We start from the raw sequence: 144,179 nt of genomic DNA, 5'->3' as shown, positions 1-144,179 counted from the left end.
TTTGAAAATGCCTGTACCAAGTCATGAATATGCAGTTCTTGTCCATTCGTTTTTGATGTGTTTTGTTATTTGATTTTGCCGTGTGATTATGGACTTTCCGATAAGATTTTCCTCTAAGTTCAGTATTTTTGTGATTTTACTTTGTACCCTCCTTTCGAAGATAGGTTGGTTATCTGTAGATTGGTTATCTGTCAGACTAGTCTACTCTGAAAGAAGGATAGTTTACCGAACCTAATAGAGACTTCGTGGTTCAGCTAGCAAGCAAGTTAATCAAAGATATTACTTTTGCCATACACTCAATGAAATCGGCTGTTAAAGTGTTTGTTTCTGAATATTGTAAACACAATGTTTATTCTAAAATAAGGACGAGACATATCCCAACATGGCATTGAAATATTTAATTATAGATATTATAAAAAAACCATTTATACATTGGGTGCCGGATTTCTTGATATATATACATTTTACCTTATAAATCATAAAATCATTGTAAGTGGATATATTTATCTTTATTTGTCCTCTCAATACATTAAACTCTTCTTATCATCATTGACGCATACTTCAAGGAATACGCAGAACTTGACCATGTATCCCATTGTATTAAAGCTTCCCCAGTCAGACCTTTATTATTGTTGGCATATGAAAATGTGAAGCAGACAGTATCGCATGAGTTGTACCACCAACCGCCACCAACTCTATTACCGCCGTTTGCACAATTTCCACTCGAATTATCATTGTCTTGGTCTGGTGTTGAGAACTTCATTCCATTGTGATATGCAAAAGCATTGCCTGAAATGAATTGGTTGTTGATAATATTATTTGTGTGATATATTGAGAGCATTCTTTTGGCTGAACACGACTTGTGTAAAAGATAATTGCCTGCTGTGGGATATGGCAGGTATCTTCCCTTGTATTTTGATGGTTTGAGTTATTGTCTCCATATGCATGTAGAATACCTTCTAATTTAAATAAGCATAAATGATATTTGTATAATACAATTCTAACCGACTTGCACATTTATAAGGCTTGAAATGTATGTTGTGCCAGCTAGATTTCTATATTGTTACGTTACGTAGATCGGACTTGTAACAGGCTTGCAAGTAATTTGATTCCTTTAGTTTGGTTAAACCAACGTACCAGCATTTCCGGAAAATCCATCGACTGTTAGCTTATATTTACATCCAGCATCTCCAACCTTGAATGATGAGTATTTGGCATACCTCTTGTCACTTTTAAAATTTTGCATGTCAACCCTCATTTCAGTTTTCCCAATTGAAGTCAGTAAATTCAGGTATTTGTTTCCTACAATAGTGAAATCTTTTATCTCATTTGATGTTCAATTTTAAACAATTATTACTTTTTTATAATATTGAACTTTTGAAAAACATATTCTGCCTTCGGGAACCTACCTAAGTGATATATATATAAATCTGTTGTAGAGTTGTCACTGGCTCAGACGGTATTTATCAATATAATTATTTTCTGTGACTGTATCTGACATTAAATGTAAGATCGTTTACTATAGATAATTTAGCTGATCTGTAAAAATAACATCTCCATGGCTTATATATTATCAAAACATATTTACGCAGCAGATTTTGTATCTGCATCGTAATATTTTCATTAAAAAATCTAGCTCTCAACGACAATTCATTCAAAAGAAAACGTACAATAAGAGCAATATTCGGTACATTAAACTTTAAAAATAGTATACTTTATTCATTTGTTTCCAAATTATGTTGTAATGTTATCGATAAAATAATTATGTTATACGATCTTTTACTCTAATAATGCAAATATGTTAGTTGGGCTGAACTTCATAAACATTAGGCAAATGACACATTTGACCGAAATGGAACAAAACTTGAATAAGCCGAAGTATTTCTAGTATTACATATGGTGTGGCCTTGGTTAATTTATTATTGAAAAGCAGTTTTGATTAATTATCAATTGTTTGAAGATCTAGAGTAAATCGGCAATTAAGACATTGCTATGGTCTTCATTAGGAATTATCTTCACACACAAATTTTTATTCTTCAAAATACTATAGCATTTTCTACACAATGAGTTGATTATAATAGCTGTATTAGGCAACTTGGAATTATTTGTACAAATCTGTAAGTTTCTATTGCTTAAAAGGCGTTATCAAAGAGCTAACTACTAGTAAGATGGATTAAAAAAATCTAAAGGGAAGGATGTTGTATAAAATATTACTAGAACCCAACTTTGCTAAACATGAAATATGACAATCAGGTACGAATAACATAACTTCGATGATTTCATAACAAATGTTAATTTTCTTAACTGTCATATTGGTAATCTTAAAAATGTAGTTATTTTCAGAACACCTTTCCTGATTTTTTTTGATTTTTTTTTATTGAAAATGCAGTTGTAAGCCTTTAAATGGAGGAGTCAAAGAACAGTACTAATAAACACGATTTAGATCTATTCTGATAAGATTTAATACATTTAAGTCCGATGTTTGCGTAATTTATGTGCTAACAGTGTCAGGGTAACACATTTCAAATGATTTGTTTCCCTTTTTTCTGATTGCATTGCCTTGATCTGCAAAAGAGACTTTTCGGAATGTAGATAGTAACTCTAAAAAAAAATCGAAACTTCTTTATTAATATCTGTAACATTTTTTTCCTAAATTCAATCAGCGTACATAAAGTTTTACCTATATTTAAGGAAAGAACAAATAGCATGATAGAAGGTTTTTAATTGGACACATACAGCATCTTTTAGGTCGAATCGTACAAAAATACCTGAATTTGTTTGGCTATTCTCGTTTCCTCCCCATGGAGTCTGTGCATAGGATTTTCATATATAATTAAGAAGTTTAAAAATACGAGCCAGTGTTAATATATGTAGTTCGACAAACAGTCTAAAACAAAAGATTATGCAAGCTGCTAAAATGTACATATTTTATTGAAATATTAATACAGAAAAAAACACCGAGAATATTAACAGAAAATGTGCGCATCTGTCAAACATATTTACAGAACACGGCTTTGTTTACAAAACATAACAAGTAATAGCTTTTCAAAAAAGGCTAGCCGTCTTTTAGTTGATGAACATGGAAAGTGTTCTCGCTTTGTAGTTGAAGTCATTCAGAATTGCCTTGCATATCAATCAAAAAGTTTACCACACACGTGAGGTCACACGTTATGAAGTAGTACATCGTTTAACTTTGTGTGCGTTTACAAAACTCCACGGAAGGTTCGGCTATTTATAGATAAAAGTTACCTGCATACCAATATCTTGATTTTAGCTATACGTTCATTAGAAATAGAAATGCTGGGCATTATGAATTTCTATCATAGACTTGCATTACTGGTGGGAATTTTGTTGAAATAACCCATATAATAAATAAAGAGATAAACATTGGGGATTTAACATGGGACAATACAAATACTAGTATATTACCGAAATTCATTATAGAAACTGCACTTTTATTGCAGTCCTTTATCTTGGTCGTATTTAGAAAAAGGTAAAATAAAAAAAAAACTGAACTCCGAGGAAAATTCATGCTTATTATCAACTTAATTGGGTTTGTACTGAGTTTAAAATTCACGAAAAGGATACAAATGTTAAATTGCTTGACTTACCTAGCCAGAATTCCCGATTTAAGTCTCCAAAACCATGTTCATATCCTATCCAATTTTTATTGAAATTTTCAGAACCATCCATTCGCCTGATAAGAACCTTCAAAGAATATTAGAATGTGAAATTCGTTGAATCAAAGGATAAAATGTGAAATAAGTTAAAAGGTAAAATATCTTGCGTGTATTCACACACAATATTATATGATTTTGCACATTTTAAGAGGTACAATTATTTTTAACACACAAAACAAAGCAATATTGCATGTTTAACTTATGATTTATGACTGATTGATTCAGATCACAAAACATCACTATAAAAAAGGAGTTACGCGCCCTTGAATTTTGCGCCTTAAAAAGACTTGGGGAGAACACTGCTTTAATGTAAAAAATTGTGACTTTGCGTCGATTATTGAATGTCTTATGTTAAAAATGGTCACAGCAGTATACCGCTGTTCAAAACTCACAAATCGATAGAAAATAACAAATCCAGGTTACAAGCTAAAACTGAGGGAGACATTTAATATAAGAGGAGAACAGTGACACAACATTTAAATGTAAAACACACAGAAACGAACTAAGCATTAGACAAAATTCGATGAGAGTAACAAATATGACATCAAAACTAAATACATGATTATGTAACAATGTTAAGCAAATTTTTGTTCTTCCCATTGCATGGCTTAGAACTCATGCTATAGGGATACCGAGACAAAACCGCATACACTATGTCCTTCGATTTAGAAAACTCGCCCCCTAGACTGAACTTAAAAATTCAGCTTTCGATTGCCTAGTATTACCTTTCCTCGTCAGTATAATCTAGAACATGATATATTAGGCATGACGATTGAATTGATTGCAGATTAGCTAATTACATAAGATATCTATCATAAGGGATCGTATGGGAAAGGCACAAAATAATTATTTTGATGAAGACGTCGATCTATTAGATGACACCTATGCGACAAATCTATCGATTGGATCGGCTATAAAATTATATGCTTTTGAATATTGAATGAACATCTATATATATTATAACACACACACACACATACACACACATCCTTCCCTCATACACGGGAATATACAGGGAGAACAGAATTATCATTAATGAAGAACAATTTAACAACAAAAAAATATCCCCAAAATAACGATAAGTGTGGTTAAAGTTATGAGTTAAAATTTATTCGGGTTTGTACTTAGTTTATAATTCATAACAGTAAAGATAAGTCTGCTATTAAAGGAGAAAAATATGTGCCTATAGGAAAACCTACAATACACATTATAGCCGAAACGTACATATTTTCAACAAGAAGAAAATTTACAGTTTCAATGATCTAATCACACATTAAGTAAGTCTATAAAGCATATGTATATTAGGTAAAATCAAACCCTTTTATGAGTTGCAACCAAAAAAAATGTAATTAGATTTTGAAAATGATCACTTTATTAGATATGACATTTTTTGTTTGATGAGATTGTTTGAAAGTGTAGTATAAAGAGTGAAAAAGTCAAAAATTGTTGACGGAACAAAAGGACATCAAAAGCACGTAATTTACCTTAAACATCCAAAAATGAGAAGGCCGTTGGCTAAGCTGTGGTATTGTCCTAAATTATAATCCTGGTACCTTTGATAACTATTGACATGATGGAGGAGTGTAGATTCTTGTATGTAGGTAATTGTATAATTTCATTTTCAAGGACGTACGTGTTTAAATATGTCCAGTTAACATAACATTGGTAGGAAAACAAAACGCTTTACGAGAACTTAGATTTTGTTTTTAATCCTAGAGATGGGCGTATTCATCGGTAGTGTACTTTTTGTTTTATACACCACAGGCCGCATCTAACAGTTCATATTGTTACCCATATAAAGTTGATTTTTGTAAATCAAATAGAGATTTAAGAAATATTTATATCACTTACTGTCCAACGCCCACCGTCAGTCGTCATATCACAATAAACTTTAAGTCCCCTTCCGGCATATGGATATATTCTATACACTCCACTGGTATGATGTTTAGGGTCCACGTCTGAGCAGTCCTTTGGTTTACGTACTGTTTTTAAAGATGAGAATTAATACTGATGCATAATAAACATGAATGGTAGGTGTTTGGCATCTAAAACAAGTAAGGCAAACATAGTAAATATATGCGAACCCATGGCCTTCTCAGAAGGCAAAATACACTTATACGTTCAGAAAAAAGAGATATAAGGAGAAAGCGGTAATGAAACATCAACCAAACATCATAAACAGCAGGTAATACCTATCGCATATCTTTTTCTATCTAAAATGTCGAATATATTAAAGACAAACAAGTATTTACCGTCAACACAAAGTTTTAAAAAAAATATATAATCGCTTTGTTATACTTATTACAGTCCGAGCTACTGTATTTACACAAATTTATGAACATTTCTTTTATCGTTTATCATGATCATTTAAATTACAAAGACAACACAATGTGATGACAGACGATATCTTACCTCCTATATAATTATCTGAATATCAATGGTTTACAGCAAAGACGTGGAAACACTAGATATTTAACATTGTGTTAGTATTTTAACACACAGTTAGTATCAAGCTCACAAACAGTGGTGACATGAAACTATGCTTCTTTAATTTTTAGAGAAATGGAAATGTAACCTTAAAGATAACGCTGTACATTGAGTTTAGATAAGTAGCAGTGTTACGTCTATTAAAGTTTATTATTAAGAAGAATCTGAAAGTACACTGTCGACAAGACACCAGATGAGAAAATTGATGATTAAAGATTAAAAATGAATACAGATAACACATTAAACGCCTTTAGACTGTTACTGTTAGTATTTTAAAGAGTAGCATTTAAACTATTTTATTAAGTTTTGTGAACAGCATATTGGTTAGACAAAAACCTCTCAAATACAGCAAACTATATTAAAAACGTTTTAATAGAATTTCCTTTTATATGTTCGTGTTTTGTCAAATGTAAGTTAAATCAGTGTGGACAAACCTGGAGGCAAAAATAATTTTTCATCTCTATATGCCAAGATATTTAGAACCCGTTCTGCTGTTACTCCATAGAAACAAACACCTATGAAATATAAAGAAAAATTGAAGAAAATCATATATCTCAACATGCATATAACTGTATAACATATGTGTGCAATAGCATTGATTAAAATAGTATTACAAAGAAAAATCTGCAAGGTTATTTTTGAAAAAACGGAAAAATCTACAACACCTGACAAAACGCTCGACCAAATCGACCAAACGGAACGAATGGAAAACATGTTGTACATGTATATAATAATTGGTTAAGGCGAAATTTGGAACATTGCATAGAAATACAAAAATATAAAGTTGAATCAACTATATCATAAATACTTTCTAAACAGTATATTAAATATTTGATATTATAAATAGTTTTGCAAAACATTATTTTTACTTTAACAATCGAGAATTGAAATTTGAATATAACTTTGATTATTTTATTGAACCACTATTTAGAAACAGTTTTTTCCTCACACTATCTTTATGTTTATCTTTAAAATTTTGTTAAAATCTAGATAATTTTGTCACAAAAGTTTCCCTGTTCCTTCTCTTCTCTATGTAAGTGAGAATGTTTAATAAAAAAAACGAAGTGTTATCTTAGAATATCATCCTATCAAGAATGTTATCTCAGGCATAGATTACCTTAGTCGTATTTGGCACAACTTTTTGGAATTTTAGATCCTCAATGCTCTTTAACTTTGTACTTGTTTGGCTTTATAAATATTTTGATATGAGCGTCACTGTCATCAGTCTTATGTAGACGAAACGCGCGTCTGCCGTACTAAATTATAATTCTGGTACCTTTGATAACTAAATATGCTTACCCGAATCTGATGTAGATGTAACCCTTTTTCTGTTTAACTTACTATCCGATGCAAACAGCACATTGAGGGTGGTCAGAACAACAAGAACAGATAGATAGGAAGCCATTTTAGCTTCAAATGTAGACCTACACATGCAATACCATTTTATAACGTTTTGGATGCATGTAAAAGATACGCTAGTGTTATACAAGAAGGCAACAGATGGTTACCATATAGTTTTAGCATGAAACGATTTCGTAGAATTTTGATATTTGTTCTTCTTCTTCGAAATACGCCAGAACAAGTCATGAATATGTCATGATTAGGCTGATTGATAGCGTTAAATGTTTTCAGTTTTATAGACTTCCTCCTCGGTATTTTTGCTATACCTTTTAATGAATTATATATCATTCTTACACAAATAGTTTTTTTCCGTGGGTTTTCTTCTTCCTTTATAGTACAGGCCTTCCATGGGATTATTACTGTCTTGTTGTAAGTACATGTTCGATGTGAGATCAACAAATGTGCTTGTACGTGCGAATTACCCAAATTGAAACGGCGCTTGACAACGTTATACTGTACAATAAAAATATAAAATAAAGACCCTTATCCCAGGCAGACAACCCAAGCTGTATTGGGCACAACTTTATGAAAATTTTGCTGCGCAGTTCTCTTCAACTTTGTACCTGTTTTAGCTTTCGATATTTTCATCTGAGCGTCATTGGTTAATCTTATGTGGATGAAACTTGCCCGGCGTATTAAATTTTAAACTTTGTTCAATTTATTATCTGATTTCTTTCACGGATTTGGCTATACTTGTTGGACCTTTTTGATTATAGCTCTTCATCTTTATAGCTCTTCATCTTTTATATAAGCTTTGGATTTCAAATATTTTAGCCACGAGCATCACTGAAGAGACATTTATTGTCGAATTGCGCATCTGGTGCAAGAAATTGGTACCGTTAATTTTATTACTTCCACTGGGTCGATGCCTCTGCTGGTGGACTATTAGCCCCCGAGAGTATCACCAGCCCAGTAGCCAGTACTTCGGTACTGGCATGAAAATACGGATTTTTTGTGTTATTAGAATTTGCTGTTACAAACTAATAGAAATTATTATAAATTAAGGAATGTATCTCCCTCATGCAAAGCTCTAATTCCTTTCATGGATTTGGCTATACTTTTTGTACCTTTTGGATTATAGCTCTTCATCTTTTATATAAGCTTTGGATCTCAAATATTTTGGCCACGAGCATCACTGAAGAGACATGTATTGTCGAAATGCGCAGCTGGTGCAAGAAAATTGGTACCGTTAATTTTATTATTAGCTATTTTTCGTGCATTTCTTTGTCGTATATGTTCTCTTATTCATTTGTATTGTAGCCCTATCATGTAATGTTAACATTTTAATGTTATATTATACATTGCCATAAAAATGGGAGGTTTGTCATGCCACAAAACCAGGTTCAACCAACCATATTTTTTTTTCTTAAAATGCCATGTACCAAGTGAGGAAAATTTTATATAATAGCTTGTTTCTGTGTGTGTGTTACATTTTAATGTAGTGTTTCTGTTGTGTCGTAGTTCTCCTCTTATATTTGATGCGTTTCCCTCAGTTTTAGTTTATAACCCGGATTTGTTCTTAATAAATTGATAAAAATTTCGAACAGCGGTTTACTGCAGACAGCTGTTACCTTTATTTGCCAATAAGACAACTTACTACTAAAACGAAATGACTGTTTGAATGTTGATCTTCGAAGTATTCCTTGTGTCTCCTTATTTATACCTCTTCCCACAACAAGCTGATGCAAGAATTGCGTGCATTTAACATAAAACGAGGTAGGATGCGTCAAAAAGGGAAGGCTATTTTGCTTTTCTAACCTCTACCGTTATGTAAATCTAGATTCAGTACGAGAGGGAACAACAGTTAATTCATAGATAAAAACAACTATTCTGATGTTTTTTATCACCCCTAGTTTTTGGTGGGGTTCGTGTTGTTTATTCTTTAGTTTTCTATGTTCTGTCATGTGATTTTTAACCATGGCGTTGTCAGTTTATTTTCGATTTGAGAGTTTGACTGTTCCTTTGGTATATTTCGTTCCTCTTTTAATGAACTGCATTTTGGTAAAACACAAAAAATACGTGATTTAGAGGTCAATATGTTACTTTTCCGGACCGCATGAGATCGCCAAGAGTTTTTATTTGGGTTCTTGTTGCTCAGTCTTTAGTTTTTTATGTTGTGTTTTATGTACTATTATTGTGTGTCTGTTTGTAACTTATTTAGCTGTACTGTGCAAGTACGGACCAGGTGATAAATAAATAATTGATATAGTATATACTTTTAAGATTTAGGTCTGGCTATGAAGGTGTGTGCTTTCCCATTTTTGACAGCAAAATACATCTTCATAAATTATTTAAATAGGTTGTGCGGTTACAACCGGACACATGTTAATCCCATCAATATCATATTCATTCATATGATTTTTTTCAGTTATTGGCTAGAGATTATGAAAACACATGATTTAATAACGTTTTTTTAATATGAACATATTTATAGTACAGCATGAAATGCCCGTAAAATGTAACAAACATGTAGATCAACATTATAAATGATTCAAAAATGCATTCTCTCTTAACAAAACATTCAATACTTGTGAACCAGTTCTGGAAAATAATCCGATCAATTATAATAAAAAGGTATATAATTTGTGCAACTATCTTTTCAAAAAATCATCTGTGATTTTTACATAAAAGAACAAATAAAAGACAAAACATATACATGAACAAAAACTTCAACAAAAACAAAGACGATTGTACATAAATATTATTAAATGTTGATATGCTCAATAACTAAGCACACAGTCTGTTCACCATAATGTTTGCATGGTTATTAATTTTGGTAGCTATTTTATTAAAACCTAATTCCAGAATTTTATTAATAACGTCACTTTCTGTCTGTATCAGTTCTTTTTGTTTTAATTTCAGTAAAACCTGGTATCCCTGCTCTACAACATCATCTTTGTAGTTCTGTTGAATATTCATTAGATCAGTGTCAGACAATCCTAATTCTCTGGACAAACTACGGAATTTGTATCGTGGTCCAAGGTGTCGGGCTACTTTACTCATAAACTTTGTTGACAGCTCTTCTATAAAAAAAATATTTTGGTTTAAACACAGGTGTTTTGATTTTTCAGAGGATCAAACTGTACGTTTTTGTGTTTTTAAAGAGAAACATGTTCTTAAATTTGAACTAATCTCCATCATTATTCCTGTTGGTGTTTTAATATTATTTATTCTATCTATTTTAGGAGGATTTTATTCTATTTCATGGTTGTTTACACTTGTCAAGCATGTACCTAACATGTAAATCAGTTAAAATAAATGCGTGCTACTTTCATCACTGATGACTTTGGTCAATTACATTAAGATATTTATTGAATTGTATCTAAGAATACGATCGTAAAACAGGGGTCCTATTATCTAAATTATAACGCCCATTTTGTCTTCTGATCATCATTCGTGTGCATGCATGCAGCTTATCAACACTTCATGTTTTCTTTAAATGTCCTGTGCTAAGTCAGGAAAACGGCAGTTGTTATCTTATTGTTTTTTCTTCTTTGTAAGTTGCATTGTCGTTTTTGTTTTTGTTGCACTTTAGTTTTTCTCATGTTTCGTTGTTTTCCTGTTAAAGTTTATGTGTTTTTCTCGGTTTTAGTTTGCAACCCGGATTTTTTTTTCTCTGAATCGATTTATGACTTTAGAACAGCGGTTTACTGCTGTTGCCTTTATGTGGTACCATTAAATTTAAAATTATGTCGAATGTCTTATTCCATCAATGTTGTCTCGAAACCTAAAGCTACTGTATACATTATAACATTACTACCTTTGTTTTCCCATCCCCGAACTTTCTTGAGAGCACTCTCTTGACCACTTGCATGTGTTTCTAGAAAGTTATATGCTGAAACAGTACGCCTGGAAATGTTCTTATCTGACCAATTATATTTACAATCCCATGTTTGCACTTTGTCTATCACTCTGTTTTTATCTGGAACATTGAAAGACAGAAGAATCTTGTGTGGTTCTTGTCGTGATGTAAAGTCTGTTATACCAGAATCTAGAATATTGTTTTGTATTGATACTTTTGTAAAACTCACATCAGGATACGAATACCGTTTTGAAAGACTTAAATTTGAGTCTTGTTCAATATCACATATATTTTCATCAGATTCTGAATCATCAGCTTTTAATTCACTGAAAGGGTATGTAAAATGTCTCGTCCGTTTTCGTCTGAGCGGAAAGCGCCCACATGGTGGAATTAATGCTTTTGTTTCGTCATCTTCGTCATCTTCTGAGTCACGATGACTATTTCGTTCATCAAGTTTCTCATAAGTACATTGTTTTCCTCTCTCTTGGCTAGGACTATAGTTGCAAATCATATTGTCGTAAGAACCATATTGCCCATTCTCTGCCTGTACATCATGTCTACGCTGAGCTAGAAGAAAAAGGAGAAATACTAAAACTTTGGATCATCTGAAACCCTGAAGGATGCATTAATTACCTCGTGTCTACATTTGTTTTGTACATGCCCGTTTATTTATAGTCATTCTTAGGGATTTAATTTTCCTTTTCAAGAAAGATTTTTTTCCTCTATGGTAAAGGCCTAAAATTCTAGAATTATTTTTTTAATCGTCAATCGAAAGAAGATAACTGATTTGCAGGCTATTTGAGTTTCGAAAAAAGGGTTTAGTTAGCCAAATAAAGGTACATTAACATTTTTTCATGTCTTTTGAATTAATTTCGGACTATTTCCGCAATCGACAATTTTTGGGATTTCAAAAGACAGTTCTCTAGTAAATGTCTTCAAAAGCAAAAACGATTTTTTTTTTTTTTTTGCATAGACATTATGCAACACAAAGTTAAACTTAACAATTGCACGGGAAGTTCTTAAGTTGATTTATATATTTAAGGTAGCACAGTACAAATATTTGTTTACTTCCAATCACTAACCTTTAAAAGGCTGTAACTTTCCTATGAATGCATAAAAAATAATTAAAGAGGTATATATAGAAAGATAAAAGATTAACCTTTTGAATGAATTCATTATTTTTATTATGCAATCATTATGTAATTAGCGGCAAACTCTCGGTCAGTTCACTTGAATGAATATAGCTCTTTCATCTCTATAGCTATGAAAAATTGTTTAACGAAATCTTAATCAACACATCATGGGCTCCAAATTAAAAGGTGTCTCAAATTGTCCCTATGGTATTTCAATCTCTCATAAATCTTTAATTAGTGTGACCATCCTAACCACATAAAAGAAGATAATGTTTGATTAGATGTAAAATTTGTTCTACACATTCTATCTGAAATCTGAGACACCCTTTTGTAGATAATGGCCATAGGAACAACATATAATAAAATCAATTTTCTAGGAATACATATGAAGAAGATAATGTTAATTGAAAGTGGAAATTTGACGAAAAAATTTTGAGACACAGATTACATTATAATTAGTTACATAATTGTTGCATCATACTAACATTACATTTATTTGAAAGAGTAGTCGGTTGGCTATTCATAACTACCCCTTTTATAATTTTTCAAGCATTATTAAGAAAGTAACAGCATTTTAAAACTTGGGAGTTGGAGTTATAGAATCTTTGTATTGTGCTACCTTAATACCAATGGATTAAGAATATGTTGATAAAAGATAGTTGAGAAATTCAAGCGTATCGAGTTTGACAGATAAAACACGGAAATGCGGGACTGCCAGTAAAACGATTAACTGCCACAAAATACAACAGAATATAATTACTGTTTTTAAAACAAAGGTTTTCATACCCCAAGTAAAAGTTGTATTTGCCTAGTTGATACAATGACTGACACCTATATTATTTAATCTACTAGTATACGATATTTTTCTTCTAGAAACAGGACAAGTGAGAGCTGGCCATTCGATATGGACACTTCTGTTCTTTAACGCCTAATTGTACATTCTATTTATTTTGTTTTGTTTTGTTTTGTTGCATGATTGCTGTTTCACTTGTTCATTTAAAAGCGTTTATTATATATTTTTACAAAGAAACCAAAATTTTAGCAACTCAAAATTTTCATTGGATGTCGTTTTACACAATTCGTTTTCAATTTTGTTTGAGTTTTAATATTCGAGTATGTTGTATGTTAAATATTCTACTCCTTTCGTCCATTCTAATCTCGTCAATTACATATTCGTTTAATTTTATGTCGGTTCCATTAGAGTTTTATTTTTGAAATGTTTCTTCTTGCCAAACATCAAATATTACATACATCCATGAGCCAACCAATACAGTCATATTTGATTTGTGAAAACTTTTGATTTTGAATTGCTTTTAAGTGTTCACCTTTTTTAAATTTCCATCTATATCCAAATGCAACAACAGTTATAATTATAATAATTATTATCAATGCCAACACAATTCCTGCAATTGCACCTAGAAAATGAAAAAAGAATAAAATAAAATAAATTGTTATTTATTACATTCAATTCCTATTCTGCAAAATAGAAAAATGTAATTAATATTCTTGAAACTTTTGTATTTTTTTGCCTTTATATTCGTAAATATAATGCTAAATGTTAACAACAATGTTGCTTTTATATGTAGGTTTTATTTTCCCTTAATGTTTCCATATATTTAAACATTTGTTGCTTTTATATGTAGGTTTTATTTTCCCTTAATGTTTCCACATATTTAAATATTTAATAAATACCGTTCATTTTGACTTTTGACGTGATTAATGTTTTTTCTGGCATTCCCTTCTTTATTTTTATTCTACTTTGACGAAGACACAGTAGGCAAGTTTCATATGCATTTATCTTGTTTGTACAACTTTTTTCTTGTGAACATATAAATGATGATAGCTATTGTATATCTACTGACATAGTGGTACATTGTAATATGATGAAGAAAGTACTAACAAAAGAACAGGAATACCGCACTCCGAGGACAATTCAAAACTGAAAGTCGCTAATAAAATGGCAAAATGTGGTTATAGCTAGCTTAAACTTTCACCGGTATGACAGTTGCATAAACAGCATTAACATAAAACGCTTGACATCCAACATTGACTCACTGCATTCCATTACTTTTAAATAATTATATGACAGCCGTTAACTAATTAATTGAAAGTTGGCTAACCTAAAAGTTATCCCAAAATTTTAAGATAGATTCAATAGAAAAACATGAAAATATTACCATTCAAAAAGACTATATGACCTAGCTATCATTGTTTAAAGGCTACACATTGTCTCATTGGCACTAATATCACATCGTCTTATTTATATATACTAGTGATAATAATTATATTTATGGTTTGCAGTTATAGTACTTGTAAAAGCTTCTACTTGCATGGAAATATTACAAGTTACCATAAGTTCATATATTTTGAGACAGAAAATATGCAATGCAAACTAAAAAACAATGTTTAACGGTATTGTAGGTATACCTGATTGTAATCCATTAGAATGCGTATCTCCATCACTTTTATCTGAAAATCAAAATTATAATGAAATCATATAAAAAGATGATAACGTTCATGACGACATATAAATATATGTATATTTAAAGATGTATGCGTAAATTAAGTTTAACAAATAAGTATTATATTTACTAAAACTCGAAGTGACGAATATACCTGGTCAACAATAACAAAAAATGATCGCACCTGTACTTTTCGATAAATTTGTTATTACCAATTTGATCAGATTTTATAAAATTACAGGTACTGACTGTGCTTCAGTAATAATAACTTCTTCAGTCATGTTGACCAACCTCGAAGAACAAACCTGTTATTGTGTTTTAAATTTGATCTTTTGCAGTCAGTATTAAATAAAAATCATCTAATGAAACGAACGAATACATAGAAGACTGTTGATAAAGTTCGATCAGTCAAGTTTTGATGTCTAAAAACTACTTTGATTAGGAAGTGATATGATTTAAACTATAGGAATATTTTGATACTCTCACTTTATTGCGTAGAGCGTTTCTTTTTTTTAAGCGTTTTTGCGCTGTAAATATTTTACTGTTTTGATATATTTAGCCATTACATTTTTTTTTAAGTTGAAATATTCAATGGAAACATATCTTCTCTCGTTTCCGATTGGTGTTAAAAGATGATTTCTTATATTTTAATCCCAGTTTTATTCGCAATGGAAACTATTTTTTCCCAAAAGATTATAATATCCTCTGAATACTGTGAACTTACCAGTACTCCTAGGTTTGTCCTTTTTAGCATTAAACCTTAAAATAGATATTACAAATAAGTGACAATGGAACAATTTTGTTACACATTATAGGTAGGTTGACTTCTCTTGAACATAATCGGTTAAAAGGGCACATTGTCTTTTAGTTAGGTCATCATTGTATGGAGCGCAGATCTCCGAGAACGTTTGTAGAGCCATCACATCTGCTTTGAATTTGCCGAAATTAGAAGAAATCAAAAAGAGGCACTGAAAATTTTCAATTGCATTGCAAATGACAAAAAAAACAGAGACAAGCAATCGACAATACACAGAATAGTTGAGAATGAGAACTATAGCCTTCAATACAATCATGATCCGGAACAGTTAGTAGTGTTTGTCGTAATATACTTAAGAATTTAACATATAACAACAGTACTTCTACTAACTTACTGCAGTTCTCCACAGACTGTGTCCTCTTTTGAAGTACAAGACATGCGTTCAGACTTGTTTAACTCTGTACAGTTGGTACATAGTTTACATTTGTATGCGTGTACATCACTATAATACACTGGTTTGCACGGGCGACATGGTATACAGCTAGATGAACCATATGGTTGATCTACTACAATGTCAGATTCCTGTTGGCAACGAACAACAAAAATGGAAAAAGTGAGATAAAATTATTATGGTGTAATTGATCTGAGATCAAAATATGTCTTAAAATCATTGACCTTAATCACAGCAGAAAATTATACGAAAATGGAGATACAAGTTGAAATTGAGGGATACTGTACATTCGACTCATCATATTATGCACATTCAGTTATGCTGTTTAATATGTTGCAATTTACTAGAAGTCATTATTTGATATCCCTTTTTTTTTTTTAGTTTTTCATTTGTATGCTAACATGTTGATGGCATATATATAATACTAAAAAAAGTATACCATTGAAACTTCAGTATAACTTATGTTAATAACATAATGACAGTGTGAACCATAAACTTGACAAATACGCATTGTTATGTAATTGATACAGCATCAAATTCCATAAGTTCAGTTTATAAGTTTTCTTATTTTTCTAAATGATAGTTCTTGAATTTATTTGTTTTTTTATATTTATATTTTTTAGCTGTGTAATTTCAAGATGCTGAGGTACGTGTTGGTTGCGACTGAGGATTGTGCCAAACTTTCAGGAAGTATCATGCATAGAGTAATACCTAAACATTACAAATATAGAACTAAAAAACATAGTCAAACAAAGAACACTTCATGACACCTAAAATAAATCAATTAGTGAGACACACACAAACCATGTGCAGCTTTGCATGTAAACAATCTAGCAGATAACTATATACATGCAACACAATATATTTCAGACGAGAACAAAAATATGTAGCTCTGCAAACAACTTTATCAATTCATTACATAAACGAGTGTACAAGTGTAGAAAATATATGTTCCAACAATCAATTTAGAAACAGCGGAAAGGAAAAATTTTGAGCAGCATGCATCCCTTAAAAAGGTGCAGTACTCCCAAGTGTTCCTGAGAGGTATGCAGATCCTGCATAACGAGTGGCTCATGCTGAGGTTATCGTTGTGAGTCCGGTTATGAGTCTTTCTCGATTAAGTCGCAATTGAAGTAATATCGCACTCATAAAAATTACGCATGTACGCAAAACATTCGTTTTGTTTGAGCAGGTTTCCCCTTAGACACCAACTTTGATTAACTGCTCAGATTTTAAAAGTTTCTAGCTGAATGCATTTTTTTTAATTTCTAACAGGAATACATTTAGTACCGCCATAATATCCCTAGATAACACTAAAACCTGTGCACCACTGATTAAAAGATTCTGATTGAAATGAATTGTTTTTATCAGATTGATCAATTTCGAATGTTGTATGAATTTATAGAGTTTGTAATGTGGATTGCCCCAGAAAATCACATGACCCTTTACTTTGTTAGAAAATATGGACTAAATGTTTACTGTAATGATTGATATATGAAGCAGGTTTGCATTAACGTCAACTTGAGATTTGGTTACTGAATTCATCCCTCAAGATCTTTACTTGAATTGTATGTTTCCGTCTAAGTTCCTTTATCATATACTAGTATTACAGAGTCCTTTTCATTCAATAACTACAGAGAACACAAATAAACTTTTATTACGAGACATTTTTCTTACTCATTTTGTTAAAGATGCCGAATCATTGTGGCATTATGTCCCACACTGGTGATGAAGAGGATAAGTAAGTATTTATTATAACTACTAACGTATTGATAAAAACTATCAAATGAATTGAAAAACAGGAGTAAGTGTGCCCGGCTGTATTGGGGATATGCATATATTTGTTAGGTAGTAAGTTTCCCGACCATGTATATTAATTCATTTTACAAGTCATTGAAAAGATATTTATATTGTTAACACTATCCAAATGTATAGCTAAACTATATTTTACCTTTATATTTTTAATGTGGAATATTTATTTGTAAGTTTATTGATAGCTTACAACAAACACAATTTTAAGAAAATCTGAGACTACGCGTGCCACAACTTTGCGGGTTGTTTACAGAGAATTGGTATTCATAAAACAATATAATCCTGTATGGTACAAGACTTCTATAGAAACGAATTAGTTTTCTCTATCTATTTGATTTACAAGAAGCATTATAGTTAGAAAGACAATATTGAAACGAAGAGAAACATATGTGGATTGAATCATTACCTTTTTGGTTCATTTAAATGTTTTCCGATCTGATAAATAATAATCAATAAATTAGATTAGATTGTTTCGAATTTTTCAAATGACAATAAAAAGAAGAACAATTGCAATAATTACACTAATCTTATCTGTGTGTGCATAAGTCAGACATGTATTAATTAACTTATATGTATACTATATGGTATTATATTAAATTTTATGTTAAAAAAAGGGTAATAAGCAATATAAATTTGGATATGGAATAGTTTTTATGCAATTCATATTTTTTTCATTTGCTTGTTATGTCTGATAGGACACTTTTTTCTGGTATATTTTAGCTCACAGCTATTCAATAGTGTTCAATTCTACAATAATGCACAAAGATGAATGCCTTTTCACATTAATTAATTGTCATTATTTACTCACGTTTTTTTTTTAATTTCATTCACCGTTGCAATTTTCATGGCAAATTTAATATCTCCACAGGGGACAAACTAAATTATGTATAGATAGGTTATACATTTTTTATAGTTTATTTGTAGGAATTTGCTATATCTAGATTTGTTCTGGTGAATTTTAAGCATATACATTACCTCTAGTGTTATTTTCCCGAAGCCAACAGGACATTTATCACATGGGATACACTCGTTAAGTTGCTTATGATAGGAAACATTATCCAAAGGATCACAGAGCAATATCATGGAAGTAACTGTGGAAAAAGTTGTTAAACACAAAACACAAACTATCTGGATAATTAGCATTTTACCGATGCATATCTGAAAATATAAAAGAGGAATTACAAGTTAATTACAATTTTCAATGTTTAAAAATATCTAGATCAAAATATTGTTCTGTTAATCTGTTATTTTGCAATGCATTTGTTAAATGACAAAAAGAATAGGTTCAACACTTCACTTACCTCGATAGAAATGAAATGTATTTTGTTCTAAGTGCCATAACTCATCATCACTGATGTATTATTTCCTACAAAAATGATAATCACACTTTATATTTCTTTGTCCGTCCAAAACGCTTCGTTGAATTAACTTTCATCAATAATGCTCAAAACCAAAACTAATTAAAGGCCAGGTGCCCGTAAGAATGAAAAACAGTGACGCGCTTTTTTACCAAAATGCGTCTAAAAAAGCTAAATTTATCTGAGGGGAGCTCTGCCTGATAGAATCGTAACCTTCGTAGTTCCTTAATTATTAACTGAAAATTTATGAACTGTATGTTATTAACCAAGTCAAACTATTCTCAGCAAATGATACATTTAGGGACCAGCAATGATATCAATCCACTGCTGTTAAAAAAAACGCTTTATAATTTGTATGTGTTCGAAAAGACTTTCTTGATTTACCAAACATTCAAAAGTTTAACCTTTTAACGTATAATAAAGAAATTCTTGTGTCAGAATATTATAAATTTTGTTACATTTAGTCTGTATCTAAACAACTAATTTAATCAAGAAGAGACCTGGAAAATAGAGGTACAAATTAGAATTATGATATAGAGTTATCCCTCTTTGTTCTTATATCTTCTTCCCTATTGCATTATAAATCTTTTAATAATTAGTTATATGGCTATAAATGTTTGCGTGCGTGTGGATGTGTATATCAATTATATGTTCATAATAATACATTTCCTTTAACAAAACTTTGATTTTTTTCGAAAAACTACGGATTTTCCAAGGAATATATTACCTCAGCAGTATTTGGCACCACTTTTGGGAATTTATGGTCCTCAATGCTCTTCAACTTTGTACTCGTTGTCTTTATAACTATTTTGATCTGAGCGTAACCGATGAGTCTTACGGTATGTAAACGAAACGCAGGTATGGCATATTAAATTATAATCCTGGTCTCTTTGATAACTATATAAACATTATCTGTTTTTATTTATTGCGTATTGTAATTTACAGCGATTTAAGATAAAAAAAAAACACAAAGAAAATATATCATACTGAACTAAATACCAAGGATACAACCGAAAGTAGGAGATCTGCTTTGTATCTGAATAATTGACTTTACAATGACGCTTACGTAGATGGACGAACTCATACTAGAATGTATGACAAACGCGATATTTTCAACAATCCAATTGTTAATTTCCCATTCAAATGTTGGTTTATATGAAACATGAACAATCAGGAGCCTGTAATTCAGTGGTTGTCGTTTGTTTATGTGTTACATATTTGTTTTTCGTTCATTTTTTTACATAAATAAGGCCGTTAGTTTTCTCGTTTGAATTGTTGTACATTGCCTATCGGGGCCTTTTTTAGCTGACTATGCGGTATGGGCTTTGCTCATTGTTGAAGGCTGTACGGTGACCTATAGTTGTTAATGTTTGTGTAATTTTGGTCTTTTGTGGATAGTTGTCTCATTGGCAATCATACCACATCTTCTTTTTTATAATTATTAAAATTAATTCCCTAATGTCATAGTCCTTTACTTTAGAGGAAACGTCAATGTAACTAGTTATCAGTTTTTAATTTAAAATATAGAACTCAGTGAAAGTGCTACTCTCTAGGGTGTTACCATAACCACCTGACCAAACACATTTTATTGTCGATTGAAGTTGAAATTTGCTTCATAATGAAAGATATAAAAGGAGTAAATAGACTAATTGATATATAAAAAGGTACATATTGATGATAACCAAAATACATGACACGGTTGGCTACTTGGTGTCTCACTACTCACCCGTACAATATTGAAGTTCCCCCACCCCCACCCCCGTGATGTTAACATTCAAATGTGATTATACCTGTATAGAGGGATAAACCTTCTTTAGAGGGATAAAATTATCCCTCTACAGAGGGGTATTTGTGTTTACACTGGATTTAAAGCAAATTAGGGCAGAATGGCATTGTCTAATTATATTGGCTATAATCTCTAGCAGTATGTGCATCAACATATGCACTTTACTAAAAATTGGGATAACCCGTTTTCTGCTAAAGTGACAAAACTTAAAATCTATTGTATACCTATCTGAACACCTGATCAACATCAAAAGAAATAGTTGACCTTTAAAAATCATGTTAAATCTAACAATAGAAATTCTGTTCAGTGAGGCATAAGTGAGTAGAATTTACCTGATCATCACAGCTTTCAATCGTGGTGGACAATATATTTTATATTTAGTCAGATAAGCAGCAAACTGGGCATGTGCATATTAATCTAAGTACATCAATTGGTGCATCAACTGTTGCAGGTTACTGCCATAATAAGTAGAGAATGCCATTCTGGCCTGTTTTGATTTAAATCCAGTCTAAACAAAAATACCCCTCTATAGAGGGATAATTTTATCCCTCTATAGAAGGTTTATCCCTCTATACAGGTATAATCACCATAGAGAGGGTTTGTTCCCAACCTGTTTAAACAAAATGAAATAAAAGAAATACTTCACAAAGCACATGTGTATAACATGCGCATCCTATAAATTATTTTTTTATTCGCTAGTTACTGGTAACAATACTTTATAGAATTGAAATCAACACACTTTCGCATGTTCAGCACTTGTGTGACTATATCTAAAATTAGAAAAGGGGAATTCTAATCCTATTACTTGTATGAATGAATGAACCCGTAATGGCTTTATAAAATCCGATACGTACCTGATTATCTAATTCTTGTTATTTTTACATTAACATTATTGATCACACTCATCAAAACAAAACAATGTTTAAAGGATCTTAAAAACAATACAGTGCGGTCAAAAAATTATTAACTGTAAAACAAGTATAAACCAGGTATTACGTCATAAAATTAGTTCACGAGAAGTCTTCACATGCCAAAAATGTCATTCTAAAAATCTGACAATAAAAACATCATGTAAACGTGTATACTTAATTCTAGATTATGTATGTAATCATATTTTCCATTTCTTACCGTTCGGTTCATGCAGCAACAAGCTATATAATATAATTGGAATGAAAGAGAGATTATTCGACTTACCGGCAACAATGGAGGAAACTGGAAATAACCTTTTCTAAAAATAACTTATTATAGGATTGACTTGACATACAGGCCGGGCTGCTTAACTTCTCTAAATATCCGCACAAAAATGTTAAATCTGCAAATTTAAAAAAGCAAATTTTTGTTCTATTCCTTCGAATTAATAATTTTGCCATTATATACATTCATTAGATTGTCAACATAATGAAACTCTGAAACCGCACAATATAATTTGATGAAAATGTGTGATGACATATTATAAATATCAAATGTGCATTTCGACAGGATATTATGAATAATGTAGTTGATTTTGTCTGGTATATTTGTTTTTTATTCATTTTTTATCATAAATTACCGCAAGATTAGTTTACCGATGTTCAAATATAATCAATAGATTTAGACAGCAATCAAGAAATTATTAAAATAGAAACGTAGATAATCTGATATCTCGGAGCAATATCCAATGCGTTGATAAGTTCTTCGCATCCAGCTATTCATGCGTTCCCTGCCATGCAGATACATACATGTATCCATATGTAGTATAAGTTGTTTTTCTATGCATAAATTAACGTTATATATAAATGTAATGGGGGTGTGGTGTGGAAAGGAGGTTAATCAATTTGATCACAGACACTTGTCTCTGAAAAAGACTGGCTGTAACTATCTTTAATATAACGCAAGGTTACTAACTCGCATATTTAACAAATGACACTTGGTCGTGATTCCATTATATATTTATAGATTACGTTTTTATATCCTACATATACACTTTCATTAATATTATCATAAACATGAATGCATTGTGATTTCTTGATGTTTATTTTCACTTTGTAATCCTTATTAGCTTTTTGTTTGTACGTCAATGACGAGTCTTTAGTGAGATACGCTTTAGTAGAGAACTGGCGTATTTTTTTTTTATTTTTTAAATCTGGATAAATTCAACTGATGTAGGGGTTTTTACCCAGAGGATATCACCAGCCTAGTAGTACTTCTATGTCGACAAACCTAATCACTTCAATGGTCTAAATTTTAAATGAAATTTAAACAAAAAAAAACTTAGAATTAGCCGTGTATTGGAAAATCTTTCATTATTTGATTGGTTCAATGTCGTACTTTATTTTTAGGGTTTTACTAGTTTCATTCGAGTATCAATAATAAGTCATTTTTTGGCAAGACGCGCATCTGGCTGACATAAATTTTTTTTGGCTTTTGATTTTGCCATTTGATTCGGGACTATCCTTTTTGATTTTTTACTCTGAGTTCAATATTTACCTAACAATAAAAAGATAAAAAGAAAAGCAAAAAAAAAAAAAAAAAAAAAAAACGTAGTTTGTCCATCTTTAATGAAATTGAGAATGAAAATGGGGAATGTATCAAAGAGACAACAACCCGACCATAGAAAAAACAAAAACAGAAGGTCAACAACAGGTCTTCAATGTAACGAGAAATTCTTTCACCCGGAGACGTCCTTCAGCTGGCCCCTCAACAAATATATACTAGTTTAGTGTTAATGAACGCCATACTAATTTCCAGAGTGTACACAAGAAACTAAAATTAAAATAATACAAGACTATTAAAGACCAAAAATTTTTTTTTGTCATTATAAAGTAGTACAGGTCACAACGTTTGCATACATTACCTTAATCATATCCCAATTAATCGATGTGAACAATATTAAACTGAGATATGATAGCCAATTAAACAGCTTTATACAACAAATCGAATGACATAGATGTTAACAGATATAGGTCAACGATCAAGTATGATATATACATACAACGATATTTAGTCAAATAAAGTATAATTAAACAAAGCAGTTCAAGTATTTCCTGAACGATACAAAACGCAAGTACTTAACATTGTCCTTTTTAAACTTTCATCGCGCAGAGTACTAACAAACCTACTTTTAAAGAGATCATTTTCCTGAACTATAAATTTATCAAGTTGAACTTGGCTATTTTATTTGTTAAAAAAAATAATGTTTTAGACAATTTATGATATTGAAATTAAAAATAGATAAAATGTACTAGATATTCAATTTGTTGTATCTTTAGAAATGTAAAAATTGCGGTGACACTACATTTATCTGGATCACCCGGCTCTGTTTTTGAAACTCTGGAGGCCCTGTTTAAAAAAAAAACTAAGTGTATTGTGACGTCTCAAAATTATAGGAGACGTTTAATAGTCAATTATGCCTGAAGTCACCATAAAGCAGAATATATTTTTTACTTTCTATAGACAACAGAACGCAAACAGTATTTGATCATGCTATAGGTAGGAAACAAAACAGTGACCAGAATATAAATTATAATCAGAAAATATCAGCAGCTGAAAGTTGGGTTAAGCCAGATGTGGAACAACATATACTATGCATAAATTTTTTATATTTTTTTAATATCATTGTCGGTTTTGCGCGTTCATCTTCTGGTGAAATTTAATTCAGAACGCATGCAATTTATTCACTTTAGCTCTTATTCGTCTTGCTTGTACTAACAGAGATCAGTTCCTGATCTTCAGAGCGGTAAACATATGAAAATGTAGGTAAATAAGATAGATATTACCAACCAGGTTCTTGGTTTTTGACATACACATTAAAAGTAGTTGGGTTTAACTATTTCCAGTCGATGAGTGGATTAATAAACGTTATATTGATGATACATTCAGTTACCATCAATATTCTCTTACACGTTGTGTTTACACAATGACAAAAATTAATAAAATTAAAAAAAAACCTTAATGATTCCATTTTCAGTTTAATTTCGAAAAATATCAGCAGCGTCTCTTCCCTTTTCTAAAAATACTTTATAAGAAGATACCAAGACTAAAGCCGTGTTCACACCACACGCCGTGTAGAGTAAACATGTTTACAATTAGTTTAGTGTAGTGTACACTGGTTTCACATTACATTTGTTCACATCTATACACCTTGTTTAGCTACCTGTACATAAGATGTGTTCCCACTTGTAAACTATATGTCATTTAAATGTTCATTACGTAGAACTAAATTCAAAATTTTGGAAAATTTTTCTAGCGGTAAGGGAACAACCATTTGACTTCAAAAGGGGGTGGGGGATGGGAATTGTAATATTCCGATCCCCAATTTGATTAAAAAAAATGGTCCTACAGATAATAAAAAAAATTATTCTGAATCAATAGTTTCCCCATACATTATAGTGTTAAATATTGAAAAAAAAGTATTTGATCACCAGCATCGAAAAAAGGGAATACAAAAACGTACGCGCGAAAAAAAATCTGACTCAGATAAAAACAAATAACCCTCCTCCTTTTTTTAAGTTAAGTGGTTGCTACTTTATAAAAGCCATTTTTATAATTTGCAGTAGTTTGAATATACTAGAGATGTCTCGATAACGCATTAGAAAACGTTAGCTGCAACAGCGTGCTTACAGTCGGAAAAAAGGATTGAGATATTAGGGATCACTACATTTTTATCTTTTCTGTTCGTTTCAAATGGTATTTCTTCTCCAAGGAGTATTTGGTAAAGGAATAGGGTAACGTTTTGGTAATTTATTTTACGTGTTATTTAACGGATCTGAGATACTAGACAAACATATCATTTACCTCACACTTTTTTTAGTCATGCATTTATGCGTGAATCGGTTTTTGAGTAAAGACCAGTGGCGAATATTTCTGTGTACGTCAAGTCGATTCGGGAAGACCTTTTCAAATGAATTAGGCAGCAACAATTTTTTACTTCATTTTTTGTAGAGGGGGAGGGGGCGTGAGCTATTGATTTTTTTCAGGACAAATTTTGGTGACAAGTCGAAATCAATTTTAGCATTATATATAGTGGCAGCTGAGGGTGAAACAAACAATTATTTTTTTCAGGGCCAAAAATTGGAAACATTTTTTGTTTCCAAAAGAAAATCCATAGCTCATCACCACCACCCCCTTGCCTTTATGTTTTACACTCAACTATAATAGCCCCCCCCCCCCCAAAAAAAAAAAAATCAATTGGTTGCTGCCTTTTGGGTTCGGCAATGATGCTGCTTTGAGTCTTGATTACGTTAATTTTTTTTAACAAAAAAAATCTGTAAAATTGAGACAACTAATAATTATCAAAAATATCAATTTTACTCAACAATAGTTTCATCCTTAAATATATACACGATACAACTAATGTCCTAAATGCCTAGTTTTATGTACACTTAACCTACACAAGGCCTACATTGACTATCGACTGTGTGTAGGTAAAACATGATTTAAAACATTGAGTTTTATAAATGGGAACGCAATTGTGTTTAGTTTACGTGTGAGTTACACTAACACAACACCGAATTTATGTCAATGTGAACACGGCCTAAGATGACAAAACCGTGTCAATTTCACAAACAACACACGATGGACTTTAAGTATAGATTGATCATTCTAGGTACTGACGTTGTCAATCCACTTAAATAAAGTGTAATGATATTCTTCTAGTTGTCTTTGTAAATTAATACAATGACTGTTTAGTCTGTTTTTGGCAATATCCATTTGACGTGAAATTATACTTATACATCACGTCTTGGTGTAACTGTTCTATAGTATTTTTTTGTATTCTTGTATTTCGTTTTTGTCAATATGCTTTGTTTACTTTTTCTTATTTTTGTTGACATATTTGCTTGTTTTATAGTGATTAGTATAATAACACAATGTTGACTACTGTATCACTTGTTTGAAATTTTTACCTGTTATGTATATTAACATGATAGATATCAGGATTTGTTTATTTTGACCCAAACGTGACTTTGTCTTCAAAAGACTCAATTGTAGCGCTCGAATCAAAACTTTAAAAAAGCCAAATACAGCTTAGGTAACCTATTCCCGAGGAAGAAAAGCCTTAGCATTTAAAAAAAAAAGTTTTGTAAACAGTTCATTTTTAATTATGAACATATCAATGATAATTTGTCTGTTTGTTTTGTTTATACATCATTGACAAGATAATGAAATTGTATGCGACTGTCAAACAAGTGAAAAGTTTAGGTAACTATAAAAACCAGGTTAAATCCACTATTTCAAACATTTGAAAATCTCTGTAAATCAGAAGTATGACAGTTGTTATTCATTCTTTTGATCTGCTTGTGCTTATGATTTTGCCATTTGCTTAAGGACTTCCCGTTTACAATTTTCTTTTGAGTTTAGTATTTTCGTTATATTATTTTTTATTTTCATGTTTTATCTATTGCTTTGGAGAGCTTTATTTTGAATTTTGTTTTAGATTTATTTGATTTGCAGAGATCTATAGAATTTTGTAGAATTATAGGATACATAGAATGAATAATTCAGCGAGCTCTTGACTTTTGTCGGCTATTCTCTCGTTATTCCCATTTTAAAAACTTATATTTACTAATGAAAATGTGTTTGTAACGTGAAAATCCATAACCATTCATATACTGATATGTGAATACAATATTTAAAACACCCTTTGAGTACAAACATTATTTGTAATAATAAGTACATCTGTATTGCCATATATATCATCTGACATTAAAAGGGGCTTTATTGATACCAATGCACCTGTATAACTTTTATCACGATAAGTATCAAAAATAATCACCGGCTTTTATTGGTCTATTTAAATGCTTTGTACAGCAATACATGTATATAGTTTAATAGGAAGTAGATATAATGTAATCACGTGATGTACTTGATACATCTCTTCCTATTTCGTAAATAAGCGGAAAGTTCAATTGAAAAGTATTTCAAGTTGTGATTTTTTTAATACGCTTATTCGCGTTGAAGCACATTCGAATGACGGTCGTGGTGCAAACATAGTCGACAACATGCTCAGGTCAGCACATTTAACAGATTAACATTTTAATTTTAAAACAAATTACTTATGAAAATATAATGATATACAATTAAAAAAACACATATATACAAAATTTTAAAATACAGTACGACAGATTATTAGTGATTAAGCAAAAATTAAACAACAATACTATGAAATAAGTACTCGTAGGTGAACATCATTTGTAATAAGCGTTCATCAGTTTTAGAAATATAATATTTGGTTCCATGCTTCTAATCTTTAGATAAATATATAATTGTAGATATTAAAATTTAAAATTCGCAGACTACATTTCACACCAAATAATAACTGTTCTTTAAAATATATATACATGTTTTTCGTTTTACTGAGGAAGTACAAATATCAGCAGTATTACATATGAAATTATTTGATTGATGCTATTTAAACGTTCAGTTACTAACATTTCATGAATTTATAGGACGTATAAATTTATAATAAATTTAAAAGATGAAGGCTCTGCAAGGTATATCTCAGAGTACAACATTTGTGCTCGAAACACTGAATCAAGATATTTAATTGGTTGATTTCTAAGTCGTACTCCAAAGTTTTGAGCACAAGGCTTGGATGACAGACGGTTAATTGGAGCTGCCAAGATAAATGTGATTATGTTTGAAAAGCCATTTGCATTAAATAAACATTCATATTTGTGTTTTGCAGCATAGTTCATGTTGTTGTTATAATTCTTTGTCTCGGAATATCTATTGCTGAATTATGTTTGCCTGACGACAATGTGTATTACCACAAACAGTTAGAGACGTGCGAGAAATGTGACAGTTGTCTGCGTGGAGCAGGAAAAGACACAGTTAATGTAAGTCACTTAATAATAGTTGTTGATATCGTAAATAATTATTTTTGAAGTAATTATGACTTAACATTCATATTTCTGATCAAATAGATTAAAATTAGATTACGGAAGAAACCTTTATACAGGTATTGTTAATAGTTTCGCAATGCTACACATAATTGTCCTATGTTCAGTTCTACACTTCATTTTCCGTAAATAAGTGTCTTTCAAAAAAGTCTGCTCCTTATTTTCTTAGCATTGCTTCCCATGGAAATATTTTGAACTTTTAAAACACACAGAATAAACCGGACCGATATGCAGGCAAACCTTTTTTTTATTTATTTTTGACAATGGACGGGAAAGGGTGTAACATCTTGTTGAAAGTTTATTTCAATAACCCCTATAACAATGCACAGTGTTCTAGGCTCGTGATATATACGGGAGATTTGTCTTTACCATCGCTACGGGGGAAATTAAGAAAAGTATATATTTTGAGACATTTTGTAATTACAATAGATATTATATTTCAAAAGGATACACTAATTTCCAAAATTTGAATGAAATAAATTAGAAAATACAGCACCATTTTTGTTTTAATCTTAAATGATTTGCAGATATATTATATTTTAATATACTATATGCGCCAAATTTTTAATTGATTATTATATGATGATATTATCGAAGCACTGATATTAACCTCATTTATGAAAAAAATCTAAAAAAAAAATTAAAAAAAAATTGAACTCCGCTTAAAATTCGAAAAGGAAAATCCCTAACCAAATGGCAAAATCAAAAGCTCAAACACAACCATTGTCTGAATAGCTCTACAGTATTAGAACCTCACATGCTTGTATATGTATATATATTTCTGTTTACAAAGGTCAATAAGAAAATAAGATGGGATGAAAATCATGGAGCATTGACGTGTACACCTTGTGTTCTATGTTTGAATGGATACTACAACAATCGAAGAGCATTCCACTGCCAACCATGCAAGAACTGCTCACAAGAGAATCGGTACGAGTTGTTGTCATGCACAAAAAGAAGAGACGCTGTTTGTGGTGACGTCATTATGTGAGTTAAAATAATATATGTTAGGTAAACCATGATCATGTACTTTTGTACTTTTGATATACCTTCAGATTTTGGCATCGGTAGTTTACCGTTGTTCAAATAACAAAAGAGTAATATTTGCATTTTCCAAAATTAGAGTCACACACAGGAGGGCATAGAACACAAATACAATATCTTATAAAATATTTGCAAAGATATATCATATCAACATTTGTAGATTATTAAAAACAATTTAGACACTAGACAGCCGGAAAAAAGAACAACGCATTATGAAAAAATCAATATCATTTTTATTATATTCGCATTGATCCAACGACACTAGGCAAGGGTAATTTAACTTTCAAATGAACAGAAGGCATACGTTGTTAATGCCATATGGAGAAATCTCTCCAGATAAGTAAAATATATTTAAAAAATACATAATTATGCAGTATACTGCAAATTCTGAAATTATTTAATACAATACAGTATATAACGCTTAGAATGGATTACGAATAAGAGCAGTACAAGTTACAACTGTAACCCGGAATTTGGAAGTTACTGGACATTTTTTTTTCGGCACATCTGATTGATATAATACACTACCTGTAATATTTCAGGCCTTATTTCAATTTCAATAACATGGCTGTTTTCAATTCCTGATTATCAAAGCAATACTAATTCAGTATATTTTGGTTGCCTTTATAAATTGAATTAGATAAATTTTCCTCCTATTTAATGATAAAACTTGAATGTGTTATTAACTGAATGAACGTAAAAGACTGATATGTTATCACTCCCACACTAGGAAGTTAAACTTCGTGTCTGGTCATTGACATTTAAATATGTGTACACTTCAGGAAGTTTTTAACTTTGAATACTATTTTTTGCATTTTTTTTTATGAATGGTGACTAAGCAGAACGAAATAGCTTGCAAGAATAAAGTATTACGTTCATATTTCATTTTCCTTGTTGATTTCACAATAAAATGCAATTTGTGAAAGAATGTTTTTCTTTGAAATCAGTTTAATTATCATCGTAGATAATTGGTTACTCCAAAGTTCGGAACATTCTCTACAAAATAGTTTTAGATACCGGGGATGCTTCGAAAGACTAATTTTAAGGACTAGGTTTATAGTTCATGAAATGTTATTTGTTAAGTCGATAATTACTTGATGTAAACAATAATTATAAGTATATATATGTGTGTTATTTTCGTTTTGTTTTTGGTGGGGGGGGGGGGGGGGGGGGGGGGCGGGGGCGATGGTCTGTTTTGTTCTGGTCATGGTTGATTCTATCAATATTTGTAATATTTTGTTATTGTAAAATTAATCCGATTATCCCAAAATCGCAAAAAAAACCAGACGTACTTTTTTTATGTTACGCCACATAGATATCTTGAATATTGGATAAATATTGTTGCCGTCAATTAAATGCAATTTTTATATTTTAAAAGTTACCAGACGAAAATCGGAACAATATTTCTAAGGGACGACATAAAAAGATCAATGAAGGATAAAAAAAACTTAATTCAAATAGTTTGGGGGTGGAGGGTTAAACTGCTACACGATTTGGATATCCGACATTGATTTTTCACATGTATCCATATAGGTCAATAAATTATTCCCAAATTAAGTTAAGAGGGGGGTAGGGGGGTCAGTAAAAAGCTATGTGAATTAAGTGTTTTATCCTTCATTGAATTTTTGATGTCGTCCCTAAATAAACACAAGATACAGATATGTTGGTGCATAGGAAAAAAAATGAAAAATCGATGAATTATTAACGTATCTTAGAAAGAAGGTGTAATTAGTTTCTTGGTGCATGAAGCTGTCCTTGTATAACCATGTGAACATTAAACTAAAAAATACAAATTGAAACCAATAAATAATGTGTTGTGAATATGTTTGACAGAACGGAAGTACCTGTTACATACAGCACAAGAGAATCCATTCCTTCAGGTACAAATAATTCAGATAATTTATATATTGTCAGACTTACATGTATAGATAGTTGTTTTGTATGTTGATGTATTAACGTTTGAAAAAAAACCGAGAATCTAATTATTTGGAAATCTGCTTTGGTATCTTACGAAATATACATGTGTGATAAATGCGTAGTTAAAACATGTCAAGTTTACATATTTTTTTTTGTATCTCAGGGATATGTACAAGGAATTTGAGAAAACAATATTCTGTCGTCAGGCGGGGCGTATTTATGTCAGTTCATACTTTTCTGAAAATTTAATATCTGTTGCAGGAAACTTGGTGCTCATTTTTTTTTTATCTTTTAAGGCAAAATTAAATGCTTAAGTATTCTTTGTATTTTATATATCGAAGAAACTATTCCATCATATAAGAATTATTATCTGAAAAGAATAGATGTATTCGTGTAATGGCCCGGCCGGCTATTACTAAAGAAACAATTAACATGTAAACGAAATGCATCCAGATAAATTTTAATAAGGCCATTTCACAATATCAAACACTAATTATCAGGAGTACATCTAAATCTGAAATAAAGGTGGAATGCATCATGGGAAATTGGCAGTGCAAATACAACAACTACATTAGCTAATCAATTGTATGGAATATGACAGAGATACCTTTTACATTTAAATTAATGATGACAATAAAACAAGCGCGATTTAGGTGTCAAACACTGAGTTATCGTCTGATTTTTTCTTGTAATTTCTTTCAGAGCCTTCGTATTTGGTTGCATGGGTGGTTGGTGCCGTTGGTTCTGTCGTTGTAGTTTTTGCAATCATTGTATGTTTGCTATTCCTACAAAAAAAGTTGAAGCAGTCTGAGAGTAAGTGTTCTAATAAATTATTCATATAAGAATTTTTCTATAAACATGTAATTTTTGATGCTGCTTTAATGTTATAATTGACATATGGACATTTTACAATAAATATAATTTTAAGTTAGTGTAAAATCATAAATTATTGCGTGCATGCATTATTGCAGGTTTGAAACAACAAAAATGCGAGAGTTATTATTGAAAATTTAAAAAATCTGCATACAAATAAATGTCTCAGATATCTGAATGTACGTTCTTATCACTGAGATTATCACCCAATCGCATTAATCCTAAATCCAAAACAAAACTGACAACGCCATGGCCAAAAACGAAAAAAGACAAACAGACAAACAATATTACATATGTCTCAACACAGAAAACAAAAGAACAAACAACACGAACCCCACCAAAAACTAGGGGTGATCTCCGGCGCTCCAGAAGGGTAGGCAAATCCTGCTCCACATGTAGCACCTGTCGTGAAGCTTAATGCCAAAATATATTTAATATCAATTTAGATCTTAAAGATTTTTGTAGTAAGGTAGCATGTTAGGGTTTCTCAGATTTTAGAGGGAATGTGGTTCTATGTCCAATTTTCAAATAACAAATATGTTACAGTGGTATACATTTTTCTTTTTTTTTCCAGAAAACTTTGCAATGAACAACCATTCAGAATCTGCACAGAAGTAAGTTATTGTCAAACTAGACAAAAATGTTTGAATTTTAATATATCTTGGATATATAAAAAATGAAAAATAAAAAAATCATAAAACGTCGATTGTATGAGTATGTATTATTTCTTATGATAAATGTTTGACATAAGATCCAGGGTGTAATAAAACGGTAATACTTTAAAAACAAATCATATCACCTACTTACAAAAATGTAATTATTGTTACCTGAAAAATGCCTCGAAAAAACGGAATAACCATATGATTATTATACATCCCAATTTATGTATGTGAACCAAACAAGTAAATACATACAATTCACTGAAAGAAATTTTGATATTCGTCCTTTTATAACTATTTTGTAAAAGTAATCATTGCTTTTAATTAAATTATTCTACCTTATGGTATAGGGTACCTTAAGTTGTTACCGTATTTCATAATCTTGATAATAAATATTCTACCTTATGGTTTAGGATACTTTTGGTTGTTATTTATAATAAATATTCTACCTTATGATATTGGGTTCCTTTGGTTGATCTTGATAATAAATATTCTACCTTATGGTATAGGGTACCTTTGGTTGTTCTTGATAATAAATCAAATTCCAGTGGTCAAAAATGGTTTGAAAGAAATGGAAGCTTCAGTTCAAACCGGGAAAGAACGAATACTCTGTCCACCACTGTTGACAACAGCAGAAACAGTGTTTGTGACTGTGAAACAACACCAAAAGTGATTGTTACCAGCGTTAACGATACAAATGTACACCAAGATCGAGAAACCACTGTCCATCTTAATCATGGAGAAACACTTTTTCATCAACAACACGCAGAGACAACAGTTAAGAAAAACAACATTATTTGCTGTGCTACTACATTTGATCCGTCCATTGAGGATGTCAGCAAAAGCTCTTACATCTGTGATAGTTTGGATTCCTCATCAGAAACATTATTGAAAGAAAGGTCTTCAAATCATAAAAATACAGCTCTGTCAAAAATTGAATCACATGATGTTAAAATATCTGATTGTAGACCTTTGAATAACTTTTCTCATTTAAAAAATAGTAATGTGAACTATTCGTATATTTCCAAATGTGAAAGTAATTCTACTACAGTTTAAGATGGTACCTAATACTACAGGGAAATAAATCTGAAAATCAGCTTAAAGTTTTATTCACGTTTTATTGTTAAGGAAATATAAAGCTTCTCAATTATAAAAATTAGTGTCAAACTGCTATATATCCAATGCAATTTTCCGAAAAAGATATTGGTTCAAATTGTTTTTGAAATTTTATATTTTTATGAAAATTAAACGAGCCAAAACATGTTATTCAAGGTGTTGGGTACCACCTTAAGACAGGGTATTATTAACATTTGTTCTTACAAGCTATTATGAACTTGAAGATATCTTATGTACCAGGGTTACAATTTAATTTTCATATATTAATTCTAACATTTTCCCAGTCATTTCACATGTTTCATAATAATATTCTAATGTTGAAATATGCATGTATTATGCCTTGTATTTTTATTATTTCTAAATAAACAAACCTACAAAATCAAACTAGGCTTTGATTAACAACATTTTCATACTTTTGTTCATTTTGGCGAAAGATTATTGTAAACAATATGTTTACTAAATTTCAAATTTAACAAAAAATCGATTCTCGTTACTCTGTCTTTTCTGTACAAGGTATTTCTTTTCATTCCGTGTTTTTTTTTTGTATTTTCTTTCATTAATGGCAGTGACATTGTCTGGTCTTCAATTCATGATTTGCGACTAACCATTCTCTGCTTAAGGTTCAGTTTGCCTAAGGGAACATTTTAATTTCTTAATAATGTGTAAGTGTATCAACGGATAATATAAGATGAGGGGAAAGTATGTAAATACATGATCCTATATGTCGATACTACAAAAAGTATCTTCTCAAGAAAACCGCTTCTAGTCATTTGTCTAGATCTCGTACTTATATTTTCTAGATTCAATATTGGCAATAAAAAACCTTGATAGTAAGAATATTACGAATTACAAACAGAACATCAATCCTTAACAGTGAAACGATATGATTCTAAACACCAAAATGAAGTTCCAATTAAAACAAGTTTCGCCCAAACAATTGTACATATTTCTATCAAAAACTAGTCACTTTTCCCATGTCCATATGTTCTTCAGAAATTCGTTGTTAATGACAGAGGTTTTAGCCATGGCGTTGTCAGTGTATATTTGATCTTTGAGTTTGACTGTTCCTCTGGTATCTTTTGCTCCTCTCGTAGACCGTATGGTAATATTATTCATAACTTTTATTAAATGTTGGTTATTCAGAGTTTGACAAATTGAATATTTTTGTCTACTGTAGACACATTAACCTTTAATATGTCGCCTAAATATCTTTTGAATGGATAAGTTGGTGTGTTTCCTTTTCTCTCGTTGACATATACTATCTTTCAATGAACTGATTCTGACAGTTCTTTTAAGAATGTTCTTTTAAGTCATTTTTGGTTTTCTTCAACAGTATCTGTTTGAAGTACCACTTGCAACGGTAAGCGTTGCTTCAATCCATTACTAGTTAATAATTATGAAAGAAACAAAAGCAAAAGCATTGACAAAAAGAAACTATATATAGAAAAGTAGACAAATGATAGTCCACAAAGCTAAATATTACGCAATTCGAATATCGCTTAAAAAACAACCAAGCGGAGCTAAATTTCCAAAGAAGGGTGCTGAGTTCTAAAACCTTCTGTTGCATCCTAAATCAACTCTAAAAAACTTCAATCAATACACTTTTAAACTCTTGATGAACAACATATCGGAATCCTCATATTTACATATCTTTTTAACTTCCTTATATTTTATTTTAAAAATAAACATAGAATATTATTGGTTCTCCTCTAGTATAAAAGTCTTATCGGACTGCAACACTTAACAAGTACTTCATTTTAAGGAGACCTCATCACCGGCTTTGTCATGTTTACATTGTGTACTTTAAAGATTTTGTCGAACTGATCATCGATTATGAAATGGAAATTGTCAAAATAAAACGCTAAAATTCGAAATCGATAATTTATTTTGTAAGATTGAACATCGGAAATGAAATATGATAATAAATGATATGCACGTGTATAATATGAACATGAACATGTAAACCTTGAAAATTCTTGGTATGAATATAAAAATAATCACAATACCTGCTTTAATTCATATTAACTATTGATCTTAAATATTGAAGATGGATGATATGCCATATATAATTTTTCTTGTCCTAATTTTGATATATATCTTATTAAGATATTTAAAGACGTAACAAGTTGAAGACATTTCGAGATATTGAAGATATATATATATATATATGGTTGTCAATTAAAAATAGCGAGAAGAGGAAGCAATGTGATACATTTACATTGAAAAAAATAGATGTGTAATTATTTCCATAAATAAAAATAATCAAGTACATGTGTACCCAAATTCTTTATATGTAAGAGTAGAAAAAAACATGATTTGTTTATTTCCTCCTTTTAACTGAATTCTCGCCATCATAAATAATCTTACAAAAGATCTGCATACTTAGGAACTGACTTACAAAGATAAATTTAAAGTTATTTTTAATGCCGATAATACACTTTATGACCTTAGTAGCTTTTCAGTTATGCTATATCATAATCCTACTTAAAGTATAATATCATAACTTTTAGTGTTACTATTGAAACATAAAATAGATTAAAGATATAAAGATAAAAACCCATATCTATTATAATTAAAAAATGAAGGCAACAGAAGGAAACGCATCAACCACAAGAGGAAAACAAAGGAACAACTAAACAAAGCAAAATTTACTTTAATAAAAATGCTATGTAATTGTTGTTGCTTAAACTGTATTGTAATATAATTTCTAGATTTTTTATGTTTCTTGACTTAAACGTGACTCAGGCCTTCTTTTTCATCTACATGTAATCTTAATAAATAATATAATCAGATATTTTGGATCAACTCGTCTTGGTAAAGTCTCTTAACTCTTTATTTACGCATTTCTACACCAAACGTCTTTTCGGTGAAAAACCAAAACTAAATACAAACGCTAAAGAGCTGATAAGACTGAAAAGTAAAATTCGGACATAAAGTTAGAGCTTTGCAAGAAGGAAATACGGATTTGGTTACTCACTGTTAATGATATAATATTGATAACCGAAAAATTATAAGAGCTTAGAAATCAAACTCTTCATAGATTCCAGTATTAAAATTGTGAACGCTAGACGCGCATGTCACCTTCAAAAGACTAAACTGTGACGCTTAAAAAACCAAAATGGTTAAAATTGGTAAATTTATTACAAATAATAGTACACATGACACAACATAGAAAACTAAAGACTACGCAAAACGAACCCCACCAAAAACTAAGGTTCACGTTGATCCCAGGTGCTCTAGAAGGGTAAGCAGATCCTGCTTCACATGTGGCATTCGCCGTGTTGCTCATATTATCACAAACCAGGTAAACTACATCTTACAATATATATTCCTATGATAGGACACACTTTTATTCATCAACAAAATTAATACTTTTTGTACACAGTTAATTTATAATTATGACCATGTCAATGATAATTCATGTCAACGCTGAGATACTGTCTACTGGGTTGGCGATACCTGTGGAGAGGAAACCTAAATAAAAATTGTAGTTTTGCTCACATAAGCCATTTATTATATACAACATATTAAATTGACACATACCACATTATAATGATATGTAACCGTACTTCTAGAACATACATTCAACAGCTAGAGCTAGAGCTTAGTCTTGTTTGAATGTATAATGTGCACTAAAAGGGTAAATTCTTAATCAACACATGCATTTCACAATCAGCAATGTTGCTGTATGCAACACTACTTAAGTGAAATAGAATGGCGATTCACAGGAGACTAATATAGACACGTTACTATTGTGAAATCTAACTTTGATTTTAGTCGACCTTAAAATAAACATGCCTAGAAACAGCTGATGTCTAGACTCATGTTTCTATACATGAAGTGCGGGAATTTCTCGCTACATTAAAGACCTGTTGGTGACCTTCTGCTGTTGTTTTTTTATTTGGTCGGGTTGTTGTCTCTTTGACACATTCCCCATTCCCATTCTCAATTTTAAACTTATTAGTCTTCTCAATAATCATATATGTATCCGATTTTGTTTGTTTGTTATCATGATAAGAATCTTTCTAAATGGATCAATGAGATTTCAAAAGAGATAAACTACTGTTTTTCTTTAATATGTAATACGTTATAAACTATCATTTGTAAATGTAAAATAAACAAAAATCGATGAATTTGATTGATAACTTTATTTTGTACCAACAATAAAGTGTAAATGACAGGCGAAATAAACCGGACTGAGATTCAAACTCATAAGTCGAAAATAAACTGACACCGCCATGGTTAATACATAAAAAACCCAGCAGACAAATAATAGTAAACAAAATCAACACAGATAAACTAAAGACTGTCAGAGCAACCCCAACCTCATATATACTCGGAATGATCTCATGATCTGGTGTTCCACAAAGTAGATAGAACCTGCGATACATGCGGCACCTACATGTGTAGCCATATCATGATATCTAGTATTGTACTTCCAATGCCAGAAAGTCAAGATATGGCAATGTTGGGTAACTTTCAAATTGATGACAAAATGCTGATAAAGTTTAAATGAAAACAGCATCGTTGACCAAAAGCGAAACGACGACTGGAAAACATTCCAGTTTCTGTTTATTTATTTGTTTCGTACAGTATTATACAAAATAAATTTACGAGATATAAACATGGTAAAACGGATGATGTGACATATTTATAATGTCTGGATAGTTAAACTTGCAATTTTATTGGACTTTGATCTAGGGTTATAATATAACATCCCCGACTAGTGATTGTGTAGTTCTAAACTTTCGTAGTGATTTAATTGAAGTAGCCGGACATGCGGAGTTGAGACTATACAAAAAAACATAGTTAAGATTAACAAAAGTAATTCTAGAATTATACGCCGGTGTTTCCCCCACATAACACTAATTATGAACACATAATTAAAGGAGATCCGTGAAATTAATCAATGAAAAAACAAGCATAAATTTTAACGACTTTTGAAAAATCGGTGTGCACCATTTTGTTTGGTAAAATTAAATGATCATTGATGTAATTGCACACAGGTGAAGTGGGGATTACCCTACTATGTTACATAGTAAGTCGATCTTTTTTAATATCTTGTTGTAAAAGAGGTACAACTGTTATATAATGTTTACTCTTCGTGACAGCGTTGTTTTTATTTAGTTCATTAAGTAGGTCAAACAAGATAAGATAAATGCTTCGTAGTAACAGGGATTACTACGAATCAGAAAGCACTGCACAAGGGGGTTTCTTATAGGTGTTTTTCGGGCTATTTTTATCTTTAATATATAACCTAAATAAGATACAGGTATAGATTGGTGGTTTTTAAATTTCGACGTAAGTCTCTCTTAACTATTTATTGAATTAGGAAGTATAAACAAACGTGACGTTGTGTATTGGCTTTAATTTTATACATACACGTGACTGTTTTCATTTGTTATTATCAATGCGGAAATTCTGCTTAATATATCAAATCTTCTTTCACAAATTTTCTCAAACTTACATTTACTCATTCACAAGAAGGTTGGGTGATCCATCAGTTTTCAAAATGATCAGGTGAGTGAGTGAAAAAATAAACAATTGGGGTTTATTTGTAAGATTCTATATACAATTATCATCGTATATTTGTTTTCAAATAATCAGCTTTTTTAATGAATATTAATTCAAAGACTTTGATTATGTTAAAATGATATTGTCCTTCTAAATTGAATACATATACTTCTGTTACTTTATTTAGAAGTCTAAAATTAACTTGTTATCTGATATTTCTTAAGACTTTATTTATGGTTGTATTTTTAACTATCTAGTGATAGTTTTACTTAATCTGGTCTTGCGAATACTATTATATAGTGATGATTAATCCAGGACGATTGTCTATTCTATTTATTTTCGTTTGCTTTTATTGTGGTGCTTTAAATAATAATTGATTTGGCTTTGAAATGTTTTAGTCAGTAATAAATTGCTTATTGAAAGTTATTCGAGTAATTACATAGTACTTCGACATTGTATGTCCTGCTATACACTTATTACCCGTCATACGATTGCATTGTTACAGAAGTTTATTGTCTTAAACTTTACATTTTACGGTTATCTATTAATTACACAATTCGCTAAATTGATATTTTTTTTCACAGTAACCGTCATATATGTATTGCCATGTTCTGTGTTGGTTTGGCATTTGCCGAAATATGTTCACCAGACGATAATGTGTATTACAACCCCCAGCTAGGAATGTGTGCAAAATGTGACAGCTGTCTACGTGGACTAGGAAAGGACACTATAAAAGTAAGTTATTTTAAATAGTCTTGCCAACTGGAGCCACATCTTCTTCTGAAAAGTAATAACTTAAAACAAGAAGGACGAAAGAGATTAGAGGGACATTTATACTCATAGATGGAAAGTGTGGTTGAAAACATTTGTATTTGATTTAAGAAAAAGTAAACGCTTATACAATATCAAACAGTTAGATCTTTAGTATATAAGGATGAAAACAAATATTTGGGTAGGTATAAAAGACATCCAATCATCATCAAACAGACTGTTTATTATGTTGTTTGTCAAATTTTCAATTTCCCGAGTTGTTCATATATTTGTCTGATATAACAAAAGATCTATTATCAACGTCAATACAAAAAATAATCAATTTCAAGATATGTTGACAATAGAACACTGCATACGGGTGTCTTCGTCGTAAAATACACATGTATAAGGTATATACGGGTAGGGTGACGGTAGATTTTATATGTTACCGTAACTGACCCTTTTATCGACCAGGGGACTTCCTTAAGTAACATAAACACATTAAGCATTTAACCCTGGTATAATACTAGTATATGATAGATCACAATCCAAACAATATTTCACTATACCAAAGAGTGAAAAGTAGGCTGCTTAAATATCATTCCTTCGTAATCCATTGATATTGCTTAATTCAGCTCAGTTGTCCGAAGAATATAGTATCTTTTGGTTAATTTGCTTTGTGAAATAGCCAAAGTCGCTTGATTGTAGGACTCTAACAATTCACGATATTCATTATGACGAAAACCTTGGGAAAATATCAATTTGCTATTTTGATTTGTTGATTGGTAGATTCATTGAAGTTTGTCGCCATTTTCAGCAGTTTTGGGCTGTTTTATGGCGGTCAGATTTTATTGGTTTATTATGCATGAGTTGTTTTAAAACATCAACAATCCGAGACAATTAAGATGTGCACGATTCAAACACAAAACATCAGTGTTGACAGGTATTCACTGGACTACAAAAGCCCACCGTGTAGAACGTCACATGCGGGATGTCGGCTATGTTTGACACGGGGTGGCATTTTCGAAGCGAAGAAAAACTATCAAAGTAAGTTCAAGTATCAAAATTTCTTTATTTAGAATACTAAGTACCATATAAAGTACTACACGGAAGGAACTGAAACACAATCTATTTCCTGCAAGCAAAATCAGTGCTCTGTTTTCTCAAACACCTCTCCCTAGTTTTCCGTGTTTATAATTTATAAAATCAAAAGCACATGTCTTATATGACTTTAGAAACAGGCAAAATGAAGTACTTTCAATTTTATATTTGTTATCATAACATAGTAGATGTGCTTGCATTAAAAAATTGTCAGATAAAGACCGATTTACATGATTCATATGTGAATCTATTCGTTTTTTTTATTGAAAGCCTCTACCCCTTGAGATGTAAAATCTGACACCCCGAGCGACACTTTATATTTTGATGAAAAACTAGTTTTATAACAAATCAATTTTAAGTATGAAGCTGGTATTCGGTTAAATTCCATAAAAGGAATTCAATTCTATATAAATGTTGCAGAGGGAAGTCGTCTAAAGTAGTTTTTTATTCAGAAATTTGCATATGAAACCTCAAAACCTGCAATACGGAAAAAAAATAGGGAGAGGTGTTTGAGAAAACAGAGCACTGGAACCGACTGATTGTGCTTGCAGGACATATATTGTTTTTCAGTTCCTTCCGTGCAGTACATTATATGGTACTAAGAATTATAAATAAAGAAATTTACTTTGATAGTTTTTCTTTGCTTCGAAATTGCCACACCGTGTCAAACATAGCCGACACCCCGCATGTGGCGTTCTACACGGTGAAGCCGCTCGTCCACGGCGGACCAATTATACACGACGGATTTGATGTATTTAATGTATGCGTTGGGATCATTTTGTATAATCTAAAAGCAACTGAATACTAGTTCCCGAAACAGGTAGTAAGATATAGAATAATTTACAACTATTAATTTCCCAGAATATGACGATAAACACTTCTGATGGGTGCTGACTGGGACGATTTATATGCGTGAATCCAATGTTTACTCTTTACTCTTGATTATTTACATATTTGTGAATATTTACGCGATGTATTTAAGTTTTTCTATACTTTATTAAAGAAAGTATTCTGAATGGAAACTTGATAATTTGATTTCTGTTTGGTAATTGAACCATCTTGTAGAAGATTTCTTGTTAACTGCCTTTCCAATAAATATGTCCTTCTTTGATTTCTAGGATAGATATTTCTTGGGATATGTTAAAGTGCAATAAAAACTAGATATACTGCATATGCATCTATAACACTTAATTTTAAGGAAGTATTACTTAATTAGTTTCATATTATTGTTTGATGTTTGGTTCATGTCATACAGATTGTTTGATTGCATACATATCATTTTGAGGGATATAATATACTGACAAGATTTCATTACATTTACGTTGAATATGCTTTTCATTCAAATTTGACGAAAGATTCAACTTTTCTTATTTGACAATAAACTGCAAAAACGGTTATTTTTTTTAAAATCAGTTTTGTTAAAAGTGTCTTTAACGCATTTTTCTATAGCTATTGTAGTTATTGTAAAGCTTAATTTACAATATAATTCTGTAACTGATGTAAAAGTGTACCGATTCATTTATGTCTACTGATTAATATGTTCTAGTCAAAATCACTGGATTCGAAATAAAATCAAATCATCTAATACATCATTTACACCGAAACATTATATCATTTCGTGTATAACTTCGACCTTTTATTGACTTGCACAGCTACTTTTGCATAGGTACTATTTATGTACTAAAAATATGTAGTACTGGAAATTTACTTTTAATAACCAGTACTATTTCTTAACTTTAAAATTATTGTCATATTTAGGTACTTGTATTTTACAATACTTGATTTGTACTAAATATTTTGGTACAGAAATAATACAATATTCCATGTTTGAAAATCATAATTTAACACCAAAATGCTGAAAATGTAACGGTAGAAACCAAAACTCTGTAGTACCTAAATTTCAAGTACAAATTAAGTACTATAAAATACAGTTACCTAAATATTACAATAATTTTAAAGTAACAAAATAGTACTGAATATTAAAAGTAAATTTTCGGTACTAAAGATTATAGTACACAAATAGTACTTATGCAAAAGTAGCTGTGTATCAAAATCGACGTAAAATGAAAAGGTAAAATCGAAAAAACTCCGAGAAAAATTCAAAACGGAAATTTCCTTATCAAATGACAAAATCAAAAGATAAAACACACCAAACTAATAGATAACAACTGCCATATTCTTAACTTGGTATAGGCATTTTTATACAATTATATTGACAACGATGTGTGAACAAAACAAAAAGACATATTAGGTAAAAAATGTCAAAAATAGGGATACAGCAATTCAGCATTGTGATAAAATCTTAATCACTAAAAAAACAAACAAATGTGTTTATGACCAGCAGTAGATCATAACAAACAAATTTGTGAGATATTATGACTTTATAGAATTTAGCAATTCAATAAATTTGCAAAAGAACATAAACACCAAATGTTTCTTTAGAAAAGAAGAATTATAGTTGGTTAACTGATAAATGACTTTGACCTGTGTATATGAAAATTAAAGTTTATAAAACCGATTTCCATTCTCAGAACGTATTGAATGAATAATTTGAGAAATTATGTAACATTATCGCATCGTCGTGAAATGTTTCCTGGTATTTTTTTGAAAATCTAAAGACAGTTGCACTTAAATTTGAGAAAGCATTGTGTCTATGCAAATTCATAGAAAAAAACTTTTTTTTCATTTGGGTCAGCGCGTTTTGCTTGTTTACAACAAGATAATAATCGACTGAATGGTGTACATTTTGAACAAATAATACACTAGTGCTCAATTATATAAATGAAATGATACAGTTTGCCATAGTTTTTGTTTATGTTATTTGTTAATGACTAAGATTTTACCTTGTGTTGTTTCTTCTTTGTACGTATCCCTTCAAGCCTAGGATCAGATGAGGTCACCCCGTTATATTGGTTGGGGTTCATGTTGCTCAGTCTTTAGTATTTACGTTGTGGTTTGGTCGCCTTTGTTTTATTCCAAGTTACTGTCAGTTTGTTTTCGACATGTTAAGAATCTCTTTCACATATTTGTTCGCTCTTAGTGAAATTATGGAGTTTGAACACTTGTACACCGCTGTAGCCTAAACGTTTTCTTTTGTGTCGTAGTTCTCCTCTTTTATTTGATTTTTCCCTTAGTTTTAGTTTGTATCCCGGATTTGTTTTGTTTTTTCAATCGATTTATGAATTGCGAACAGCGTTAAACTATATTTGTTTTTGTTTATTATTTATCCTTTGTCCTAGGAAACTTATCATTTTGTATTTGTACATTCCGTAGTTTAATCAAGACATTTAACATGCACCTATGGTTTGTATTTTTGTTTGTCTTCAAATGGTTAAAAACGTTAACAATCCTATTTTAATGCTGCTTGGACACCGGTTATGTGTCATTACCAGATTTTAGCATGAGAAACACAATGAATGTGGATAGTAGAGAAGTACTGAGAACCTGGGTTATTCAGTAAATTTGAAGTTGCTGGTATAGTCTTCTAAACTAGTGTTTGGGGTTTGTCGTTTATTTACGTCATACATAGTAATACCGATCATTGTGATTGTTCCTTTGATGTCAGAATATATTACAAGGTGTTGATGCAGTTCCTTTTTCCTTATTGACATAGCCTTCATTTTATTGTTCCGAATAGAAGACTTGAGGAAACGTTTTCCTGTTCACCTTCATACAACATATGTCTATTTTTCACCTTTTTCGAGTTTTGCGGTGCTTTTTTCATTTCTTTATCAATGATTTATATGCTTCAAGGGTTTAGATAAAGACATTTTGACTAAAGGAATATAAATGAAAAACTACTTATCGTAGAATGAATGACAAATACCAAAAGATGACAAGGAGTCGCAGACCTTTCACTGTTCACAATGGATAAAATGTGTTTTAAAAAAAACAACAGTCTTAGTCTTGAGATGAATTTGACATAGGGAGAAGAAATCCGTCATAGAATGAAAAGTATTTTTCTATGTCAGCTTTTATTCTTTCTCAACTGAACATTTAAATCTTAAAATATAAATTGATCATTTCTTCCTATGTGACGTTAACATTTTCTGACGTCAAACACGCGAAGCAATGAATCTGATAGATGTTTTTTTGTGCTCTTTTGTAATTGTTTGTTTGTTTTGAGAATGTAACATAATGATGACTGCTGTAACCATATATTGACTATTTTATCTATTATAAAATTGAGAATGGAAATGGGGAATGTATCAAAGAGACAACAACCCGACCATAGAACAAACAACAGTATGTCTGTTTTATTCACGCATCGTTGTTTATATAATGGAATTTTATGCGACTGTCATACAAGTGAGAGGTTGAGCGCTTTGAAACCAGGTTCAATCAACCATTTTCTACACTTGAAAATGCCTGCACTAAGTCAGGAATATGACAAATGTTGTCCATTCGTTTGATGTGCTTTATCATTTGATTTTGCCATTTGATTAGGGACTTTCCGTTTTGATTTTTTCTAGGAGTTCAGTATTTTTGTAATTTTATTATTTAGCTTTATTTGTTTACTTCAGGTTAATGAAAAAATAAAATGGGACCAAGTACACGGAGCACTCACATGTACACCATGTATTCTTTGTACTAATGGATACTATAATGACCGGCGGGATTTTGACTGCAAACCATGTAATAACTGTTCCCAACAGAGTCGATACGAAATCGAACAATGCACATCAATATCGGATGTAAAATGTGGTTCTTTCATCAGGTAAGACCAAATAAAAGTAGTAGTATGATACTTACAGGATATTGAATGGAAATAGGCGCAACAATAAAAGATTAATAAAACGGTTTTAATGTCATTAACCTTAAAAAAAAATAGTGTCTAAATGAGCAATTTGATTTAGAATGCATACAAAAACTCACCAAAGATGCGACGCTTTTTTTTATATGTATGCCGGTGACGCGTCTATCCGATACTCATTAGCTGTGCTTTAAGCAAGATATTTGTAAGCAAAAACATCATTTTCAGATATGATTATGACCACGCATTACGGAAAACTTTTACCAGTTATAATGCTGTTTTAGAGAGTAACTGGATTTTGTTTTTTTGTATACTTGGCTTATTTCAATGATTTGTATTGTTTAGTAGGTAACACATACCAATTTCGACATGTTAAATGATGTCATCACGATGTCTCAAGAAACTTTTTTGTCAGCAATGTCAAAATTGCAACTCACATAACTTTGAAATAGTAAAGATTTTTACTCTTCTTGAATTGCAGATGTCAAATAATGTCTCTTGTTCATTTTGCTTCTTGCATTAGCATTGTAAATCAAATCCAAAAACGTCGGTTGTACTTTGGTAATAATATAAACATGGCCGATCTATAAATGAGTATCTTATTATTTTCAGGACTGAACATCCAGTAACAGGCAGTCTACAAGCAAATCCAACGTCCCTTAAAATAAAAGGTATTGTAGAAAATTGTGTAGATAACTGTGAAAGGAATCGTTAACGTTGATTCATATATCATGAACACAATAAATATATAATAAATTACATTTGTTGATAATTGATTTAACTCTTTTAAGTCCAAAAAATAGCATGTTTGCTTAATAAATGGAGAAAAGATTTATTTGAAGCGATAAATAATTATGTTGCATAGATATAGGAAGATGTGGTTTGAGATTCATTATTTTCAGATATATAGATTTTTACTTCATATACCATTTTTTTCTTCAGAATTCCATATTTTGATAACCCTAGTTGTAACTACGGTTGGTTCATGTTTGGTCATAGCATCAATTTTGTTATGCTTTATTTACCAACGAAGAAGGTACAATTCAAAAGACAGTAAGTGTCCGACATTTATATAATAAAACATAAGATAAGATAAACAAGTGACACGAAAAAACAAATTACAATGTTGGTATAATATTATTTAAAGAAAAGAAAATAATAAAATATGTATATCAAATGGAAAAATCAATCGTACCAATTTCATGTATACTTTGTTGAATATAAATTTAAACCTCTGTATAGTCTGGTCATCACTAAAAGGAAAACTCAAATAAGCTGTGAAATAAAACTAACCATTAAGAGTCGGAATCGATGATACATAATTTTTCAAACAAACATCATTTTCAATATTATGAAAAGAATTAGTTTAATGATTATATGATTATGACTTAAATTATGATTATAATTTTTGCAGGAAATTGTACCATGAACAATAACATAGAGTGTAATGATTCCATGCAAAGGTAAGTTGTGTTTCTGTTGTGTCGTATATTTGATATGTTTCCCTCAGTTTTAGTGTGTAACCCGGACTTGTTTTCCTCTATCGATTTATGAAGTTCGAATTTAATGAACAGAAAGTTCACCTCTTCTTTTGTATATGTCTAGAAAAGAATTTGGATAATACGGAATTGACACAACAATCAGAAACAAACCTTTTAAAAAGAAATAGAAGTAAGAACGCTGGCATTAAAACACTGCTGGTGTCAATACCACACGTGAAGCTCTAAATAACCTATGTAAGGTTAGCAACATCAACTACGATCGACTTTGGAGCACATGGTTCCATTCCCAGTTTTAGTTCGTGTTTCTAAAGCATTTTTAATTCATGTAATATAGATTTTCGTTTGGTTTATTTTCAAATGGAATAGTGTTGTCTGTTTTGTTTTTGATGTTGAGCTTATTTTATATCTCTTTTAATTGCAAAAAAAAATACTAACATTACTTCTATATGAAATGTGTTCTATCTTCTATATTACAAATACCGTAAATTAACCTATAGTGGTTTACTTTTAAATTGTTAAATGGATGGAAAGGTGTCTTATTGGCACTCAAACCACATCTTTCTATATCTATATGTGTGTCAGACATCTTTAGTGGGTGTTCTATGTATCATGCCTTATTACTTTATCTAAAAGATAAATTAGTAGTCCTCATTTATTTTAACACTTGACTTGACTAAGACAAAGCTCAAACACCTTTTTTTATATATCGGATCTAAGATTCGGTTTTCAATTTCGTATGATGCTGTTTTTGTTTTTGTTTTTGTTTTTTTTTGTATTTCATATTCTGAATTTTGTAATATATTTATATGCCAACTATATCAGTCTGGTTACGTTCTAGCTGAAGTGAATTGATACATATCGGAGATTAATAATACAGGAATGCGAACAAATAAATACATAATAAACAACAACAAAAAAAAACCTTTAACGTTCAATTCATTGAGTCCATTGCTATAACTTTTAAACTAGAGAAAGAACTAAGCCAATAGTTCAACACAATTCCAAACGCAAATAGTGTTAAACATTTAAATGATAGAAAATTAAGACTGCAAAAAAGGTTGTTGCTGAGTAATACTTTAAATTTTGCCCACCTCGAGTACTTTTTTCCGAAACATTTTTCTTAAACCAGGTTCAACTCCTCCATTGATTTTTTTTAAATGTCTTGTACCAAGTTAGGAATAGGACAGTTGTTATCAATTATTCCATTTTTATGTATGTGGGCGTTTGTTTTTGTAGCATGTTTCTGATGTTCTGTTATTTTCCTCTAATAGGTAATGTGTTATACTCAGTTTTGGTTTCTGTTTATTTAAGTAAAATTGATTTATGACTTTTGAACAGCAGACTACTACTATTGTCTTTATTCAATAATTTTCTAATGTTACAAATTTGTTTTTGACAGGGTACCACTGGTTGTTGTTGATAACAGATCAAGTACAGCACCATCAAACACGGACGAAGACCGCGCATATGACGTACCTAAAAAACAGAGCACAATTATCAATATTCCTTCCTCCAGTAACACAATTTCACAACAGATGTCACCAGGGAGTGAAACAACACCAAAGGTCGTTGCATCAAACAACGATCAAAATAGCGAATTTCAATGTAACTCAGAAGTATCATCAAATCATCCATATTCATCAATAAAGGAAATAAATTCAAACAAATTAACAAACAATTGTGGTAAAATACACAGTCCATTATTATGCTGTGCGGCCATATTGGATTCGTCCATAGATGATGTTAGTAAAAGTTCATTGAGCACTGGAGGTTCACCGTTGGTGTTAGACACTTTCTTGAATGAAAGAAATGACAAATCAGTATACCCAGAAACTTGTATGCTTAAAAGATCTAATTGTAGCATTTTATCAAACGGGTCTATGTTTTACCACGATAAAGAGTGTAGTCCATCTTACTTCTACAAGTGCTACGATTGTTCAAATCACTAAAATCGTGTTGATAATGTTGTTTGAATCTAATAATTTATATGTAACAGTAGTATCAAACAGAAGTAGTAATAGTATGAGTAGTAGTAATAGTAGAAGTAGTAATAGTATGAGTAGTAGTAATAGTAGAAGTAGTAATAGTATGAGTAGTAGTAATAGTAGAAGTAGTAATAGTATGAGTAGTAGTAATAGTAGAAGTAGTAATATATTGACCTGATTTGTGTATAACATGTGTTCATATTTCGAATAAAAATATATGTATTAATGACACTGCATAGTGATAAAAAAGGCGTGATGTATAAAAATACGTCTGCATTTCTTTTTTGTTTTATTATTAAATATGATGATGTATTCAAAATGGTATTTTATTCTATCTTTATTCTATTTCAATTTTCTCACGATTTGTAAAGATATGCGGTCTACTGCTCAGCCACTACACAATATGACTTCACTATTTGATCCGGGAGTATCGCCACTTGTCCAGCCTATCACCTCTGTGATGACGTTAAATAGCATTGGTATAGTCAGATATCTAAATTAACTGTTTACATACATTTAAAGTGTTCTAAATACATAAGATGTGGTACCCAGATTACCTTAGCTTATTTTAGAGCAACCTTTGAGAATTATGAAGTCCTCGATGCATTTAAAATTTGTATTTATTTTGCTTTATTAACTTTTGTTTTTGAACGTCACTAGTGAGTCTTGTGTGGTACACGTTGGTTGTGCACAAAATGCGTAGAGACAGAATGTATTTCTGATGCAATTACTGCACATTTCAAAAATGTTTGTGAAGAAAAGAACTCAGTAATATACTCCCCAAAAGATACCAGGAATAAAATAGGTATCCCAGATGCGCGCTTCATCTACTTAAGATTCATCAGCTCGAATAAGAAAAGGTGAAAAAAAACAAATAAAGTACCAAATTAAGAGTACTGAGGACATACAATTCAGAAAGGTTTTGCTTATACAGCTAAGGTAATATTTTCTTCGAATAATAAATCCTTAGTATTTCAAAAAATATTTTTAGTAAAACATAACAATATCAAAACATATGAATAAAATAGAGAATGGAAATGGAATATGTGTCAAAGAGACAACAGACCCGACCATAGAGCAGACAACAGCCGAAGGCCACAAATGGGTCTGCAATGCAACTCCCGCACCCGTTTTGGCCTTAAACCCTGAAAAGATATTCGAGTTCGTAAAATTATTGCTTAATGTGAGTAAACACTGCCATAATTTCCGTTGACTTTAACAGTGCTTATTTGTGTTCAAGGGGGATTTGTACGACCCCCCCTTTGGCTACGGGTATTATTAACATCATATATTTTCGTTCCTCTTACAAAATCCTTTGACGATGTATAAAATCTCTCTGTTAACGTATATCCAAATCAAATTGTTCTTGAAAAGCTAGCTCACACATAATCAACAATTAACTTGGTAATATATTTATATCAGCATGCAGTTACTTTTTCGTGAATTGTTGCAATGAAAAAAACAAAACATGTAAAACAAGATGGTGAAAAAAGACTTTCAAAAAATAGGTTCATAAGTAAATCCAATTATTGACAAACCATTCAATCAAAATCAAGGAGCTTCACCATTATCATGAAAATGGACACTTTTAAATAAATTTAATACGCATGTATAATTAACTTTTAAAAACTTGTTGTTAACTTATTTTCGAAACTGAAAATGAAATTGGTAACGGTATAACAAAACAAAAAAAGAAAAGAATGTGCGACCAATGAACAATAGACGACTACATAGTACAAAAGTAATCTTCGACGGACACATACAGTTACACGCCACGATCAAATTTGGAGAACGGGAGATAACTCTATTTTAATGTTTAATCTACCATTTGCTACATAATAAATCAGGAATATGACAGTTATAATCCATTGTTTGAGCTTTTGAATTTGCCATTTGATTAGGGACTTTCCGTTTTTAATTTCCCCAAGGAATTCAGTATTTTTGTGATGTTACTTTTTAATACCTAATGACATACTTGCTGTATGTCAATGAAAAAAGTATTTAACAAAACACCACAACATCTACAGGTCAAGATTATTTCAAATACAAAATACAAGATAAGACCCCAAAATTAAACTTTTGAACTTGCAATTGCAATAATTGACTAACTCGATAGAAACACAAATGGAAGAAGAACAGGAAACCGTTAATGCGTCATATATAAAGGTTAATTTTGTTTTATTTTGTAATGGTTACAATTCGACATGCTGACATTACAAACATATATTTCACAAACTATATAGACGAAAGATTCCTAAACCAAATAGTAAGAGGCAGTTATGGTAGCATAGATATTTTTTATGGAGATACATTATATTGTCAAAACAGGGACGTGTGCGTAACTTTTTATAAAGCTTTAAGGGGTTGCTGCTCACAGGGAAAATATTAAACCAAGAGGTGAAGTTGAAATCATACCTTCGTAAATTTTACGGACGCCATCACGAGTTGGTTGACCGTTATGGAATAACCGTTTCACAGATGATATCGCCATATCGGATATGTTTCTTATGTCGTAACTACTATCCACTAATTACTTCCCTTTTCACCACGAATGTGACCTACCGAATTATACTATTTACCGGGTTTGTAATAACATGAGCAACAAGACGGGTGTCACATGTGAAGCAGGATCTGCATACCCTTCCGGAGCACCTGCGATTAACCCCAGTTTTTTGGTGGGAACAGTTCGTGTTGCTTAGTCTTTAGTTTTCTATGTTGTGTCTTTTCTATATGAAATTAAAAAACAAATGTGTATACATTGAACGACAAATATATGTGCCGTATTTATAAAACTTTCTGACGTCAGACACGCGAATCAATGAATGTGTTTGTAGATAGATGTTTTTGTGTTCTGTTAAATTGTTCACACATCATTGTAAATATAACAGAATTTGATGAGACTGTCATCAAAGTGAGAGGGTTAGCGCTATAAAACCAGGTTTAATCCACCATTTTCTACATTTGAAAATGCCTGTACCAAGTCAGGAATATGACAGTTCTTGTCCATTCGTTTTTTAAGTGTTTTGTTATTTGATTTTGCCATCTGATTATTGACTTTCCGATTAGATTTTCCACTAAGTTCAGTATTTTTGTGATTTTACTTTTCGTACTATTATTTCTCTGTTTTTCTTTTAACTTTTTAGCCATAGATATATGAAGATGTCGTGTGAGTGCCAATGAGACAACTCTCCATCCAAATAACAATTTAAAAAAAAGACAAACCATTATAGGTCAATGTACGGCCTTCAACACGGAGCCTTGGCTCACACCGAACAACAAGCTATAAAGGGCCCCAAAATTTTCTACATTTGAAAATGCCTGTACCAAGTCAGGAATATGACAGTTCTTGTCCATTCGTTTTTTAAGTGTTTTGTTATTTGATTTTGCCATTTGGTTATTGACTTTCCGCTAAGTTCAGTATTTTTGTGATTTTACTTTTCGTACTATTATTTCTCTGTTTTTCTTTTAACTTTTTATCCATAGATATAGGAAGATGTCGTGTGAGTGCCAATGAGACAACTCTCCATCCAAATAACAATTTAAAAAAAAGACAAACCATTATAGTTCTGTACGGCCTTCAACACGGAGCCTTGGCTTACACCGAACAACAAGCTATAAAGGGCCCCAAAATTACTAGTGTAAAACCATTCAAACGGGAAAACCAACGGTCTCATCTATAAAAAAAAAAACGAGAAACGAGAAACACGTATATATAACATAAACAAAAGACAACTACTGTACATCAGATTCCGGACTTATGACAGGTGCAAACATTTGCAGCGGGATTAAACGTTTTAATGGATCCAAACCTTCTCGCATTGTCAGTTTATTTTCGATCAATAATGAGTTTGACTGTACCTATGGTATCTTTCGCTCCCTTTTTTTGAAACTAATTTCTCAAATTTTCCCTGAACTTCTGTTAAGATGTAGTTATTTTACAAATCCAGGCTTTAACCATAGGGGAATCATGACTATACGAGTATTGGTTGATGGGGACAGATCATTAATCGTTTTTGGGTCAGTTTTTTTTATATTATCGCGTCAAACAATTTTTATCGATTTTGGAAAAAAAGAATAAAAGAAGACTCAATTATTACATAACAGGAAAAAGTTTTTGGGGTACATTGAATGTTGAATTTCAAAACTAATTTGCAAAATGGAAATTTAGGCGAAAGCAATGCATCGGAATGACCTTATGGTCATCTCGATGGAAAAGTAATTTCTATACAATTATATATCGATAAGACTTTGACTGTTTACGCATTTCCTACTTATACTAGATATACATAGCGTAAAACAAGAATGTTCTTAGTCATTTCATGTTACAATTCAAATATGTATTGTCTGTTAAATGTAAAACATGACTTAGTGAATCATCTAACATGTGTTAAAATGCATATTATCAAGTGTTTGAATTTTTTATTGCCATTAAAAGAGCACATGAAAGACTTGATTATGTTGCATATAAATGTATGCACATGTCAACATTCAAGATATGTCATCTCTGATTTGTCATCGACATTTTAATCTTTAGAGCTTCGACAACTTTTGAAATATTACAGTTGATAATCTTAAAATACTTCCAAGAAAACTTCAAAATATCACTTAAGATATAAGATATACCGCAAAAGTTTCATTCAACCACGATAAATACCGGGTCTTCATTATCTTTTATATTGTATTTTGACGGGATGGATAGGGGGAAGACCTCAAGATTTTTCATTTAATCACCGTTAAATACTGGGTCTTTATTTTCTTTTCTTTTGTGTTTGAGGGGATCTACAGGGGTAAGACCTCAAGATTTTTCATTTAATCACGATAAATACCGTTTTTTTTCTTTTTTCCCCCCTATTGTATTTTGAGGGAATAGACAGGTGTGAGACCTCAAGATTTTTCATTTTATCACGATAAATACCGGGTCTTTATTTTATTTTCTATTGTATTTTGAGGGGATGGACAGGGGTAAGACCTCAAGTTTTTCATTTAATCACGATAAATACCGTTTTTTTATTTCCTCTTCTGTAATTTTGAGGGGATGGGCAGGAGTGAGTGAATATGGGTATGGGAGTTGCGAAGCGGAAGTCAGGGGTGTAAACGGGAGACAGGACCGAGAGCCAGGGAAAGGAAGAGTTACAAATAAGACTTATAGTATATGCAGGAAAATATGTTAAATCGATTTTCGTGTAGAAGTTAGAGCAGGGAAAAGGGAGTAGGGGAGGAAAACTGGGAGAAGGAACGTTAAATGGGATTAAAGGTAGGGAAAAGTCGGGGAATTAGGGACAATCAGTCAATATCTTTTAATATTTTATTGTCGTTATTATGATTCAATTATTTATCATTATTTTCGCTAAAATAATTTAAAGAATTAATGTTAAAAAAGAATAATATATACAAAACAAAGTGTAATGTGAAGAAGAAAGAATTAATTTTAATATACTTGATTAGGGTAGTCCTAATGCCTCCCTGAGTATGTGGCAATTAATCTCAGAACAGCATTAATTTACAATGTAATACGCACATGTATATTATGAACTATGCAATAAAACATATAACTTACGAATTCTATTGAAGTCATGTTTTTTTTAGAAAACCAGGGCCTATATGTTTTTGTTTTGTTTTACATGCAGTGTGTTGTTGTCTTCAGTTTTCCTTTGCATGTTCATATATATGCCGGATGCTGTTCGGTATCTTAGCTTACGTTTGTGTAATTGTTTCCTTGATAACTTTTTTGTGCAACTGCAACTTTTACATCATTATTTTTTTCTAAACATCCTCGTTCACACACATCCAACTTTCTCTAAAGATTATGGATACCTCAAGCTATCAAAAATGGTAAACAAATGTATTAAATCAAAGAGTTGTGGATTGGTCGCAAGTGTGATCATGCAGGTTATTCATTTGTGTCCCAATTTCAAAAGTGGGGACCATTGTTCATAGAAAAGATGCCACACGCGTGTGATTATTTTGCCGAGCATAGAAACTCGGTTAAAAAAAATAACATCAAAAGAATGATACTTCTTTCCGATCTTTTGTTTCAGTCTTTTTTGAAATGCTTTTATTTAAATTTTTGTTTATTAATTTGTTTATCATTTTCCCCACAGGCACTGATTTTTTTTCCTGAGACAAGTGCCTGTGATTTTCCCACATAAAAGGCAGAATTTATAAGTGTAAAACCAGACATATATATTTCATTGTATTATATGTCTCTGGTAAAACTTAAGATTTTGAGTAGTTATCAACTTACAAAATATATATCTGATGCTTTTGCATTGCATAATGAAAAACTAGTCTGCGTATAAAAATTAAATTAATAAACTGGTTTTTGTGGTGAATTTTGAAAGATAATCAACAAAAAACGTTAATATGTAGTTTCGTGTGAATTAACGCGCTTCAAAGGGTTGTTAAATTACATTATGTTAAAGATTATCTCATATTACTTGAAATCATATCACAATACACAAACGAGATTAAAATTAGCGATCGTAAGTGGTCATGTCAGTGTAACGTTTGCGGTTCACTGATTGATGTATTGGCGCAGGTAGTCTAGTGTGGAATGTCTTCATGCTCGAGTGATCATCACAAGATTTGTTTACAGCCTGACAATGTTCCACTGTGTGTGAGCTTGACCACAAACCTGGACACAATGGCGAACGAAGAAAATGATGAAAGTTGGAATATAAAATTAAGGCAGGATACTGAACAGGAATTTTTCACCGAACTTGCGCTGCACGAAGCTGAACGTTGGATACAGGTGAGAATCCACGGAAGTTAACTTGTCCAAAATTCATCAATATTATATTTTTGCCCTAGATTTCTTGACATAATTTGCCTTCGGCAGTATAATATTATTTTTTCAATGTTTACAAAATCGAAATGAAGATGTTTTTATATATCAGAGATTTGTGTACTTATAAATAATATTATGCTAGGTTATCAATGTTGGGATATCATAAGCACGTGTAAAAATTGGAGTGTGGAAAACAAAACTGCAGCTGAAATGCAACATAATTTAATTCCATAAAATGCATGCAATTACGTTAATGAATTGTCTTTGGTTCATTTTGAAATCTACTCTCATGTATAATGTATAATATGTACCGAAAATAAAATACTTATATCTTGCCATGAAAAAAATACAAGCTGTCGCCTTGGGAAAAAAAATCTACAAAATAAATCGTTCACAATTACACTCTTGTATACACTTCAACCTGAGACTACCATAACACATGTTATAGTAGTCTCAGCTTCAACTAAATGGAAAATAGTAGTTGCACAAAATTTAGAACAAGGTATTCATACATTAAATATATTAAAATGATACAAATGATATATATATATATATATATATATAAAAATATATTTGTCAGGAACTAGGTTCCACAGGCAATGATAGTGAGTGTAAAAATGCATTTTTCACGGTGTACTTTTGTTTGTATATAAATGTATACAGTACATGTACTTCATTCATATGGTATTGTTGACAGTTTGAAGTCAAGGCCAAATGTCACATCATAACATATGTTTTTTTGACACCTTGTATTTTACATGAAGCCTAGGGTGATCATGTGGTCAGTTTGAAACTTTGAACAGAACACCCAGTTATTACATGTATTTATAAGTAACTGTTGTTCCATTACCACCCCCTTTTTTTAAATAATAATGTTGTTTGGCTGTTTATAAATACATTGTACATGTATGAAAAAACAACTCTCTACTTAAGATAAAATGCAGAATTTGAATTTTGAAAAAAGGGGGGGGGGAGACAACATACAAGTTGCACAATGTATATACAATACTCTAAGGTGTAGCTCTTAGAAATCATCTGATAGGCTTTTACTATCGATGAAATTATTTTTTTGAGAATGGTAACTGAAAATTTTTCCTTTTTCATCCATATATCCCCCTTTTTTCATCCAGGATTGGGAACCCCCTTTTTAAAATGGCTGGATCTGCCCCAGATACCAGTATATTAGTTTTCTAGAAATAAGAGCAGATAGATGCAATCTAGTTTACATTTTAGATAACCCTTATAATCATAGGATTAAAAGTATACTTATTATATATACTGTATACATGTAAATAGAAATGTGTGGCATTATTCAATTATGTTAAATATGGATGTGTAGTACAACTTTGAATATTGAAACCCATTTATTGTTAAATATTGCATGTTGCATTTCAGGGGCAGTCATGCAACTATTTTAAAAGGGGTGTTCCCAACCCAGGACAAAAAAGGGGGGAGGTGTTCCAGTTATATGTCCCCATTCAAATGCATTGATCGTCCTTACAAAAGAATGAAAGAGGGGGTTCTGATCCCCTGGATCCGCCACTGCCTTTTCTTAAGATGGTTTTCTTTTTATATATAAATGTGTATTTTGACATTTGGTTGCTAATGATAATTGTCTCATTTATTGACAGAGTAACGTCCCCTTTAATTTATTTGAACATTGAGGATAATGAAGGCTTTGTCTTTACCTAAATCTGGTTATATATTTACATACTAAAAGTACATCACAAATTATAGATTCATGATGTCATCAGATTCTAATACAAAATGTTCATGTAATATACTCAGGCCCGTAAGCTAGGAATTGCCAGGGGGGGGGGATTCGTTGGACTCACAAACTTGGCTTTAATAGTCACAATTCGAACCGAACATTGACTTTAACAGTGCTTATTTATTTTCAAGGGGGGTGGGGGTTTCTTCCCCTGGCTACGGGTATGAAACTGGACCCCTGTCGTGTTCACTTATTGCTACACTTTGGTCTGGAGATTGTAGACTAGTTTAATTCTAACACAAAAAAAAAGTTAAAGTGTATACATATTTGAGTTCATCGCCTGATTGGCATACATTTTCTAAAATTGAAATTGGATTTGGGTTTTAAATAGATAAAAGAAAATCTTCTGTCTCTGCTGGGCAGATTTTTAAGAGTCACTTTCCTGACAAAACTCATATCATGATTATCTAAGTTTTCCTGGGATTGTATCCATTGTATGTGACCCAATCCCATCAATGAATACTTGGTTAGTTGACATAATTTTTATAGTAGAAATTGAAATAAAATTCATTTCACTGCAATATAGTTGTGGGTCAGAATGGCCTTTATACTGTCAGTCATCAAACAATCAATAGGAAGCAAGAAACATAACCTTTTTAGCTCACCTGGCCCGAAGGGCCAAGTGAGCTTTTCTCATCACTTTGCGTCCGGCGTCTGTCGTCGTCGTCCGTCGTCTGTCGTCGTCGTCCGTCGTCGTCGTCCTGCGTCCGGCGTTAACTTTTACAAAAATCTTCTCCTCTGAAACTACTAGGCCAAATTAAACCAAACTTGGCCACAATCATCATTGGGGTATCTAGTTTTAAAATTGTGTCCGGTGACCCGGTCAACCAACCAAGATGGCCGCCATGGCTAAAAATATAACATAGGGGTAAAATGCAGTTTTTGGCTTATAACTCAAAAACCAAAGCATTTAGAGCAATTCTGACATGGGTTAAAATTGTTTATCAGGTCAAGATCTATCTGCCCTGAAAATTTCAGATGAATCGAACAACCTGTTGTTGGGTTGCTACCCCTGAATTGGTAATTTTAAGGAAATTTTGCTGTTTTTGGTTATTATCTTGAAAAATATTATAGATAGAGATAAACTGTAAACAGCAATAATGTTCAGCAAAATAAGATTTACAAATAAGTCAACATTACCGAAATGGTCAAATGACCCCTTTAGGAGTTATTGCCCTTTATAGTCAATTTTTAACCATTTTTCGTAAATCTTAGTTATCTTTTACAAAAATCTTCTCCTCTGAAACTGCTGCGCCATATTAAACCAAACTTGGCCACAATCATCATTGGGGTATCTAGTTTAAAAATTGTGTCCGGTGACCCGGTCAACCTACCAAGATGGCCGCCATGGCTAAAAATAGAACATAGGGGTAAAATGCCGTTTTTGGCTTATAACTGAAAAGCCAAAGCATTTAGAGCAATTCTGACTTTGGGGTAAAATTGTTTATCAGGTCAAGATCTATCTGCCCTGAAAATTTCAGATGAATCGAACAACCTGTTGTTGGGTTGCTACCCCTAAATTGGTAATTTTAAGGAAATTTTGCTGTTTTTGGTTATTATCTTGAAAAATATTATAGATAGAGATAAACTGTAAACAGCAATAATGTTCAGCAAAATAAGATTTACAAATAAGTCAACATTACCGAAATGGTCAAATGACCCCTTTAGGAGTTATTGCCCTTTATAGTCAATTTTTAACCATTTTTCGTAAATCTTAGTTATCTTTTACAAAAATCTTCTCCTCTGAAACTACTGCGCCATATTAAACCAAACTTGGCCACAATCATCATTGGGGTATCTAGTTTAAAAATTGTGTCCGTTGACCTGGTCAACCTACCAAGATGGCTGCCATGGCTAAAAATAGAACATGGGATAAAATGCAGTTTTTGGCTTATAACTCAAAAACAAAAGCATTAAGAGCAAAACTGGCATGGGTTAAATTGTTTATCAGGTCAAGATCTATCTGCCCTGAAAATTTCAGACGAATCGATAGTCAATTTTTTACAATTTTCATAAAATTTGTAAATTTTTACTAACACTTTTAACTGAAACTACTGGGCCAATCATTATAGATGGGGATATATGTACGCAGCAAGAATGTTCAGTAAAGTTAGATCTACAAACATATCACCATCACTAAAACACAATTTTGTCACGAATCCATCTGTGTCCTTTGTTGAATATTCACATATACAAATGTACCAAGGTGAGCGACACAGGCTCTTTAGAGCCTCTAGTTTTTCTTCTTACAAATAATGCCCAATACACATTACAAGTAAAGTATCGCTGACATGCAAAGGTGTTAATAATCTCTGTTTTTCAAATAAAAAAGAGAAGAAAATTGTGTATTTTGAAGCTTAAGTGTATTGGTTTACTTCACTTCAAAGGAGAGCATTGTTAATTTGTAAATACTTTTGTCAACAATACTAGAAGAATGTATACAGAGTTTACTGACTTGAACATACTTTATTTACAAAGTTAAGATAGGACCGTAGTTGTTTGATAAACAAACAGATTACTATATCTAGGGTGATTTAGAAAATAGGTATAATTTGTAGATAATACAAAATTACTTTGTTTAATCAGGCTTCACATAATCTATGTGAAGATAAACAATCAAATTAGTTGAATTTCATATTTCAGAAAGTCGGTTCTAAATTTACCAATTACCGAATAGATTTTAAATTCTTATATGTAATAAATTTTGTTTTTAAAATATTCAAATATATCAACTTTATAGACTTATTCAACTAAACAAAAACAATTTATTATTGATAATGATAACTTTCATGACTTTATAATTTTATGAAATACATATTTATGTTGAATCGAAAATGAATATTTTTTGCTATGTACACATTAATATTCAGGAAAGGATTGTTTCAAAAATGAAAATAAGTAAACATGCATAGCAACAGGTGAAAATGAATACCATTAGTTAATTCTTCTGCCCCTCCCCTAAAAAATATCATAATCATGTGAAATCTCGGCATTTTTTCCATTTTGAAGCACTGAACATGCTGAAAGCAATCTCTTTAGGCTGTATGACTACTGACAATGATACAAGTTAGATTGTGGTAATTTAGTACTAGAGAATACACAATTTAAACAGATTATGTTGTACCCAAGAATTTTTTTGAGGGGTGACATTATTTGAATACATGTACATGTATATCACACACATTCAATTATAATTTACACATTTGCATTGATGATTTATTTTCTTGGAAATTTACTTCTGTTAATTGCTTTTTGAGTAGTCATTCAAGGCAGATTGATGCAAGGCAAAGTTTCTGCCTCTGTAACTACAAAACACCAATAGTTTCCAGTGGCAATAGATATAGGAAGATGTGGTATGATTGCCAATGAGACAACTCTCTATCCAAGTCACAATTTATAAAAGTAAACCATTATAGGTCAAGGTACAATCTTCAATATATGGAGCTTAAAACCAAACAGCAAGCTTAGTAACATGTATAAAGGGCCCCAAAAATTACTTATATACAACCTTTCAAATGGATAAACCAACAGTCTAATCTATATAAAAAACAAGAAACGAGAAACACTTATGAACCACAGAAACAGACGACAACCACTGAACATCAGATTTCTGACTTAGGACAGGTGCAAACAATTGCAGAGGGATTAAATGGGATTATCTCCCTTTTCCACATTTTCTGCCCTTCATTTCTATCATCCCACTTTTTAGAACCAATGTTCTTGTCCAGAATATACCTGTCCAGAATATACCTCTCCAGAATATACCTCACTAGAATATACCTCTCCAGAATATACCTCACTAGAATATACCTCTCCAGAATATACCTACATTTTGTACAATCAATCAACCAATCTGTCATTTTAATACATGTATATGATATTGCTTCTTAGTTTGATAATGCTATTGACAATGAGTTTAAGTTATATTAATAATTTGTTTGATTTCCTCTGACCCATTGTTGGTTACCATGAAAATTTAGTTTAACTTCAATTACGGCCTGTCAAATCAATATTGGGGACAGATAACCCAAATAGAAATTTAATTGTAACTTCAGATTTAAATTTACAGTGCTGATAATACTAAGATTAATTGTACTAAGCTGTGACATTTTTCACATAATACTTTAACTTGAATTAAAGTCAATAATTTCCTGGGATTATCACTGACTTATTGTTACAGATAATCGCTGCTTAGACCTGTTGAAAATATAATCATGACCACTCTTGCAAAAAATTATTTGTAAATATTTTTAAATAATTCTTTTAGTTAGTCAGCAGTTTATAGTATATCATGAGGTATAATTTAATTTACATGAATCAGACATTTTTTTAGAAGATGTTTATATTATAAGGCTAGGATTACAAAATGTACTTTTTAGAGAATTATATTTTCATTCTATTAGATTATGAGGGAGTGTTTTTGATTAACAGATTGCTAAGAATCATTTGAAGTTTAACTTTGTAGAGTTAGGAATTTTACATGGTGGAAATTGAGCTTAGAAAATGAAGAAAATGTGTACCATTTACCATGAAATATAATAAGGAAGCTCAATAGAAGGTCAAACTTAAATGCTGGTACATTTGATACTAATTTATTTTAGTAAAAACTTTGACTGTTCTTTAATGTTCATAAATATACTTATAAAGCAGCCTCAGTGGTCTGTTCCCGCACATAGCATAGTTCATAGGGGTGCTCCAATTGAATGCAATCATAAGTCCCTATGGTCATGTTGGTCAAACCAATAAAAGGCTAAACAATGTTTTTGCTTTCTGGCAAGCATGTAGCATTTAGGAGTAATTGTTAAGACTTGTTCGTTCTCTTCCAGAATTTGTGTCTTGGTAAAAAACCTGTGATTTCTTGGAAAGTCTGGTCATCATTTTAGTTAGCACATTGAAAATACAACTGAGCATACTACATCTACTAGTACATAGCTGTGTTTATTGCATTAACCCCCTGAGAAGTTCATGCTTATATATTGGTGAGTTTTGGATGTGTCTATGGGCCACTCCATATATTTCGGCCGGAAGTCAGAATAAATTTCTCGGAACGTCTCGAAATTTTTCAGTCATTTATACAGATCTAAACAGGTTGTTATCAAAGTCTTTGATATGGTCGCTTGATGGCTCTTGACGAAGCAATTATATTTGTTTTAAAACGACCACTGTTTACTGTGTGTATCTGGGTCAATTATTACGTTGTCTCGATAACATGTAAACTAATTATGTTTGAAGATTTAACCACGGGATGCTGACAGTGTATTTCATCATAGACTTACGTGGAGAACATTCTAGTTATACTATTTATATTAGATCGGAAAACAGAAAAATAATATTCTAATCAAACTTATTTAATTCAATCGGAATGAAAGAAATATCTACCAAATTAATATACTGTATTTAAGTTTCTGAAGAAACTAACAATGATTGAAATCAGAATATTTTCAGAGTTACAATTAAGGAATAAGTATTTAATATGACAAGAAACTCTGCTTTGGTATTTTTAAATATTCGTTTGTAAAGGAAACATACAAATTAAATTTAAATAAATTCTTGAATCCTACAAAAAAAATGTTTACAAACAATAATTATTATATTTCTACGTTTATTATTTCATCCCGTTTTAGTATTTAATAGGTTTTATTAGTAATTATTTATTTTTTTGTATTGTAATATATCCATAAAACGGAAAGTAAGATGAATTTATTAAATATTTAAATTTTAAACGGTCGTGAATAAAAATACTTGTGTGTTCTCAATAATAGATTACATAAAGCATTATTTCAAATCTTTGCAGCTCACAACAACCGTAAAAAATAATTTACAATAATCACAACAAAATTTAATTACAACCATAATGTTGATTATTTTATACTGTTTTAGTATGTATTTAGTAGTCTTTGCTTATATTTTGCATAGTAATATATTCAAATATATAGTGGAATGTTATGATTTAGATTCATTCGATAAATACAATGTCCATCCGCAAATATTTGACGTTCATGTTTATTGATATTAAATAGTATATTTTTAAAAGAATTTTGAAAAGATTACTAACAGACACGTTAGTTTATTGTAAAATTGTGATTCAATTTTTCAAATTTTAACCTTATAGTATCTACATATTTTGACTATGGTACGGTTTTAAAAATAGTGTTCATTGTGTTGAACAACTAGTCTACACGTCTTGATTTGTTCACTTTATAGATCACATGTCAAAGGCCAATGTCAATAATTCCGGAGTCAAAACATTTAATGTAGGCCGTTTTACATTCGAATTCAACTATGATATTAAGATATGTGATAACGCAAATGCGTATTCTTTTCCTGAGTATCAGTGAGATGATTTCTATTTACAATTTTGTGCGCTAAAATACTACTTGCATGCAATACTATTTTAATTTTAACTTAAAAGTTCACTCGTGAAAGCTTATTTTCGTTTTTGTTATCTAAATTCAAAACACGACAGAAAGAGCTTTACATGTGACTTCCAAGCACGGTCATCATAACTAACGGTATTCTGACCTCAAGATGTTTCTCTTTTGTTTCTTTTTTGAGTCACTGTCCTATTATAAACTTTGACATTTTCGAAAAGTTAAGGATTGTCTACCCAAAGAATAGATTCCTTAACTTTTTAATGTATTTAACCTATTAACTTTTTTCATTAGGGTGTCATTGGTGCTTTTTTTTTGCAGACTTAACTCGTGTCTGGTGTACATCATTTAAATTCTGGTATATTTTTATAACTACATACCTTTTTTTTATAAATTGGTTATTTTGAAAGTGTATACAGGTAGTCATAAACTTCTGAACTAAGAAATTCTTCGGCAAAACTAAGTTTCCCTGTATAATGTTTGAAATGATTTTAAAAGTAAAATCAGGAAATCCTTAAAATTTGAGATGTTTTATGAGACCAAAATAAGTCTCTTCATAGGAGGTCCCAATCAATTGTATGTCATAGTTTTCACCACACAAAACATCTACCATGAGTAAAGACAACTTCAAATACGAGTTGGTCATAAAGGCATTCATGTAGGAAACAAAATATAAGGCCTTTTTTTTTTAATTAGTTGGTTTACGGACAACTAGTGTCAAAGGTTAGGGTCGGAGGAGGTAAAAAAAATAAAAATAAAATAGCAATCTTAGATTTTTTTTTTTGTTCACGTATAACTGTTCTGAAAAATTTGAGTCGGAGGAAAAAAAAAAAAAAAATGCTGTTCATTCATGACATTACAGGGGTTGAGGAGGAGAAATAGTTTAGCTCTTATCTTGATATGCTTTGCATTTGATGGATGGATGGTCAATTGTTGTTTAATGTCTAGTGGCTAATCAGATGCATAATTAGGATGAGAATATGATAATGAGAAATGAAATGCTAAACACACTGAGCCAGAATTTAAATGTGCTAGCTCACAAGGTAACAGTTCCCCCAAAGATATGTTACCTTACCCAAACACATTATTCTGACTCCTTTAATAATTGCAATTGCAGCGTGCTTGGCGAAGAAGCAGCAGATACCAATTTTTAAGTCTTTGATTTGACCGGGTCAAGGTTCAAACCCAAGATCTCTCACTCTCCAGGTGAACACAATACCATCACATTTAAGGTGCACGTGGTCTTCACGTATGAATATATGTGCATGTTTGACCCAAAAATCTTTTGAGGACAATATACTTGACATAAACAAATTTCTTTGATTTATGAAATGTTTGATAATCAACTGTGTTCATGATCCTATCATGCTGATGAAGAAATAGCAATGTACCAAAGTTTGACTAAAACACATATTTTGTACAGACAAGAAATTTGTTAGCATCTAAATTATGCATGAATCCCGTTCGCTGAAAAGTGGAAATGGTGGCAAAGAAATAAAAAGTTGAGATCAATGTTTTATTTTCAACAGGTAACTGCAGATAGTTCTTTAGTTTTTCCTCAAAGGACGCAAGCACTTCTACGGGTGTACTGGTAGGGGTGTCTGCCCTAGTTTTGTTTGGTGGCGAAACTGTTTGTACCTTGACAATGGCAACATTTTCATCAGCCATATTGTCGAATATGGCATCGCCAATTGTTTGCTTAGGTTTGCATTTGATAAAAGTGCTCTCAGTACGTTGACCATCAAAGTTAATATTCAACTGAAAGTAGATGAAGCCGTCAGACTCCATGGTCCTCCCTCGTTGGGTTTTTGAATTCGTCTGCGTCATTTCGAAGCTTTTCAAAATACGCCGTTCACTACAAACGCTTTATTGACACAGACAAAACGTTTTGGAACGCCTCGGATTTTTTTATTCACAGCACTCGAAAAATCGGGTCGGCGGAATAAAAAACAACACGAAATCAAAATTTTAATTTTATTTCACTTTTAAACAAAATCGGGTCGGCGGATCCGTAAACCAACTAATTAAAAAAAAAAGGCCTAAAGATATGATATAAAATAAATGCATCCAGAATTCCAGATTATAAAGCAAAGTGAGAGCATAAATTTATACTGCGATAGGTTTATGCAATTTGCATAAGTCATCCGGTTAGGAGAAATGACAATTTGCCAAATGCTTATAATTGAAAAAATTATGCACATTCCCAAGTAATAAATAAAATAATCGAACTTCAAAATGACTATTCAAATCTGCCAATTCAAACAGAAGCTGTAAACATATACTTTCACCTAGCATCTTCTATTAACAGTCAGTTATTTCAATACAAAAGCAAACACAAATTCAGCAACAATCTTTTGGTGACACGGTAGTCAGCAGTTTTAGGTTCATGTATTGCTTTTCTTTTTTTAAAGAAAGCAACTTGTTTTTATATTGCTACATGACAATGACCTTGTCATGAATGTTAACAGGTTACTTAGTTGATATTTAATATTCCTTAGGGATTTACTGGGTTCTCTAGACTATCAAGATATTGCAGTTTTACAAAGAAATTCTGTTATGTCATTGGCTTATAGCAACCCATCTATTTGAACCATCTGCTTTTATTTTATCTTAAACAGTCAGTTAAATTAAAATACATCATAATTTCTAAGGTTCAATAGCCCACTGAAGGTTTTAAACATATATGGTCATGCATGTCACGTGATGATGTGTATTGATTTGATTGCTGTTTACTAACAAGTCCAGTGGCAAGTACTTTAAAAGATGCTTATTCAGGACAAATCATGTAGAGAATCATTTATAATAAATATTTTATTCAAAATACAGGCCCAGCTGTCTATTATATATAGGGAGATCATAAAGGTTAAGTATTCAGATCAGGTTGATGATTTGCATACTGAAATCTCTGTATCATGTACACAGTAACAATGAGATTTAACTTGCAATGAATAGAGAGCAAGTTTTGTGTAAAATGTAAATGAAACCATTAGACCTTTTTCATATGTGATGGTGTCATGATTATTTCGACTATTATATACATGCAATGTCATGTTACTGTATCGTCATGCTGGGAACTTCGATTGATTATGATATAGAATGGATTTTGGCTCATTGTTGAAGGTCGTATGGTGGCCCATAAGTTGTTCTTGTCATTTGGTTCTCCTGATGGATGATATGTTTCATTTGCAATCATTCAACATCTTCATAGGCTTATTTTGATGTTGAAATAGCCATAAGTGGTGATCTTTTATTAAACTTCATTTATAGTCGCCGTCAGCTGAAATTCGTAGCGGTTATCAATTAAAATAATCTAAACTATCAACCACGTTCACTCGAGATATAGTTTTTCACATTCCATTCATAAATCGCAAAAAGAAAAACCACTACTGACCTACCTTTTTAGTGATTGCACTATGATAATCCTGACCTTCACATTTTCCAAGACTATTTTCAATGGTGGAATCCGCCATTGTTTTTTCCGGAAGTGTTCCCCTGGAGTTCAATTTCATAACATTTGCATAAAGCGCGGGAAACCGTATCACATCAATGAAAAGAACATTTCAGGAATCTGCGTAAATGACGAATTTCACATGTAAACAAATGATCCTCATAGAAACGAAGATGGCGGAATTACAATGGAAAACATTCTGGAAAATGTGAAGGTCAGGATTATTACAGTGCGATCACTTTAAAGGTAGGTCAGTAGTGGTTTTTCTTTTTGCGATTTATGAATGGAATGAGAAAAACTATATCTCGAGAGAACGCGGTTGATAGTTTAGATTATTTTTACCGATAACCGCTACGAATTTTAGCTGACGGCGACTATAGAATTAGACCAAAACTCCATTCCTAATGTAGGGTTACAAATTTTCATTATGTTGTTCAACTTTGCATTCATTGAAAAGCCTACATGGTTTCTGCTTTTTTGTATACATTAGATTTACTAAGAATATAATATATAGTTTTGTTCACAACAATATTTTCAATAGAATTGCTATTGTAACTCTTTACCAGAACTACAGCTGAGAGATTGATGTTGTAAAATGCAGCTTCAATAATTTACAAGTAGAAAAGTTTGTTGCTGATCGTGTAGGTATATATATACATCAGATGATGTAAAAAACATGCACTGAGGCAATTAAAACTTGTGTGCAAATGAATAAAACATATTGATTTATTAGTCATGTTAGTACTGCATTACAATTAATGAAAGTCTGAATGAAAAGAATTTATTCATAAGAACAATTACTAGTAAATGTGTTAGTGAATTGTATCTAATGTAATTAGATGATGGCTATGAATGGAATAGCCTGAATTTTATAAGAAATTATGTGGTTTATGTGATAATTTAGAATGGAAATGGGGAATATGTTAAAGAGCAACCAATGGGATGTCAACACTGGGGAAAATTCCACAGCCTTCACCTAAATAAAAAATAAAGATGAGAATCTCAGTAAAGATAAGATATTCTTTTTCTCGTTGTATTATCAATATTTGGTAGTTAAATGAGGCAGAATCAGATGTTTTAGCTCGATCCCTACGTAATGGTTATTTGAAGGCTTATGTTACGATTTGGTTCGGTTGAGATGTGGAATTTCTCATGTTTAAAATTTGGCCTTTACAAATATACACAAACATTTGATATCTAAATACCATATAGCATATATTCAAAACTTTTATCAATACCTTTGCATGTATATAGACTTTAAAATTTTAGGAATTTATTTTGGCGATTTCGTTCTATCTGATTTTATTCTATCCGCGAAAATAAGCAAAAATTTACACCCCGTGAAAATAACCCGCTATATGGTATATTAGTTGAGGATCATATTGTTAACTGTTGTAAGTTTGAAAACATCTGGTTAATGTACTTGCACAAACATTCCTTATTTCAAAGTACAAAATGTAGAGTGCTTCAAGTTAATTTTTACAGTAATTTCAAAAAGAAGTACTAGTATGCCAAACAACAATATACAAGTTGTATTCTTTAGATATATATGTATGTTTTAGATCTTATCAAATGTTTTGTTGTTAAATCTTTGAATTTTCTGGACACTGGTCAGATTATAAATTAAATTTTATACAGACACCACTTAAAACTGTTTTAAAAGACAGTATAGTTGACCTCTAGATAGCTTTGGGTCTTTTATTTGTGTTAATGGAATGCTGTTTCATATCTTATTAAGCAGTTTCTCTTATTTATGTACTGTGTGAATTCATTAATATGCGTTGGATACCAATTTTCATGGATTTCGTGGGTACAGGAGAACCACAAATTTAGATGTTCAACAAATAACACATATCTAAAGGAATGAATACAGACTTTGCCAAAACCACAAAAATTAAATATCCTCGAATATTCAAGTTTTCCTCAAACCATGATAGTTGGTATCAACAAAAATAAATGAATCCACAGTATTAATATTAATATGCATAAAGGTCAGGTCATGAAAAGTTATCAATTATCAATTAATTTACTGTTGTCATTTGTCACAGAACATTATATAGGTGACAAAACTAAATAGCTATATTAAATGTCAGTATATATATTTGTTTTGTATGCTAATGTGACACCAGATGTTTTACTCAGGTCAAATCAGTTATTGTTTACACTATGATCAATTCAAATTTGTTTATGATTTAATGTTACAAAGATAATGTATTATCTTTGTGTATTCAATATTCAATTTGTATACATTATGTGACATCTTGTATTTAATCAATTATTATCATGATTATTTATAGAAATTTAAAATGCAAATAGTGCATTTATTATTATCAGTCCAATAACGCAGCCTAAAGAAAATCAAATTAGTGTTACTCAGTAGTCCCAAATTTCATGTCAATATTACACATGATACATGATTTCGAATCTTTCTATTTCACCCTTCAACTCTTTTGATTTCAGTATATATGTCATACAAAACTTTATGAATTAAAGAAGTTTTGTAAGCCTTTTCTTTTAACATCTTTTCTACCATCACAAATCTATACTGATAAACTGTAGGACTGTATTGTTTAAAGTAAATGATTACCTGTTAAAGGGAGATAACTCCAACTCTTTTTTTTTATCTTTACAGGCTGTGACCAGAAAGAAATTCCTATACCCAGATGATTTTAGAAAATCCTTAGAGAATGGGGTACTGTTGTGTGAGTAAGTGTCACTAATATAAGATAAAAAATAAGTTAATAAAAAAATAAGATGTGGTAAGATTCCCAATGAGACAACTGTCCACAAGAGACCAAAATGACACAGAAATTAACAACTATAGGTCATCATACAGTCTTCAACAATGAGCAGAGTCCATACCACATAGTCAGCTATAAAAGGCCCTGAAATGACAATGTAAAACATACATTTTTGATAGATTAAAAAAGTCCTAATTTACAGCATTATTTTGTCTAGTATTTGTGTAAAGTTGTCTTGATTTCTTTGCTTTAACTCAACTCAAGACATGGACAAACTTATGAAAAGTCTTGCAATACTGACAGTTCATACAAAATAGTGTAAGAGACTGACTAATGTCTTGACTGTACTTTGATGTCCTGTAAGTTCACTAGGTTTGTTATAATTTGTGATTATATAGCTATAGCATATGGTCTTCCCTGGGCATTAAACTATTGAATGGTTCCAAATTGAATATATATAACTGCACATGACAGAAGAATACATGGATTTACGGAATTAGTTTCATGAATGAACTTAAGACCCAAATTAAATGAAAGCTCAAAAATGTATATTAAAAATGAAGATTTGGTATGAATGCCAATGAGATGACTCTCTGGGACACAAGAGAGCACATGACACATAACAGTTATAGGTCACTGTTTGGCCTTCAAAAATGAGCAAAGCCCATACTGCATAGTTTGCTGTAAAAAGCCTGGTATCACAAATGTCAAACAATTCAAACGAGAAAACTAATATTTTTGATGAATGATTTAGTTTTATTTTGATTCTCTCTGCAAACTTGAAAATGTGTTTACAAGTTTTGCATATATTTGTACTTATATAAAAGTGATATATATCAAGCATTGCTTTATAATAATATTCTGTTATATCATCATAATTCTCATATGTCAAACTTCAACCTTCTATAAACATACAATAATAAAGTATGATTCATGGACATTAAACTGATAAGATGCATGTGGACAATTTCTAAAGGATATTTCATGGGTGTATGCACATTCTACACAATACAGTTGGTGTCTCATTGGGGTATTATAATATCAGATCTACTTGAATACATTTATGAAATCAAGTACATTTTGTAATAATATGATAAGACCATCATTAAAATTTTTAATGACAAACGAAATGTTTATATAATACCGCTTGCCTCTAATTTGAAAATTACAAAATAGCATGTGATAGGTTCAAATGTCTAATTTATATTTGGAAAACAGAATTATGTTTTTGAAAAACATTTATACATATAACACATTACTTTTTTACTTGAAGATTGTTGAACAATTTGAAGGCAGGGTCGGTTAAAAGAATTAACAAGCTGCCCACTCCATTGGCCGGATTGGTGAGTATTGCTATAGCACTTTGAAAACTTACAACTTATAGGTGCACGTTTTGAAAATTGTGTACAGTTGGCATTTTTGAAGCATTAATTTGTTTTTTCCAGACATGTTCAGTGATCTCCCTACAACATACTGGTTGAAAGCTAGGGGAATATATAAAAATATCAACTTTTTTCTAGAAATTATAGCATCACTATCTATATATACAATCACTTATAAATAGATAGCATCACACTGTAACATCATAGCACCACATTCTACCAATATAGCATCACATTAGGAATATTCAAATAGACCCTGGGGTAAACACTACAGGTTGTTGGGCTGTGACTCCTTTTCATAGCTGGAAATCTTATTATTTTGAGCCAGAATAATTTTTGCACAAGATTTCTTTCCTCTAAATTGGTTGCTGATTAAGACTAATAGGATTTTGTAAAAGACTTCATTTTATTTTCTTCAGTAGCTGACAGACAGCCTTTCAATTTGCCAGCTTAGTACCATAGCTGCAGCTAGGTTGATGAGTGCTGTTAGCATGTTCACATGCTAATTGGTCCTATTCATTATTTTTATATAAGATTATTATGTATAGTCATTATGTAATCTGTTTTCATACATAATATTTCATATGTTTCATAGCACAGCAGTTACACAATATGAATGTTTTGGATAAGTAGCCCTTCTCACAAAAATTCTTCTGTGTGAAATTTATCATAAGTCTAAAATATTGCTTAACAATTCAAATAAATATTTTTAGCGTAAGATTAATTTTACACTTACAGATTTTTTGTGTGAAAAAGGCTACAGATTTATTACATTGTTAAGATTCTTTGATTTGGATTATCTCTGATTTTAAAGTTCAGAAGTTTCAGTTGTTTAAAACAGGGAATAATATTTCAGAAGCTAAAATACAAATACGATCAATTCAAACAAATTTCATGAGGTGTGTCTTCCACAATCTTCTGGGTTAATTTTACAAACATTAAATGAAAGTATGAGATATAGCAACAAACAGCCTGTACAAGGTATTTACTTATAATATATTGAGCATTACAACCTAAGGTTAGGTAATATTGAGTTGTTTCCCCTTGAACATATTATGGAATCAGTATCTGCCTATATCAATGTTTGACTTGAGTAGGCATCAATAGTCATGATATTTGTTTTGACCATACCTATAGATGTGAACTTCGAAAGATCAATATTTAAAGCATTCTGGTTACTTTAAATGAGGAACAGCAATGCAAGCACTATTCCTTTAATTATTAAAAAAAAATGTTGGCATGTTTCTAGTATTTTATGATCATACTGCATAGATCCAACTAATATCATCTTCTTTTCCAATTTCCTATTAAAACTTTATTAAAATCAAGTTAGCGGTACGCATTATGCAGTTTAATACTTATTCAATAGATTATCAACTACAAGAGTTTATGATAACATCAGCGAGTCAATGACCAGATAAAAATTCTCATGATGGAAATTACATCACAAATGTTCCGTTTCAGCCCAGCTCAAGAATGTTGTTTAAATAATAGGTAGAATATGATTGATCACTCCTGTCTATAATATATTCTAATGTTAAAGTTTTGTAACTGCTTATTTTACATAAAAAGTACATTGTACTGTAAGTTTGATGACCTGAAGTTTACATTTCATTTGATTTATAAATTTCATGTTAAATGAAATTGAAGTTTTTTTTAATGAAAAAAAAATGAAGTTATCTCCCCTTAACCATTCAAATTATTTGTGTTGGTTGGAACATCATAGTATAGAACAAAATTGGTAAATGAGGATTTTAAAGCTTTCTTTTGATGACTTATCCTTTGGTGACAAACTATCAAAACTAGGCAAGATGAAGTTATTTCTATGAAGGATTTTATCAACTTTTATTATAATGTACCATACTGATTTATTTAGAATCAGTTCTACCCACTAGCACCACACCTGACATATAAACAACGGAACTGAAATGAGGAGCAACTGATACGAACTGATTTTAATAATAATAATAAGATATGTACAAAAAACTGTACATGTACGGTAGGACCACAAATATCCACTGTAGAGATGCATGTGTGTTTGATTGAGACAGAACAGATGTTTTGTTTCACTTATAAATTCTTCCTGAATTATGACAGAAAATATGAATGATAACTTCTTTTCAAAATGAGAACAAATTGGTTTTCATAGCTCTAAAACATTTTAAGGAAACAATATGCACATCAATTTTAAAGTTGTTTTATACCGTCTTCTATGACCTATGTAACTGCAGTAAGGCCAAATAAAAATATATGTGTGGTTCCAGTTACCCTACCTTCCCTACTTTTTTGTCTTCAAAACAGCCTACTCTAAAGATTTTATTATCATTTGTCATTAAACACTGTTAAAGTCAGAATGTTGCTCCCATAAACTCAATTAAAAAAACCCACATTAAATAAAAAAAAATCCCTACCTACCTACCCAAACTTATTTTTAGATGTAACTGGAACCACGCATACTTTTTTATTTGGCCTAACTTTTTTTATTTGGCCTAACCATAAAATGAAAATGACCAAAAAACATCTAGAGATCTACATACAGACTTGAACGTTAGGCATATGTCTTTAAAATATGTATAGTCAAAGTAAAGCGACTCAAAGTAAAAGTACATTTCACGTACTTATTAATTGAAAACCTACAAGGGATATTTATATCGTAGTGTGAACTAGATTTCAATTGATATTAGTAAAGAAGTTGCAGCTTTCTACAAAACTGGTGTCCCTGATGTCTGATGAAGGGGAGGCTATCTTGTTGCTTCAAAATTGAAAGTTTGTAGGATATTGACCTCTATTTACTTACATTTGATCTTAGTTAAGTCAGAAAAAGCTTAGCATATATGCAAATATACTTAATATCTGAATAAATTGAACTCATTTTGAACTTCTATTGACAGAAAATCTTTTTGATATAAAGATAAAAGTAAACTCCTCAAAAATGTAGTTTTATTTACAAGATCCTTTTTGACTATTTTTTGAAACCCATTTATAGTTTTAAAAATCTGTCTTAATCAAACACTACCAACTTAACAAGTTAGCTTTTAATTTTCCTTTATGTATTTCAAAAATGTAATTAGAAATTTTCAAAGCTGTGAGAAGACAGAATATTAATAAAAGATCGTGTATCCATGTTTTATTCTAGTGTTGATTTGTTAAAAAGTTCAGGGCATTTTAGAATAAGGCTGTTAGTTTTGTAAAATTTCTCGTTTTAAAACATCTCATTACCATGAACACCAAGTGCCTGTACATATATAAATAATAATAAACCAATTCAACGTTTTGATTTGATAAAAACTTGCTGCCTTATCTTCAAAAATCTTTGGGGTATGAAAATCTAAATAGCATATATTTCAAAATACCTGAGAATTTAGTCTCCATACAAATTTTGTTTCTTTATTTAATAATATTGACAGTTAATCCACATAATTAGTTTGTAAGTAGAAGTTTGCATGTCCAAGATGGCACACCTAAATGTCTTATTAATGTAAAATTCAAGGTCGAATTCGTTTGGGGTGTTTCTGGGGGTCAAAGAACAAAAGCAGTCAAAACAGAGGAAAAAATTCCAGTGAATATAACAAAATAATAATTTTTGAGGAAATATAAAATTTCTTTAAGGTTTTGAAAAATATGAGGTTACCAATAAACAGAAAGAAATACTTCTTGAGACAAGTTGTATTACAGCATATCACTTGTTACTAAAAGCGTAGGATAAAAAGTCATGAACTGGGTATTCCTTAACAAATTAACGACTGCATTTTTGTGTCGGTTGACAATGCAACAATACATCATTCTTTTATGCACATGTCAATTATTGGAGATTTAAAAAATTTACATCAGATAGCGGAACTTGAAACTTTTAAGTAAATAGATTTTTTTCACAAAAGTACAAAAGTAGACTGCATTTTTGACACCATGGACCATTAATTTTGTGCAAACATAGCTTGTTTATTTAAAAAGATTTTAAAGGGTGGCCTTATCTGATATAATGAAGTTAAATTATTTTCAAATTTAAAATGCATTTAAAAAAAAGTAGGATTTCTATTTCTGTATATAATAAGCACTATCCTTTTACAAGAGTTTATGATCTGTATTCATAAGATCAAGTTGAAGATTGTTTGTCATCTTTATATAATTTGAATTAAAGCTGATGTGGGTCTTAATATATGTTTCTTCAATTGTTTCATTTGAGATTACATTTTTGCATAACTCTTTCAAGCTTCCATCAAGAAAATGACTACCTCTGTGATTTTGTGATAGCAGACTTGCCTGTAATGCGGGAAATTGTGCTACTCTCTTCCTGTGCTGTCATCTGTCTTTCTTGCAGTACCAAATTTTATTTTGATAACAATTCTGACTTGTTTTAAAAAGGTGTTTTGTGTCCATAGACAAAAACAGTCAAAATGAAAAAAATAAAATTGGACCATGCGAACAATTTTAAACATTATAGGATCTATTATGTTGTGGCATAACACAGACATACACCAGTAAGGTAGTGTTTGAAATATGATCAAATACGGCAGAATTGTATCCATTGAATATATATACAGTAGATACATTATTTTATTCAATTTTTTTTTAATTGTTTATATTTCAGGACAATATTAATGTATTTCTCAATGCTTGTAAAAAGAACTTTGGACTGAAAGAGAATCAGCTGTTTGACCCCTGTGACCTCGAAGATTTATCCCAGCGAGCAATATCACAGTAAGTTACTTGTCAGGTATAAGAGAGAAAAAAATGTTGAAAAGAAATTGACCAAAAAATCTATTTCACATGTAGATGCAATACATATAGTAATCATGTTAATGTTTGCGTACATGACCTAATCCAAGTTTTTCAGTGATTGTTTTTGGATAAGACTGAAAAAGGCTTCAACTCTTTATATAATAAGACTGTCAAAGTAATAAGTTACTGGAGATATTGATCATATCAAATCATTGTGTTATTTGAACAGCTTCAGAGAAAAGATATAATGTAATTAATAATGCACAGTTTAACATGCAATCTCGGGGGAGGGGAGGGGGTCCACGTCCAATTTGTAAGATGATAGGATATGCGGCTGGAATAGCTCACCTTTTCAAGCTTGAAAATATGTGAATAGGTTGGGGAAAAATCTCAGACATATATGATTAGGTCTGTTAACAATGGTTACGTTCCCATAACCTTTTTGTCTGTCATTTATCTTGGTATTCTCTCTTTTTTTTCTCTTTTGGCACTTTGGTAATCCACTCTTGCATTACATACCATTACACATTACATGAAACCAAAACAATATGGGAAAAGGTTATAATGCATTTTGACCTACACAATATATGAAAAGGTTACATTAGGTTTTCAATATATATGAAAGGGTATACATTTTTAAAATCTAAATTATATGAAAAGGGTGGGGTAGCGGAACACCAGCAACACCCCTTATCAATTAAGTTTTGAAGTAGCCCTGGACACAGCATGCAATACCGTACAGTTATCAAAGAAGAATGAATGAATAGATTTATGTTAAACATCCAGTGGCAAATATTACATACATATTCAAGATGGGAAATGACTTTGATCCCTGTTTGTTACGAGACAAATATTTTCTACGGGATATGTAACACTCAAGGTTCAAAAGGTAATAGCTAAAGAGAATCATGTTAGACTAACTAGGCTTCATGCAGAACATTTTGTTCTAACTGATAAATGCTGTGACAATGCTCAGTGCAGAGACATGGACAACCAATTTTTAAAGCTTTGGGATTTACCTCGTGTTGGTTCAAACCCCAACTTCCTGCTAGCAAGGTTATAATGCTAGCATGAGACCACTGGGGTTGATATAAAAAATAGGAAAAACTATATATAGGGTTTGTAATTTTTTTTATAGATTAACAAACTTATAGTTAAATGTATAAAGTTAAACAATTCTGAGAATGCAATTCATTTCTTACCTGTACTCTGGTATATAAAGTTCTTTGGCAGTAATGAAATGTTATTTGGAATAACTTTATTGAATTGAAAAAAAAATCTAAAACAATCTTGCATGTAAAGACCTTCAAGATCTCACCTGGTGTTCTGATTGGCATTTAGACTATTAAATAAATCATTCAGACATTATAGAAAGTTTACAGTAAATTGACTGTTAAAACGACAATATTGACACTTTTTAGAACAAGAGACTGATAACCAACCCATAGGAGGTCTCTCGGTTGTGTTTGATTATGACATCAAAGGTCATATATTCTGTGTAGACGGAACCAGCGTGTGATTGGACCTACTAATTAAATTGTGAATAATGTCTACCTTGTCCTTGATTGGTCAAATTGCTCAGGTCTAGCTATATAGAAAAGTTTGAATAATGACATTTCTATATTTGTAATACTGATTAACTTGAAATCGTTTGAAGTTTTTTGCTAGAAGTTCTTTGAATGGGGAAAATGTGAGGTCCAGATAAAGGGCTAACATATTTCACCGTACATATCTTTTTGTAGTTTGATAATTACGGGGAAAATGGATACATTAAATTGAATGACTGAGTGCAGAACGTTTATAATTATGGTTACTAGACTAAGTTAAGGGCTGTATAAGTATTCCCCCTGGTGGTGGTTTCCCCTTTTGTAACCTCAGATTGAACTGTTGTGTAACTTTGTGTCATTTCACATCAAGAATTAGTCCTAATCAGGTTGTCCTTTAAGGTAGTTTGTATTATTTAAATGGTTTGGAGTGTTTGGTCAATGGCTTTGATAATTAGAGCATTAATAAGAGACTTTTGTGTTACATTTAAACTATTGTAGAATTTTTGTAAAGATTTGAATTACCTAATAACATGAATAATGAATATTGCATTCAATGGTAATTACATTTATAACAAGCACATTTCTGTAATCTATTATAGTGTATAATTTCAGCTTGAAGATGTTTTAATCATTTTACATGTGTTATCCTAGCAAGAAATATAAGTATCTGGGCTTGTAATGGTTAAGAAAGCTACAAAAGGTAGGATTACATTGTACTGTCCCCATACCAAGTTCAGTTCTGAAAATTAATAATATAAGTACTCATTATCAGTATAAAAATATACTGTGTATTCATTATTTTTCATTGGATATTAATTTTTCGTGGTTTTCTTGGGTACAGGTAAACAACTAATTTCAATATTCAATAAACTACAAATTTTCTATCAGGTTATAAGCAGACTTTTCCAAAACCACGAAAATCACATTTTCATGAAAAGGCAAATTTTCAAATCCACAAAAAAATGGTACCAACAAAAAAATCACATTTTAGTTTGGTTCACTTTTTCTGTGAGATATTATTTATTTATAAATGGTCATGGAACACATGGTACAAGAACATCATAAAAAGGATTGCGTGAAAAAAAGGGGGGATAGTATGCTTAATATCTACAGATTTAAAAAACAAAACAGTCGCAAGACATTTTTTGCATACTAGCTTAAAGACATAAATTTACAAAACATAGTCTTTTAGGTTTGATTTTATGTTTAGTAACAAGATAAATATGATGAAGAAAACTCTGGCCATGACTGCAAACTTGTAAATTTTTATTGAGTAGATTGCACATTAAAGACACCCTTGTAGATTTCCAAATAGAGCAGGCTAATGCCGCTACAAGGCAGCACTCGCATCCACCAAGTGGAAAGGGATCAATATAAGTTGCAAAACTTTTTTCCCAATCCACTATAAATAAATATGTTTAAATTAAAGAAAATGTCTCAACTGTGAATGAAGTTCCGATAAGAAGGACATATTGGTGCATATTATAATTACGTGGGCACCATCCACAAATGTAGATAATTATCATATTAGTTGTGTTAAACAGGAACCACTTCTTGTTTTGTTCAAAAAGGAAATTTATTTGGCAAAATATCTTATAGAGGACAGTTTATGTCCAGTAATGTCTTAAGGATATAGGTATACAATTTCTATCTTTATGTTTATGTGTAAAATTTATTAATGTAAATTTATCAAGAAAATGTGTTGTGTATTGATAAGAAGCTGAATTATTTCACCCCAGGAATAACACAATTCATTAAAGAACTATTGACCAATAGGGGATTCAGTTATTTAAAAAATGTGTCATCAATATACAATAATGACCATATGATCACAGAAATTTTTCAAAATGTTTTGTAGTAACCAGAAATCAACCAGCTCATGGAACTAGTTTTAAAAATGTTTGAAATTACTAAAAAGAAATGAAAAAATTAAAAAAAATCCTACATTAAAGGGGGGGGGGGGGGGGGGGGGTCCATTCCCCAAGTACTTGTGAATATTTTTAATTTCTCTTAAATTCCTGTAAGAATGTGAAGATTTTAATTTTCAAATTTTGTCCCATTTAAAATTGATTTATTTTATTTGATTTTAAAAAGGTTTAGTCTGTTAGTATCTAATGGTATAAACTTAGTAGACTAGGCTACTAGGATATTAACAATTAGTCCTAATAAATAAATGATAAAAGTTCTCAGTTGTCAAAGGAATTTAAGATTTATATGCTTAGAATAAATAATTAATCTGACTTGCATTCTCAACTCAACATGGTCTAGTTATTGTGATTGAGTCTGATAGAATACAAAATTGTATAGATAAGTTGGATTCCCTCCTGCATGATGTTTATAAAATGATATGGAATCAAATATGACAAAAATTTGTTTTGTGTTGACTTTAGATTGTTGAATTGAAGATTCCTCGAAAGGAAAGAGTATCATCCTGAAATTCCTTGAAAATAAACTCTAAATCTTAAATTCCAGACAACAACAAAATAAAACATTATTTCCAGAGCCCTTAAGAATTTTTCCTAATTCCAGAGTTCTTATAAGAGTAAATCCTGAATTCCTTTAAAAATAAAGGCCCCTTTTCCAATGTTCTGACAAAAGTTCTTCATCCCCCCTAAATTAATTTCAAGTGGATAATCATTTTCAAATGCATGGTTAAAATCAGAAACACTACATGCATTCAATAGGTTGTTAGACATGCATGTTTTGTCATGAAACATCGTTAATATTGTATGGATTTTTAAATGATGGGCGTTCCATTTTAAATTTTATCATGTAAAATTTTTATAAGAAATTTTGTAGAATGTTACATCATTTACACATGTATTCATGCCAAATACATATCTAACTTAATATGACAGAAAATCCATGTTCACTTGGGGCAACTACAAATGTAACTTAGGAACACAGTAATGTAAAAGTTAACTCTTGTTACCTATCTGATCACATATCAATAGGTTAATGATAAAACAGGGGAATTTTTTTGAATAAATCAACCATCAAAGAAAAATGAAGGTTTTGTTTTAAAAAAAACATGTTTAGACATCGTCAGATGAATACACAATTTTCGTCTTCAATGGAGTGTATTGTGCACTTTGAAAGTTAACTTTTTGTTTTTGTTCAGTATTGTGCAAGGTTTTAATGTCCTTGTAAAGAAAAAAATTGCATTCGTCTTTGCAAATATGATTATACTATGGTCCCTTACCCAAATAGTTGATCACACGACTTTGTTCTGCATGAATGGCTGGGGAGCTGTTTAAGGGTAAAAATGATTTTACCAATACATTAATACGTTTTCATGTTCCTTTAGTGCTCGCTGAAGTGTGGGAAAACATTGAAGCTAGCGGGATTTAATTGTTTGTATTTTGTCAGTTGATCTTGTATTTGTGTATTCTTTACATATACAAAACAATAGAAGGAATGTTCGGACTATATTCTTCTTCTAATTCTTACCTATAGACTATTTGAAGTTTGTCGTTGACAATATTATGTGATCTACCTTTTTATCGTGGAATTAAGTTGTTGGGGGAGAACTGAAGTAGTGTGGTTTATTCCCTAAAGGAAAGAGATAGTGCCGGCTGGAATTTTATACAACATCAAAGTTGATTTAATTTGTTTAAGGGTAAGTTTAAGTCATAAATTATAATTTCGTAGATTTTTATGAAATTGTATCTTTTTTGTGTTGCCTAGATTCATTTCCTTTAAGTATAAATGTACAAAGTGCATCAAAGCTTAGGTATGTAAATAAATGGGACGTAACAGTTACTTGTTTAAATATTATGTAGGAAACCCATCAGAATTCCACACGGTGAGTCAAACAAAAATGTTGAAGACTTTAACTTTAAATGGGAAGGGGGGGATTTATTTTGCTTTTTGCACATTTTGAGTTGTGGTATATTGTTTTTTTTTATATTAGAACTAGAAATTTGCGTAATATTAATGGACTCTTAATATTTACTGAAATATAGGATGATACTCCTCATTAGATATTTCTTTTATTTCTAAATTAAAATTCATGTATTGGTTGATCCATAATAGTTAATGATAACTAAGTGTCATGAATTAAGGTTACAAAACTATTGAATTAATCAAAATAAAACATTCAAAAAGCAACAAAAATATCTCTATATATAAAGACTTCATTAATTCTAAGTTGTGGGAGTTAAAACATCTAAAAAAAATAAAAAAAAAGGGTACTGAAGGATTCAAGACTAATGCAACACCCTTTTGAAATTTAAAGGCAAAAACCTTTCAGTTGTGAAGATGTCTTTTGGCCTATATGTAACATGGAAACAGCTTGTTTTATGGCACAGAAAATGCACATATTATTCCATATGAAAATGTGCATATAAACAAGCGTTTTGTTATTTTGATATTAAACACCTGTCGTCTATTTCAATGTTTATACCTTCTTAAATACCTCCTAAGCTACATGTATTATTAAATATTATACCTTACAGGCACATATAAACCTTTCGACTGATCAGTTATTTATGAATCATAAAGACCCATAAAAATCACTGTTCCAAGTGTGACGTTAAATACTTTTGCACCTTTGCCGATTTTGCATATTTTTTTTGGTTCATGTTTAGTCATTTAAAGGAAATTGATCATTCCAATAAAAGTTGTTATTTAGTTGCTTTATGGTGGTTAAAATTTCAAAATTTATGTTTATTTGATATAGTTGTTAAAGGAACTATTTGTATACATGTACTAAGATCACACTTGAATACCATTTACATGTGTAAGAGGGATAATTTCTTTGAACTAGTGTTTTAAAGTAGTGGAAGACTTGAAAATTATGTCATTTACAGGTAATAATACTACCATAAAAGGGACATTGATTTTTAATGGCGTTCATCATTTAGTCGTTTCAGTATTTTATCTTAAAACTTAGGTTACCAAATAATACAGTTGTAGTTAAACATAAAAAAATACCAAAAATATTGGATAGATTAAATCAAAACCCAACACCTCTCAGGTAAACAATTAGACACAAAAACGTAAACAAATCATTGTCCAGATATCCTGATTTTGTACAGGCATAAAATTTAAGGTGAAAACTATGTTTTTGTTACTCAAACCTTCCCCTATTGCTGATCACGATCACATGTGTTTGGCACTACCATGCAGATACCAACATGATCACCACTGAAAATTGAAGAAGAAAATAAAAGTGGCCTCATATGTTGGTGGAATACAGTGGCTACGAAAAACAAACAAAGCTGAAATTATTTGTTTGGAATATTTTTTTCAATTATTCTATCAAATAAAAAAGAAGATGTGGTACGATTGCCAATGAGACAACTAGCCACAAGAGACCAAAATGACACAAACATTAACAACTATAGGTCACTGTACAGCCTTCAATCATGATAATTAATTAATAAAGAGAATGGCTCAGTAGATATTAATTACAATTGCAGTTTGAGCTTAGAGGTTACATCCACTGTAGTAAAAGCATGCATCTGCTGTTGTTAGAGCTATCATATTGGATGTAGCTGAAGCGCATTGAAATATCTTGAATTGTCATGGTTGTGATTGTTTATTAAAAGTGGCTATAGGTGAATTGTTGAAAGCCAAATATTTGATGAATATTTCAAAAAAGCATTGTGCAGATTTTGGATTAAGAGCAGTGGTGGATCCAGAGAGGGGGGTTCTGGGGGTTGGAAACCCCCCCTTTTTTTGGCACATCAATGCATTTGAATGGGAACATATAGTTGGAACCCCCCCCCTTTATCCTGGGTTGGGAATCCCCCTTTTTAAAATTGTTGAATCCTCCCCTGTAGAGGATGCTCACTCTGAGCATGCTTTTAAGAATGTGTAATGTTATGACTTGGTGTTCTACTAAACAATATAGGTGAGAAAGGTGAGAAATCAAAGCAGTTTTACCACCTTTGTTGTGATGTTTGATGTATCATAATAATCTTTTAACTAAGTTTTCATGGTTTAAATACTGAAAAACCTACATAATGTACTTTGATAACTTGTGTGGAGTTTAGTATGATAGATATATGATACCCAGGTACCATGTAGTCACTGGTTTGTGGGGGGCTTGTTGACAAATTGTGGAAATAAAAGTTATTATTATGAATTGCAAAATAACCATAACAGTTGCATATACTTAACAGATATGTGGGTTTTAAGAGAATGTTTTTGTTTTTGTTTGAAACAGTTCATCACATTTAAAGAAAGCATTTTTCTTGCTCATCTATCATAAGGTCTGAAAGTATGCTGAAAGATTGATTCTGAACCACATAAATATTTTCCAAGAAGTTAAATTGTTTATGGCATTCAAAGTTAGCAGTTTTGTTTGCTCATCTGTCAAAATCCAGTGTGTTTACTGAAAGACTAATACATTTTGTACTTAACAACATAAATATATTTCCAAGAAGCTAACAACAGTCAAAGTCAGTTTTGTTCTTGTGACATTTGTCAATAGCCAGAACGTTTGCTTTAAGATGAGTTCTGAACAACATTAAATATATTTCCCATATTAATCTCACTGATCTGGCACATTAAGATTAAATTAGTACAAGTACTTGTTAATTGTCTAAAATTGCTTGTTGTCGAGCCTTCGACTTTAGTCGAAAAAGCGAGACATAGCGATCCTACATTCCGTCGGCGTCGGCGTCGTCGTCGGCGGCGTCCACAAATATTCACTCTGTGGTTAAAGTTTTTGAAATTTTAATAACTTTCTTAAACTATCCTTGAATTGTACAAAACTTGGACAGACGCTTGTTTATGTTTATAAGATAGTATCCAGAAGTAAATTTTGTAAAAATAAAATTCCTTTTTTTTCGTATTTTACTTATAAATGGACTTAGTTTTTTCTGCCAGGAAACATTACATTCACTCTGTGGTTAAAGTTTTTAAAATTTTAATAACTTTCTTAAACTATCCTGGAAACGTACAAAACTTGGCCAGAAGCATGTTTATGATCAGGAGATAGTATCCAGAAGTAAATTTTGTAAAAATAAAATTCCTTTTTTTTCGTATTTTACTTATAAATGGACTTAGTTTTTTCTGCCAGGAAACATTACATTCACTCTGTGGTTAAAGTTTTTAAAATTTTAATAACTTTCTTAAACTATCCTGGAAATGTACAAAACTTGGCCAAAAGCATGTTTATGATCAGGAGATAGTACCCAGAAGTAAATTTTGTAAAAATAAAATTCCTTTTTTTTCGTATTTTACTTATAAATGGACTTAGTTTTTTCTGCCAGGAAACATTACATTCACTCTGTGGTTAAAGTTTTTAAAATTTTAATAACTTTCTTAAACTATCCTGGAAATGTACAAAACTTGGCCAGAAGCATGTTTATGATCAGGAGATAGTATCCAGAAGTAAATTTTGTAAAAATAAAATTCCTTTTTTTTCGTATTTTACTTATAAATGGACTTAGTTTTTTCTGCCAGGAAACATTACATTCACTCTGTGGTTAAAGTTTTTAAAATTTTAATAACTTTCTTAAACTATCCTGGAAATGTACAAAACTTGGCCAAAAGCATGTTTATGATCAGGAGATAGTACCCAGAAGTAAATTTTGTAAAAATAAAATTCCATTTATTCCGTATTTTACTTATAAATGGACTTAGTTTTTTCTGCCAGGAAACATTACATTCACTCTGTGGTTAAAGTTTTTAAAATTTTAATAACTTTCTTAAACTATCCTGGAAATGTACAAAACTTGGCCAGAAGCATGTTTTGATCAGGAGATAGTATCCAGAAGTAAATTTTGTAAAAATAAAATTCCTTTTTTTTCGTATTTTACTTATAAATGGACTTAGTTTTTTCTGCCAGGAAACATTACATTCACTCTGTGGTTAAAGTTTTTAAAATTTTAATAACTTTCTTAAACTATCTTGGAAATGTACAAAACTTGGCCAGAAGCATGTTTATGATCAGGAGATAGTATCCAGAAGTAAATTTTGTAAAAATAAAATTCCTTTTTTTTCGTATTTTACTTATAAATGGACTTAGTTTTTTCTGCCAGGAAACATTACATTCACTCTGTGGTTAAAATTTTTAAAATTTTAATAACTTTCTTAAACTATCCTGGAAATGTACAAAACTTGGCCAAAAGCATGTTTATGATCAGGAGATAGTACCCAGAAGTAAATTTTGTAAAAATAAAATTCCTTTTTTTTCGTATTTTACTTATAAATGGACTTAGTTTTTTCTGCCAGGAAACATTACATTCACTCTGTGGTTAAAGTTTTTAAAATTTTAATAACTTTCTTAAACTATCCTGGAAATGTACAAAACTTGGCCAGAAGCATTTTTATGATCAGGAGATAGTATCCAGAAGTAAATTTTGTAAAAATAAAATTCCTTTTTTTTCGTATTTTACTTATAAATGGACTTAGTTTTTTCTGCCAGGAAACATTACATTCACTCTGTGGTTAAAGTTTTTAAAATTTTAATAACTTTCTTAAACTATCCTGGAAATGTACAAAACTTGGCCAAAAGCATGTTTATGATCAGGAGATAGTACCCAGAAGTAAATTTTGTAAAAATAAAATTCCATTTATTCCGTATTTTACTTATAAATGGACTTAGTTTTTTCTGCCAGGAAACATTACATTCACTCTGTGGTTAAAGTTTTTAAAATTTTAATAACTTTCTTAAACTATCCTGGAAATGTACAAAACTTGGCCAGAAGCATGTTTTGATCAGGAGATAGTATCCAGAAGTAAATTTTGTAAAAATAAAATTCCTTTTTTTTCGTATTTTACTTATAAATGGACTTAGTTTTTTCTGCCAGGAAACATTACATTCACTCTGTGGTTAAAGTTTTTAAAATTTTAATAACTTTCTTAAACTATCTTGGAAATGTACAAAACTTGGCCAGAAGCATGTTTATGATCAGGAGATAGTATCCAGAAGTAAATTTTGTAAAAATAAAATTCCTTTTTTTTCGTATTTTACTTATAAATGGACTTAGTTTTTTCTGCCAGGAAACATTACATTCACTCTGTGGTTAAAGTTTTTAAAATTTTAATAACTTTCTTAAACTATCCTGGAAATGTACAAAACTTGGCCAAAAGCATGTTTATGATCAGGAGATAGTACCCAGAAGTAAATTTTGTAAAAATAAAATTCCTTTTTTTTCGTATTTTACTTATAAATGGACTTAGTTTTTTCTGCCAGGAAACATTACATTCACTCTGTGGTTAAAGTTTTTAAAATTTTAATAACTTTCTTAAACTATCCTGGAAATGTACAAAACTTGGCCAGAAGCATTTTTATGATCAGGAGATAGTATCCAGAAGTAAATTTTGTAAAAATAAAATTCCTTTTTTTTCGTATTTTACTTATAAATGGACTTAGTTTTTTCTGCCAGGAAACATTACATTCACTCTGTGGTTAAAGTTTTTAAAATTTTAATAACTTTCTTAAACTATCCTGGAAATGTACAAAACTTGGCCAAAAGCATGTTTATGATCAGGAGATAGTACCCAGAAGTAAATTTTGTAAAAATAAAATTCCATTTATTCCGTATTTTACTTATAAATGGACTTAGTTTTTTCTGCCAGGAAACATTACATTCACTCTGTGGTTAAAGTTTTTAAAATTTTAATAACTTTCTTAAACTATCCTGGAAATGTACAAAACTTGGCCAGAAGCATGTTTATGATCAGGAGATAGTATCCAGAAGTAAATTTTGTAAAAATAAAATTCCTTTTTTTTCGTATTTTACTTATAAATGGACTTAGTTTTTTCTGCCAGGAAACATTACATTCACTCTGTGGTTAAAGTTTTTAAAATTTTAATAACTTTCTTAAACTATCCTGGAAATGTACAAAACTTGGCCAAAAGCATGTTTATGATCAGGAGATAGTACCCAGAAGTAAATTTTGTAAAAATAAAATTCCATTTATTCCGTATTTTACTTATAAATGGACTTAGTTTTTTCTGCCAGGAAACATTACATTCACTCTGTGGTTAAAGTTTTTAAAATGTTAATAACTTTCTTAAACTATCCTGGAATTGTAAGAAACTTGGCCAGAAGCTTGTTTATGATCAGAAGATAGTATCCAGAAGTAAATTTTGTAAAAATAAAATTCCATTTTTCCCGTATTTTACTTATAAATGGACTTAGTTTTTCTACAGTTAACATTACATACAGTCTGCAGTTAAAGTATTTAAAACATTTTTAAGATTCTTAAACTAGCCTGGGTTTTTACCAAACTTGGACAGAAGCTTCTGACAATCAAAAGATAGTATCGAGAGGAATAATTTTATTGCTTTTTTTCATCATTTTTGATGAGTGTGTGATTAACAGCAAAAGTAGGCGAGACACTGGGTTCCGCGGAACCCTTACAAATTTTTTTTGTATGGGTGATCACTTTGAAACAAACTTGACAAAAGATCAAATTATTTATTATAGATATACCAATACTTAATAGATCATGTAATAACGAACTTTTCATGACACATATATAAAATTGCCTATAGTTATAATATATACATATGAGACATTTATATTCCTTTGATCAGGAAAGACTACAAACTATAAGGACCTTTATTTCTAATATTCTTTAAAATTGATAGCCCTGAACAAATTTGAGGCAAGAAAAAAAACCTGTTTTGTTTAAATCAATTATGTAACAAAAGAGTTATTCCATTCATTAATAATTGAAAACAGGTAATACACTAATAATATTTAAAAATACTGTACTATTTTCATTAAAATTTTAAAAGGAATGAATGTAAAAGGAAGCCAAATTAAAATTAAGGAGAAAAGGGAGATAAATCTTTAAATCATGAATTTGTTTGAGGCAGTTTAGCTTCATCAATGCTTTTCAAGCATATAAATAATTTTAGAATTGAAATAATCTATTTTACATTAGATTTTGTTCATTTGAAGGGGAAGTGTAGGGGAAGAGAGGATGGTTAATACAATTTAAGATGAAATTCGATATACATGAACTAAACTATTGTATTGATTATACAAGAAACTTAAAGATAATTTCGTAATTTTAAAAGCACTCTGGCTTCTTCCACAAACAAAAACTGACCGCAATGAAATAGCTAAAAGTGGTGCTTAAAAATGGTGTATAAAGTATTTTTGCTGATTCAGCTTAATCCTGAGAAGATATTATGGAATTAATAAGGCTCAATTGATGTTACCAAAAATATTCACACATTTCTTTCATTATTTGCCATTGAAATAGGAATGTGATACAAGATCTGGACTATTTGTATTCAGTTAAAAAGATGTCTTTAATCTTTTCTAATGTGAAAGTGTACATATTTAGCTTTCACACTCTTAAATTTTGGCAAGTAGGTTTGAAAATATTTCTCAAATACTTCGAACTAACAATCAATCTTTCATTGTCACTTTTATGTAACACATAATGAAATCATATCCCGATATTTGGCACTATTGTACCACATTAAATATTTGATTAAGTAGAAAAACGATCATTGGGGTTTCTATATATTGAGTAAAAATCTTATGATCACCCATTGCTACTGTTGAAGGAATCTTAATGTTCATAATTCTTTACTCAAAAGCCCTGCAGTGAATTTTAATGATGTGTTAAAATTGCAGAGTTCATGAAAAGCCCATGGACAATTACACAACCACTTTTCAATGGGTAATAAATGTGGAAATTAAATAAAAAAATTATGTATAGAATTATTTCAGTCACATAATAGGATTTTTTTATCATTTTAAATTTAATGTTTTACCTTGGTGTAACTTGTTTTGACAGAGGTGAAGGGTCACACTTTAGATGCTTTATATGGTATAAAGTGTGAGTCATTATTAGTAGTATTGACATAATACTGTTTACTTTGCGGTTTATAGTTTACTTAGGTTTGGAAGCAGGTGTGACATTTTCGACAGGTTAACAGGACGTTTTATTGCACATCACCATGTCTTCATAATATATACTTTCTAATGTGACACAAATGTCTTTTACAGGAATTTGTTAGAACTCAAAATAGATTTATAAAGACTAGTAATTGTTTTTGATTTTGGGTCATTGGAAATACTTATATTGCTGTGGTAGATCATAGGGGTTCCATTGGAACCCCCTCATTTTTTTTGACAATCAATGCATTTGAATGGGAGCACATAGTTGGAAGTTGGAACCCCTCCTTTACTCTGGGTTGGAAACCCCCCTTTTTAAATTGCCAGATCTGCCCCTGTATTGCATAGCATCAATGTCTAAATTAGCTTGGTCAAATGTAGATAGAGTTGAAATGGAAACAGAGAATGCGTCAATGAGACAAATCCTGACCAGTAAAGGCTACCTCTGCCTTCGTAAAAACCTAATTAAAAAAGATGAAAGTTGTTGCTAACTGTTCAATGAAGTCTTATAGAGTATATAATCATAGAAAAAAAGACTGGTATCAAACCAAATATCATTTTATTAACAATGGTTCATCAGTTCTTGTGATCTCACTTTGTCTGCATAATTTTATGGAAATTTATGAATGCTTTTATTTTATATGTTTAAAGTTCTTTGTTGAAGTAATTTGAAAATGCTGCGGCTTTTGAAGATTAAATAGTTCATTTTGATCTTTGAACAATTATGATGTTGACCTTACTTTCTCACTTGACCTTGAAATCGCATTTTATACTTCAGAAAATATGAATACCAATATTGTATTTTGGACATGAATTAATGAGAACATTTCCATTGAAAATTCATCATAATTGCCTTTGGAATTTTTGTAGTTATTGACAATTTCCTCCAAGTAGATGTTTTGTTTGGTGGTTACTACCAGACTATGTCATGCTAAAGAGTCATTTCTTGTTAATCAAGGTGATCATTGAGGTCATGTTACCTTTGGCAATCAGCTGATGACAGGTATGCAGACAAGACCACTGACCACATTATTGGTCTAACCAACAAGTAATTGATTTGTAGTGCTATATTGAAGTTGGATGTGGGTGGTTTTGACCTGATGGTGACTTATAAAAACAGCAGCTATAAACTGCCTTAAAGGCAGACTTTTTTCTACAAAATTGAATGCATTTGACAGGTGGGAATTCCACTTATCCCTAGTTGATATACATTTAGTGATTTGGATAATTTCATTATTGTCTATTCGATATTAGCTACAAATATAGAAAATAAGTAGTTTTGATAGGCAGAATTTGCAGATATTATAAATGCTAAGCTTCCTTAATGCTTATCATGTTGTGGTATGGAATTGAAACAGACATTCCAATGCATTATAAAGCAAGCTTTCACTGTTTAAGAAGTGAAAGTTAGATGTTAAAATTTTGTTAAATAATTGTAATTATCATGCATCGCTTTGTGTCATTATAGATTTATGAAAGCTATTAGAAAGTACTATAGAGCTTGTAGAACAGAAAAGACACAGAAGCTTAAAGAACTTATAGTGTATAAATTTAAGAATAATTAACATATCAATTCTTAGAATGGTTATTGCATTTCTACAATTATCAAGAGTCAAATTCAGGTTGGCATCTCCACCTATCTCTGCAATAAACAAATAAGAGGGCCAATGAGACAATTCTCCATCCTACGTAGTCACATTCTGAATAATTGCAAATTTTCATGGAAATATTGCATTTAAACCTGAGTCAAACATCATGCCCCCATTAAGACCAAAAAAATGACTGATCTGATAGGTTATTACCCTTTTAAAATGAAAGGAGATAAAAGTTTGACTTCATTGTCATGAAAAGAAATGTTAATGGGGTTTTAAAATGTTGTTTTTTGGAATGCTGTGCATACTTAAAACTGCTTACTGATACTAGTTAAGATGGATTACCAAATAAGGTCATGTTGGGGGAGAATAGTTTAAATCAAGGTCACAGACAATAATTAGATACCTTTGACAATGCTGGAATTTCAAATTGCATTTATCTTGTATATCTAAATAATAAACATTATTGAAATTAATTGACATCAGTAAAAATTATTACCTATTTGGTAGTAAAAGTTACGCATCTTTAAAAATGTAATGGTCCGTTAATGAGATTCTAAAATCAGATTAGGTCATAAAAATGTACTAAAACTTTTTAATGCGAGTTAAAACCCATTTACTATAAGGTTGTACCTTCATGACTTGTTTGTGTTGACATATAAAATAAGACTTAGTACACAAAATAAGTCCTTTAGAAAACAATTTTTTTTGTTACAATTTAAGAACAAACAACTTAATCTGTAAGCCTTGAAATGAACTGTGTAATATTTTAAAGAAAAAAGAAGAAGAAAGAAAACAAAACCAGGAAAAGTAACCTCACTTTGATAACACTGTTTGATCATGTACTGGCCACAGACCACAATTAATTCCTCTATTAGTTCTTTATAACTTTTTGTCTCATTAAAAAAATTGGACCTAATCTTTTTGTCAAATTTTTTGTGTGTCTAATGTATATTACTAGTCCAAAAACATATCCAAAATTCAGAAAGATTGCTCTGATGTAACTTACAATTTTAGCCAATACACATCCATACCCCTATGGACAAGTCAAGAGATGTTCCGAAAACTGAAAATATTACCTTTTTGCACTTGACCTAATCACTCTTTCCATATTAAAATCAGTTAAAATACCTTCAACAAAAAGTTATTTCACCTCTCTTCTTTCATTTCCACCCCATAAAAACTAACAAATGAATGAAAAAGGCAAAGAAAAAAAATAAAGAAAAAATACACTATAATTAAGGGGAACTATATTCGTGAACAACGAAAAGCGGGGTCATTAATTGTGGTCTTGGGCCTACTGAGGTTGCATTGAGTATATTAGCATATTGTAGCCATAAATACAGAGTTTGTTGGAAATTAGACTTACAAAGGAACAAACAAACTTGTGAATGGGCAAGGTTATTGAACTTTACCATCCATTCTGAGAAAAAGTCATATACCTCTGATATGAAGCTTAATTTACCCTGCATACCCTTTCAGAGCACCTGTGATCACCCCCAGTTTTGGTTGGATTGGAGCTGCTCATTCTTTATATTTCTATGTTGTGTTTTGTGTACTGTTGTATGTCTGATTGTCTTTCCTTTTTTTAGTATTTGCATTTTCAGTATATTTTCCACTTAAATGAATTGAAATTAAATCTTTTGCCTTTCTTTTTTGGGGCAGTGGCGGATCCATCCATTTGAAAAAGGGGGAGGGGGTTCCCAACCCATGATAAAAGGGGGGGGTTCCAACTATATGTTCCCATTCAAATGCATTGATCGTCCAAAAAAAGGGGGGTTCCAACTATATGTCCCCATTCAAATGCATTGATCGTCCAAAAACAAAGAGGGAGGGGGGTTACAACCCCGAACCCTCCCCCTGGAACCGCCACTTCTTTTGGTGATTACATTTAAAAACTTTACAGTGTAAAGAAGAAAACTGGTACACTTCTAAATTCCTTGAAGCAACTTTATGGAACTTTTCAAGAAAATAATATTTTGTCTTAATGTTAAACTTCCAATTATACAGTAAATGCAAATAAATAAATTCGCCCTGCTGTTTGAAAGTGTGTGATACATGAAAAAGTTATCCATGGACACCAAAAACTCAAATATTTCATTAGTATTAGATTTCGAAATCTTTAAAGTTTTTAGCAATATTTATTGAAAGAGCCATTATGTAATATTTAGATGGATCCCTTTACAAGTGATGTAATTGAACTCTAACCTTGTCGAGATATTTGTAAGGATAAATTGATGTTTGTAACTTGCATGTTTAAAGACTTTTACAGCATTCTTTTCAGTCCACTGAGATTTATGTCTTTAATTGAACACATTTCTGAGTTTCTAAGCCAATTATGGTATGAATTTTACATTTGAACAAACTCTTTCTGAAAATCTAGAATATCTTTTTACCTGGAGATCAATATTATTGTATCACATGCATTGATTGGAGTGTAAAACATGCTTATCAAAGGTAAGTATACATATCTACATATTATCCTCATGTGATGTCATATCCTGTGTTTACAGGTATAGTAATTAACACATAGGTATATAGGGTAACGGTAAAACATTCTTTTGATTTTGGATTTTAACAACAGAAATGTATGTCTGTTCATATATTTTACCTGTTCAGTAAATATGGAAAGAATTGACAATACCTGAGATTTGTTAATTACTTTACCAGTGTAGAGTTGTCAGGTGTGGAGAAATTTAATTATAGTTTTTCGGCAGGCTTTATTTGGTAATCGGGTGTTGATAGGTGTGATCAGTGATTTTCAATGTGGGCAGGACCTTTCTTTTGTCAGGTAAGGGTAGTGTTATCTAACTATTATCAGTAAGTGAAATAAAATATTACAGGTTCACTGATTCTTTTGTGACTTTTGCTGTGATTGCTTTTTTCTGTAAGGAAATCGATGTCATTAAAGACGTAGATATTGAATTTTCTATATATATATTGTTGCCATTTCTATATTTTTTAATGGAATTATTACAGAAGAAATTGTTAACAAGGAAAGTGGGAGGGGCTTAGACATAATTAAAGTTTCAACTTATTATTGAAAGTTCATTTGCGTAACAAGCATGTTAAAGTATATTACTGCATTTACATTTTACTAAAAGAGGAACTTGATTAGATTATTTTGCACTATCTGCAAATGATTTGATGATATCTTCATTAAAATTGACATAATTACCCCCTAAGGACCTCTAAAAATGATCGGAATGTTACCTGTATTGATCAATTGATGTGGGCTTGCATAATAACCCTATCCAATATTGATTCTATATCTATAGATCTATGTCTGAGGATAACAACTATATAAGGTCACATCAAAACATCATATTAAAACCTATCAATACATAAAATCAACCTTATATATTGTGTCTTGGACAGGTACATTTGTCAGAACTTGTAGACTGATTTTTTTACCGATTTCATCAAAAGCCTACAGATTAACCTATGATTAAACAGGTGTTTTTTTGTTATGATAAGCTTTTCTTATAGGTGAGATGTGTTTTTAAATTTGACCATGTAGAGCATGTCGGAAATGTACAGTAAATAACTTTTTAAATCCAGATTATTGAAGTTTCAACGTCTAAAGTTTTTGAAAACATTGAAAAATAAGTCGAATAGGATCACTTTTTAGCCTTTCTTGCTGTGTTGAATGGGGGGAGGGGTGTTTATCATAAACAGTTTTAAGCACCATTTAAATTCTTGTAGTTGTTTGCTCTTATATATTTAAAAACATTTGAAAATAAGATTTTGCTCACCTGGCCATGCGCCGGCCCATTATTCATTATTGCCATCAATAGTGGCCTCCATTGTCTGTTGTCTGTCATCTTAATTGCCTGTTAACTTTTACAATAGTCAGACTTCCCTTGAAACAGTTGGGCCCAATGGAACCAGTCTTTGGCACAATCATCATTGGAGTATTATGGATGATTCTTATCATCAATACCAACCTGATTACAAGATTCAAGATTGAACAATGGGATTATAACTGTGAAAACCACTCTAAAATTACCATAATTTTCATCTTTTTGTTTGTTTTATTGTGATGATCATAAAAACTGTAATAGGTTGAGAGAAAGTTATAATTATCAGCCCAAAATTTATTTTAGTTTTATCAATAAACCAATTGCAACATAACTGAAATTTTCATTTGACCTCTTATTGTTCTTCCAAGTCAATTTTTACCTATGTGAGCTTATAGTAAGGAAAAAGGAAGAAAGAAAAAATAGGACTTATACTGTATATGGTGTCAATGAATTATCTTTTATCGTACAGAAGCTCTGTTATTATAATTACCCTATTACAAATTACTGTCACTAACTTTTAAGTGACATTTTACATAGGTAAACTGGGACTTATTTTATAACAAGACAGAAAGATAAAATAAGAAAAATGACTAAGCTGTAATTTGTTTAATTATACAACTGATGTGAAGTCATTTGTTCAAGTTTACATCTGAAAGAAAATAAAAACAGGTTGTTGTCTATATATATAGAGAACAAAAAGTAATAAATTATTGTGGTCAAGGTTAAAAAAAAAAGTTTCTAAGACACATTACAGCTAAAAATAATTGAATCAGAAAGTTGACACTCTTTCGTCAGTTTCTTAATTAGTCTAGGTCTAATGTTTGTCACATGATATATTGTGAAACTGATTTGTAAACAACAATTTAATATTATAATAAATTACTAATTAATTAATTTCTTAATTACTACATACTGATAGTTAATGTTTGTCTGTGGTCAAGATATGTCAACAATGTTATAATATAGACACATTGATTGTAAAAAAGTCTATATTTTTGGTTTACTTGAGACCAAATATAACTGACCATTACCTTGACCATTAAATTACCAGCTGGACACTGAAAGGTGAAAAAGACTAGAAGTGGTCATTAATTGGCTTGGCCACTCTACCTGCTAGGTAAATTATAACATGGACAGGCTTGGAATGTGACAGTGATGTTTTGTTGTACAAATTGACATTGTAAGATAAGAAATATTAAGAGGAATGTACTTCTGTCAGAGGTCAAGTAGTAACATTTTTTCTGTGTATACTGATTTATTGAAATTGTGGATAAAATGTTTCAATAAACTTCTTAGAGGTAAAGGGCATAACTACTAACTTTAGTTTGAATGTTTTTTAGACTAATTGTACAAATACATACATTGTTGCCGGTAATTCAGTGCAGGTCATTTGTTTGCTGTGCTACATTTTTGTTTATTAGTTCATTATTTTGTACATAATTAAGCCTTTAGTTTTTCGTTTGAATTGTTTTTACATTTGTCGTTTTGGGGTCTTTTATAGCTGACTATGTGGTATTGGCTTTGCTCATTGTTGAAGGCCATAAGTTGATCTGTAGGTGTTAATATCTGTGTCATATGGTCTCTAGTGGAGAGTTGTCTCAGGCACGGGTGCAGGAATTTAAGACCTGTTGGTGACCTTCCGCTGTTATTGTTTTTTATATGGTCGGGTTGTTGTCTCTTTGACACATTCCCCATTTCCATTCTCAATTTTATTCATACCACTTATTTTTATATTGTTATAATATATAAATCAATGGGAACTCAGAGAAGCTTCGTATGGGACACATAGATCTTGCCATAGGGTCTCTTGTGGAGAGTTGTCTCATTTGCAATCATGCCACATCTTATTTTGGTATTATTATTGTATATATGTATTGCTGGGAATAGAAGCTTTGTATGTGAAACATAGATCTTGCAAAGTTGTCATCAAACGAAAATTGAAAATTGACACAATATGCAAAGATTGAACTTGCGGTGGGATAAAAATGTAAGATCGGTGGGATAAAAATGTAAGATCGGCATGATTTATAGTAAAGTGAAAAATATGGAAATTAGCATGCTTTTATAATTAATAATATGCATTCAATATAATACTTTAACTAACGTAAAGTATTTTTACAACAGTTTAATTAAATGACAAAGAATTTTGGCATGCAGATACATGTATTAAACATTCTGAGGTGATGAAACATTATGTTCTGATTTCATTGTTAATAAATGATAAAGAATTTTAGCCAGTCATTAGGTCATCAGTATCCAAATAAGGTTTTCCTGATAGGTTGAGATAATAATCTTAATTATCTTAAGATTGTTCTGGATTATTTGTTTATGTGAGTAAAGTTTGAATTGTGGTTAATAATCGTTTGTCTATGTGGTCAGTTCTTACATAAAGCTGTTATGTTAGTGAGCCACACAGATTACAAGTTTCTGAGGCATGGCTAACCACAGTTGTGTTGTTCAAATAGTAAAAATGACACATTGGTAATTAAGTTGACCACAATGTCTCTAATTTGTCTATATGACTCATGTAGGTTTTGTTATTGGAGCACCATGGTCTAGCTATAAGACATAAAATATCACACTTCTGATACTTGCATATGTAAAAAAAAAAATACAAATTAGAGCAAATGATTTTTTTGGATTTTTTCTTATCTCAGATTGTCATTTGATAACTGATATGATTGATATATAATGTTGGATGTTTAGACAATCAGTGTGGTCAAGTCTAGGTAGAGACTTACAGAATGTGTTACATGCAACTATGTTTCATATGGAATACAAATATGGTCTTTGCCTGCTGCGAACCTTGGAGTGAACATTATATATCTTTGGATTTTTTTTGGATATTTCTTATATAATCCTATATTTATTCCCAATTTATAATACAAAAGCTGTAGAAAAAAAAGTATGCAAATAGGTTAACTATACCTAAAAGTAACCTTAATGATATATACATGTGTTGCTGTCTCTATATTTGACTCCATGTCTCTCCTTATAACATGGTTTCATTTGTTTTAATTATATCTAAAGATCAAACTTTTAATTGTCACATGCAGATCATAATGTTATCAGTAGTTTTATTCCTTGCATTACAATCTTAGTCCATCTGATACTATTTAAAATCTGGTGCATGGTGTACTGATAATGAGTTGAAAATGAAACAGATTCAAAATATTTCATAATTGTCAGGAATTTTTGGATAAATTTAATTTTCATTGACAAAGTGGACAGCTCATTGTGAAAGAACGATAAAAATGAGAATTTTGTTTTATCTTGCTCATAAAAATGACAGCATATAGAACTGACAATAGACTTTAAGTATAGGTCTTTGTTCAAGCCTAATCCATGGATTATTTTTGTATTTAATTATTTTTGACCAACAAAAGTCAGTCCTAATGCCATTTGTTTGTCAAGAGATGAAAATCCAAAGGATTAATTTCATATTAAGGTCGAAACTTAAAATGAAAGTCACCTGAGTTAAGGTTTTGAAATGAACCGTGTATTAAATGACGCCGTTAGATAAACGAAACCATTAGTACAAATTCCTAAACTACTATGGAGTTGTACAAAGATTTGTTGACATACTAGGTCTTTGGTCAAACAAATGGGAAAACAAATGCTTTCTCCAACTAGACTGAATTTGACCTTTGTTTTGTCATTTCAGAAGTGAACACTCATTGCAGCAAGAAGTTGGACGAAGAAATACTAACGTAAGTGAAATTAGAATATATAATCCTTTACATTTTCACCGTACCTTAAAAATCAAAGATAAAAAAAACCAGGAGACATGAAAGTACCATTGGGGGAAAAATGTCAAAATAAAAATAAAAAATGAAGGTACAATCACTTCCTGTTTGAGGAGAACATTTAGTATTCCTAAAAATGAACTACATTAAATTTCTCTGCATGCCTAAGAAAATTGAAATTGCATAACAAATTGGGATTAGACAGATGTTGATTTAAAAAATCACATTGTTAAAACTTTGATAAAATAAATTGGTTATGTCATACGTAATAGAGACTGTTATTAAAGACCCAATGTTCATATTTATACTCCGTGACATTTTTATAGCCCTGGTGGCTGAAACTGAAACAGGATGGTGAAGCAATTGTTTTGGCTCGGAAAATTTATGTCGTTCTTTGGCATAAATTATAGGTCCATGCACAGTTTATTACTAGAAGATTTTTTTTTATAATAGATTATTGCGAATTAGGAGTGCAAAGACTGTGTAATCTATTATGGTATCAAACAAACAGGATCTAAATTGTTCAGCCATGCATTAATTATATCAAAGGATAGCCAATGCACTCTTTGTACTGTTTGTATATTGAATGCACTATTGTAAGGAGTGATAGCCTATAGGCTGTAGAAAGATTGTCTCTCCTTAGATTGATGTGATTGTTCTATTTGTAGTCACTCCAAAAAATGCATGTTGCACCGAAGAAATAATAATAAAAACTTGTTGGTCCGCGAGTTATTTAATTTTCAAAGCATTAAAGTAGTATTTTATTTTACATGTAAACTGAAATAGCTGAGAGTTAAAAGACATTTTTCATTTTATTATTTAATACTTAACCTTTTATGCACTTGTAGTAGGAAATTAAGTTAGCTTCAAGGTTCTATTTTCTTTTGTGTTATAGAAATGTTAATTTTGACATTATTTGTCCATTAGTTTTCAGGAAGAAGCACATTAACTTTTGAGTAAATTTACTTTCTGTTCATGATTGTATATAGTCCTATAGTAATTTCAAGAATGTAAAAACTGCAAAATTGCATGTTTAATAACATTATAGTTATATTACATACATGACATATATTTATTCATATCTATGGTAACTTTTAAAGAAAACATGTGGTATTATTGGTAGTGTAGTTTGGATAAATATGAGCTACCAAATTAAAACATTGTAAGTCAAAATTTAAAAAAATATTTTAGGTACATTTTGTTCTCTCTTAAATATGCTTTCATCAATGTCAGGCAACACATGTAGGTTATTTATGCCTTTTTCAAGTAAAATAAAAGGTAACAGTCAAAATTGGTAGGTGTTTACTGGTTTGAAAGGAATTTTGGACACTTTTTGCTTGCAATATTTCATGGTTAAACAGTCTCATTGGCAATCATACCATGGATCTTCTTTTTAAAAAAGTTTTATTTAAAAGATTACACAGTGACTTATAGCTGTTAACTTCTACATCATTTCTTTTCTTGTGTTAAGTAACATCTCATTGGCAATCATACTACATCTTTTTTGTGTTGAAGTCCTACATTAGTACATTTTGATAAAAGACCAACTTAATATTAGTATTATGAAGCATGTCTCGATTCCATAGAGATCTGTAAGACATACAGACGTCTTTGTCAACCTTGAAATAGCGTGTCTTTAAAAAATTAGGAAAAACCAAAAAGTTCATATTTATTTGTAATCATTAGGTATTTATCATAAATTATTCAAAAAAGTTATATCATAAATCTTTTAAATGATTTCATATCTTATGCAAGAAGTTTAGCTGTGCTTGAATGATTTTAAAAGGCTGCAATTTTCACATTCCTTCGTTACAGGGGTACAGTTTTTGCTGTCCAATTAAAAGATTTGTGAAATTGAAAATTGGTAGATTGGCTCTGTCAAGCACATAATGAAGAAATTGTGACATGAATTTCAATTAATTTTAAAGGACCATTTAGCAATTGACACCATCAAAACCACAATAAGTGTCTATTTTATGTAGGCAGACAAATATTAGAACTCAAGGTTATAGTTTGAAGATTTGTTAGGTGCTTGAAAAATGGGGGGTCCGACTAATGTTTTACATACACTTAAGTTTAAAATCATATACTTTTGTTCCAAAATTTAATTTGTTCTAATGTTTTTCTATTAACTTGGGTTCACTTTATCAGTTCATATACTTTAGTTGTGTAGAAGACTGTTCATTGCGTAAGTTACTGTATATGCCTTTTATCTCGTCAATACATTCTTCATATAACTTTTTTTATGCCTCTGTGGGTATTAAATGTTACCGTTGACAATCTGTTTTTCTGTCTATCTGGCTTTGTCTTTCTATTTGTCCTATTGTAATTTCTGCCTCAAGCAAAAGAGAGGTAAAAGATACCAGAGGAACATTCAAAAGTTGAAAATAAACTGACAACGCCATAGCAGAAAAATAAAAATGACAAACAGACAAAAAATGGTACACAAAAGACAACATAGATATCTAAGACTGAGCAAGATGAACCCCACTCAAAAACTTATACTATAGCTTAATACAGCAATATCTCAAACAAGTTCTATAGATGGTGGAGGATCAAATTGTTTTAAAAGAGTAATGCCCCTTGAAAATATTAGGTGCAAGGCAGGAGATATTTGAACTCTATTCTTTTATTTTTGTATTGATACACTACAATTTAAAATGATAAAATACTGCAGCCATCATTTTAAAGAAATATTTATGCAATCTTTAATTTTGTAAAGGATTAACTCTTTGTTCATGTTGTTCCAAAAAAACTCACATGCAATTGTAGAATATTCTTCAAACCATTACTTAATCATAAAAAAACAAAATAAACTAAGCCAGCATATTTTTTTTAAGAATGGAATTCAAATTTCAGACTGTTACATCAATTCATGACACGCCTATGATATATTGAATGGGTTAGGTAATTCTCATTTGCAGCTGTTGTTAAAAAAAGTGCACTTGTAACTGTCTAATATGTCAGCATATTTTCTGTCACAGTGTGTCATGTTTGGTTCATTGATTTGTGAATGTGTAAAAGGAAATTGAAATTCAATGTAAATTGATTTCATTAGTTCGCTTGGCTTTTTTTATGTCATTTTACCGAATGTTCATTTCTGTGTGAGAACGGACCATTTTATTTTGTTATAACCCAAACCATACCTAGTTGTAAATTCAGTGGTTTGTGTATCGGTGAAATAAACCAGTTTTTAAGTATGGTGATTTTTGGGGACATCAAAGGTGTTTCCTTGGCATTAAAAGGTAGAGTTGCCATTTTATATAACAGTAAATCTATGTTAGATGTGTGAATTGTTTTGTATCTACTGATTTTAAAGAAATTTATAACTAATAGGGTTTACATGTATTCTGATTTGTTACCTGAATATATAAGTGATATGTTTTTTTCTGGAATAGTTATAAATTTATTCAGAATTTGGGATTATGTTCAGGGCATGATGATAAAAAAAAATGGGTACAGACATATTTGACAAAATTAAAAACAAGATGCACTCAAGATTACTTGGGACAGGCACATACATACATAATGTGGCGGGGTTAAACATGTCAACATTAAAGTTTATGAAAACACAATATCTTTCCCAGAATTATTCATACATGCAACTTCAAAATCATTTAGTACTGTAAAATCCTGTTTCATTGTGTATCTGACAAGTTTATTATACTGAAAACAAAAACAGAATACTTTTCCTAGTTTGTGTACACAGTATTAAAGTTACATAAATATTTTGGTCATTTTTTCCAAACAATTATCATAATTCAGCAGTTTATCAAAGAATTTCGATTAATCAGAAGCTTGCTTTGTACTTCCCACAATGCATTGCTAGGTGTATTATCAGACTGTCATAAGAAAATCTGTGTAAATTAAGTTCATAAAAGTTTTAAAATTTTAAGAGGTTAACATGATCTATTGATTTTAATTGGTTTAATAATGGAAAGGTGTTGGATTTATTATGTTAACAAACCGGGGTAAGGTTACAAACTTAGCATAGATCAGCCATTATCGATCAGTCTTTGCCAAAGAGAGACAAGTTTTTTAATGTTTCATTTGTACTAAGTTATTTGTAAGTTAAGATGACTAATAAGGTGCAATTTAAAATGATATTATAATTAAATTCAGTATTTTCAGTTTGAAAATATAAAAAAAATATTATTCAACATAATTTTATTCGATTATCTATTCCACTTTTGTAAACTTAAGTGTCAAATGTACTTTGTGGTTTGTATATAAAAATGATACTTTGGTTTATTTGCATAAATTTTGCAGTATATGGGAAAATTTAATAATAAAAGTGATTTTAAAACTTGATTCACAAGACAATGTTGGGAACCTTTTGTATGTCGAACAACATCAAAAGTAATAATTTTTATCCATGCAGAAATGTTGTATTCAGTAAAATTATAATGCACAATTTTGAACAAGATATTCTAAGATTACATTTCCAATAAAAGTAAATAGTATTGTGTCCGGCATTGATGGAAACTTGATAGACTCATCAACCCATGCTATATAAATTTACTTAACAACATACGGAGAAAAATTAATTCAACAGATACAACCATATGAATAATTCACTACAAAACTTTATATTTGTTTGAACTTGATATCAGAAATAAAAGTTCATACATGGGAGTTCTATACTTTGAAAAAAGACTAATTAAATTTAAGTCTGATATCTGGAATGATACTTCTTACATAGGGGTATTTAACTATGAAAACAACTTTTAATATGATTTATGATAGCAGACTTATTGCATTGAAACACTGACTGAATATCAAATCAATTTCATCGGAAGAAGCAGCTGGGGTTGTGTTTTTGTATTGCCATATATGGTCATGCACATGCGGGTGGTTCCATTTAAAGCACTGATATGGTCATGCAAGCATGAAATTCATTTGCTGTCAGTTCTAACAAAGCACCATAACAGATCAACTAAAGGTTATCATATAATTAAATCTGTTGGTATTGCTCTTTGCAGCAGCTAGCTTGTGTAGAATGATTACCAGACTTGACAGGGAAGGGAAAGAATATAACATACTTTGAACCTTACAATAATGCACATTGTTTTAATGGCTCTCAGTGTAGTAATAAAAAAAAAGACACATAAAAAGCCTGTAGACAAGAAGATCTAAAAAATACAGTGTCTACATAGATAAACATCAAAAGACATGCTAAATTAAGCATACATTAAGAAGTGTTGTACAAAAATCATGGACTCTAACTGGTGAGAAATATGGGTAAATATGGATTTTTGATGATTTAATTTAGGAAATAACTGTAACCTTAGTATCGGATGATGTACATAATCATGATGATGTAGTCAAGAAAGAAAATTTACTTTTTGATAAGGAAATAATTCTTTCAGTGTATTCTATGATAAAATCACGAAATTGAAGTGTTTCAAGTTGATTTTCTAAGAATTATGATATGAGATATTGTTAATGAAATGAGTTTATATATTTCAGGTTGCTATAACAATTTATTGGCTAGGACGGATAGTTGAGACCACTTGTAGTGGACCACACTTGGATCAGTCAGCATTTGCCGCTCTTGTTAATATTCATAGAAAGGATATTTTATCAGACAAACCAGTGCAACATGATTCTTTGGAATGTAGTGGATATTCTAGTGCATATAGTTCACATGACGGGAAAGAAGGACAGGGTGATTCTGTAGACAGAAAACACAATCGTGATAGTTCATATGATTCTTTTGGATCTTACGGTCATTCTCGAGAATCTAGTTTAACAGAAGAACTGAACATGCCTGTGGGATCAGACATGCGCCGCTATGGGAGCACTAATTCCCTGAACAGAAGTGGAGAATTAAGATTGTCTTCAAATTTAGATGCAAATTCGTATGATGGATATCATCAAAGTACCCCTGACTTGTCAAATCCTCACACAAGGACTTCATCAGTGGACAGTTATGACGATTCACATGGGAATCATTCACGGCAATCGTCAGATAGTGTTGATATCCCTACTAGAACAACTAAAACTCAACGTAGGGTTAGCCAATCAGAGGATCCGTTAAAATTTATAAAATTAAAACCGTCAAAAGATTTAGCCAAACAAGCTGTAGAACAGATTACAATGGTTAAGGAGGAAAAACAAGTGAGGAAGACAATAGATAGAGATGAGGAAGACTGGCAGTCAGTAAGTGTTTTACCCTGTAGTAATCTAGAGGCCTTCAGGTGGCAATGACAGACCCTCCCCACCCCCTTCTTTTGGTGACTCAATGCATGTGAATGGGGACATATAATTGGAACCCTGTTTTTCCTGCGTTGGGAACCCCCTTTTAAAAATGACTGGATCCGCCCCTGGAAAGGGTATGGTTGACAAGCAAAATTAAAACTTCAGTATATCATTGTAGCTCAATTGATAGGAATCCCCTTGTATGTCATTTACAGCAAATGTAATTCCCTTAGTATTATTTATTAGCTGTACTTTTACAGATAGACATGTATTATTTTAGTACTGTCATTGGACACATGCTGTAAGCAGTTGTCTTTTTATTTTAGTTTTATGAGCATACATGCTTATAAACTTTGTAAAGTGTCAGATGGATAGATAACATGCATAACATTAATCTAGAGCTGAATAAATAAAATGATTCATTGGTCCACTTTCCCATTAACGACTGGTAAACCTTGGAAATATACCAAATGGGCAAGTGCAGTTAAATTATGGACCTAAAGAGACCTGTCACAGTGTGTCTTATTATGGGAAAATTAATAGATTTTAAGGATATTTGATACAAAAAAGAAGTTTCAATATGACAGCAACCCAACAGTCTAAATGATCATCTAAAGCCAAAAACTTTATTTTCAATATTTTGAAAACATTGGGCTGATGTAAAAATTGTGACATGCCTGAACCCCATAGAAGTTTTACAGATTTAAGGCTGGTTGGCCAATTGCTAAGCTGAAGACCGTTCCATTATTTGACATATAAAACACATGCTTCAATTTTTGCATATATTTCCAAATTAAATGAGAAAATAGCGTTTCCTATGCATTGTTATGATAAGCACAAACTTGGCAATGCTTTGAAATAAACACAAAAGAATCTTTTTAGAGGAACTGGTTATGATTTTGTATTTTCAATTTTTAAATGATTGAAAGTTTTAAAACTTTCAATTTCACTTATAATGTGTGTTTTCGTGTTGGTTATAAATTTTGACAGAGTATTTAATTTCAAGCTTCTTTTAAGAACACGTTCCTTTTATGTTGTATTATATAATCCATTACATGTCACCATGTATAGTTTGTGTTCGGTAAATAAGTGGTTTTGTCAAGGCAAACAAAAGCCCTAAATAGCTGTAGAAGAAATTTGCATGATTTATTTTGCCATGTTAAGCTGACTTAAATCAGGTTTATTTAGTGCTTTCTATATATATATATTTATTTGAATTTTATTGCAAAATTTCAGAAATTTTTACTGAAAGTTGTAAGTCCACTCAATTACTACAATCTACAAATATCTATGCATTTTTTGTGGGGGTTCTAACATTTTATATGCATAATACTCTCAGGCCCGTAGCCAGGAATTTCCAAGTGGGTTCGTTGGACTCACAAACTCGACTTTAATAGTCACAATTCGAACAGAACATTGACTTTAACAGTACTTATTTGTTTTCAAGGGGGGGTTCATCCAAACCCCCCTGGCTACGGGTACGACTCTGTGTAAACAAATAAGATTTAACATTAAACGTTTAAGACATTTTTCTGGATGTTTAAATGTTAAAAAATATGTTTTGAAATTAAATGTATAGTACATTTTATTATGAAAATTGCATAAAATATGTTTTGAAATTAAATGTATAGTACATTTTATTATGAAAATTGCATAGTATGATCATTATCAATGTTAACATGGTAAATAAGTTTGACCTTTCTTAGTTTTTCCTCGCAATCGACAACCACTGGACCTAGACATCTAGGTGTTTTTGACTTAATAAAACTTATGGTGTTAAGATGCTGTGTTGTAAAAATATGAAACCTGCCTCTTGCACGTTTGGATACAGGGTTTTCTGGCTGTGATGAACATCAATTGGTGGTATTCAGCTGTTATCTGCTCTTTGGTTAAGTTTTTGTCTCTTTGACATTATTTAAATTCCCGATTTCTATTCTCAATTTTATCATCATCTTTTATTCCTGATTAAGGTGGTACCTAACACTACAGGGAGATAACTCTGTAAAATCAACTAAACATTTTAATTACATAATTTTGTGTTGTTTAGTGTTATTTTTCTGATAAAACGGTTGGTTCAATTTCTTAAAAATTTCTGTATTTTTGTCAAAGAGTCAATGTAAATACTTTGTCAAAATTTTAAGAAAACTAAACGAGCCAAATTGATTTTAGTTAAAGTGTTGGGTAACACCTTAAGGCAGATGAGGGGAGCTAAATCATAAAAAATGTGATTTGTTCATACTTTAATTTGCCAAAATAGGTTTAAATCATCATACATTCATAGTATGCAGTTTATTCTTTACATATTTTGTAATATTTGGCCTCTATAAATGTCTAAAATTTATTCTGTAGAATTTATCAAGTTGGAAGAACAGACGACGGAGGGTGTCTGCTGCTACCATAGAAAGAGTGGAAGGAGCAGATGATATAAATAAAACTGAAGAAGAAAAGAAAAAGCCAGCAAAGACATTTGACCAAATGAAAAAAGAAAGGTGAGAGAAAGAAAACACTTGTTAAGCTTTAGAGCTTCAGTTAAAACAAATTCCAGAGATTTTTATGCCCCTGTATCACCTACGATAGTGAGGGGCATAATGTTTTCTGGTCTGTTCGTCTGTTCGTTCTTCCATTTATTCTTTCGTTTGTTCGTCCGTCTGTCATGCTTCAGGTTAAAGTTTTTGGTCAAGGTAGTTTTTGATGAATTTGAAATTCAATCAACCTGAAACTTAGTATACATGTTTGTTATGATATGATCTTTCTAATTTTAATGCCTGTTCTGACCCCAATTCCACTATCCACTGAACATAGAAAATAATAGTGAGAATAGGGCATCCGTGTACTTAAAACACATTCTTGTTTATTGTATTTTAATATAAGCAGTCAAAGTATAAAAGAAAGAATAGAATACTGTGTAACTGTTTAATTTATTTTGATTTGCAATTAAAGTAGTTATAATAAGATCAGAGCCAAACATTGTATATGGGCATGATTGATAAAAATTCCTGCATGTTATATACAAACCAATCAATCTTCAATAGTCATAATAAATCACAAATTACAACTATAAATTATGAATGAATGTCTGAGAATTGTAAGAAATATAAGACTTATAAATATTCATAAACATGCAAGATTTAGATCACAGTGTTCAAAGTTAAAGATTTTTTTGACATAATTAGTCAAGACATGTCTTTCTGTTTCTACAGTAGCTTGGCAAACTGTCACAAGACATAACCCCAATTGAGGAGCACAATTTCATTAAAATGTTTCCTTAACTTGCCTCTAATCCTTTTTTTCATCAATTTTAATGAACAACAGGCAAAATCTCACAGTCGTAAAATGTGTAACCATGGTAACTTACAATTAACTAAACTTACTCAGAATCACAATTCAGCCAATCAAAATGCTGTATTCGGTGTTTCTAGTACTGAGTAAAGTTTTACGACCAAAAGCCCAAAAATTAACAGCTTATTATTCTTTTTTATTTTCAAAATTAACATGTAATGAAATCTTGAACAGTTCAGTTCAGTTTACCTTAATACATGTAATATATTATCACACATAAATGGAGCCTTAGTTGTCTTCCACTTCTTACTGAGTTTTTTGAAGACAACAATATGTGACTTAATTCATTACTTCAATATCAGTCTATCTATAGTCTTTAACCTATGGCCTGGAATGTATGATTGTAATAATACACACGATATATCATTGTACAGGCTCCAACATAAATCAATACCTCGAAGAATTTATCGAACTTATTTCAATCAGGACAGATCTAAATTATGTATTTCAAAAGGAGCTTAGCATTGACTTTGTTTGGCTTGTATGATATGATTGTTTAATAACGTTAGACTGTACACATATGGTATTGACCCAAGAATGTTGCATGTGGCACATGTATATATGATAACTAAGAAAAAATATTTCCCCTGTTTTTAAAGATAAAGGGGACTTTGGTGGGGTCGAGTGGTCCAAGTAGTTATTCTAGTTTATCACTAGCCTGTCAACACTTCGATTGTGATTAGGGACCCCATACCTGACTTGTATGACTTTTATCTTTTTGAATTGTTTAGCATTGTCCATTTTCCAGTTATATAGCTTCTTTTAATTATAGGTCTCCAAATGTATACCGAATAACTCTGATTTAATTAAAAAATACTGCAAACTTCTTGCAAATGATATGGAAAACTCGCACTGAAACAAAAATCTGGTTTCTGATCAATTCAGCCTTCGTGATTAAAGTATTGGGGGACTAAGTGTAATATTGTACCTATTATTTGGACAAATATTATAAGTTGGTAAGCAGTACCATAGGTTCATTGTTATAAAGTTATTACTGTATTTAAACACAGATAATTCAATATTTGATAATTTTTAAACATATTTACCAAGTAATATATGTTTTGTGTTCAATAATTATAAATAAACAAAGGGACGACACAGACAGCACAGTAAACTTTTGACATTATTGTGTAAAAGGTTTTTGTTGTTTGTCGTCGGGTTGAAGAGAGATATGATAAAAAAATCAAGGTTTTGATTTAAAATACTGAATAGAACCATTGTTATGACAAATGTATGATATACTGTTTTATATTCTGGGACAATATATATACTTTGGATTCATTACTGATCCTGGGATTCTAATTTTCGTGGATTTTGCAGTTAGGGAAATTCCACTGTAATTCAGATACTTAAGGAAATAATATTTTAGTAACTTGATTTAGCAAATGTTGTATGAAACCATTAAGAAGTGGCTTATTATTTTAAAATAAAACCATCAATTTCTACTGACAGTACTGTGTAGGATTTTGAAACTTTTACATGTAGGATATGACTGAAATGTAATCCTAATATAACATGGTCTGTAAAACTTTTAAAACTTTCACATTTCAACAGTTGTTATAACATTACAATACTGAAAGTTTAGCCAATTGCTGCATTGTCTGTCCAATGTCACTGCATTGATAAATTCATACACAAAGAGGAAGTAAATAAAAATTGTAAACAATTTCCCCCCCCTCATTAACAATGTAACTCAAGGATAATTTCAGACATGAAATTGATTTGTAAGAATTTTTGAAATATTTGATTATCTGTACCTGAGAATTGTTAAGTAAATAGGTTGTCCCTGTGTCTGATTGGTTTATCATGAAGTATGGTTAGATTGAAGTAGCTATCACAGATATTTATGGTGGATGATTACTGTGTTGTTGTAAATTGTTGGGTAGTGACAATGATGTCAAAGTGACTCTTGTAAACAATTGAGACGGTCATAAATAGTTTACATTTGTTTTGGGGTAGCGTCTCCTGTTTCTTGTATTGATCAGAGAAAAAATAACCAAGCAATGAATCTTTTATCATGTTTATTGAATAAGTAGGTCCAATAAAAGTATTTTTTTAAAGAATATTATTCTGATTGAACATGACTTTAATACACTGGTATATATTAAGAAGTTACATGTATAGGGAAAATGAATTTCAGAAAAAGATTTATCAATTTGTCTAACACATCTATGTACAATTTGGAAATTAGTATGGCGTTCATTATCACTGAACTAGTATATATTTGTTTAGGGGCCAGCTGAAGGACGCCTCCGGGTGCGGGATTTTCTCGCTTCATTGAAGACCTGTTGGTGACCTTCTACTGTTGTGTTTTTTTATTTGGTTGGGTTGTTGTCTCTTTGACACATTCCCAATTTCCATTCTCAATTTTATGATCTATATATTAATGAACAAGACAGTACTCATCCAACAGTTCTCAGTGTTGTGTGGCTTTTTTATTTTTTGAATGACCATGCAAGCCATTATATTACTGCATGATTATTTAGGATTGTGTCCCTGGCTATAAAAAGATCATATATCATGCCACTTTAGATTTCACAGAAAACTGTTTGAAGACCAATTTAACAGTCAGCAGAATAAGCAAACAGAAATTTCCAACTGCTCTGACTAAATAACTGAACTAGCATCATTTTCTTAACCCCATGTTTAAAAAAAATGTTAAAATATGTATAATATACTGATCATAATTATAAGATCTACACTAAATAAGTAAGTTAAGTTCAATATTTCAATATTTTTCAGAGATAAAAGAAAAAGTGTTGGTCAGTTACCAGTACATTTCTATCCTATAGAAGATAATGAAGACTTATTATGGGATGTGAAGACCCCATCCAAAGCTCCATCCAAAGCTCCAGCTTCAGGAATTAAAGATGCTATGTCTCGGATAGAAGGAAATCAAACAGAATCTGAACCTAAAAAAACTCCAATGTTGTCTGCCAAAAGCAGATCAGTAAGTCTAGAAATATCAATAAAAAGTATTTGCAACATTAAAAAAAAGAAGATTTATTATGATTGCCAATGAGGCAACTCCCCACAAGAGACCAAAATGACACAGACATTAACAACTGCAGGTCACCGTAACTTAGTGTTGATAGATCTTATAGTTATCAGCTGTATCAAATCAACAATGAGCAAAGCCTATTTATTGTAAAAAAATATCTTCCAAGAAACTCATTGAAAGAAAGGACGTCAATAACATGACAATTCTTTGTATAAAATCTTTGAAACATGAATGTCAGAATATTTTTTGGTCCAGGCTGCATTTATTGATTTTTTTAGCTGCACAGTCAAGCCATGACAGTGCAAAAGTACAAAAAATGCATTGCAATTCTTAACATGAAATTTTTATAGAACATGTATATAATAAAATTTGAAGGCGTTGTAATCATAAAACTTCTTGCTATTGTTTGTAATAAATTATGCATTAGTGCAGACAAAAATGCACTTAAAAGTTGTCAAACCAAATGCTTGGAATGCAGTGCAGTAAATTTTTATTACTCTTCCTAACTTGCTTGAATTTCTATCTTTGATATAACATGCTATGTTCCATAATATTCTGTTATTCAATAACTATTTTTCTAAATAGCAGCTGTGTAAATACTGAAAAAAAACCAAAATATGTAGATTGAAATTTTTCATAATTTAGAATCCTACAGAATTTAAACTATAAATAAATGTATACCATTACTTTATATCTATAGGCCTCCTTCTTTACACATCCCCTTTTCACATGCTACAATTAGGTCCCTAGCTTACAAATTAATTGTCTTTGGAATGGTCCTTATTTTACTATTTTTGGAAGTTTCAACAAAAACAATATATGTCTTTTGGGATTTAAGGTTAATAGTTTAATAGAAATAAAAGATGCTGTACTATACTCACTCAGGGGGTCACCATCAGCCTTCAACAGTGATAAAACCTGTACCACATAGCAAGCTATAAAAGGTCCCAAAAACTTTTAAAATTCTGCAAGCAGCATAATATCTTAACGTTGGAAAGGGCCTACAAATTCATGTCGTTGATAAGAAAATAAGACCAAGAGAATAGTTTATTTGAGCATTTATATTTCATAAATTATCTTGTAGAAATCTATGGGCAATGCATTCACGGGATCAGGAGTGTCTGCATGGGCTGACAGAGACAAGGAACAGAAGGAAACATCTTATAAATCAAAAACAGAAAACAGAAGTAGTCGAACATTAGATGAAAATCATAACGCTGAAAAACCACCAAATCAAAGTGCACGAAGATTATCCAATAAATTCAGTAGTATGTTGAAAAGTTTTGAAAGTAAGGAAGATAATGAGACACCGAAGGTCTACGAAAAACCACCAAGAAAATCATTCGAATTCAGTAGTGTTGACGCAAAATCGGATAAATTTAAGGATCCTAAAATTTTGGATACACAAACTGCTAGATCCACGTTATCGCCACAAAAAAAGCCTGAGCCAACTAGGCCTAAGGTAAGATTTTGTTTGTCTGTTTTATAATTGTTCGGTATTAAATAACTGTAAACACGGTAAATAAGTTGACAGAAGTTGACCTATGAGAAATTGAAACGTATATAGTTACATGTATCACCTAATAAATAAGTTGTCCTTTATACACTGATAAACACATAACAAAGGTTGCAGGTCAATTATGTCATCATTGTCTGCTGCCGCATCAGATTTACGAGAGGCATAGAATTACACATTATGCAATTAATCAAGAGATAAATAGAGCAGTAGCTTCACTAAAAACTTTAAAATTTATTCTTTTACAATGATATCTACTAAGAAGTACACGATCAGTCACGGAAACTTATGTATTGCATTACCATACATGTAGAATAAAATTTCAAATATTTTAAGGTATTTACTATCTCGAAATTTGGATTAATTCAATGAGAAAAAATACAAGATTAGTAATTTGGATTTCATCAAATCCTCCATTCAATTAATTCTGCAAGATTTCATTTGCAAAGCTTCATTTCGGTGAAATCTATCTGGTATCTTGCAATAATAAAATCATTGCAAAAATTTAGAAATACTCTTTTTAAAAAAGATTCTATATAGCTAGATCATTGCAGGCAGCCACCTCAGTGGACTGTTAGGCATACAAGAACCAGTTATTTACAGGGTTAATCATTATTCAGTGAAACAGTTAATTTAGAAATATCCCGACCAGAGAATACATAATTTACACTATAAAGAGTTTGTTAAACTATTGTTATTGGCTCAGTGATAACTGTGTTTAGTATATTGAACAATAGTAGCATTGTAATATCACAGTAGTGAATAATATCCTGCAGAGAAGGGATTAAATTTTAAATCTCGTATCGAAACTAGTATGTTATATGTATGAAATAGATTAAACCAAATATATCCACCCATCTTATTTAAACATTTTTGGATGTTTGTGTTTGTCCAATCTGTTTATGATTTAATTGAAACAATGCCAAGTAACTCTTTGGAAAATCATGATCCCCATTCCAGATTATTTTGTGACTGACATATTTAATTGAAGTGTGATGTCAAAATAGTGATTTGGATAGAACTGTGTTCTCTGGAATGTTGATCTGATTAAGGAACCAGATAGATCAAGTCTGGATTGTTTTTGTGGTGGTACAATCATTATACACAAGTATGCCAAATATGGAAGTGATTTAAGCCTCCAAGATGTTTTAATATCATTTATTGTTCCCTTTTCGGGTTAATTTGGAAAATGATATCATTTCAAGCTGTTGTTTTTCAGAATTATATTGAAAAGGATATAAAAATAAAGCAAAAGTCACACAATCCAAAAGGTTTTGGAATAACTGTTATTGGTGGACAAGACAAGAAGCAGCCAGTGATAATTGAGAAAGTTAACTTAGGTAAGTACTGGTACAGAATACTAAAACAAGGTACCAGATTTTAATGTTTTGAAAATTGACGAATCAGCAAATCTATTTTGTCAAAAAAATATAATGACTCTGGTGTAATACTTTATTTAGGAGATTATTTACCATTTTACATGTAATAATTGTTTTATCATCACCTATTTTACTATTTTTATTTGAAACAAGAAAGAATCATTCTTTCCATCAAATCTCATTGTGTTTAAGTTTGGCTGACCACTATTAGCAAAAACTGGAGACTTTTTTCACTAGTTAAAATAGGCAAAATCATGAACATTTCGGCATTATTTGCAATTAATGTTGGTTGCAGATGAGAACTTCATAAGATATGAATTTTTGCACTGAAATTTGATCTGTTAATATTCAAGTGATACCTGGTTTTTTTTCATTTCCTGAATAGAAACAAAACCCAATCTAATTAGTTGCTGAAATACAAATTTATATATTTATAAGAGAAAATGATGAAATCAAAATTGGGATATGTCCTCTAGATATACAAATATTTTCTTCAACCACAAAAATTGATTTCAACAAATATACATCCACAGTTGTAATAGTCTTTATAATGCTATTTAAGTACATATTCATTGCCTAATTTGTTTTATCATGTTCCATCAAGACCAACATGGTCGTATTCACTAGCTTCCAACATCATCTCTTCCTGTTCATTGACATTATATCATATCTTAATTATCCATCTTAAGGTTTTCTGTTTTCACGTACGTGATGTAGGACATTTTAGCAGAACAAATTGACTGAATTTTTTAAAAGTATTGAGAGTGCCCTTTTTTGAAGACATTTAATCATATCTAAATTGGTAATCAGTTATTTTATAATTATTCCTTTTAAGAAATTTACTTGTTGCCTTTTTAGCACTGGCCTTATCTCTCTCCTTATTAAAATGTGATGGCTTTATCTAATTATTTTTAATGTAGGTTAAAGATATTATCATATAAATTTAGTTTTTTTCCTATTAAAAAAAAAATGAATTATTATTTAAAGATCATATATATTTAAATGGATGAGATAAGTGTAAAAGGACATTTTTATGTCAACCCTCTAATATATTTATCTATCTATAGCATCATAGCTAAGGGGTAAATGAAAATATTTTTTATAAGTAAAATTTTGTTTGTTTTTTTCTTATAAAAAACTTTCCTCATTCAGTTATGCTGCATCATATTAATTTTTCGCCAAAGGTGAAGAAACTGACAATCCATTAGAAAAATATTTCATTGGAGCCATCGTGTCATCTTAACATTTTTAAAAACACATAAACACCGATTAATTTGTTTGATTAAGGTATCTAAAGACAGACAAAAATAAGTGAACATACTATTTAAACCTATTTTGCATATAGATAGGTATTTAAGGGGATTAGGTATTTGAAGGAAGTGAAAGCTTTGCATAGTTCATGCACCAATAATATGAGTAAATTCTGTTGGAATTTTCTAATTGCTACAAGCATAACAAGATGAAAAGCCAAGACTTATCTGAAAAAAGCAAGATTATATTTTTAATTAAGAGAGGAATTGATAAAGTTTGTATATTAGATTTTTACTTAAAAAACATATATAAAAGAGACAGAAAAAGTTCAATGGCACTTTAAGTAAGACACGGTTCAGTAAAGTGTCTGTAGAAAAGATATCAATTTAGATTTTAACTAAAAACTGGCATAAGACAAACAGGAAATAGTGTTTCTTTTTAAAAAAAAATGTTATAAAAGGATATTAATTTGTTCTTGGGGGCAATAGGTGACTTTCTTCTACTGGACGGAATATTTGTCTGACATATTTACGAGTAAATTATGACTAGCTTATGGCATAAACATTGCGTATGAGTGTTAATAATAGATCATACATAATTAAGTACCAGGTACAAGGACCAAGACATGTCACTTGTCTTCTAAAACAATATCTACAGTATATAACAAATGTACACATCTTACAGCAAAAAAGGAAAGAATTTCCATTTCTTGTTTTTTTTCAAAACATGTCAATATTATTAATAAAGGACACTTCCAAGGTTAATAATGACTTTTCCTGGTGTGATTGCACTACTTTAATAGTTGTGCTATTGGTTTTGCTAGACAGGGGACACCTCTTGGGGAAAAAATATGATGTTTTCTAAAAAAAAAATTTAAAATTAACTGATTAACTATAGAAAAGCAGAATTCAACAGAATTGAAAATAACATTTAGCTTTAAATTGTTTGTGACCCATTGAAGCTACACCCCTGCACCCCAATACCCAGTTCAATTCAGACACTTCCATAGTCTTACTACAACCTAAATTTAGCCTTATCTATAGGAGAGTCCATTTGTGCTCAGGGAGTTCACTCTACAATTCTGAATTATTCTCTTTTTTGAAAACCCCATTCTGGGCACCCTCTCTCTTTGCTCTTGTAAGATTGTAGATGAATCATTATGTTATAACCCAACAATCCTCTATTTACGATATCATACATGTATTTATCATTGTCATTTCATTATCTAAAACAGATTCAGGGGTTTCTATATTTGTAGATGGTGAGTAGACATAGTTACCAACACTGGTAGCTAAGGTGAAGGGTCAAAGGGCACGACCTCACTTATTTTAGGTCTCATAACACTTGACGATACTCAAACTAACAACTTTTATTTTATAATCTTTTTTAAAGCCATTTTGAAAAGAGGAATAAATTTCAATCTTTTTGTAACAAGGAATGAATCTGTATCTATAAGAAACACATTTGTCTTTATGTTTCAAAGGTTCATATTCTCTTCTACTAATAATTTAAATTCTACTTTTTCTCTCATGACTGTTACCTCTCAAGGTCAAACTTGTTTACATGTAGACCTGAAACATACATTACAATAAATAATGGCATAGTTTATTATTTGTCACATAACTTCTGGCTAAAACACATTGTAACATTACACCATTTATAATAATACTTGTCAAGCTAATTTGTATTAATCTTAGGAAATATTTATACACATTATATTTTCTGTTTCATATTTTGTCCTATTTATTAACTGTGTACCGACCCATAACACATGTCATATTTATAACATTTATCTGTCTGTTAAATATTTTTCCGGTCATATTACATTTTTCATGCATATTTGTTCATAAACCATAACAAACAAATGTAAAACCGGTTTGTATAGGGATAAAAGGAGTAGTTATAGATATCAATAAAACAGCAAAACACTATAAACAAAAGAAATCCAGGATTCAACATTCATCTGTCTGTTTGCTAATATGAATGAAAAATGCATATCTGGAACAAACATAAATTCCTGACATAATGTAATTTATGAACTAAATATGCTAGCCTTGCATATAAAAACAACTTTAAATCTAGCCATTTTAGAAATAATACTATATTATGTGGAAATTGAGGACGTCTAGTTCAATGCACACATTTGTAAAAACATGAATGATACTTGTTGGAATGTATAAAATTAATCTAAGAATTGAGATTTTCATCTAGTATGAAAATCTGAAAACAGTTTTGGGGACTATCAAGCTTACCTAACAATCACTTTTTCATTTATTTCCTTTACAATCACTTTCATTTTTATGACTTTGTATCTTTATAATAGAATTACATTCTGGGGGAAAATTCAGAAAGTTTATAGTACTGGTTCTTGAAAGATATACCGGTAGTTCAAAATAAACATTCCTCAACATAGGACAATATCTATATATATGATGACCTTATTTATATGATATACATATAAACTTTAAGTAATCTTTATGTAACCTTTGTTGGCAAGCATTTTGGTTCTGAGCATAGCAGAATTTAAACTGGCATATAAAGGGCCTTATATCTTAGGCTGGCCATTGATTTATGTTACCTTTGCCATTCAATATACATGTATTAGTAACCTCAATTATCCTGAATATGAAAAATATTTTACATGTTTGGATGAATATATATATTATTCCCCTTCACTGGAAGTGAAAGATTTTAAATAATATAGTAAAGGTATTAAAAAATTATTAGTACTATTTAGCAAATTAAACAATATTTTACCCAAATATAAGTACACAAATTTTATTTAATTTTTTTTTTTTTTTTTTAGGTAGCGCTGCTGATGTATGTGAAGTTCAAGCCAAAGATGAGATCATTTCTGTAAATAACCGTGATATCGGCATCATGACACAAGCTATGGTCCGCAAGGTCATTGATGATGCTAACAAGAAAGGAGAGTTAGAAATCCGTGTTAGAAGATATAATGCAGGTTTGTTTCTACAGATACATGTATGGATGGTGTTGAAATGATGTTTTACCTCATCCAAATTTAAAGTGATATCAGTAACACAGATTCTTCAAATTCTTTTAATTTTTCAAATAGTTTGGCTTCAGAACATTAATTTGGGTGTATATTTTTAATGGATATTTACCAATGACTAGGGCAAACTGAAATTTAGTTACATAAAGTGATTTATACCTGGAGTATGGGTATATATACAAGGAGTTAAACCTTTTTCTTTTACAATGTCATCGCTGTTAGAAATTTATCAATATATAGAAAAGAAGTTGAGGGTCACACCAATAAGACACAAACCTAACTATAGAAGAACAAACAAAATACATATAGGATATCATTGTATGGTATTCCTTGTAAAATATTGACAGAATGAATATTGAATTAATAAAAAAAAAAGACACACAAACAAAACTTGGCATCATATAACAAATAGCTAAGTAAAAAAATAATCTTGCAGTTACTGAAACTAAGTAAAGATTTAATCCAATATCAGTTATTAAAGTGTAAACTAAGTGTTTTGCAACTTACCAAACTATAGATTTGAATTACTTCTAGAGCTTTATAAAAATCTGTTAGGTATTCAGATATTAATATTGCTCATCTGAAACTGTGTTCTTCCATTGAATTTATATGAGATTTTTCTTTAGACCACTCTGCCACCCAGGCCTCTCCCTTGATTTGATGGTTTTATATATAATTGGTAGGGTATTATAATAAACACTAATGGAGCTATAAGTAGACAACACATTACTGGAGTTTATCTTATTTCGTCTATATATCATACAGCCAATGAGGATTTATTCATAAATCATAGATGGCGATAAACAAATGTAAAACAAAAGTTTGTTGTATCTTCAAAGCAGTAAATTTATTTTACATAGCCTTAATTATGCTGTCTTTTCAAAACAATGTGTAGGTGTGACTTAAAAATAAGTTAATTACATGTTGAAAATATTTTAAAAGCTATCCACACCTTAATGATCAATAGTAAAAGAAAGTGATGAGTTAAATACCGTGTCATGTTGGAATCTTGATATCAAAAAATAAACATGATAAACATGCATTGTGGGAGTTTTTTGTCTAGTGCATATATAGGTTTTGTAATAGTTTGCATATTTGACAACAATAAATGTTTTATTTATTTGATGTGATTCTCTCTACGTGCACTTTTCCGGAACCATATTTATAAACTTTGCAAGAATTTATTTGCTTTGTAATCAAGATATACGTGTATGTATGCAAATTGCATAAAAGAAGAATTACTGTAGGTAAACTTTTCATGAGGTACAGGCATTCAAGAAAGTTAATTAAAACTTGACTATGTTAAAAAATCAAAATGAATCCTAGTATATATTGGGAGAGCGTATAAAAGGTTTATGATTGATGGTACTAGCTCTCTAACCTGTATATAAATATTTATTGGTATATTTATCTTTTAAAATGAACATTTCAATATATATTCTGTGATAAACTGATTGATGATAAGGGATATTATTAGATCTTATAAGTGTTGCTAGAATGGAAAGATTTTAGTTACTCTTAAATGGTGACTTGTGTTTGAATATCTCTGCAGAAAGACATTAATACTTGAAACCCTCTGGGGTTGATCCAGCCATTTTTATGCCCCGTTTATGGACATTATGTTTCCTGGTTTGTGCGTCTGTTCTTCCATCTGTTCCTTCTTCCGTCCATTTGTTCATCTGTTCATCTGTCCCCGCTTCAGGTTAAAGTTTTGGTCGATAGTATTCTTATGAAGTTGATGTCCAATCAACTTGAAACTAAGTAAACATTTTCCTTATGATATGATCTTAGTAAAAATAAGCATTTTCCTTATGATATGATCTTTCTAATTTTAATGCCAAATTAGAGATTTCCCCCCATTTTCACATTCCATTGAACATAGCAAATGATAGTGCGGATGGGGCATCCATGTACTGTGGGTACATTCTTGGTTAAAGGGAGGTTCTAACCGTATGTCCCAATTTAAAGCATTGAACATCAAAAAAGGGTGTTCCAACACCCTCTATCCTGGATCTACCACTGTAACCTTCAATGAAATCTTGGATTATAACCTCAATTTAATTGCATATACAATTATTTGTGTTACAGAGGACTCAGAAGAAGAAGAAGAAGATGAGGAGGAGGATGAAGATGACGATGCTTTCCATCCTTCTATAAATTCCTCTGTAGAACCTGACACCTCTTTCTCTACAAAGTCAACGTTCCAACCTTCACGGACATCATCGAGGGTATCTGAGTCTCCGTCAACTCCTGAACCTACACAGAGGACAAGGTCATCATATCAAACATCATCTTTATCTCGTAGAACAGAATCACCATCTTCCCAAGACTCACCACTAAGGTCACATGACCCTTCACCAGCCTCTAGAACTACAGAGTCACCACAAAGGTCACATGACCCTTCACCAGCCTCTAGAAATACAGAGTCTTCCTCCACAGATGAGACACCACGATTTGCAAGATCTACACATGAATTCTCTGCAAGAACTAGACCTTCACCAGAGAAAACTATTGAGAGGGCTCCACCAAAGGAGGAAGTTATTACAACAACAGTCACAAAAGTCACAGAATCCTCACCTAAGCCAATTGAAATGGATACATCACTACCTCCATATCAACGAAGGAGGCAGAGGCCCAATTATACCTTTAATACACAAGAAGATACAGAACCGGTATTTAATTATTTCATAGTAATAACTATATGTTTTAATGAAACTTTCATTTTATAAGTAATGCACTGTTCTGATAGGAAGCCAAGTTATTTTTCTCTAAATATCAGCTCTCTAGACATTCCTGTCTACTCATTTGAAAAGACCTTTACCATAACCTAATTTTGTGTAGACAAATTACCAATGAGAATATATGACTTCTGCATAAAAAAGATGTGATGAGACATCTCTCTATAAGAGACCAAATGATATAGAAGTTAACATCTGTAGGTCACTATGTCCTTCAACTATGAGCAAAGCCCATACCACATAGTCAGCTTATGAAATGCCCTGAAGTTTTGAATGGGTAATTCCTATGCATCATTTCCTGAAATTGCAATATCAAATTAATCTTCTGTTTTTTTCTCTCCTTTTTTCAACAATCCCTTTGATTAATGCACCCAACATTTCTGAATTAATATAATAATTACCTTGGAAAAAAACTTGTTCAAGTCAATTAATTATAAAAGTCAAATAGTTTTACAAAAACTAAAAACTTATGAAAACATTTTTGTTTGTTTACAGAAGACAAGTATACTGACAGAACTAGGACGTGAAAAAGAATGGATCATGGAGCAAATGTCAGGGGCTAAATCATCTACAAATGAAGAGGTGAAAATTAAAATAAATTTACTCTGAAAAGTTCATTAGGAAAATGACAATTAAGCAATTCATTTATATTTAATAATAACTTGTAGAAATATGTATTTAAATGAAATATGCAGTTGTTTTTATGAAGATATCTTGTAAACAGATATGCAAGCTTAAATGAAAATTAGGTTACAGACGATTTTCTTGAGTATGTAGCTAAATGCAATATCTTTGGTTAGCTTGCTTGCTAGCTGAACTGTGAAGTCATTATAAGGTAAGGTATACTACCCTCCTTTCGAACAAGCCTAGTCCAACAGACAGATAGATTGGTTATATGTCGGACTAGTCAATTCTTAAAGGAGGGTAGTTTACCTAACCTTATAATGACTCCACAATTCAGCTAGCAAGCAAGCTAACCAAAGATATTACCTTTAGCTACACACTCAACGAAATTGGCTGTAATGCCTAACTATAAATTCCTTTTTATTATATATGTGGAGAATGGCTGTATTAATGGATTGAAAACCCAAATAAATAATGGATGTTTAAGAATTTCTTTTTTTCTTTTTCAGAAAGTCACAGAAAGAGAAGAAGTTGCCATAGAAGAGCAGATTATTCCACAATCCAAACCCACTGAGGAATCTTCCTACCATAGGTCATACACATCATATAACAAGACTGAAGAAGAACCAGTCACAAAAGAGGAACCAGTTCTACAACAGACCTCCCCATCATATGAAAAGATAGAGGAAGAAAAACCTACAATAAGAGTTCACAGGTCAAGACCTCCAGAAGAGGGTAAATGTTATTAAAGTGTTTTTTCATGTGTAAAATATTTGTTAAAAACGTTATTTTGAATGCACACTTTTTGAGTTTTCATCATTTCAAACAATACACAGAAAATAATGCGACTTGCATAGCTTAAAATGAAATATAGACAAAATAGTTCTTACTGTTAACTAAGAACCTGACCAACACCTACAGCTTTTCTTTTGAACCAAGACAATTGAACGTTCTTTCTAACCATGTCTCAGGAACTTCAACAACCATTGAAAATATCTGAAAACATCAATGGAAAAATAAAGATGTATAAGTCAGACAGACAGAGCCCAATGTCATAAAGAAAACAGAAACCTAAAGTCTACGCTACAAGAACCCCTCAAAAAACAGGATTGAATACATGATTTCTGGATCCTAGAAATATAAGCAACTTTTGCTTTATTGGATGCACAAATGATGTTGCATATATATAAGAAATAAATATCCATTGAGTTGTGACTTGACACAAAAGTCTTGATTCTACAGCAACCATAAAATCTATTCTCATGATTTAATTTTCAGTTCTGGGTATCTTGACTTGTATTTTATCCATTTGTTGCTATTTGTATATCACACAACATACAGAACTCAGTGTTATCTATATAACATGTAAAATAGATACAAAGTGCTTGAATATCTCTCTTCTGACAACTAATAGGTTCAGTACTTCTTTAAGCTTGGTGTTAATTAAAACCTCATTTGTAAACAATGCAAATTTATATACATAATCTTCCTATTCACAAATTTTACAAATTATTTGCATCAGTATGTATATTATATATACTTGTTTTCTTTCAGACACATCCAGGAGAGTAAGGGAAATTCCTGTCACCAGAGCCCCAAAGCCTGAAGTGAACCACATAGATCTACCTGTACATACACATCACAGAGAAGATAGACATGAAGATCTAAGTCCAAGCCAATCATCTGGTGGCTTTGGTCCACCAGAAATTCTACGAAGATGGCAAAGACCTCGTCCACGGTCTGAGTATTCCAGTAGCAGTAGTATTAATAATGATGACAAAAGATTAAGTGCTGCCTCTTTAGATTCTACTGCTTCGTCTCCCAGATTTCCTGAAGATGATATTGCACAGGTTGGTGAAACAATATTATCATTTTGATAAAATACTGTTGATTCACTATTATTCAGCTGAGAGTAACTTTCTTGTCTTTCATTGGTAAGAATAAACCACAAATTCAAATACTCAAGTTTATAAATATTTGATATAAGCTTGAATCCAAACTTTTGAAATACATGAACTCAAATATTCATGAAAATATAATTATTCTTAATCCGAGAAAATTGAAACCCACAAAAAGTTAATGAATACACAGTTACAGGAGAGAAACAAAAGATTCTGTCATTTTTTTCTGTTCATTAGCTTTTCTAATTCAACACTTGTATGTTATGGATAACAGCCAAAGGGAGATAACTGGAATTTTAAAATCTAAAATTGTGTAAATAGGAAAATGAAATTTTAGTACAATATTATCAGCATTTTCGGTTTCAGGAGAGAAGTATTTGTACATAATTAAGGCATCAATTGATGATATCAATTAATTTTAGAATCATATGAATGGTGCTAAACCTCATGCAGTGGTTGGTCAGTCTGTTATATTAGAATTCACACAAGAACCTTCCACACAGTCTTTTAACATGTCTGCTCCATCTCAGAGCAACAATGCCTCTGGTTCATCACTGGTCATAGACCCCAGAAACAGAATGGATGAAAGGTATTTATATAAAAAAGAAGATGGGGTATGATTAACAATGAGAATTTTAGTCCAGATCTACAATGCAAATTAGATGTTTCAAGGTGTTTGAAAATTAAAAAAAAAATTCCATCAATTCGTTTTACAAAATGAACTTTTACATATATCTTTGAATATTCAGCAGGAGTGAACAAAATTTGATGTTTTTATTTTAGAATTAATGAAGTAAATATTCATATAAAATTCATGGTCTGTTATAAATTGAAATTTAATAATAAACATAATACAAGACGTGATCAGAAAATAAATTGCAGAATGAACTTATCATTTAATATTGTAATATTCATTACTATTTCAAATCTGCCCAAACAATCAAATTCAGCACAACAACTCTACAAATTGCTTTCTAGCAATATTTCTTAGGGCTATTCCAGAAAAAAAATGTAGGGAAAGGGGGGAGTTTGGAAGGCAGTTCTTGTCGGAAACCGCCACCCAGACACCCAGACACCCAGACAATTGTTATTGAAAGTTATAGTGAATTATAGTGTGAAAAGTTGCTCTGATACCCATCACCCATGTATTATTAATACAATGTGCCTTCTATAACACCCCCCCCCCCTTCTACATTTTTTTCTGGAAAAGCCCTTATACAATCACTCCACAAAGCCATATGTATGTGTATGAGAATCTGATACAGTCAGTAAACCATAAGTAGAAATATGACGTTAATTCATTTTTAGCTCACCTGGCCCGAAGGGCCAAGTGAGCTTTTCTCATCACTTGGCGTCTGCCGTCCGTCGTCGTCCGTCGTCCTGCGTCCGTCGTCGTTAACTTTTACAAAAATCTTCTCCTCTGAAACTGCTGGGCCAAATTAATCCAAACTTGGCCATAATCATCATTTGGGTATCTAGTTTAAAAATTGTGTGGCGTGACCCCGCCAACCAACCAAGATGGCCACCACAGCTAAAAATAGAACATAGGGGTAAAATGCAGTTTTTGGCTTATAACTCAAAAACCAAAGCATTTAGAGCAAATCTGACATGGGGTAAAAATGTTCATCAGGTCAAGATTTATCTGCCCTGAAATTTTCAGATGAATCAGACAACCTGTTGTGGGGTTGCTGCCCCTGAATTGGTAATTTTAGGGAAATTTTGCTGTTTTTGGTTATTATCTTGAATATTATTATAGATAGAGATAAACTGTTTACAACAATAATGTTCAGCAAAGTAAGATCTACAAATAAGTCAACATAATCAAAGTGGTCAGTTGACCCCTTTAGGAGTTATTGCCCTTTATAGTCAATTTTTAACCATTTTACGTAAATCTTAGTAGTCTTTTACAAAAATCTTCTTCTCTGAAACTACCAGGCCAAATTTAAACAAACTTGTCCGCAATCATCATTGGGGTATCTAGTTTAAAAAATGTGTGGCGTGACCCGGCCAACCAACCAAGATGGCCGCCATGGCTAAAAATAGAACATAGGGGTAAAATGCAGTTTTTGGCTTATAACTCAAAAACCAAAGCATTTAGAGCAAATCTAACAGGGAGTAAAATTGTTTATCAGGTCAAGATCTATCTGCCATGAAATTTTCAGATGGATTGGACAAACCGCTGTTTGGTTGATGCCCCTGAATTAGTCATTTTAAGGAAATTTCGCCGTTTTTTGTTATTATCTTGAATATTATTATAGATAGAGATAAACTGTAAAGAGCAACAATGTACAGCAAAGTAAGACTTAAAAATAAGTCAACATGACCTAAATGGTCAATTGACCCCATAGGGAGTTATTGCCCTTTAAAGTCAATTTTTAGTGGAAGAAGACGTCAAGTCTTCTGAAGACTTAAGGGGCCGACCCTTGGCATTGAGTCTACGTATGCCGCATTCATTTCGTATATTACAATTTCAAAACAACTTAGATTCCTGACACCGATTTTTACACATGATTAGGCATCTGAATCATTTAATTTGTAAATTATGATTGTAAAACAATCACTATCGTAAATATGACCCTTTTATTTATGTAATTTATTAGATTTCATCTCATCCACATGAACGTTATTTGTTTACTTGTAACAGGATGTTTTAACTGTAGATATTTGTATTACGCATGCGTGAATTTGGTATCGGGACAACTCGCCCTGTTTACAAGTTCGCCCTTGAAGTTACGAATTTGCAATCCTGCAGACAAGAAGATTGTTTTTATATAAATAAAAAGGATATATAAAGTGTTGTCTTCATTCATGGTTTTCCTTTGTCATGTGAATTAGATGCCCTTCGTAACATTCATTTTCAGGGGTCTCCTCCCGTGACCGTCCTCCCGTTTAGGGGAAAAAACTCCCGTGTATGAAATATTTCATGAATGAACATTTTCAGACGCCATATTTAATCATTTCTTACTACTGTACGGGTGTAATTGACACCTTTGTTAAATTTTACCTGAACTTCTTCTTCTCTGTATTAGCTTCCTTTAAATAGGAACACCTCTAATATATATATTATTAGAGTATTTGGGGTAAATTTTGTAAGATTTTTTTTTTTTGTTGTATGTAGATAACTATGTACAGCACACTATGTAGGAGGTTTACTTTCATTTATAAGTTGTTTTTATATATATATATACAGACTGTTTTATTTTGTATCTATTTTTTAAAAAAAAAATTTTAATATAATAAAAGAAACGTGCACCATAGCAGTATTTACATGTGAGGGTCTTATATACATGTTTTTTTGTTGTTTTATTTGTTTGTTTTAAAACTTAAACATCCAATATTTAAAAGTTGTACAAAAACAAAATAAGTGTCTATAATGATAGTAGTTATATATATATAATTCTATTTTTTTTTATAAAAGGATAGAGTTATAGATTAATTTTCTAAAAATGAGGTTACTTAATTATTTTAAAAGGAACAAGTATGTATTTTAAAAAGTAAAAATATATTTTGCATCAATTTTAATATGATAAAATATCTCATAATAGTGAACATCAATTTTCTTGACTGGTGATGTGGAATTTCATTGATAAAAATTATAATCTTTTATCTAATTAAAAGCTAAAAAATTAAAAATAAGACAGTCATTAAAAACAAAGTTCTTATTCTTAGGTTCAGTATCATGTAATAAATTTACTTTGTTTTAAGTGGAAAATGTGGTTAAAAATATTTTGGCATCATATAAAATTATCATTTATAATACAGGAGCTTGTCATTAGTTTTAATTATTTTAATTATATGATAACATTTCTCATTTTATAGAAATTTTAAACTTAAAATTATACTCATAAATTTAGAGCTGAACTCGCATTTGGGTGATTATCAATTCATCTTGATGAATATCCTCCTTTTGTCTTCTTTACTAACACACTTATTTGAATCATCTATCTCTAGTCCATGTAATGAGAATATGAATATATTTGTTTCTCCATGTTTAACATTTTTAATAAAACAGTTCTTATATGTATAAACATTTATCCATTTTTGCTTCTTCACTAATCACTGAATATTGAATATTAATACACAGTATAATTGTTCATATACCTGTACACTTTGGTTTTACACAATATTATTTGATGTTCCTTGCATCTAATATTTCAATTCTCTTGATATGTAGTTGGAATAGTAGGTTTCTAGCTTTCTGCTCTAACTTTTCTGCCAGTTCCATTCCTATACTTAGAGATTCTTTAAAATTGCTCCAGTCTAATATCAGACGTGTAATTTCCATCTTATTGTTGCAGTATGTATTCCATTTTGCAGGACCACAGCTATCCAGAATGACTTTTTTTATATCTATAAAATATTTCTCTCTTATAGTGCTTAGTACGGGACAGGTGGTTATCATGTGTACTATGTCTTCACTTTCTGTATGGCACAGTTGACATGTTGCTTCTGTTGAGAAATGTGTGAACTTATGTTTGTCTGATTGCAATATATAAGTTCCAGTCATCATTCTGGATTTCACAATGGATTTTCTTATCTCAATTCTGGGTTGATTTTTTAGCTTCCATACATGTGCTGTTTTTCCTATTTCCAAATTATCTATGCAGACATATTTAAGACTGGTTTTATTACAAGCATCAGATTTTAATTTATCATTCCAAAATTTGTGAATTTGTCTATTGATTTCTTCCTTCCATGCATTTTTTTTGGGTGTGCTATTTTGAAGTATGTTGATTGAAGGTAGACTGTATAACTCTAAAATGTTCAGTATTTTGCTGAAGAAACTTTTCTTGTTATCGAAATTGGTAGCTATCTGTCTGTTCATGACATCTTTGATTTTGGTATTGTCACATGTTATAATGGAATATAGTAGTGATAGTTGTCTCTTATGTATTTCAGCTTCTATCGGCAAGGCTCCCAAAAACAGAAGGACAGCAGCATTTGATGTCCTTTCTGGTAAACACTGTAGGTGTCTCAGATTCTTCCTGTGAAATTTCTCTAGATCTTCAAGATTAGATTTTGTTAATGGAAGTACCTCTAATCCATATATTAATCTTGGTATAACATATGTTCTATAAATTTGGTAGGAGATTTCTGGGTTGAGTCCATTGGTGCCATGTACTCCAGATCCCATAAGAGCATACCTTGTTCTTCTTGCTGTTTGAATTCTGTCTTTTACGTTGAAGTTATTTTCTGAACCATCTGTTCTTTTTACTCCTAGATGTTCACTGCAATCAGTGGTTTTTACTTTTTTACCATCCATAGTCCAGTTGTAATCAGTTTTAATTTTTGAGCAATCGATTATTTCAGTTTTTGTAGGATGTATTTTGTAATGATGTTCCTTTGCATACCTGTCTATAACATTCAACATTATTTGGAGCTCATGCTCATTATTTGAGATGAAGGCGATATCATCGGCACAGGTTGGTGCTCCTATATAGATGTCTCCTAGATGATAACCCAAGGAATTCTGCTCAAGCTCAACTAACAAATCTTGCACAAATATTTTATATAGATGAGTAGAGAGTATCCCACCTTGTCTAACTCCTTGTTTTATTGTGAAGGATTCGCTTACTCCATCTAGCCATTTTACTTTGGAGCTAAGCCCATTATATAGTTCTGTTAGGATCTTCCAATAGGTGGGGTGAATATTCTGATCAATGGCCTTGTCCATAAGAATTATATGCTGGACAACATCAAATGCTGACTGAACATCTAGAACAGATATATAAAATTTTTCAGTTGACTTTTTGATTTCATATCGGGCTTCAGATATAAGCAGACTTGACATTATTGGTGACAATCCTTCTGTAAATCCGAACTGTAGCAATGTTTTTGATTTTAGATTTAGTTTTCCTATAAAAGCATATTCAAAGGTTTTTCCAATAGTAGCTGTGACTGTTATACCACGATAGTTCCCCATGATAGTTGGATCTTTTTGTTTTTTCAGTACAGGAGTAAGTAGGCCAAAAGTAAATGCTGTTGGTACTGCTTTATTCAGTAGGATGTTGTTAAAAATTGATGTTAATGCAGGGGTAATAGTAGTTTTGGAGTACTTTAGATGTTCAGCTGATATCCCAAATTCATCAGCACTTTTTTTGGTATTAAGCTCATCTATTGCTTTCATGACTTCTGTATCTGTAAAAAGTTCTGGTTCCACAATACTTTGGTCCATTGCTTGTTCATATAGCTGCTGTCTGATTTTACATAGGTTGAGATAGCTATTGTCAAATAATTCTTCCTTTGGGACACTCAGGTCCTCGTAGTAGGATGCAAAACTTCTTCTTTGATCTTCTGGTATGAAATTCAATTCCCCATTGATTTTTAAGCAGTTTGTAGAAGTTTGTTGGCTGCTACGGTTCCTATTGATTAGTCTATAGAAAAGCTGGGTATTTGGGTTGTCCATTATCTGTTGATATAAACTTTGTCTACTGACAGCTTGTTCCATTCTTACTTTGCTACGCAATTTTCTCTTCTCCAGCTTAAGTGTTGTAGCTAATGGATGTTCTTTCTGTTTACCAGCTTCTTGCCACTGTTTGTATATATTTCTGCAAGATTTTATAAGTATTTGAACATCAAAGAAGATGTATAATTATATGGTTTCACTTGACAGCTTGGGTGTCAAACATACTGGTAATCAACGATGTTTACCTCCGGCTAACTGCCGTTGTATTATCAAAACGATGTGCATTGGGAATATTGAAATACTTTTTTGTTACTTCCCTTTGTTTTAGCCTGTTTTCAGTTATTTTGCTTTTAAAAATGTAAATTGTAAAAAGACGATAAATGATTAATATTTTAATCAAATAATCATAAAATGATGTTAATTAAATGAATTTAAATGATTTTGGACAAATAAAAAAAATAAAATTTATAAATTATTTTAGCAATCTAGACCTCCTTTCAAGGATTACATTGAAGTTTATATGATAAATTTGTTTCTTATTTCGTAGAAGTCAACATACAACATGTGCAACTAGACTACTAAAAGGTAGAATATTAAATGTTTCTTTTCAGAGAAAGGACAATAATTGATAATAATGTTTTTCATTGATGTGTAATTCTGAACTGTGATATGTAAATACGATGTTTGATTATAATAAAGATAAAAAAAAAAAAAGACTACTAAAAGGTCTAGAAGTCAAATTAATTCCTAGTAAGATGTTGAAATTTAAATGTGTAAATGTTAGTTTATAATAGATTTTATTGTGTAAGCTAAGAAATAGCAAGACATCTTACACGGTTTTTAAGTCTTTTTAAGCTTTCTACAAATATGACTTTCATAATGCTTAAAATCCATGCAGTACTGTTATTTTTTTAATTAATTTACGATGTTGCAAATATACATGTGGAGCTTATTTCTTTCTTATTTGTCTAAACATTTACAAATGATAAGGAGATGGAGATATGAACAAAAATATATACAGATAATATATATAAATATAATGATTCATTTGCAAGCAGTGAACAATCATTTGTCAAAAACAAAACAAAACAAGAAACAGATTCTTCTTATTATTTTATTTTATTCACATAGAGAGGCAATAAGGGAACTATAAACATTACAATTTGATGGAAATTTGAAGAAAAAACACAATTTCTACATCATTTGGTTACATTTACGACAAAATTGATGTCGATAAAAAAACATGATGTTTTGACCATTCAGAACTTAATAGATGCATAGTTCTTGGGGAGAAGTTTCATCAAATAATATGAATATAAATGACTTTTTTGTGCTCATTTTTTACAGTGGGTTGTGATGATCTTCCAGTTAGGTTACCCTCATTTGGAGTGTTGTTCCCAACCTGTTAAAGGTCCATCTTTGTGCATTATTCAAAATAGGAAATTTCAACAAGCATCTAATATTCTAAATCTGGAAAATAAACCCTGGTCTGCTAGCTTCATGTATATTTTTTCTACCGATTTAATATATAACTAGAATCATGCAAACAGACTTAAGGAAAAGGCATGTAAGTTCATCATACAAATATGACACTTTTTCTAGACAATCCAGATCTTGCAAAATACGTCGCTAAAAATTGTAACCTTTAAAATTGTTGTTGTGCAGTAAAAACCCATATGGGAACTTTCAAAAGTTGGCGGGTATGTAACAAGTCTTACTATTTTTATGCTCCATTTATGGGCAATATGTTTTCTAGTCTGTCCGTCCGTCCTGCTTCTGGTTATAAAGTTTATGGTCGAGGTAGTTTTTGATGAAGTTGAAATCCAATCAACTTGAAACTTAGTACACATGTGTTCCTCTTGATATGATCTTCTTAATTTTACTGCCACATTAAAGATTTTACCTAATTTCCATAGTCAACTGAACATAGAAAGAGATTGTACGGATGGGAAATCCATGTACTTATGACCTTTTCTTGTTTGAAGAAAAAAATACATTTTAACAATAATGGAACAAAGCAGCCTGGGTAAGTGGGGCTGCTTTTATGGTAATTCAAGTTACTTTTTATTCACCTTCTTCCACTTCAGAGCTATCAGCTCTTTGATTAACAATTTTCATAAAATTTGTAAATTTTAATTAACATTTTCGACTGAAACTCTTAGGCCAAGTTCAATATAGATAGAATGTTTGTAAGCAGCAAGAATGTTCAGTAAAGTTAGATGTACAAACACATCACCATCACCAAAACACAATTTTGTCATGAATTCAAATGCGTCCTTTGTTTAATATTCACATAGACCAAGGTGAGCGACACAGGCTCTTTGGAGCCTCTAGTTTTGATGGACTGACAATTTTCAAACATTTTTTTCCTTGTATAGAGTTTATTCTTTGTTTTCAAACCTAACCTATAACCAGTAAAATAAAAAGGTCTTAAAAATTCTGTTTATCTACATAAATTATTAGCCGTACTATAAATTAATATGTGTTTTCTATTTTATTGTAGTGATGTAAGTCTTCCACAGTACAACTTCCATTTCAATATAGGAGACAATAGTTCCAAAGGTAAATATAATAGCTAGTTATGTTTGGTTATATGTCAATAAAATGTACACCAATAAAACACCATAAAAAGTAGACATCATTAATGGATATTGTGTCATAATTTGTAATCATTAGGCAAAAAGCTAGATGTCTCTCATACAGATTTGTTTAATTGAAATATAACTCTCAGAAATTATTTAAGATAACAGTTGCTGACATAATCAAGGGCCGAGAATTAAACACTGTTTCTGTGTCTTTTGAAAATAGACATTATTAAATAAGATTTCAGTTTTGATAAAATGAAAGCAAGAAAAGTTAAAACATGATTTGTAAGTTTCATCATAAGCTTTGCACTAAATGCAGAATTAAGATAACCTGCCAAGTCCCATTGTATTTTGACTCAATTCATAAATTGATTATTTTTTACACTTTGAATAGAAAAAGAACAGTTACAATATGACCTTGAAGCTGAAAGGGAGAGAATTAGACAAGAAGAAAAGGAAAGGATGGAATATGAAAGGAGACAATGGGAGGAAGAAGAACAAAGAAGAATCCAAGAGAAAGAGGCACAATTGAGGGAGGAAGAGGTAAATGATGATTTGTTGTTCATGTTATTACAGAAAATTTATTTGTACCTTTCTTTGTCTTTACTTGTATGATAACCCTTGAACCATTCTCATGCAAGAAACTGTATGGTGTATTTAGCAACAGTGTAACTCCACAGAAAATATTTCAACTTTCCCACATGTTTAAAATCTGTTTTTAAGAATTGAATGCTACTTTTAGTAATTTTATTAGGCTGTTTAAGATTTGCCCAAAGCACATTCCATGGGAAGCGCGGGAGCACTGGATACTTAACATTTTGCATGATCCATTTTCTTACAACTCTACAAAAGCATTCATTTATAAAATTGCATATTTTTGCTACAACCATGAAATTTGCAGTTTGATTTCCCATGCACTGCTGTGACATTGTGGAATGCATGTACTGTCATGAATAGAACATTTTAATGGGAAATAAAATTTAATCTTGGAATGTCTGGATTGTTAAGGATTCTTGTAAAACATGCATGTTATGTAACTACTATAGTATATATATTGCATAATACATAGATGCAACTAAGATTAGCATATAGCACCTGGTCCTTTATTTCAATCATAGCTTTGTACTTGTAAAATTGATAATTACTGAAATGTGAAATGTTCACTTTTTAAATACACACTATTTATAAAAACTATCTTTTGATATATGACTTTTAACAATTCTGTGATGCTAGATGATTACACTGACAATAAATACACAGGATGGGTAAGTGTTAATATTGAAATGTCAATAGATATCTCAAATGAAATTAAGTGCATTTGTAACATGACCAGTTATCACGTTTGAAGATTACACTAAACTTATCTGTATGAAATATGATGAAATATTTTCTAAATCAATTTTATAAGCATTTCACTTCATGAGTAACACTTTGACCTTCAGAAAAAAGACAAGTGCCCTCAACCTATGACTAGCTGTAAATTGTTCTTAGTCTAGACCAATACATGATATTGAAATAATTGACATGGTTTTCTGGCTATATTTTAAGTTGCTAATACCCAATATACCTTTTGTAAAGAATACCTGAACTTGCAACAACCAGGTGTAGACAGATTGAAGTAAAAAACTGATTTTAAAATTTATTCTCATTATTTTACAGGAGAAACTTCAAAGAGAAAAGCAAAGGATTGAGGAGATGAAAGCTTCGATGGAGCGTGAAAAGATGGAATTAAGTAAACATCAGAATGACAATAGGAATAGTGACCAATATAATACATATAGTGATAATAAATATGGAAGTGATAGATATTCAAGGTCAAGGCCAGAAAATCATAATTTTTCTGCCTATGCTAATTCAAATTCCACACCAAGAACATTAGATACTTCTTCATCTTGGAGATCTAGTCATCCAAAAGAGGAACCACAGCAACGAGAAAATTTGTCAAGGGAGGATATGTTAGCGATGAATAGGACGGCAAAGCCTTTTAGTAGGCGACCTGAAAATGAACAGCAAAACAATGCAAATGATAATCATGTTCAAAGAGACAATTTATCAAAAGAGGATATACATGGTTTAAACTATGCTCCAAGACCAAAAATTCGTAGTTCACAAGACTGGATACAAAATAATGATAGCGGAAGTAAACATTCTTCAAGATCTGAAAGTCCTAATGAACATTGGTTAATAGAAGAGGCTGAAAGACGGAGAAAGTCCGGTCACACGCCTGGCTATCAAACAGGACCAATTCAACCAAAGAGTGATATTTTATCTAATCGTTGGCAGAACGACAGACATGGTCAACCTTCTGGGTCAGTGTCCCCTCAGAACACTAGGAGTTATGAAGTTAAACAGTTTAGTGCTAAATCTCAAAACAAATTGAATCAGACACTTCCAGCAAATTTTAGTATTGGAAATATCAAACCAAAGCCTATGCCTCCTGTACCCCCAAAACCAGGACGTAACTCTAACAGCAATTTCTCATCATCAACTAGAGCTCCATCAAACTTGTCATCACCAACGTCACCTTCATCGCCAAAAAGTTACGCTGAACAAGTTGTAGCAGTCAGTGGTAAACAGCTTTGTTCACATTGTAGTCAAGAGCTAGGTAGGTTTGAATATGTTTTATTGGAGCAATACCAAATGTATTTATGAATAACTTAAATAAGTAATGTACACCAACTTCTAATAATTTTGGCCTTTATTTTGCGTCTTTTCAAGATTATTTGAAGTACTTGAATAAGGAAATATCTATGTTCATGAAGTTTTACATGTTTGTAATGATTTATTTTTCTGTGTTATTGTTTTACTTGCGAAAGTTGCTAAAAATAAGTTAGTTTACAGTATAATCTGTATTTCTATTGCATCTTATGTAATTTATGTCATTTTGAACTGCCATATTGTTTTAAACGTCTTCATTAACAATGATTAAAATATAAGTCATATTTGAGATATTTGCAAACATAATAGTCTTTATGCATAAATAGTTTTGTCAATATATGTTAAGAAGGTTTTTAAGACTTAAACATTAGTTTGTTTTGAACCATGCCTTACCTTAGACAGAGACAAATTCCTATATTATATCACCACCAAAAAGCTACCAATTTATAGCAAGACTGAAGACTGTACGAAATTGCAAAGTATTGTTCATAAATGACAACTAGATATGAAAACTTTAACAAAAGAAAATAATTACTGTATTCAGACTTAATAATAAAACAATATATAACTATTTGAATATTTGTATTAAGTTTGACTATGAGATAAAAGAAAAATGTCTTGTTTCATTTAACAGAAAATTTCATAATTGTACTCTTGCATACTTGATTATATTTTTAAGGATTGTGTTGTTATAATTCTGTAAGCATGGTATTAAGGTGGAGTAGCAATTGCTATAAATTTTCAAATTTATGCAAGGTTTTTGATAATTCTAAAATATGCTCAAATAAACAGTTGAATTATTTAGCATTGTTTAGCTCTTTGAACCCTTGTACAAGATATGCATTAATTAATGTCAATTTATTGTCAGTAACTGTTGTTTCATTATTATTTGTTGGATACCAATTTTCTTGGGTTTCGTTGGAATAGGTGAACCACCAATTTAAATGTTCATCAAATTAAAAATGTTCTACTGCCCACATAGACATTGGCAAAAACAAGAAATCAAAAATCCACAAAAATAAAAGTCTTTCTCAATCCATGAAAACTGGTACCAAGGAAAATTAATGAATCAACAGTATTAGATATAAAATGAATGGCCACATTGAATTCTGTACATTTACAGGTTTTGGAGCAGCCATGGTGATAGAGTCTCTAGGTTTATACTACCATGTACAGTGTTTTAAATGTTGTGTATGTCACTCAGCCCTTGGTAATGGAGTACAAGGGGCTGATGTCAGAGTTAGAGTCAACAAATTACATTGTCGCAATTGTTATAGTAATGAGGAAGGTAAGGTCAGCCATGCATAATAATATAATATTGTAAATTCAGAAATTACTGTGAGGTTTTTATTAATGCAAATAATGTAACTGAGTGAGTATCCCAATAATAAGAACTCGTATTCTTATATCTGATACATATATGTGTATGCAGATTATCCTGAGATTGCAATAATCAATCTCACATTATTGTCCATTAATCAAAAATCTCAATTACAAATGCAGGCAATTTTTTCAGAATTTACAGTAATGACTTTGAAATTGTGCATGATGTCATTAATCTACCGAATAAAGTAAAACATGTAAAGAAGACATTAAAAGTGTTAAAAAAACTTAATGAATCAGTTCCAAAGACATGAAAGAACTGTGATATTATCTCCCTTTGGAGGACAAGCATGCTTTTTACATGCTCTACGGAAAATAAAAATAGTCAGATATGGATAATATGTCAACCAGACAGATAAAGAAATTCTACTATTTGTAGTATTCCACGAACATGATGAATAATGGATCAATACATTTTTGGCATAGAAATTTGTCTATATTTGAAGACATTTTGTTGCTGTTTATGTTAATTATATATTAAAAAGCTTGAAGAAATGAGCATGTATCTTACTATGTGAATAAGTAATTCAAGTTTATTCATCAGGTTCATAAATAGAAGCTATTAGAAAAAAAATATTTTAGGACAGATATAGGCAACAGTAGTATAGATAGCACTGTTCAATAGTTTTGATAAAGCAAGCAGAAATCTTGGTGAAACCACATCAACTATAAAAGGAAAACAACAGAACAAAAGAAACAAAACACTGAACTACAACAAAAGCAAATATATGTTAGGGGTTTTATAAGTACAAGTATGTTAACACTTTGAAATTTTATTTATAATATCTTTAAAGTGTAGTCTGTCATTTAGGAGACTGATATCTGATTTATGATTTTTTTTATATGAATTATGTTTTATTTTTCAGCTGGATTGAAATTCAGCAAAGTTTGATAGAGAACACCATATCACCATGTGACAACTGCATTTGAACAAAAAATAGGATAAATCATATTATACATTAATAGACACAGTCAAGATAGTATCATGAAAAAGTCTCCATCCGAGGATATCCAGAAGCTGTAGGGTTATTCCTGGGGAAACATCAGAGTAAATGTTGAATCAACATGGGGATGTTGAGTGTGCTGTAAAAACACAATTAATCATACATGGATTATTACAATATTTAAAAAAAACAACAGATTTGAAATACTTTTATTTATACTGACAACATCTTCATATTTCTGAAACAGTATTCTTAGTAAAAACATATGTTAGACATTGATCGAAAAAACCATGTTACACATAATGTAAAATATTAATTAATAAAATGACAATAAAATATATATTTCAAGATTCGAGAGTTGCATATTTAAAAACATGATTAGAGATCGAATTCAGAATATTATATATTTAGATTAATGGTTGATTTTCATTGGTTGATAGTTACTCACATGTTATCCGATCAATTATGTTATATCAGTTCACATTTCTTATAGTCTGTTGATTCTCCCCATTGCCTCATTGTTTTGCTTTCAAATTGGTAAAAATTAGATATAGCAGTTAACCAGGAGTTTATATATTTTGAAATCCAGAAATATTCCTGGCCTTGTAGGTATGATAAGGTTTTATGTTCTAAAGAAATTAAATTGTTTTAGGTAAATAGTGTTTCAGGGCAATCAGATTTCTTGAAACTACATGAACAATTCACAAAAGTTAGAAGGTGATCTGAAATAAGTTAGAAAAAAGATCTTAAGAATGTCATGAAGGTTATTTTATAAAAATGGAAAGTGGCTATTTTGTGCATGCATGCTAAACATCAAATATGAGGAAGAAAACAGGAATATATATATATTAATAATTGGTTTATCTAAATTGATATATAAATAGAAAATACATTACTTCTGTGGATTCATTTATTTTCAATGGGTACCAACTTTATTGGATTGAGGAAAACATACATTTTCATGGATATTTGATCTTGTGATTTGCCAAAGTCTGCATATATTCCTATGGAAAAATTGTATTCCATTGGACATTTGATTTCATGTCTCCTGGGTGCCTACAAATCTAAGGAAATTGGTATCCATTGAATAATAATGATCCATAGTATACAAGTTTCAGTTCTTGTTTCATTTCCAATAAATTATATCCGATTGTTATAAACATGGATGCAATAAAAAATGTATGTGCCTTCATCTAAATCATTGAATTTGTTTGTTTTGTGTTTAATGGATAACTATGTATGTGCTTTTAATTGACCAAGTGTTGGATGTTAACTTTGTGAATACACAGCATTATGAGAAAATATATAATCAAATGTGTGGTATGTCCTATTATATGACTTGTGGTGCATATATATACATGTGTCAAAGAAAAATCTTGTTAGCTGTGATCAAAAGTGAGATGTGAATTTTTTACACGACATGTTTAACTCTGTAAAATGTTTAAGTATATATCAATATATTCATGATTGTGTCTCCATTTTAACTCCATTTTACATAGAGTCAATTTTATAAATAGCATTGTATGTATATTTAAATGTACTAAAATAACATTCCTTTTAATATATATTGTTTAAATGGGAAGCTGCAATCCACTTTGTGTCCATATATTTGATGATTGTGCAGAGGAATGACTGTGGGTGGAACCATATGTGTTAACGGATTTCAAAGCTGTAGGAAATTTGTTTTTTAGAATATATTTTTTTAAAATAAATATAAGTGCTTAAGTCTTGGATGATAGTTTGCAAGTGAATGAAAAATGTGATTTGGGTTCTCAGATTTAGTTGTAGAACAAATTGAAGGTTTTAGCTCCATAAATCAACATGTAGGTGTTTCCCTTTATGAAGACAATGTATACAAATATAAAAAATAGTAATGATCTTTTTATGAAGTAAACTTATGAATTTGTTATTGTCAACTTGGTATACAATTTAAATGAACTCGATAAAACTGAAATTTATTGTTCCAAAGATATGTATGAGTGATAAAGAGTAAACAAAGTGTAATGAATGAGGAATGCATGTTGAATTGGTAAGTTTGCAAATATCTAAATATCTGTGAAAGTTTTTCAACATATATGTACAGTTCAAATAGTGAAAACAAAATTGCTGTTAAGGATTTACAGTATAGTTGACATAGAATATATATCCATGACATTGTAATTAAATCAGTATATTATATATGAGAAATTATGATAGTGGTCAGGAACTAACTTATTCTGTTATGACCAATATGAATTTGCTACATTTAAGAAATTATTAGTTTGTTGCTTAAAGGTGATAAATCCTCATTATTAAAAAAAAGATGGGACCATTATATTACATAGGTTATTACTTAATTTGACTTTTCATTCCATATCATAACAAACTATAGTTGTATGTTATTGCGGTCTTTAGAAATGAAATAGACTACAGTATTTATATCAGTTGCTGGAATTGAATTTCAAAGTGTCTTGTAGAAATGTTATCCATTTTTGCTCATTTATCGTTTGTTCCTGTAGAATCAGGATGTCATTGTCTCTGAATCTTGATCTTTTGAGAGAATATTCATTTTACTGGTCTGATGCTTTAATAATTTGATAACACATATGATTTTATAAAACTGGGATATCTGTAATTGAAATGGATTTAAACATTGGAATATCAAAATTATTTGAAGTAGAATGATACATAGTTATAGACTTTATAGTATCATATATCATCTTTTGTAATAAAGAACTTCCTTTAGTTTATCTCTCTTCAAAAACATTTTTTTATGCATTAAATATTAAAGAAATATTTAATTAGTAGTGAGGAATTTGTCCATTCTTTTGATGTTTCAACACTTGAATTTGCCGTTTAATTAGGGACTATAAGTTTTGAATTTTCCTCTGAGTTCAGTATTTAAGTGATTTTACCTTTAATACCAGACATTGAAAAAACATTAGGAGTATAAAAGCAAAATTTGAATTGTATTCCTTAATCAAGAATCATTTCTCCCCATAAAAGCATGTTTACTGAAGTCTTCCTTCAAAAGATCAAGCTATCTTTGTATCTCATACATTGCCATAGAACAATTTATGTATTGGCTTATTTATTATTAATATTGTTATAATTCATTACAATCAGAAGCTTGCTGACATAGTGCAGCAATAAATATTGCAAATAATATCAAATACATTTTATGTATGAAATAATAATAAAATGTATAAACACAATGTCCAGGTTGTCCTAATATATATTCCCCATCAAGAAAGGTTACAGTGCATACTCAACATAAAGTTTACAGAGGAACAGATTTGTAATGCTAGTTTAGGTGTTCGGTTTTTAGACAGTTAAGATGCATTATGTGAGCTTCCTAGATTTGTATTCTACCCAATAAATGCTGAAATACATGCCAGTTTTATTAGCCAGCTGGCTAGTATGTTATTTATAACTAATTGAACACATTTTCATACTTTTAATTCTGGATTACAAAACATATGACCAGAAGAGTCTAATCACATTCAAAAAACTAAAATCCTACTTCTACGGAGTATACATGACCATTCTGATGGTAAGTAACCAATTTTTACAACACCAATGTAGTTGCAATTCAAATACTAGAAACCCTACACTGCAGATTTATGAGCAAATAATCCGTCAGCTAGAACTTGAGAATGTTCATAATGCATGCCGCATGGAAAGTATAGAACATTTGGTGAAAATAGAAAACTTGACATCTCAGATAAATGCTAGTAAAAGTAACGGTTCTAGTATTACCAGTCAAACAGGCCTTAACAATATAACTACTCCGGCATATCAACTGGAATCATGGTTACCACTTCATAAAATATTTATATGCACTGTCTCACTTTTACTACAATACTAAATTAAAGTATATGTACACACTAAGAGCGGGTTGGTCCCTACTATGTTTCAACCACTCAATCATGATAGTATAAGGGAGCTACCATTTGATTTTTATGGGAGGGGGCTAGGATGAAAAATTTTGTCCTGCCTTTTTTTTTAGTTGTAATCTCTGTCCTGCCTTTTTAGCTCACCTGGCATAGCCATGTCAGCTTATGCCATCACTTGGCGTCCATCGTCGTCTGTCGTCGTTGTCTGTTGTCGTTGTCTGTTGTCGTAAACTATTTCAAGAATCTTCTCCTCTGAAACTACTAGGCCAAATACTTCCAAACTTTAATTGAATGTTCCTTAGGGTATCTAGTTTATAAAATGTATCCGAAGTTTTGATCTATCAACAAACATGGTCGCAATGGCTAAAAATAGAACATAGGGGTCAAATGCAGTTTTTGGCTTATATCTCAAAAACGAAAGTATTTAGAGCAAATCTGACAAGGGGTTAAAATGTTCATTAGGTCAAGATCTATCAGCCCTGCAATTTTCAGATGAATCAAACAACCCATTGTTGGGTTGCTGCCACTTAATTTGTAATTTTTAGGAAATTTTGCAGTTTTTGGTCATTATCTTGAATATTATTATAGATAAAGATAAACTGTAAACAGCAAAAATGATCAGCAAAGTAAGATCTACAAATAAGTTATTATCACCAAAATTGTCAATTGACCCCTTAAGGGGTTATTGTCCTTTAATGACAATTTTTCACAATTTGTTCATCATATTTGCTAACTTTAAAAAATCTTCTCCTCTAAAACTACTCAACTAAATTAAACCAAAATTCAACTGAATGATCAGTAGGGTGTATAAAATAAAGGTTGTGTTTTATTTTTTATTTTGCCAAAACACATGGCCGTCATGGCTAAAAATAGAACACAGGTTAAAATGCAGTTTTTGGCTTATATCTCAAAAACTCCAGCATTTAGAGCAAATAAGACAAGAAGTTAAAGTATTTGTTAGGTCAAGGTCTACCTGTCCTGAAATTTCCAGCCGAATCGGTTAACTGGTTTTGCAGGTATAATGCCCCTGAATTGATGATTTTAAAGAAATTTTGCAGTTTTTGGTTATTATCTTGAATATTATTATAGATAAAGATAAACTATTTATGGCAAAAATGTTAAGCAAATTAAGATCTATAAATAAGTCAATTTGACCAAAATTGTCAAATGACCCCTTAAGGAGTTATTGCCCTTTAAAGACTTTTTTCACAATTTGTTCATCATGTTGACTTACTTTAAAAAAATCTTCTCCTTTCAAACTGCTGTATCAATTTCAGCCAAACTTAGGCTAAATGAGTTTCAGAGTATCTAGTATAATTTTATATTTTATTTCCTTGTTTGTCAAGAAATATAGCTCCTATGGCTAAAATAGAACATAGGAGAAAATGATTTTTTTTTGCTTTTGAAGAAAAT

General features: G+C 30.9%; 5 protein-coding genes across 9 annotated transcripts; 3 read left to right on the top strand and 2 right to left on the bottom strand.

The window, feature by feature from the left end:
* Window positions 1–521: 521 nt before the first annotated feature.
* On the bottom strand, window positions 522–7,572 carry LOC134697645 (fibrinogen-like protein A). Its single transcript, XM_063559928.1, has 6 exons — window positions 7,467–7,572; window positions 6,602–6,682; window positions 5,532–5,662; window positions 3,612–3,708; window positions 1,138–1,302; window positions 522–789 (listed from the first exon to the last, which is right to left on the bottom strand). The coding sequence occupies exons 1-6, from the start codon at window positions 7,570–7,572 to the stop codon at window positions 530–532; spliced, it is 840 nt and encodes a 279-aa protein (XP_063415998.1). The 3' UTR covers window positions 522–529.
* Window positions 7,573–9,985: 2,413 nt separating this feature from the next.
* Window positions 9,986–19,139, bottom strand: LOC134696676 (uncharacterized). Its single transcript, XM_063558597.1, has 8 exons — window positions 18,961–19,139; window positions 18,392–18,420; window positions 16,117–16,304; window positions 15,690–15,724; window positions 14,931–14,972; window positions 13,829–13,918; window positions 11,329–11,937; window positions 9,986–10,591 (listed from the first exon to the last, which is right to left on the bottom strand). Exons 3-8 carry the CDS (start codon window positions 16,158–16,160, stop codon window positions 10,296–10,298), a joined length of 1,116 nt encoding a protein of 371 aa, XP_063414667.1. The 5' UTR covers window positions 16,161–16,304; window positions 18,392–18,420; window positions 18,961–19,139; the 3' UTR covers window positions 9,986–10,295.
* On the top strand, window positions 17,865–35,131 carry LOC134697644 (uncharacterized). The gene is made up of 7 exons (XM_063559927.1): window positions 17,865–17,914; window positions 28,793–28,943; window positions 29,800–29,993; window positions 31,884–31,930; window positions 32,670–32,780; window positions 33,415–33,454; window positions 34,009–35,131. Exons 1-7 carry the CDS (start codon window positions 17,865–17,867, stop codon window positions 34,553–34,555), a joined length of 1,140 nt encoding a protein of 379 aa, XP_063415997.1. The 3' UTR covers window positions 34,556–35,131.
* A 4,412-nt stretch (window positions 35,132–39,543) lies between these two features.
* LOC134696542 (uncharacterized) lies at window positions 39,544–50,533 on the top strand. Of its 3 annotated transcripts, none has more exons than XM_063558390.1 (7): window positions 39,544–39,653; window positions 40,714–40,864; window positions 46,504–46,697; window positions 47,346–47,404; window positions 47,676–47,786; window positions 48,148–48,196; window positions 49,635–50,533. In XM_063558390.1, the coding sequence occupies exons 2-7, from the start codon at window positions 40,736–40,738 to the stop codon at window positions 50,182–50,184; spliced, it is 1,092 nt and encodes a 363-aa protein (XP_063414460.1). In that variant the 5' UTR covers window positions 39,544–39,653; window positions 40,714–40,735; the 3' UTR covers window positions 50,185–50,533. The 3 variants fall into 3 exon arrangements, with proteins under 3 accessions (XP_063414460.1, XP_063414461.1, XP_063414458.1); XM_063558391.1 differs by lacking the exon at window positions 39,544–39,653 and adding an exon at window positions 39,888–39,916; XM_063558388.1 differs by lacking the exon at window positions 39,544–39,653 and adding an exon at window positions 39,997–40,135.
* A 6,208-nt stretch (window positions 50,534–56,741) lies between these two features.
* LOC134695693 (LIM and calponin homology domains-containing protein 1-like) lies at window positions 56,742–142,085 on the top strand. 3 transcript variants are annotated; one of them, XM_063557054.1, is made up of 22 exons: window positions 56,742–56,971; window positions 71,230–71,303; window positions 72,612–72,681; window positions 77,309–77,418; window positions 99,868–99,913; window positions 105,419–106,111; window positions 108,500–108,639; window positions 112,232–112,439; window positions 113,575–113,952; window positions 115,226–115,346; window positions 117,871–117,897; window positions 119,443–119,601; window positions 121,741–122,324; window positions 122,886–122,972; window positions 123,524–123,749; window positions 124,569–124,864; window positions 125,338–125,504; window positions 133,825–133,883; window positions 134,301–134,449; window positions 135,566–136,511; window positions 137,688–137,852; window positions 138,814–142,085. In XM_063557054.1, the coding sequence occupies exons 1-22, from the start codon at window positions 56,774–56,776 to the stop codon at window positions 138,837–138,839; spliced, it is 4,929 nt and encodes a 1,642-aa protein (XP_063413124.1). In that variant the 5' UTR covers window positions 56,742–56,773; the 3' UTR covers window positions 138,840–142,085. The 3 variants fall into 3 exon arrangements, with proteins under 3 accessions (XP_063413124.1, XP_063413125.1, XP_063413126.1); XM_063557055.1 differs by lacking the exon at window positions 117,871–117,897; XM_063557056.1 differs by lacking the exons at window positions 56,742–56,971; window positions 71,230–71,303; window positions 72,612–72,681; window positions 77,309–77,418 and adding an exon at window positions 79,596–79,686.
* The last annotated feature ends 2,094 nt before the right edge of the window (window positions 142,086–144,179 follow it).

This window comes from Mytilus trossulus, chromosome 14 (genome assembly GCF_036588685.1).
Source record: "Mytilus trossulus isolate FHL-02 chromosome 14, PNRI_Mtr1.1.1.hap1, whole genome shotgun sequence".
In the NCBI taxonomy this organism is placed as follows: domain Eukaryota; kingdom Metazoa; phylum Mollusca; class Bivalvia; order Mytilida; family Mytilidae; genus Mytilus; species Mytilus trossulus.
Note: the sequence above shows the minus strand (reverse complement) of the source record. Positions and strands in the feature narration are given on the sequence as shown.

Bases quoted from the DNA above. Each gene is read 5' to 3' on its own strand.
- LOC134697645 (XM_063559928.1), bottom strand. From the start codon at position 7,572: ATGGCTTCCTATCTATCTGTTCTTGTTGTTCTGACCACCCTCAATGTG. The intron at 3,709-5,531 runs GTAAGTGATATA...TATTCTTTGAAG, and splicing joins CTGACGGTGGGCGTTGGACA to GTTCTTATCAGGCGAATGGA. The intron at 1,303-3,611 runs GTAAGTCAAGCA...TCACTATTGTAG, and splicing joins AAATCGGGAATTCTGGCTAG to GAAACAAATACCTGAATTTA.
- LOC134696676 (XM_063558597.1), bottom strand. From the start codon at position 16,160: ATGTCTTGTACTTCAAAAGAGGACACAGTCTGTGGAGAACTGCA. The intron at 15,725-16,116 runs GTAAGTTAGTAG...ATCTATTTTAAG, and splicing joins ACAGTCTGTGGAGAACTGCA to GTTTAATGCTAAAAAGGACA. The intron at 11,938-13,828 runs GTGAACACTTAA...TTTTTCTTCTAG, and splicing joins TAGATGGAAATTTAAAAAAG to CTCAGCGTAGACATGATGTA.
- LOC134697644 (XM_063559927.1), top strand. From the start codon at position 17,865: ATGCCGAATCATTGTGGCATTATGTCCCACACTGGTGATGAAGAGGAT. The intron at 28,944-29,799 runs GTAAGTCACTTA...CTGTTTACAAAG, and splicing joins CAGGAAAAGACACAGTTAAT to GTCAATAAGAAAATAAGATG. The intron at 33,455-34,008 runs GTAAGTTATTGT...CTTATGGTATAG, and splicing joins CATTCAGAATCTGCACAGAA to GGTACCTTTGGTTGTTCTTG.
- LOC134696542 (XM_063558388.1), top strand. From the start codon at position 40,026: ATGCGGAAATTCTGCTTAATATATCAAATCTTCTTTCACAAATTTTCT. The intron at 47,787-48,147 runs GTAAGTGTCCGA...TAATTTTTGCAG, and splicing joins AAGGTACAATTCAAAAGACA to GAAATTGTACCATGAACAAT. The intron at 48,197-49,634 runs GTAAGTTGTGTT...TGTTTTTGACAG, and splicing joins TGTAATGATTCCATGCAAAG to GGTACCACTGGTTGTTGTTG.
- LOC134695693 (XM_063557054.1), top strand. From the start codon at position 56,774: ATGTCTTCATGCTCGAGTGATCATCACAAGATTTGTTTACAGCCTGAC. The intron at 123,750-124,568 runs GTAAATGTTATT...GTTTTCTTTCAG, and splicing joins GTCAAGACCTCCAGAAGAGG to ACACATCCAGGAGAGTAAGG. The intron at 124,865-125,337 runs GTTGGTGAAACA...AATTAATTTTAG, and splicing joins CTGAAGATGATATTGCACAG to AATCATATGAATGGTGCTAA.